Source organism: Zootoca vivipara, chromosome 3, assembly GCF_965207765.1.
Source record: "Zootoca vivipara chromosome 3, rZooViv2.hap1.1, whole genome shotgun sequence".
Lineage (NCBI taxonomy): Eukaryota > Metazoa > Chordata > Lepidosauria > Squamata > Lacertidae > Zootoca > Zootoca vivipara.
In genome coordinates this window covers 47,722,304-47,866,482 of record NC_142586.1, presented here as the reverse complement: position 1 = coordinate 47,866,482, position 144,179 = coordinate 47,722,304, and the positions used below count along the sequence as shown (strand labels likewise).

Sequence of the window (144,179 nt, the reverse complement as noted above, 5' to 3'; positions counted from 1 at the left end):
TAGAAATTAGCAGGTGGAGCTAAATCCGACCCTCTGCTGATCACTGCCAATAAAATATCCATTTGAGGGCCACTTGCAATGGCCAGGCAGCTGAAAAGCTGGCAACCCTATACAGTACAGTACATACTTGGTAAAACAATTTGTAAAATCAGCTTTAATTCATATACCCTTAAACAGTGCTTTTTTTTCTAAAAAAATGTTTAGGGGCACTCTTATTTTGACTCAAGAAAATCACCATTTTATAGTTCAAATTGGGAAAAATAAATACAGTAAATGGACAAAAGTACAAATATTCACATAATGTTTAGGGGTATCCGTACCCCTGCGTAACCCCAGAAAAATCTCTGCCCTAGAACTATTTCTATGGGACAACTGAAGACTGAGGAACAAACCCTGAGAAGGAGAGGATGGATAAACTGTTGATTTGCAACAAATACATTTGCTATTTGGACGCATATGGCAAAAAGGTGAAAAGAAGGTATAAAAGAATGACAGCTTTCTTTATCAGGGAGGATAAAACCACTGCTCACCTATGCCAAAAAGACAGAGCGATGTTTCCGTTGACTCTGTTTCACCTAGTTACAGGTGTTTCTAGAGGGCTCACAAAGAGCTAATCTGCCTTTTCTTTCTATACTATTGTATTTTAATATTTTGTTGGAAGCCGCCCAAAGTGGCTGGGGAAACCCAGCCAGATGGGCAGGGTATAAATAATAAAATAAATAAATAAATAAATAAATAAATAAATTAAATTATTAAGTGGTGTGTGTCATCCAAAACTGTCTAGGTGGAACCTTTTGCTCTTCTCCTAAATCTGTTGGAAAGGATAGTATTCTTCCCTGTACAACCTAGATGCACCATACTTAGGCAAAATGCAATTTGACCTAGCTGACAACAGCTACGACAAAGGAAGCTTTAAGTTTAATGTAGTTAGAGTGCCATCTACTGATCACATGCAATTCCGGAGAACTCTGCACAACTTCTAGCAGCTTTGGAGCTGTTGTTTAGTGAGGGCCCTGAAGCCAAAGCAGCCACCTGACTTAGGTAGAAGTCACACACACATTTTTCATTCAATTCAATGAGCGCTCAAATGTTCTTCTTCCACTTCAGGTAATGCCATCATTGCAGCTCACGAGTTCTTCTCGCTTTCACTGCTACACCCACCCACACCTCTCCAGCTATGTAGGAGAAAGCATTCATGACGTACCCACCTCAGATACTGCCTCAACGGCCATGGATGCAATTCCATCATGCTGTGGTTGGAGACAGCTTGAACAATGCCTCGCTCCCTTTTCTTCTGCACTGCATGCCCCACTGCCATTTCCTTCATCCACCCCTGCTGGGAAGGTGACAAGGTCAAGGGAAAGTCTTGTCAATTTCATTGATGCCAATTTCCTCCTCTCTCTCACTCTCTCTGTACTTTGTAGAAATAGGGGGGAAAAGGTCAGGAAATTCAATTGTCAATTTCAGTGGAGCAAATTAAATGATACGGAATGTCTTTTCATAGGTAACCCACATTTTCTCTATTATTCATGCCACCTGTCTATCCTTTTCACACTCACTCTCTGGTTTTTATTAGAAGAAGACTAACAGAAGAACATGCGGTAAACATGCAGAATCTACTGCTACATCTCAAGCCCTGCTTGCTTGTGCTGAGAAGGGCACAACATTGTGGTGTGGTTTCTCTCGGCTTTTTAGCAGAACACCCCATTTTGGGCCCTAAACATTCTTGTGGTTGCAGCAGGGACCTCTGCAGAGGTATAGGCTCCCCTACCAACCAAACCTTATCCCTTTCCAGCAAGCAATATCAGGGAGTCCCTTCCCCTATTTTGTTAGCAAGCCTCCTCACCACGCACAGGTACAGATTCGAAGAGTCTTGTGAATTAGGCTCTTAAGGCTCCCTACCCACTTTGGTGTCTGAATTTTCACATGACTGCTGTCAAGATAAAAGTGGGAAGAGGAAGACAATGCACACAGCCTTGAGCTCATGGGAGAAATATCAAAATACAAATATACAACAACAAATAACATTTATGTACAAAGCCACAACTCTCAGCAAAACATGCACACAACATGTTTTGCTAACCTTAATAAACAAAACAAAACAAAAAAGCTACTGTATCTGTGTTCTAATCTATAAGAATTCTAACTTGCTGAAGCTATAAGGCATTTGATGATTCATTTTGGATTTTATACTTTTGTTTATGGCAACTACACAGCATTAAAATAACAGCACAGTTATGCTGAACAACCTAGTAGTGGTTGGGTGGGAGACATGAAAAACTGGAGTGTGCATGTGTGCAATAGCATCGTTTCTTCTAAGCAGGGATGAAGTCTCATTTATTTCAAGGAATTACGGTACTTTTCAATAAAACATACTAAAAGCCAGCCAACTGTGTTTCATTTTGTAAAGGCAGCACACTTGTTGAGTGAATGAAATAATACATATAGGGGCAAAATGCTTAAACAAACTCACCCCAGTATCCTCTTCCATCTAGCTTGTCCTTTTTCTGCTGTTCTGGGAGGGCCCCTCCTGAGTGGTCAGCATTTCTGATTGCTTAGCAACAGTGAATAAGCAACCTTAGAAATGTTGCAGGCTGCCAAGTATTGAAATCTTGGAGTTGCTTCCACATTTTGTGCTCTTAACTTTCTTCAGAATTTTCTAATTGACTTTTTATTATATTTTAAAGAAAGCAAAGACTTGACGGCCCTGGGAGGCAGCATGCTTTCTTCCCTTTTACCTCACCATATATCACTTTAGCAAGGTGACCATGATGCATTCCGAAGTCAGGACTATAATCATGTAGCTTTTGTTTACAGGTAGGTAGCCGTGTTGGTCTGAGTCGAAGCAAAATAAAAAAATTGGTGCTACTGAAGGAATTTTTTCATGTAGCTTTTGTCCATGGAAGACCTCCTCCTCCAGCTTTGGTTCTGAAAACCTATTCTGATTATTCACAGAAGTTCCCTTTCAAGGACAGTGTTTGGACAGAAGACTAAACCAAGGTTTATCATTGCAAAAATGATCCTACCCCCTTGCTAGGCTTGTGCACTCTCCTCTTCCTCCCCCAGTATGGCTGTAACGGAGGGAATTTTAAATTGACAGCAGTTTAGCAAGTCATCTGAACCCTAAATTGAAGTTAACATTCACTATGGTTAATGAAAACTAACCAACTTCATAACCTATTGTTAGAAATTGGCTTGTTTCCACTAACAATGGTTAGCCAGTTTGACCAGCTCTGGATGACATGGCATTTTGTGGTTAATTGGAAATTGAAGTGAGTACTTATGGACTCCTCCTTGCGGCCACAGGAGATAAAAGAGTGAGAGGTGGAGAAACATAGGGACCTGGAGGAGTCTAGGCTCATTGTTGTGTTGTTATGCTATGGTACAGCACTATGCTTGAATGAATATTCCTGTTTATGCAACATTCTAAAAAGGAGGAATAAAATTATCTCTGTAAAACAATTGCTATGCAGCCTGGCTTGAGCTTTGCTTGTTTCAGTCTATGCTTCCTGCTCCTACCTGTTCTCCTAGCTCCAGATTTTGCTGTAAGATAAACAGGTTTGACCTGGATTTGGTAGTCCTGACAATCTGGCCTCCCGTTTTCCATCTTTTCCTTTTGACTTCTGCACAACAGGGGGTTGGCAAATACAGATACTCATTTTATATGATCCTTTGTAAATGTCTTTGTGGTTAGATAATCCTTTTGTGCTACATTTGGTGGTGAATCCCATCTGTTTATCAAAACACTTTGCTTGCTCACCTTTCATTGTTCTGTTGGCAGCTTTGCTTTCCAGTGCCTGTAAGCAAATGTCACCAGCTAGGCCTCTCAAATGTCCAACAAGATGCACTTTACTTTTCTGCAGATCCATGGCCAAATTCACTGCGTTGTTAAATTCCAGTTCAGAAATATTAAACAATGCTATCTATAGAAACACCCTCCGTTGTTTTGATATTTACTTTTTTGATTACAGACCATGGCTGGGGAACCAGGGGTCCTTCATAAGTTGCTGCACTACAACTCCTGTCATTCCTGACCATGCTGGCTGGGGCTGCAGGATTTCATAGGAGTGATTGTACATAGTAGCTAAGAGACAAGAATAAAAGCACCAGGTTCAAATTTCACCTTTCCCATGAACTCAATAAGTAGCCTTAAGACTGGAGTGAGTTTTATTTGATAGTCAAATGCACTCTCTATTGTAACACTCAAATTGCCCCATGTGGTTCAGTAACAGCATTCTTTATGCTTGTAGCACATTATGTATAATGTTGAGGACTGTAGCTGACTTACTACAGGTGTTTCACATGTCTTAATCTGTAGCCTGTTCCGCTGAGATACCAGAAAAAGCTGCAATGCCTAACATACTTGCTAGAGAATAAGGCCATTCCACACAGTAAAAATGCACAGGATTGCACTGCACGATCTAGAATTTGTCCTTAATGAAGGTTGTTATTGAAGTGTGTTGGGCAGTATACAGCCAATAGATGAGTACTATTTGGAGTTCTGGTTTTCATATCAGCCTTCTGTTTTTTTGTTGATTCTTTGTGCTACCCCTCTTTTGCTGTTAGGGCTTGCCCACACTTGCACTTGTCCCATGCTTTCGAGGCACAAGTCCAAGTTTTTTGTTTGTCCCAGCATTTCCCCTGGGAAAACCTACTGTTTACCGCTGAATCAAAACAAACGTCAATCTGCAGAAACACTGTTTAATGTTGTTCCGATTCAGTGGCAAACAGCAGGTTTCTGGGGTAGGGGGAGCAGTGGATGAGACTTTATATTCTTTTGTTAATTACCTGCACGTGGGTTACAGGTCTCATTATTTTCCTCCCACACTTTTAACACTGTAAATGCTGTTGTAGCTATATTAAAGCATACAGGGGAAAATAAATGCTTTAAAAAAAATCCAGCTCTATACTCTGTTTCTCTCTGTTGTCAAAGAGGTCAAACAGCCAAGGAAGGTTGCTGCATTGCAGATTGGAAGCGGTGTGAACTCCCCCAACGAACAGATGAAGAAACACTAGTGTCACCTCAGCTCCTTTTAAGGATCAGTACCAAATCATCTCCCTCCCACTCTCAATGGAGCCATACTTTAAAATATATACAAACACAAAGCTAATTTAACATACAGTATATGCTATTAGGGTCTAAACTGGTGGTTACTGATTAGAAATGAAACACTGGGTTTGAAAGAACATAAGAAGAGCCTGCTGGAAACAGGCCAGTGGCCCATCCAGTCCAGCATTCTGTTCTCGCAGTGGCCAGCCATCAGATGCCTGTGGGAAACCAAGAAGCAAGACTCAAGCAGCATGGAACTCGCTCCCGTAGGAGGCAGTGATGGCCCACAGCTTGGATGGCTTTAATTGGACAAATTCACGGAGTATATAAGGCTATCAATGGCTACTAGCCTCCATTGCTATGCTTTCCCTCCATGGAGAGTAGCAGTATGCCTCTGAATACTGGGAATCACAAGTAGGGAAAATGCTTTTGTACCCAGGTCCTGCTTGCAGGCTTCCCACAGGCATCTGGTTGGCCATTGAGAGAAATTTGATGCATGTTATCTACTCCAGAAATGCTAATATGCCTGCAAATTTCATCTAGACCTGTGAAAAAGTTATGGATGTTTTCAATTTCCCCCCCTTATATTGAATTGTACTTTCCCTACTGATATAAGATTTGGCTGCTGAGCAGAATTGGAAGCATAGTAGACCGAGGTTTTCTTGTTTCAGAAGTGCTGCAGGGGGCTCCCAAGCAAACCTTGATGTACTGTAAGAACACACTTTTGCTTTTGTACATGTATAAAAATACCTGTGTGCTTGCTCAAAAATGTAATGGAAGGTGGGGAGGACTAATTAGGGGCAGATACCTTCTGTCAAAGTTTGCCCACTGATGCAGGCTGCAAGCAGAATAGAATATCCATTACTGGGGGAAAGGGATGTGCAGAAGCTATTGTGACAAACCCACACACATAGTAAAAGGGGCTAGTTAGGGGAAAAACCAGGAGATACAGCTGTTATCATCTGGTCCAATTAAAATAATTCAAAATACACTTGCATTTTTGATATGCTTTCTGAACGGATTAAGTATGATCAGAAACGTCTCCATTTTAAAAAAAGTTTCTAATAATGAGTTCTCTGGAGTCAAAGAGCGACAGGAGGAGGGAAAGTTCGCCAGCTGCCAGCGCAGCCTTGAAAGAGACCTTCATTGCATTCCCACCCCCCACCCCCCATTTCACTTTTAATTTGTATGCCGCATTCCTATATTGCCCACAAGGCGGTTTACAAGTCGCAGGAACAACAAAACACACAACCAAGATCACACGTCCTATAATAACCCGTTGCAAATAAGTCGTAGCAAAGAGAAAAAAGGACTTAAAAAAAGAAAAACGTTCGCACACCCTCTCCCTCCTTCGAGCGCGACCCCCTCCACCAGCACTTCAACCACAGAATGCTTCTGGTCGTTCAGGCTTCCGCTCTTCTCCCCGCAACCCGCTGGGGAGGGCAAGGACTCCCCGCTCAGCCAATCCGGGGCGACCGGGGCCCAGGAACCGGAAGCGCGCGCGCGACGTCACAATGGTCGCGATGGCGCCTGCGCAGCGACACGTCTCCCTCCTCTCGTAGCGCTGGCGCTGCTGGGGGTCGAAGTGGAAGAGGGAGAGCGAGAGCAGGAGGTGGTGGGGGCGGGGGGGTGAAGCGGCCAGTGGGTGGGGCAGGCAGGCAGGCAGGCGCTGCTCCTGTTCTCGCGGGATCCTCCGAGCGGCCGCTGCTTCGCCTGGCGCTGGCTGGAGGCGAGCGCCGGGAGAGGAGGAGAGCCGAGGGGGGCGGGGCGTGTGAGCAGCCATGGCGGGGCAGCAGTTTCAGTACGATGACAGCGGCAACACCTTCTTCTACTTCCTCACCAGCTTCGTGGCCCTCATCGTCATCCCCGCCACCTACTACCTGTGGCCGCGGGACCAGCATTCGGGTGAGTAGGCGAGGGCGAAGCCGCCGCCCGCCGCCCCAGCTCCCCCGGCCGCGGTGGGCCTGGCGCCGCCGCGTGTGGGTGGGGGAGCCCCGTCCCTCTCCTCTGGCGGGTTCCAGGAAGCCCACTTTCCACCCCGCAGCTTCCCCTCGAGGGGCTTAGCGCTCTTCCTCCCCGAGCTCCTGCAGCGGAGCTGCTGTGAAGACGGTGCCGGTCTCGAAGGCCGTTCCCACGCCGCCACGCTTCCCGTCGAGGCTCTCTTTTCCTCCAGCTGTTTGTGTCGAGTCTCTGGAAGTGGACAGGAATCCTAGAAGAAGACCGGGATTTTGTTTATTTACAGTAATTTTAAAAAGAACATATCAGTGTAGGTTTTTGGCTTGCAGGTTTTCATGTTGCAGGCACATAAGGTGCATTTGGGGTGTCACGCGTGAAAGGAAGCCAATATTAACGCGTGGAATGAAAGCCTAAGGATTACGTAAACGTGGAGCAGCCAGCCCTCTTTGACTTCGCTGGGTGCACTCACTGAGTATATACTCCAGATCAGAGTCGTATACTGTATTCGGTGCTTGATCTATCTGGGGAAAATGCCACCGACTGCTTTGTTTAAGTGGGTTAGGAGCTTTTCATGTTGAAAGGGGAGAGTTTTTTCTTCCTGATTGTGAGCATGAGAGAGATAAGGGCCAAGTAATCTTCATTACATGGCTTCTTTGCCTGTGCACTGTGAAGCTGCCTTGGGAGCAAGTTGTGGTAGCTTGTAGCATGATAGAGATGTGAAGTAACGATCCTTATCATTTCAGTGAGTGCTTCAGAATAAATAGGTTTGTATCAAGCTCTGCTTCGGTGTAGCTTTTAGCCTAAAACAAATCTTCACTTGAGAACTTGGTAGTTAGTAGTACACTGTAATCCGCACCCCATTTGACTTTGTAGTTTTAATTTCCAGGCTCCTAGAAGACTATTGGGGAATGTTTAGAACATTTGTTATGGACGAGGATGCAAGCATTGTTGGAAAGTTCAAGAGGCTGTGAGTTTTTCTGAAGCTAGATAGGAGAAACCTGCTCCTGACCTTTGCAGCAAACCAGCCAGCAAATGATAGTATCTCATAGATACTGAGCATCTGGATTGTTGCACCCCTTGTTACAGAGGTTGTGAAGTCATGGAGGTGTAAACGACTAACCAGCCAAAAAAACAGCTTTATTACTTGGTTCTCATAATAAATAGGCAGAAATGTTAAGTAATACAATACACTCTAAGAAGGACACGTCCTAAGTTTTGAATCTGCCTTCCTGGATTTTATGGCTATTTTTTTCTTCATCCATTAGCATCATCTGAAATCTTTAGTCTAATGGGATCCTGAAGCTAGATTGAAGCTGTCTAGTTTCCTGATATGTGGCTGGTGATGCATATATCTAAAGTATCTTTGCCAGATTCCTAGCCAACCTTTTCCTGAAAAGAAAGAGATACTGCCAAGGAATTCTGAATAATTTTCTGTTTTTGACTGGCTCTGAATTAGAACCTGCTTTAGCATCCTCTTTTCATTTAGTTTCATAGTCCTTTACTGGAGAAAAGTAACCATTGTTGTCCCACATGCAACAGTGAATTGTAGTTTGTTGTGACTGCATTGGGCAATCGTTTTCTCTCTTTTAAAGTAGGTATGGGGGTTGAGGCAGAGTTCATTTTTGAAAAACAGAATGTTTCCCTGAGTGTTCACACCAACTTTTAAATTCTGATACATGAGTCTTCAAGGTAAATGGTATGTTTGAAAATCAGTGCAGGGCTTGAATTGATGTTTGAGCTACCAGATTGTGCCATGAACTTTATTCTGAATTCCTAGTGGAGTAATTATTGTGTTACAAACAAATTGACAGACTTTCAACTCATTGGCAAACGGGTAAGTTGAACCAAAAGCCTGCCTTCGGTCACCCATATATCACAATAAAATGTTTGCTTTATAAGATAGGACTTAGTCTGTGACAGGCATAGGCAAACTTGGCCCTCCAGATGTTTTGAGACTACAATTCCTATCATCCCTGACCACTGGTCCTGTTAGCTAGGGATCGTGGGAGTTGTAGGCCAAAAACTTCTGGAGGGCTGAGTTTGCCTATGCCTGGTCTATGGCCTTGTCAGACATAACACCAAATTACATTACTTGGACTTGTGAGTTTCTCACTCTCCCCTTGCACATCTGCAAGGAGAAGATTGGAAGCTTTTGGTTCCACTTTCAATGAACCACCATTTAATTTTGTGTGTGAACCCTAAACTTTGGCTTGTCTTAATGCCAGTTAATTTGAAACAAGCCAGTTTCATAAACCATGGTTTGAAGTTGACTTGTTTTTGGTAAACCATGGTTAAGAATAATTACAGTGTGTCTGGTTCAGATGTAGCACTATACTGTGGTTAAAAAGTAAAGTGAATGATTTTGGTCTTTTCCTTTGGCCAAGCTCGTGGACATGCAGGTAGTAGTGCATGAACCTGGGGCTTTTTCATATGACATATAGGCACAGTCTAGTGTTGCATCTAAATCAGACCTCTGTTTAAAATCTTTTAGCTACTTAAAATTCTGTATGTGGAAGCAGCTGTTGAACAACATTGCTGCTTGTAAATTAAAAGTGGCAACTGGAAGAAGAAATACACGTTGTTCTGCCAAACATGGTGTTCCAGAGTTAGGCACTTTCTGGGGACTTGGCATGCCACCTGGTATTGCTGCTTGTTTCCACCTCTGCCATGCCATGTTGGTGTCACGGTTTTCTTCGCTTTGTCACACAATGCTTGTAAAGCCTGTGTGTGTTTGTGTGTTGCGGAAACACTCCACATTGCTCAGTGGTGTATACTGTTTAGCATAGCTGCAGCCAGCCTGACTAATTTTCCAAATATTAGGAACAGACTACACTGCACATTTGGAGGTTGAAAGGGTCATTAAATAAGCCAGCATGTATAATTTATGCCATTTCAAATAGTATATGCAAATTGGCTTTAGCAACAAAATTTTAAAAAATGTGATGGGGAAAGAGGTTATACAACCGATGGGGTAAAACTTCCTGGCGTCCTCTGGTTTTAGGAAAATGTTGCAATTTGTGCCGTTGCCGGAAGTTGCTTAGCAGGTGGTGCACCTTGCGCTTCAGCCGTTGGCCACAAGCTGTGCAATCATGTTGCTGTCTAAAATGTTTCCTTTAGATCATTTACACCATTGCACAGAGGATACACTTCTATCCATCATGTAATAAAGATAAAGAGCAGTGATGCTGATGCTCTTTTTATTCCTGTTTTGTATATATGTGTGTCTATAGATCTGTTAACATTTAGTTTTTCTCAGCTTGCAGTTCAGAATGATGAAATGTGACATAGGTTGGTGGTGTGAATTGCATGACTGGCCCTTGGAAGACTACGAACAGCAAGAACACTGGGCTGTATCACACTCATGCAGCAGCAAGGTTGAACAGCCTTGGAGAGTGCAAGTTACAGGAGGGAGGAAAGAGTGAGAAGTTCCAGTTGTAGGAGAGGAAATCTTATTGCGCACCACTGTCTTAAGTTGTTTATGTTGGTGCTTTGCAGAGGAGTCTTAGCCGTCTTAACTCTGAAGTAAGTCCTATTGAATTCAATGGAGCTTACTCCCAGTTGGTGGGGTTAGGATCACAGCCTTCCTGCTTCTAATGTTGCAGATGCACAACATTGATGCATTTGATTTATGGTTGCAGGCGGCTTCTAAATAGCTTCTCATCTGTGGTGGGTGAATTACCCCACCCCCGTGACAAATCAAAGTTTAATTTTGGGGGACAGAGAGCAACACAAATTAAGGCAGATACATTGCTGGTAAGTAGGCAGGCAAACATTATTATGTCTTAGTATCTTTTGGTATACCTTTACTGCAATACAATTTTGCAGAGTTATTTTAATTCTTCTAATGTGTATTAGACCCAGTCATATAATAGGGTTTCAGTTTAATAGGAAACAATGTCTTAAGGTTGTAGGTGTCCAAAAATGAGGTGCTGCATTTTTAACAATCTTTAAATGTTACAACTTTTGCACGATATGTGCATACAGAAGAATGTTAAATGGTACTTCTTGTTTCTTTTTTTTAATAGGTGTTGTCATAATGGCTGTGGCGCTAAGCCTGTTGAATTCAGCACACTTTAGGTGGTGGTTCACTTCAAATTCTTACATCGCTTCTAATGATGGAAAATTAATATGCAGTTCACCTTGCCATCCATTTATATCAGGAGCAGAATGTATAATTACTTATTTTGCTGTTTTGGTTTAAGTTCCATAGAATATTGCGCTGCTTAGGGAATGATAATGGGGCCTCGTTGGGCTGAGTTTACAGTATTTCTAGAGAACCGAACTAGCTTGGCACTGAGCAGTGAATGTTCATTTGATAGCTCAGTGCCTGTCCGATTGTTTAGATCCCAGAGTTTTAACATACTGTGTAGGACTGTTCTAAAATAAATCATTACATCCACTGCAGTAAAAATCATTACTGTGTAGAGTTGCTGGAAAACCATTTGATCATGAAAAATAGTAAATTCTGATTAACCTTGACTTAAGGTGATTATGAACTTCAGTGTGTGTGTGTAAGAGGTGTATTGAGAAGCAGGTGTTCAGATGACAAAAGTACAAGCAAGCCGACTTCTACTTCTGGCTGCTCCTTAGTATGCAAACTTGCACATCTATATTCATCCTGGTGGGGGATGGCTGCAGACAATAAATCTTAATGTTTTATTTTATGTGTTTATATTGGGTGGTATCCAGTATTGTCTGTTTGGTGGAATGAATGAATAGCGGAATGTCCCCTAACTCATCAAAGCATATTTTGAGGAACTAGTGGTGAGGGAGAATTTTCACATTCTCCCTCACCACTTGAATTTTCACATTCAAGTTTTATCCAAGGCCCTGTCTCTCTGCCAGTCACCTTACTTAAGACCTATTTCTGCATAGGCATGCATAGGATTATGTTGTAAGAAAAGGTTAGTTGATGAGCAGCTATTTAGCTGATATGGTTTTGCATTTTCTATGAAGCAAGACTGAATAGTTGCACCACTATATTTATGTAAATTACCATTGGGTTAGTTTGTCTTCCTGCTTTTGCTAGGTGTATGTAGGTGCTTGTGGTATGATAGAACATTAGTTTAGTACTCTTAAACCAGTGATGGCCACACTTGGCCTTCCATCTGTTTTGGGACTAAAGTTTACATCATTCCTGACCACTGGTCCTGTTAGCTAGGCATGATGGGAGTTGTAGGCCCAAAGCAGCTGGAGGGCCAAGTTTGGCCATCACTGTCTTAAACAATGGGGCTTTAGTATGGATCTGAGCTACTTTTTTTTAACGGCAATACTGCATTGTTTACTTGGAAGAAACTCTAATTTCAATGGAACTTGCTTCTCTGTATGCATATTTAAAATTGCATCCTTAAAAGTCCTCTAAACATGCAGCTTAATTTTTACACACTTCTTGAGAAAATCACAATCCCTGAACTTTCTGCCAATTAATTTGACCTTGTGTCTGAAATAAAAGTGTAAATTGTGTCAAGTTTTATATGTGTTTACTAAACTAAAATAAGAGAGCTGAGCATGTCACAAAAATATCTGTTCTTGGTCGGTATGGTGTGATTATGTTGGTACTTTGCAGGAAGCAGCTGCTACAGTTAGCAACAAATTCTAAGAGTGTACACATTTGACTTGTGAAAAATCTAGGATGATCTCAGTGGATCTGCTTTCTGTTTCTTTGAACTGTAGCATCTGCTATATTTGAACCAAATCATAGGTTCAAGCTACAATTTTGGTTCAGCTCGATGAGTGTTCCATGGAAGCTTTACATACTTCCTATGAATTTGACTGATTTACTAGTTGTATATATGGATGGGGAAGAAACTGGATTCAGTTTGCATTTAAATTCACCTATTCCATACATTCCAAAAGAAGACGCAAACCATAACCTAGCCATCCTTTGAAATTTGTACTTGAAATTTGCTATGCAGTTCTCCAGCCAAAGTAAAATGTGCACAAAAGTGCAAATATTGCTGAAAATAACATATATAAATCAATCATATTGGGGAATATTGCTTTCCAAAAATGTCTGTATTGGGCAGAATTGAATACAAATGTTTATATCAGTAGAAATGCACACAAAAATGCTGATGAATTTCCATGAGGCTTAAAAAAATTAAAATGTGGAGAACTGAACTTGAGATTGGAAAAATGTGGAGCTGGGAGCAACCAAAATTGACAGTTTCATCTATCCCTACTTGCACATCACATCCCACTTTTTGTCTCAAATCTGAAAGCTACTCACAGTGTTTAGAGAACATCAACTGTTCAATTAACATTTCAACCTATACAACATAAAAATGTAGAGCTTTTTGTTGTATTCTAGTGTTTCCCAGAGCTTTGGTCCATGATTGTATGTCTTTGCAGATTACTTGAATAAATTATTTAGCACATTCCTTACAGAAAATAGACTTAAAATTCAAGGTTCTAATGTCAAGTATCATTAAGTGCTTTAAAAAACCCTGTGCATATGCTTCTTGGTTTGTTTGTATTACTTAGCCCACTGTGTAATGGAAGAGCGAAAACAAGCCATCATGTTCTTAACTAGTGACGCACAACAGTAATAAATGAGTTGGAAAGATAAACTTTTTTTTTAGTTTCAAGAACCTATTTGCATCTTGAAACAGTGGTAAAGAATAGTATGTTATCTCTTTCAAAATAATTAAAGAGGAATGTGCAATTTAAGTAGAAAGACTGCACTTGTTCCACTCCTGAGAGTTACCAAGAACAAACGTATGATCGTGGCCAAATGATTGGGAATGGTACCTCTTAACCTGCCTTAAAAGCAAAGCTAATATTTTGATTAATTCTGTTTCCATGGCCGGGAAGTGTAGAAACTGGGATACCTAGATAAAGAAAGAACTTGCTCCCTTACTCCTAAAGGAAAGCAGTGTGGCTGCAGGCAGAATGCCTATCAAATACCGTGTTTCCCCTTTTTTAATACATAGTCAAAAAGTAAGCCAGGGCAGGGTTTTTAAGCATTTGAGACATATAAGACATACCCTGAAAATAAGCCATACTTCAGTGCCGCGCGGCGCAAGACCACCAAGTGCCCCAGCCAGCTAGTGGGACCCAGCACGCCGGCCGCTACAGGAGGAGGAAGCCTGCCGGGTTGGGACAGTGCCCGGAAGCAGCTGCGCAGCAGCCGATAAAGCGTGCAGCAGCCGCACGGAGCACCGAGGGCACAAGCCAGCAGGACCCAGCTCCTGCAATGCCGGCTGCGGCAGGAGGAGGAAGCCTGCCGGGTCGGGTCGGTGCCCGGAAGCGGCGGCGACTGCAGCGCTAACAAAGCGCGAAGCAGCGCTGCACGGAGCACCAAGGGCACGAGCGGCAGGAGGAAAGAGAGAGAGGCTCGTTACTTGCGGCACTTTAAGAGAAGCGATCTCCACATTCCGAGCCTCCCTTTTGCGCGTGCGGGCGTGTTAAAGCCCCAGTCGGTTCACTCCCCGCTTCCTCATCGCCATCCCTCCCTTTCAAACGTTGCCTCGGCCCCACAGACCCCTCCCTGGCCATCTTCCCCTAAGTGCGGTGCTGCTTCGTGCTTTGTCAACGCTGCAGCAACCGCCGCTTCCGACAAAGCGCAAAGCAGCGCCGCACTCTCTCTGTGTGTGCGCGCGCGTCCGTCTCTGTGTGTGCGCGCGCGTCTCTCTCTCCCCGTGCTGGTCTGTCTCTCTCTCTCTCTGTGTGTGTGCACGTCTCTCTCCCCCCCCCGTGTGCACGTCTGTCTCTCTGTGTTTGCGCGCGCGTCTCTCTCTCTCTCTCCCCGTGTGCACATCTCTCTCTGTGTGCATGCGTCTCTCTCCCCCCCCCCCCACTCCACAATTCCCTGTTCAGGAGCTGAGTGAATGCGCGTCTCTCTCTCCCCGTGCGTGTCTGTCTCTGTCTCTCTCTGTGTGTGCGCGCGTCTGTCTTCCCCCCGTGTGCACGTCTGTCTCTCTGTGTTTGCGCGCGCGTCTCTCTCCCCCCCCCGTGTGCACATCTCTCTCTGTGTGCATGCGTCTCTCTCTCTCTCCCCCCCCCCTCCACAATTCCCTGTTCAAGAGCTGAGTGAATTCACAGTTGAATCTTGCTTCAACACTGATGTTTACAATATACCGTAGTATCCTGCACTGCAGCTGAGGGCTAGAGTAGACAGGGCAGGTGGTGTGACATACACAGCATGAAACTTCCAATAAAGTAGTAAAGGAACTGACAGTTCAAATGTGAAGATTGTAGAGGCAGACTTGGCAAACTCTTCTGTGAACTGTCATGGCATGTAATCTGATGCTTTTGGAAGCATAAAGTGGCTCCAGTCGGGTGTACATTTGCCCAATGGGGAAGGTAATGGTATCTTCCTGGGCAATGCTGCTTACAGATGTTCTATGGCCATAGGGTGGTTCAGAATAGCTTCATTTCATTTTCTGCTTGTTTTCATATCTAAAAAGCACCGTCTGGCTTTTTAAAAAACTGACGTCCCCTCCCCGTCTAGTTTTGCCAAGAGACCCACTGCAAATCTGGAGGAGGAGTGGCTTTGGCGGGCTCTGAATAATCTCTCTCTCCCTTTCTCCTGGAGGAGGATCTGGTGTGTAGGACTTACAAACCTTCAGAGACCCAGCTCTTGGGGGGGGGCTTTTGGACACCACGCTTTGCCTCCCCTCCGATTGGGAACATTCTGGCATCACAGGAGGTGGCCAAGCGGGTGGTGTCACTTCCGCACTGCCCCCCGCAAGACTTGGCAATAAGATATAGTGATAGGCGCAGTTCTGGAGGGCACCAAGGAAGAGGCGAGGCTGGACACTTCGCCTCCGAGCAACAGCTCCAGCCCCGCCGGCAGCACCCTTAAGACAGCCCTGGATAAATGTACTGTAGATTGCTTTACCATACCGGTACTTATGTGGTAATAAAAAAATAAGACACCACCTGAAAATAAGCCACCATGTGTTTTTTTGAGGAAAAAAAGTTTTAAGACGGTGTCTTAAAAAAGGGGAAACACGGTACATGTGTTAACTGTCAAGCTGCATAAAAGTCAAGACTAAAGCAGACTTAACTTTACCTAAGTACCATTTATAACTACCTGCTGGATCAAAGAGATAGTGGGAATTGTCAACATAATGATAGCAGCGCCATTAGTTAGAGCTAAAAGGGACCAGGCTAGAAGACTGCCCTTTACATGTAATGCCAAACCAGAATAAAAGGGGGCAATTTAGGATGGAAAGAAACACTCCTTAGCTCAGTTCTTTTACCTTTATTATTATCAAGATGACATTACAACTGTATAGTTCTTTGGTTCTAGGCCTCTTTGAAATAAGTCTATTTAAATGCTTGGATGTTGCACATACATGTGGAATTGCAGTGCCAGAAGTAATGTTGAAAGTTGGATCTACAACACTTCTATTGCAGAGGGTTGGAAAATATTTCAGCACAGTCCTTAACATGCATAGTTAAAATTTCACTTTAATAAGGGTATTTATCTTGCATTGTTCTGCATTTTACGAATATTTCTGCATTTTAAGATAAGAAACAAGTTACCTTGACTTTACAATGCTTTCTGTAAATTAATTCAGTTTGAGGTTTAAAAGCCAATTCAAATTTTGCTAGTTCATGCATTTCTATTGTGATATCCAAGCAAAACCTCTTTAAAACATAAGACAACTGAGTTGATTTACATAATGGAGGACATAGGTTTGCATAATATATAAGCATGAGCAACCTTTTCACCTCTGAGGTTCATACTGTATAAAATATCTGGTTCATTATATCAAATTGCATATTTTGCTTTAATTTATATGCTTAATATCACTCAAGGAGATGACTTCAGGTTGTGCTTCTCCTTTTGATAAGTAAATGGATAATTAGACTGTTGCAGTATGTAACTGAATTGGCACATTGTAGTTGTCAATTGTATCTTCTTTTGTGTGAACTTGTAATTGAAGATGATACTATGGCCGAGTTTATATGTAGCAGCAAACAATCGCTATTGGTTTACTGTGAATGTAGAGATCACTCTCACTTCACTCCTTTACCAGCAAAAATGGGTGTTTGTCTTAGTGTTATGTCCAAATAGGCAATTGCAGTCTGTTTTGCCCAACAGCAAACCCTTGTCTTCATGTAATGGCTTGTTTGAGGAAACGGTAACCCCCAGTCTGGAAGTACTGTAATGCTAAACCAAGGATCTTGGTTTGCTAATCCCCACAAAGGTGAAGCAGGAGTTATCTGCACATTCATGGCAAACTGTTAATTAATATTTATATGGTGTGCAAATAAGTGCCTATGAAAGAGTTGAAATCTTAGTCTTTATAGTTAAAATATAATTTAAGGATTGAGCAGATTCAAGAAATCCAAGTCACTACTTGTTTTGCTACTACCAAAATTTAAAATGACATTTTTCCTTCACAGAGCAAATTCGCTTAAAGAATTTAAGAAAAGTGTATGGAAGATGCCTGTGGTATCGATTACGGTTGTTAAAACCCCAGCAGAATATAATTCCCACCATAAAGTAAGTATTGTTTATTATCTAGAATTTCTGTTCTGTTATTGTAGTTAATGCAATGTTACTTTTCAGTTGAAAATGTAATTATTTTTTAGAAGACATCTGAAGGCAGCCCTGTTTTGGGAAGCTTTTAATGTTTGATGGATTACTATATTTTTATGTTTTGTTGGAAGCCACCCAGAGTGGCTGGGGAAGCCCAGCCAGATGGGCAGGGTATAAATAAATAAATAAATTATTATTATTATTATTATTATTCATTATTCTGTAGTATAGTGCTGGACGATCATTGTATTACACCTGTAGGTATTAGTAGACTTGTGGGTGGACTGAAGGGATCATAACTATAAAGAAGCTACAAAGAAGATCAAAGGTTGAACAACACATCATGGAAGGATTCCACTGGGAATCCAGGTGAATGGTTTGGATCTGCAACTTTACTAAGAAATTGTGCTCCTGATCTGTTTTTAAACTGTGTTCTGGGGTTCTTAAGAAGTTTATTGGGGGTTCTTCAATGTGAACATAAGTAGCAGACAAACTTCACTGAAGGACCCATCACTATTGATCTTATCTTTAGAAGTCTAGACACAGGGAGGTGTTGGGTGTATTTTAGGTGAAATTAATTATGTGAAATTATGGTGAGGCCCAGTAGGCCTGATAGTTTACATGGACTTGGAATGTTTGTGATGCATGGGGTTACATCGACACCATAGATTTCTTGGCAGATGAGTCTGTGTAGAGAGAGTTTCCTTAAGAAAAGAGGTATGATTTAACTGGTTTGAATGAATTTACTTCACTGTTCTATTAAGGCAGGTGTGCAGAGCCTTTCACCTCCAGATGTTGCTGAACTACAACTCTTACCCTTGTCTATTGGCTATGCTTGCTGGGGCTGGTGGGAGCCCAGCAACATCTGGAATGCTAAAGGTTCCCCACACCTATATGAAGCCATGCATTGAGAAATCCACATTGGTTTCTCCTTCTTGGCAAGACAGCTTATATAGATGCTTCCACTTGGTCATCTGCTTCAGTGCACCACACACAAAACCCTTTCATGTTTGTGTTTCCTTTTTATAGAGTGCTACAGAGAGGAATCATATGCCCCATAGGAATTAATAACTTAGAACTGAAGAGAGATGCGTAGAATTCTGGGGAATGCTTATTCAGTTTGCATTGGTGATAATTATTCTGTTCCCATTAATTATGAGAGGGAATAGCTCTGGATTTTTGGCCGTTGGGGTTTTAGTCTGTGATACTGTCTTTTTCCAACATACTCATACAAATTGGTTGCATACATGTCTGAAATTCTTACTTTAATCTTTCAAATTCAACAGGAAAATAGTTCTGCTTGCTGGATGGGCACTGTTTTTGTTTCTTGCTTACAAAGTTTCCAAAACAGACAGAGAATATCAAGAATATAATCCATATGAAGTATTAAATTTAGACCCAGTAAGTAATATACTTCACTATTTAATTTAGTTTTAATTCAGTTTGACATAAATGTACATGTGCAGAACAGAATAATGGGAAGGTTAAAGTAGATCTGAACATGCTCAACTGCCTAAATGTAATAATACCATATGCACCTTAGAAATTTGATAGGGGCATATATCCTTCAGTCCTTTCCAGTCTGGGTTGGCAGTTTTGGACTGACATGACTTTGGTGGGCAATGCGTGCTTGGGCCTGGACAGAGAGGTTGTATCCCCATTGGTTCTTATGGGCTTCTCAGAATTCTTCGGGTCCACTGAAGCTATTGGGACGAATTGAACATGATACTAAGGTGATCATATCATCAGGTCAAGTATTTGAGTTGGGGGATCCCCCTTTCCTTCCCCACCGCATACTGATCTGGGGTAGTCAATTTGGTTCTAACTGAATAAGAGTCCTTTCAGCATATAGCTGTGGACATGAACCCTTTGCCTTCACTTTGATTATCTGTTGAGGGGTGCTGAGAAATTAGAGCAGGTGTCTTAAGCAGTAGAAGTTCTCATTAATAGGTTTGATATAAAACTAACTTGAAACTTTTACCTTAATAGGGAGCAACTGTGTCAGAAATTAAAAAGCAGTACCGTTTGCTATCACTGAAATACCATCCAGATAAAGGAGGCGATGAAGTTATGTTTATGAGGATTGCAAAGGCTTATGCAGCGTAAGTTTCTTAATACTGTAACTTCTGTGTATAGGATGGGAGGTTGATAATGCAGGCTAATACCTGTTGGTGCTTAACATCTTGATCTAAATGTGAGTCACTTCATCATGTGACATCAGCAATTGCTGCAGTAACAGCCTAATATTGCTTGTACTGATTCTTGCCTTGCCCTAGCTAATTGGTATATCTCCTCCTAAATGAGTAAGTTGAAGTTGCAAAAAACCCAGCTTGTAAAGTAGATTAATATCATCTTCTAGCACTCAGGTCTATTGGCTTATGAAATCTCATCTGATAGCTTTATTGTACTGATGCTTTGCTCATTTTGACCCACCTTTGCCCTCTAGCACTGCAGTCTCTGCTAAAATACTTTGTAAAACTCCAGAGACATGGTGCAAATTTGTATGATTTCCATAAAATTGGTGGTGAATTTGGAACTCTGTGTGTAGCCCTTTGCTGATAAACTTCCCTTTTGTTAGTTTATAATGAACATCTGGGTGGTCAAATAAGTTGTAGTCACTGAACAGCAGAGGTCACTGTTCCCTTAAGGAACAGTCAAGGAAGTATTGAGGGGTTTTCTAACATGCTTTCTGCCTTCATTTGCTAGTTTAACTGATGAAGAATCTCGAAAGAATTGGGAAGAATTTGGCAATCCTGATGGGCCACAAGGTAGACCTGTAACAACTACTTCTTCTCCTTCTCCTTCTTCTTCTTCTCCTTCTCCCTTCTCCCTTCTCCCTTCTCCCTTCTCCCTTCTCCCTTCTCCCTTCTCCCTTCTCCCTTCTGATTGGGTTGCCCCAGCCACTCTATATATCTATATCTATATACCTGAGTTTATTTAGTACTCCAACTTTTGTCCTTTCTGGTGGTGGCTAGGGTTGCCAACTCAATAGAGGACAGGACTTCTGTGCCTCTAATTGCCCTGCTCTCTTTTGAGTCTGGAAACCTGAAAGAGAAACCAGCAGACCCTTTGTTTAATTTCCAAGTATTGAGTCTGGCAACCCTAGTGGTGGCTGGAGTTTTATTCATTTTGTTCACTGTTACACGTCTTTGCACCAACTGCACTTTTCCATACACCCAAATCTAGCATTTTTCAGTTGCGCCACACTGAGCCCCCCCCCCCCATTTATTCATCCAAATAACCAGCCTGGAAAATTTCTACATGTTTTGCTTCGTGAATTGTTTTTGATGGGTAAGAACCTCAAATGCAGCATTGTCCAGCACTTAATTCTATTAAATTACATGTAAATAGTAACACTGACATAAATGATTGCTTTTGTGCAGGCATAGAATGCAGCCATAATATGCAATACTTTGTATGTGCAGTTTCCTTATTACTCCAGTACAGTCACACATGGGGTTCTCTGCCTGCAAAGAACCAACTCACTGTGAAGCTCTAGCCAGGCAGCTGGCAGCTGTATGGTGAGCACCTCCTTGTCAGTTCCAATTGCCATGGCATCAGCAGCACTGGGAGCTTGCTCTGTAGGCATAGCTCTTCAGTAAGCTATTCAGCTGGTCTGAAACCAGATTGAAATGGTTCTGATAATCAGTATCATTCAGATGAGCTTGCATGGCAGCCACCTGATCACACTTTGGCCAAGAAGGCAATATTTGCAACTAGCCAATAGTTATTACAATTTTCCATGTCTAAGGAAAAGTTCTTTTAGGAGCAATCTCACAGTCTCCTGTTTCAAGGCAGCTGGGACTTGATTAGTTTCATAAAGGAGCATTCACCACTTCCTGGACCCAGCTGGGATTCTTTGCCTGTACATAATTCTTTTTCAAGTGGTTATCTGTGCTTTTTTTTTTTTTTTTACACAAATCGGGTCACCCTTCCTCCTCCAAGTGCCTTTTGTTTCTTGGTAGATGTGAGGGAGTTGAATGGAAAGGGCTACCCTAATCTCTCAAGCCATACATCAGTAGCAAAGGATTCCCATGAGGGTTAAGAACCTGAGCACCAGCTCCCTGGCTAGAACTCTCAAATATCCCAATAGTTAGTTCTGCACAAATGTGAAACTCTATATGTGACTGCCACAGACGGTCATTTCAAGAACTTCAGTTCCTGTTTCCCCAACATTCAGGAAGTACTGGGATATTTTTTTGAAAATCCACAATATATACAGCTTACACAAATGCATGAATTCATTTGAGTTTACTGTTACTATTTCATAACCTGTTTTCTTGTTCTTTGCAGCTACAAGCTTTGGGATTGCGTTGCCAGCTTGGATTGTGGATCAGAAGAATTCTATTTTGGTATGGTAACATTCTGTTCTCTGCCAGTTTAACTGTTCAAGCTGAAAAACCACAGTGCAGATTACTTATGAGTATTTGCGGGTTCCGTAGTAGTTTTCAGAAAGGTGACAATCCATGCATGCAGGATATTTATAAGCCTTGGCTTTTCTCTAACCAGCTGTGAGGAAGTGCTTATGCACTGCCCATTCAGAGTTGTGGACTAGTTTTGTAAAGAGTTAAAATGCATCTAAAATGCTTCAGCCCTGGAGTGGTGCATCCGTTGGAGTATTTAAAATGGGTCTAGCAAGAAAAACATAAGGTGGCTTTCAGTACAAATCTTAAAATATCCTACTTGATTGCTTGTAAGTTTCTGAATTTTTTACTTTTAAGTGCTCAGTGGTTTTGTCCTTCAAACACCTTAACAGATGGCTGTAATGGTGAAGACTGATTGCTCTATCTGTAATTACTTATGACTTTGTCAGAATGTCTGATCTTCTCCCATTCTATTCTTCTAGGTCCTGCTTGTTTATGGATTGGCATTTATGGTTATTCTTCCAGTGGTTGTAGTAAGTATTTATGAAAGGGAAAAGGTGCATTTTGGTAAAAGATGGGGCTGCAGGGTCACTGGGCTTACAACCATATTCCACCTGCACATTTATTGGCCCTGCAAGCACACTTTTACAGTGCAGAGTGTCAGAACTGGAGGCTATATTATTTTGACATATTTCAATGAAATTAATAGCTGTCACTTTTTCTGTCTTGAATGTTTTAGGGTTCCTGGTGGTATCGATCAATACGCTACAGTGGAGACCAGATTCTCATCCGCACCACCCAAATTTATACCTATTTTGTTTATAAAACAAGAAACATGGATATGAAAAGTAAGTTTCAAAGCACCAGTTAAAAGGATGAATTGTTGAATTCTGCACTCATTTGACTGTTCTTCAGCATTTAAAAATGTAACTCTCTGTGTGGAATGCCTAAGCATTCAATGGATCAATGTTTCAGTGTGCTTAGGGGTTTTCTTTAGAATGCTGCTCAATTCCTTCAGGTAGATGTGGGAACTTAGGATGGTAAGTGTCTGTTGGTGCTGCCGCTTTAGACTTAAGGTAGAGATTTGCATGACTGAATGCTCTTCCTCCTATAACCCTCTCTTGCCACATATAAAGAATTAACACATCTGAGTGAAAGCTAGGCTAAAACTGTTTTCCGTGAAATACAGTTTTTAATGCAGTTGTTTGTTTTTTAGCAGTCATGTGAGCTTCTCCTTGCAGTGGTACAGTTCAGATATATGCTTGCCTACCTCAGTGAGAACTAGGCCCATTGTGGTGGCTGAGAAAACAGCTCCCGCCTCCTTTTATTGTATCCTGATTTCCTTGTCTGGAAGCAGATGTGCGGGCAGTGGGAAGGCGCTGTTACACTATTTTGTGGGAGCTGGGTAATTGTAGTAAAATGGTATTTCCAAATGCTTGCTTTGTATTTATATTCTGGTTTTCTTTGCAGGACTTATAATGGTTTTAGCAGGTGCTTCCGAATTTGACCCGCAGTATAATAAAGATGCAACAAGCAGACCTGTAGACAACATTCAAATACCACAGGTTTGCTATTGCTGAGAAACATTAAACTACGTGTGTTGGTGCCAAAATATTATTTAGTTAACCCCCTTCTGTTTGTCGTTTCAGCTAATCAGGGAAATTGGCAGCATTAATTTGAAGAAAAACGAACCTCCTCTTACCTGTCCTTACAGCCTGAAGGCCAGAGTGCTCTTACTGGCTCACCTTGCCAGAATGAAAATTCCTGAGACACTTGAACAAGGTACCTTGCTTGAGAAACCACAATGGCATAAGGCTAGAACTAGGCCTTGAAGTGGATCATGTCAAGTCATAAGTTTTGGTCTGATCACTTTCTTGGTTTTTATGGCCAGGCATGTGTGCACTGTCTTTTTTTTTTTTTAAGAAAAATCACAAAGGGATCCATATTCCATGCTAAGAGAAGTGTAATTATGCTGATAAATTACGCAAATTAAATACATTGAATAACTTACTTTCATTAGGCATCATTTATAGTGTTTAGTCCTGGAAACCATACTGCACATTTGAAATCTTGCCTCTACCCCTGGGCATATCAAAACCTCTCTGGCTTCTGAGGTCTGAAGCTGCACCAAGCAAAATTGGCTTCCTCACTCAGATGTCAAAGAGATAAATAAATATATGACCTTCCATAATATTTGAAGGCACCCCTGTATCGGGAAGCTTTTCATGTGTTGTTTTCATTCTGTTGTGGTTATGTATATTCTGTTGGTAGCTGCCCAGAGTGGCTGGGGCAACCTAGTCAGAGGGGCAAAATTGGACACAAACCAATTTGGAAGTTTCAGGCTCTCCTGTGTATGAAAGTGTCACATACTGTGAATCTTTCTTTTGACCTCTTGAATCGGACTTCTTTGGGTTTTAGGCTGAATTGGGTTTTTTTGTTTTACGGAGTTGAGAAGAGATAAGTGTTGCAAATATATCACGTCTCACAACCCTGGCTCCCCGCCCCTCCTTTTTTTTTTGCAGAAGGGAAAGGAAATACACTTTCTCACCCACCTATGGAGTTTCTGTTGATTATTTTGACAGTATTATTTTGAAGTGCAGCATTTTACCTTTCTGCTTCTATCCGTTTACTTAGGATCACACTCAGACACCATTGGGTTGGGGAGCTAAAAAGTCCCTCTGCTCTTGATAACTCCAGCCATTAAAAAAAAACAAAAAACCTGCTCCTATCTTGTCTAATTCAGTTGGGCACAATGGTCACAGAGGAGGACAGAGCTCCAAGGAAGGGACTTAGTTCAGTGGTAGATCATCTCTTGGTCGCATGTTGAAGGTTTCAGGTTCAATCTCTGGTGCCTCCCTAGAGAGCTGCTGCCAGTTGGTGTAAGCAATACTAAACTAGATGGACCAATGGTCTGAATTGGTATGAGGTAGCTCCCTGTATTGCTGTTGCTTGAAAGAGGCCATTTCAGCATTTGTTTGACAAGTTGCGCCTTCTACAATTCCCTCTCTTTTTATTAACTTACACAGCAAAGGTGACTAACCTGTGGCCTTCCAGATGTTTTTGGACTACAGTCCCATCCACAAACACGGTGATCAGGGATATTGTAGGCCATCATCATCTGGAGGGAGGAGAGAGTACATACAGCAAAGCAGTTGAAAGTGATCATGCTTTAGTTTTAGGTAAATCTTAGGTATAAGGTTGTTCCTAAGGGAGACACGATTGGGATGGGCCACACATTATGACACTTCTCTCTGTAACAACATATGGCAATGAGATATAATAGTGGTATAACATAAGCAAAAAATGAGACAAAAGCTACAGTGTGTGGCAAGATTGACCTTATATACAGGACTGTTGAATGTCTTATGTCTTGCAGATCAGCAGTTTATCTTGAAAAAGTGTCCTGCTTTGCTTCAAGAAATGGTTAATGTAATCTGCCAACTCATCATAATGGCGCGTAGCCGTGAAGGTAAGAATAAGCTTTATTATATGCTAGCTTGTAAAATATACCTTCACATCATCATGAATTCTACAAGATATCGATAATTTCCCCCTCAAAATAATTTGTTTCTAGCAGATACAGGCAATTTATTAGGGAAATAGTTATAGAAAGAAGTAGCCAATTTTCTGTAAAGAAAGAGTAATTTTCTTATGTGAAGTTGCCATTTCATGGACTGTTTTTTTTAAAAAGGCTTTTACTGACTTATGTCAAATCAATATCTAAGGGAGGTCTCCAACAAAGTAGTTACATTAGCCCAAAGATTTCAATTTGCACAACTGACCTTAACCCCCCTCTCCTCCCCTTGCCCTTCAGAACAGATTTATGGGGTACAGAGAGTGAGGAGGGGGAAATTCTGTTGCACTACAAGAAGTCCTTGTGCTACTGGAACTACTTCATACCACCCTAAATACTTATTTTGAAAATAAGATACTAAAGTGGCTATTAAACTGTGTTGCATTAATACACAAAACATTAGAAACAAAACAGCATTTTTAAAATTAAAAACCAGTCTTCCTCCTTTGAATGTACTCTCCAGTTTCACCTAAGTATATAATACAACCTTAGAGAATTGACATTTTCAGTAAAAACCTTTGTTGTATTAATTCCTGAGTTACTGAAATGTCTCACTAACAGTTTAGTATACATTCTTTTTCTCCTTCTCTCCCATTCCTCCAGAAAGAGAGTTTCGTGCTCCATCATTGGGTTCTCTGGAAAACTGCATGAAGCTTTCACAGATGACTGTTCAAGGGCTTCAGCAGTTTAAATCTCCACTCCTCCAACTCCCACACATTGAAGAGGACAATCTCAGAAGGGTTTCTAATCATAAAAAGGTAAGGTGCTGTAGGTTATCAGGAGCCATGTTCAAACCAACTTGTTCTGTCTATGACTTGGAAAAAGTTACTGTAATTCCACAATGCCTTGACTCGGTTACTTAATTTTCTAGAGAGTGCCACTGTTCATACTTTCTGTTTTTACTGTGATAGATGTTAGCAATATGAATAAATTATGTGGTAGTGGGTTTTATTTTTGGAAAATAGAATTTTTGCTCTTTTTTTTTACCCAGTACAAAATCAAAACCATCCAAGACTTGGTGAGTTTAAAAGCATCAGATCGCCACAATTTACTGCACTTCCTTGAAGATGAAAAATATGAAGATGTTATGGCTGTCCTTGGCAGTTTTCCACATATCACCATGGATATAAAACCCCAGGGTAGGTGGTGTTCTAAATGTCCGCTCTTCATAATCTGGTATGCATTCATGGTGCACGTAAAGGTGTATGTAGAATTTACATTGTTTAGCTTTAAGGAACTGCAGATTTCCTGCATTCTGTAGTCTTAGATTTAGAGTTTGAGAAAGCTCCAGCTTGCAAGCCAATCTTAGACTGCCAGTGGGTCCAATTTGGCCTACAAAGTCATTTCTCCTTTGCCATGCCCACTTACCAATCAGAAGACATCACCAGGTAACATCAGTTGATGGGCAGAGAGTTAAATCTTGTGCAGAGTGCTGCCTCAGCAGCACATTTCCTGCGAGGAACACCCTGGTGAACCGAACACCTCTCCACACTCCTTGTGCCACATTCAGAAAGTCCCTTGAGTCTTAACTTTCAATTGGATGGGTAGTTAAAGGTGCCAGTGAGGGCTTTAAGTTGCATTTTCAAACTTCTTTTAAGATGTTCTCAAGTAGGATTGCAGTCATCAATTTGACAGCTGAGTGAAGCTTATTTACAAGAAAGCCATTAAATTGGGGGGAAAAACCCAGTGTAAATTGATGTATCATTTCACCCCTTCCTCTTCCCTCCCAAGTTTTGGATGATGAGGACAGCAACAACATCACAGTAGGATCGCTCGTTACAGTTTTGGTCACCCTAACAAGACAGACAATGGCAGTGAGTATTCTTATTTGCACACATTATTTTTGGGTTCAAACTTTCAAAAATGTATGTTGAGCAAAAAAAAAAAAACCCCTTAACCTCCATCTAATTGCATACCTGGTTCATAAATTGAACATCAGTAGTCAATGATATGCTCTGAGTCATCATTGATGGCCAAGGACCATATTTCAGTGGTAGAACCCCTGCTTTGCCTACAGAATGTCCCACGTTCAATCCCTGGCCTCTCCAGGTAGGGCTGGGAAAGGCACCCTATCTGAAGACCTCTGGACTGTCTGAAACTCAGCAGTACTGAGCAGGATGGGATCAGTGGTCTCTATACAAGGCAGGTTCCAATGTTCTCATGTATTAAGGGTTACTGAAGATACAACACCAGAGAGAAGAAAATTTCAGACCTCGCATTCACATACTTTTCTGTGCAGTCAGCCTCACATACTCAGCTGCCAATCATTTGGAAAGCAAGTGATTTCATGTTGGTTAACCAGTTTTGTAGACTAGATGTAGGATGATGATGATGATGATAATAATAATAATAATAATAATAATAATAATAATAATAATTTATACCCTGCCCCTCTGGGCGGCTCCAAACAGAATATTAAAAGCACAATAAACCATCAAACTTTAAAAACTTTCCTAAACAAGGCTGCCTTCATATGTCTTCTAAAAGTCAGAGAGTTGTTTATTTCCTTGACATCTGATGGGAGGGTGTTCCACAGGGCGGGAGCCACTACCGAGAAGGCTCTCTGTTAATAACTAGAATCTTCATATGTTTGAGGAGTGAGCTAGTGCCTTGCCCTAATATCCATTCGGAACATTGAGTAGATCATGAATTCATGTCGTTGGTATTGTGAGACTAATAGACTTTGCTTGCCTCCCTATTCAGGAAGTATTTGAAAAAGAGCAGTCGACCTGTTCAGCTGAAGAGCAGCCTGCAGAGGATGGCGTAAGTTCAGAACTAGTGGTTTTGGGTGACTATGTTGCAACTCAATGAGCGCCTTATGTTAGAAATAAATGGAAATATAGCTACATTAAAAGCATGCTCCTCAGCTGTTTGCATAAGTATCCCACTTAACCCTCCCCAGGCACGGCTGTCAAGAGCAGTGTGATCGATGTTGGACACTAGAGCAGATCTGCTGTGCCTGCTAAATCTCGCGTGCAGCCACCATTTCTGATTATAGTTATGCAGTGTCTTGTCTCACCTTGGCTTGCCTTTCTCATTGCCTTGGCAATGAGAATGCTACATGCCTCCACCAGCATGTAGCATGTGTTACCGTATCCATTGGCTCTGGGGAGGCTGGCTATCAAACGGAACGCTCTGAGACCCAGAGGTGTCCTGGCAGATATTGTTGCCCGCAGGCTTGCTACTTTGCTACAAAATTAAAAGTCTCTGAGGTTATAAGTTGTAACCGTTAAAACACTTGAAAGCAGCTTGACGTGGAAGCGTCCTGTCTTAATGTTAAACCCTTGTTTACTTTGCAGCAAGGCGATGCTAACAAAACGAAGAGCAAAGGATGGCAGCAGAAGAACAAAGGGACAAAGAAGGCTTCGAAATCAAAGAAGAAGAAAGTTGTGAAAAAGAAGCCTGCCCCAGCACCTCTTCAGCAAACGAAGCAGCAGAAGCAAAAGCAAGCAAATGGAGTAGCAGGGAGTGTATGTATCAGCACAGATGGGAGTGGGGAGGAGCGGCTAAGCTATGAGACCTAACAGAGAGCACTGACTAAAATCCTAGGAAAAAGTAGAGCAGTGTTTAAACCAGCCCTTTTAGAAGTCAAAACCAAGCCAACAAGCTGCATATTGTAGGCAGTGTAAAATCACCTTACTCAGGTTAGAAAAAAATGCTTTTTTTCAGGATTCGAAAGCAGGCCCCTATTGTTGGAAATTGTTGACAGAAATTTAGTGTTGCTGTCCATCCTTATCTAGGTCTCATAGACCGGAGACAGGGGTGTGTATATATATTACATCACATACACACTCGTATGTTTATCTATGAATAAAAACTGCAGTATGCCAGACATTTATTTTAGATAGAATTTGATAACATGGCTTCTTTTGTTTCGTTAGGCAATATTAGTTGTCAGCCTTTTCGTAAGATTTTTTCTAACAGTTCTTGGAAGAGAAGGACATGGCTACACTAGAGGCCAGGAACCTTTCACCTGCTCTTGGCCAGTGAGGCCGTTTTCCCCTAACCATGACTGCCTGTCCCACACAAGACATCATCTGTGACATCATGTGTACGGCAGGTAGAGACATGACTGGGAGTATTGAAGCTTGCTCCTGGTTTTGCATTGGCAAGAGAAAGCATGTTTTGTCTTTACTGCCCATCAGCTGTTGGGTGATAGAGCTAAAGCCTACTGCATCGACTGCATGTGGCACTTTGAAGTCCCAAATCACTTGGCATAATTGTGACATTGGGTGATTGAGAGGTGGCAGTCCTGCCCGCCTATCAAATTTGTCCTGCAGTGCTGAAAAGCTATGCATGAAATGGAAGGATTCAGTGCAGTATTCAAGCAAATCTTCTGTTCCATCTTATGCCATCAGTGTCAGAGCTCTTGAGTACTGTTATTAAAGTAATCACAGGATTGTCCTTTTTCTGTAGGAAGTTGTAAAGGAAGACGACGATGAAGTTTCTGATAAAGGGAGTGAATCTGATGAAGATGACACTAATAGAGACTCTTTAAGTGACAAAGATGATGGAAGCGACAGAGACTCCGACAGAGAACAAGACGAGAAACAAAGCAAGGATGATGAAGCTGTAAGGCTCACTTCTCATTGTGTGATGTCACTGCCATGTAACATCAATAATAGGATGGTGGTCGACTGATTATAACCATGTGTACTGGGAAAACTTTTTTGTCGTTAAGAGGGCCCTCCGTCAGAGTTCTTACATTCGTGAAAAGGGGGAAATGCTGTTTCTCAGCTAAGAGCATCGTTGAAGGGAATAAATCAAAGACTGCTAGTCATGATTAGCACTCCAGCATCAGAAGCAGTCTGCCTCTGAATATCAGTTGCTAGGAATCACAAGTGGAAAGAGTGCTGCTGTGCTCGGGTCCTGCTTGTGGGCTCCCAATAGACACCTGGCTGGCCACTGTTGAGTATAAGATGCTGGATTAGATGGGCCATTGGTCTTCACCAGGACTGTTCTTATGCTGGAAACACACAGACACACACAGACACACACAGACACACACAGACACACACAGACACACACAGACACACACACACTTGTATGCGCATCTCGGTAACTGATGAGCTTCCTGTATAATTCCCCATATAAAATCTCCACTCTGCATTAGAAGCTATGGTAGTATAGTAATTATTGCATTGCATAAATTTGTGCACACTTGGTTCTAGAACTAGAATTCTGGAAGACTATGTCTCAGCAACGCGTAAGCTACTGCTTATAATATTTTAAGTGTAGAGAAGACTGATGGGTGAGGAAAAGAATTGCGATATTGTTGACACAGAGAAAATCCATGCCTTGGTTGCAGAATATAAAGCTGTGAAGCTGGTTATTTCTTATGTTGGAAATATGTTGGGGGATTTATTGGGGTAAATATGTTGGTGGATTTATTGAAAGATGGCAACGATAACGGGTAAGAATTTATTAAAAAAACCTTGGTCCTATCATCATTGTCAGTAACATTAAGATGTTTGTATTCCCATTTTCATTCACCTACACTTCCTACCACATTGTGAAATTACTTTCTAAAATATGCTGAATAATTTTTCTCTCTCCATTAGGAGTGGCAAGAATTACAGCAGAGTATACAGCGCAAGGAACGGGCTCTCTTGGAAACCAAATCAAAAATAACCCACCCTGTGTACAGTCTCTACTTTCCTGAGGTCAGCAGATGGAGAGTTAAATAATGTTGCATTGAAATCATTCTCTTTTGACAAGTTATAAAGCCAATTTAAGTATAAAACTTGATTCTGAAATTAATATTGTAAAGCTTTAAAAAAATTTAAAATCTTTTCATGACAGTTGTTCACAAAGTAAGGGAGACCTGAAGACTTCAAACACTGCAGTACCTGGCTATCTTTATGCATAACCATACTCTTAATTTCTCCCATTTGTTCAGGAGCAGTTCCAAATGTGTTGTTCTTGTAAAGTGGTATAGGAAACTGCAGTCTCTTGAGTTTTGCTGCGGATCTTGGCAATAACTTCTTTAGATATTCCATGTTGTACTTTCTGCAGAATGTTGAGCTGGGATTTGCTGAGGTTGTATCTTCCTTCTCATTATACTACTAAATAAGCTATTTCTTGATAAGTGCAGCTAAGAACTGCACAGGTTGCCATGGAACCTTGCCCTCATATTCAGTTCCACAAACATACTGATTTCCTGGCATGCTTATGTTTACAACCCATCTGCTTGAAAAGAGCATTGCCCACTCCACAGGTAGTGTGCCAACTTAATCCAGACACTCTATTCTAACAGTGATCTACTTAAAAAGGAAACCGTTAGAACAGAAATCTAAATCTTTCTTGTCAAACAGTGCCCAAATATTGGGCAACATGTTTAGTTTTGTCTGACACTTAAGACTGCTCCGTTTCTTCAAAATTGTGCCAATCTCATTAATATTGGCTTGCCATATGAACAGTTTATTCTTTGTTCATCTGCCATGCTAGAGTGCAGAACTAGCCATTGTGATTAATATTTTAATAACACAAGAGCCTTTATTTTTTTGAAAACAATTGCTCTCTTTTTAATCCCTATTTACCCTGTTTCTCTGAAAATAAGACATAGCCATAAAATAAGCCGTAGCAGGATTTTAAAGCATTCAAGGAATATAAGTCATACCCCGAAAATAAGACATAGTGATAGGCACAGCAGCAATGCTGGCTGCGGCAGGAGGAGGAGGAAAAAAAATGAGACACCCCCTGAAAATAAGCAATAGTTGTTGTTGTTTTTTGAGGAAAAATAAATATAAGACGGTGTCTTATTTTCGGAGAAACACAGTAGAGTGTGTTTTGTACCATTGAGAGTGCAAATTAAGACACATCAGTTAGATCTGTTTTGTGGAAATTGGAAACACTGGAATTCTGTTCACACAAAATTAAGCATCATAAAACTGAAACAAGAAGACCCTTCTACGAAAGGTAGAAATATTGACCCCTAACAGAGTGCTCATGGTCAGGATGCCAGTTGCATCCTCTTTGAGGTCACTATAACTTGTGGTGCGCTCAAGCAGGACATCTTAACTTCCTCCCATCTCATTTTCAGTTTTTCAACCTACTAAAACTCCTCTAAGTCACAGAGCACCCCACCCCTATTTGGATATTTCGGGGAAGGGGGGCTTTGTACGTGTAAAAATGGACACTTCAAGATTCACCTGAGCATGTGATGCCTGTCTGTTCCTGTTGTGACTCTATTTTGGCTCAGTCATATTGGCACTCAAACACCTGAGTCCACTATGTATTCAATCTAGGCAATTTAGGCCTAGTTATCTCAAGCAGTTGGTAAGGCGTGTACCAAGTATATTATTTATTATTAGTTTACTATTTCATTTTGTCTACTTACGCTACACTTACTAGATCTAACATATCGAAATGGTTTACAATAAGGAGTCGGAGACTAAAGCAATGAAGAGTCAAGGGATCTATATCCCTTTGTAATGCAGGTGGCAGCTCTCATATGATTGGGCAGAAGATTCTGATGCAGAAGCATGTAAAGGAGAAAGCTAGGCTCAGAACCCTCCTTCCCAACATCTAACTTTCTGTATTCATAAAGGGGCAATCCATATTGACAGCTTCTATCCTCAGTCTAAATCAGGCTTCCTCAACCTTGGCCTTCCAGATGTTTTGAGACTACAATTCCCATCATCCCTGACCACTGGTCCTGTTAGCTAGGGATCATGGGAGTTGTAGGCTAAAATCATCTGGAGGGTCGAGTTTGAGGAAGCCTGGTCTAAATGAAGGTAGTATAGATGAGACCCAAAGTTAGCACTTCATCTGTGCTTTCCAAAAACCTCACTGCCTAAAATGGCAATATTTTGACTCCCTGGTCTATATTAAGGGCAGTGAGGTGCAGTGAGGAAGAAGCTAAGAAAGCCTTCTTGGGATGAGCCAATTCAACCCAAGCGCTTGCAGCTCCTACTGAATGTACAAACATGCACAAGTTTTCAAATTGAAAATTAAATTTCACTGATCTAGGTTAAAGCTTTCTTTTTTTTTTTCTAACGTCCTCCCTATTTTTCTCCTGAACAGGAAAAGCAAGAATGGTGGTGGCTATATATAGCAGATAGGAAGGAACAAACACTAATATCTATGCCATATCATGTGTGTACACTAAAAGATCGGGAAGAGGTAAAGTTTCATGTTACTTTCCAACATTTGTTTGAACCACTGGTGTAGCAGTAAGATATTGATTTCCATTGACACTCTTATTCTTAAAAAAAAAACCACCACCAAACCCAGCAAGTATAAGTCTCTCCACTCTTCCAAGGGAAAGGAGCTGCTACACCTCTCAAAAGTAGATACAAATCATTAATAAAAGAGAACTAATAATGGCTGCTGTTTAACTTGTTGAGGGATCATGGGGCACCCATTATTGTTGTTATTGGTTTCTATTGATTTATTAGTTTGTTTCTTGCTTGTATAGGCTATTTTGTTTTTTAATATTTGATGCTTTGTTGTCTTTTATATATGTTGTAAGCCATCCAGAGTGGCTGGGGAAACCCAGCAAGATGGGCGGGATATGAATTTTAAAATTGTTGTTGTTGTTGTTATTTATTCTGGGCTTCTCTGTTCATTTTATCAAAACTGTTTCACAGCTCTGCTTGTATATGTCTGCTTATAACTTGATGTTGTGGATTAATTTTGTCTCTAGGTAGAACTAAAGTTTCCTGCACCTGGCAAACCTGGAAACTACCAATATACGGTTTATTTAAGATCAGATTCCTACATGGGCTTGGACCAGATTAAACCATTGAAGGTATGCTCTCTAACACTTGCGGGTTTGGGAGGGGAGTTTTTGCAAATTCACTGCAGAGATTGAAGGTGACTGTTGCTATCTGCTTAAGCACAAGCAACAAGACCCAAAGATTGCAACTACAAGTTAAAAAACCCTCTAACTTGGCTTACCACCCAAATATATGCATATCAATGCAATCACACACAGATCAGTGATAGAGCCATTTACAATGCAAAACTAAGAGAAAACTGCCTTTCAGGTACCAAAAACAGATCTAGAAGTTGTGTGCATTTCCCTGTGTAAAATGCATTCCATATCCTTGGGGCCACCGATTCCGCATCTGCTCGCCACTGATACCACTTCTGGAGGTGGAAGTAGTGCCTTCCCAGGAAGTGTGTATCGTGCTTTTTCTGGTAATTTCTTGCCTGGGAGAAGAGCTTCCCCTAGAGATTTTGTTCCACAAATGAGCTCTACTTGATCAAAAGGCTTCCCCTCTTATCTCATTCTTGTGGCAGTGCACATCTGTGTGCATATCTACAAGAGTAGTTATTTCTGCTCCTCCTTGGCTGGGACCTAAAGGATCTCAATCTGCATGCATTAAGATACTGGCAGGAAACATTTATCTCTCAAAAGAGAGATATATATATTCAGATATATTAGATGGAGTGGGGTCAGGAGTCCCTCACAAGGGGCTATTTAAGAGTGCTGGGGAACATAGTGGGAAAGACAGTGCCAGTAATTCCCTTTTGCAAGTGTCCCTTGCACTTGTACTAGCGTTAGATAAAATCCGGGATAGCAGTGCCACTTGCAGAGCTGCTTCAGTGCGACACCCGGAGATGTAAAAATGAACCAGTTAGGAGTGTACTTTTCTTTTTTTTAAAAAAAATTGTAGTATATAAATGAGCCATTTATATGAGCTAAAGCTGATTGACTCCTGCTGACGGAGCCCCTTAATAATAATAAATAACAATTTTATTATTTATACCTCACCCATCTGGCTGGGTTTCCCCAGCTGCCCTGGGCAGCTTGGAGCATATCTAAAAACATAAAACATCAAGCATGAAAAACCACCTGATACAGGGCTGCCTTCAGATGTCTTCTTAAAGTTGTGTGATTCTTTTATCTCCTTGAAATCTTGATGGGAGGGTGTTCTACAGAGTGGGTGTCCCTGCCGAGAAGGCCCTCTGCCTGGTTTCCTGTAACTTGGCTTATCGCAGCGAGGGAACCGCCAGAAGGGCCTCGGCACTGGACCTCAGTGTCTGGGCAGAACAATGGGGGTGGAGACGCTCCTTCAGGTATACTGAGCCAAGGCCATTTAGGGCTTTAAAGGTCAGCAACAGCACTTAGAATTGTGCTCGGAAGTGTACTGGGAGCCAATGTAGGTCTTTCAGGACTGGTATTATGTGGTCTCGGCAGCCACTCCCAGTCACCAGTCTAGCTGCCGCATTCTGGATTAGTTGTAGTTTCCGGGTCACCTTCAAAGGTAGCCCCACGTAGAGCGCATTGCAGTAGTCCAAGCAGGAGATAACCACTCTGGCGTGCACCACTCTGGCTACACAGTCTTTGGGAAGGTAGGGTCTCAGCCTGTGTACCAGATGGAGCTGGTAGACAGCTGCCCTGGACACAGAGTTATTGTGGTCATTGGGCTGTCACTGAGCTTCATCTTTTGATCTTCTCTGTTTCTGCACTTTCCCTTGAAGTTTATTGTTTATCATTAGCCTTGCTGTGTGTGTACAAAGTACATTACTGAAGTATTATAATTATTATTTGCCTTGTAACATAATTCATAATTCCGTAAGCGCCAACAACTTACAGAAAATAATTCATCTCTGTGTTCTAACTCGCTTCCATCCTTTTCTGGACAATCTCCCAAACTCTGTTTGCAGCTGGAAGTTCATGAAGCTAAACCAGTGCCAGAAAACCATCCACAATGGGATACAGCAATAGAGGGAGATGAGGACCAGGAAGACAGTGAAGGTTTTGAAGACAGTTTTGAGGAAGAGGAGGAAGAGGAAGAGGAGGATGACTAAAACAGTACCATGAACTAACTTCTGATAACACGGGATATCTCTACAAACTTTTGACCTGGGAAGGGATAAAACAAAAACAGTGCAGAAGTACTGAAGATGGATTTTTTTTTTAAGTTTCTCTTTACCAATTATGAGTGCTTTATGTAACTTCCCAGCGGAGGTCTCTTGATCAGTTGGTATAACCTGGAAGATGCATAGGGCTCTTTTACAGCCTTTAAGTACAGGACGGTGCATTTATTTCAACTGAAAATAAAAGCTTTTTTATTCTAAATGTCCAGACGTGTGGGCTATGTTGTCTGATCAACTTTTGGTCCAATATATTAAGAAGTACTATTATTAAATAGAAGCAATCTTTAAATCAACTTTTCACACGAGAAAGTTTATTTTAATACGCTGTTTGAAGTCTCCTGTTGAATTAACACCCCCCTGAGTTTCTGTTTTGGTAAAGTCTAAAAGCAGTTTTGCAGTGATACATGAACATTACTGAAGCTGAGATTTATAGCTTTAAACTTTCTGTTTTGTTTTGGACTTCAGAAATTGGCATCCTACTCTTAGTTGGGGACATTCCATATTGTCATGAGGGCTGGTTGTTGTTGTTTTTTTAAGACTTAATCTACCTTAAGCAGAGGGGGACTTTTGCCCCATACTCTCATGCAGGTTATAAATGTTTCTGAATCTTTCAATGGCTTAAAGCATATTTAAGCAACTAATATCAGCAAATCATACAGAATTTATTTATTTTGATAAAACTGTATGTATCAAATGACTGTGGGACCATATGTTACTCAATGTGGTGGCTTAATACATAACACCTTTTACAAAAGGTAACAATTATCAAAGCTGTCATTCTTGGCTTTTAATCTACCTTAGCCCTGTCAGAAGCCTTTTAGGACAGACACATAAGGCACGCCAAGGTGGTATGTTTTTGTATTTATTGAGAACAATTCAAAATAAACTGGACTAAATTTGATAAAACTGCGTTGCACTAGTGCATTTTCCCTCTCTACTGAGGGCCGAACAGGGATGAACCAGGCTTAATTCTCAACATAAAGAATTGCTTTCGATTTTTAAGTGTATTTCTGGAGCGTTCTGTGAAGGATAAGCAAAAACTTACTGCGGATTTCACTTTCTGCCCACATGTAAAGGTAATAACTATTGATGTGGTTAGAAGCTATAGAAATACATCTGAATGTCAATCATGTAGTAAGATTTTTATAACTATATGTTGAGGAACTGCAAGACTGAAATACTGTAAAACATTTGTGACAAATGAGTTTGTCATAACAGGAAAATTTCCATATAATGGAAGCTGCCCAAAAGCCAAATGAGCTGCTCACTAATTTGTGACCTTGTTTATGAAATAGAGGATTGTCACTTTAAATGCAAACTTACATTGATAATATTTCTTTGTAATTGCAATAGTTGCAAATAAAATTTGAAAAATGTCCTAAATGCGAAAATGGTTTCATTAAAAAAACAAAACAAAACCCTGTGCTAAGATGTTTTCCAAATTAAATTGTAGTGAATGGATGCAGTCCAGAAGTATGTGTGTGTGCCAGATAGAAACGTACCTGTATATTCAAGATTTGGGCTCCGTTTTCTGTTCCAGCTGCACATCACACCCAAAGTATCAGACCATTAAGTGTCAGAGCACAACAAAAAATGTATGCTACAAAATGGCTTGAGGCAGAAAATTAACCATCCTTGGCTTCAGAATTAAACAAGCCTTGACTTAAACTACAGGTTAGAACAGCACCCACCCCCCCAACCTGGTGCCTTTCATATGTTTTGGAATATCTCATTTCCCTGCTTTTCTTTGGGAACATTGGGAAATTAGTTTTCCCAGGGGCCACTCTTGTCAGGCAGTGCCCAGGCCTTATTCTTATTGAGAATGTGATGTTATGGGATAGGATGCAGAAACTAGCAGGCTTGTTCAACTCTTGCGGCTTAAGTATTTTTGCTCGACCTGCTTCTGTAGCCCAGGGGTCAGCAAACTTTTTCAGCAGGGGGCCGGTCCACCGTCCCTCAGACCTTGTGGGGGGCCGGACTATATTTTGGGAAAAAATATGAATGAATTCCTATGCCCCACAAATAACCCAGAGATGCATTTTAAATAAAAGGACACGTTCTACTCATGTAAAAACATGCTGATTCCCAGACCGTCCGCGGTACGGATTTAGAAGGTGATTGGGCCGCATCCGGCCCCCGGGCCTTAGTTTGGGGACCCCTGCTTTACAGTGAGCTACGGCCAACCCTAGCTCTGTCATAGGTACACCTGCATGCTACCAGTGTGCTTAAAACACTTGTTTGTCATATTTGCACTTAACCTTGCATAGGTGTGGGCTCTTTAAAAAGAGTGCACTTAAAGGGTAGCCAACATTGTTCTCTCTAATATTGCGGGACTACAAGCCATGAGAATTGGTGATGCTGGTTGGCATCTGGATGGCATCATGTTGGTGTTTCCTGCTGTCGGTGAAGCTTTACAACTTAAAGAAACAACGTTTTAACCCATCCCAGAGCACATAGCTGCTACCCTACCCTGGTTTCTCGTCTGCATTTCTCCTTTTTGCAATTTCCTCCTGCATCTCCAACTCTTACACATTTCACAACAGCATGCATTTGGGTGCAGCTCAATGCCTGCTCACTTTATTCATGCCCATCTTGAATTCAAAGTATTTTTGAGTAACATATTACTGTTCCAACTTCTGACTGATAGCAGGTAAAGAAACCTCAAAACAAAACACGATATTCTCTAAAAACTCATTAGCCGCAACATCAATCAAGTACTTGAAAAGAAAAAGGGCAGCTCAAACATCTCTGCTGAAAGCTTTTATTATTGCAGTGTCTCATTCCAGTAGGGGGAGACAAGCACATAATTTTATAATAAGGAAAACAAAAAGGTTGCTTGCTCGGAATAACAGTGAGATTTTTAAAAAGGCTCTCTGCTCTTAAAAGAACGAAATAGCCAGTCTTTGACTAATGTCAACACTGAGTATAATAAATCGAAAGTAATTTTATCTAGATTTTGATCATTCTGTGTAGCCATAATCCTGCTTAATAGCTGTTTCTGTCCCATCAGTCTCCACGGTACTTTACACGAGGGCAGGTCCATGCTCCAAGGAGGTTAAAATCTAAAATTTGGCATAGGAAATGGGAAGGGGAGGGAAATGGATGAAGGAATAAATGGTAATAGTGTTTCAATTACACCACATAGACCTAGGAACAGAAGGTGTTTGAACAAGAGAGTTGTGCCAAAGACTTGGATTCTTCATAATCACTTGTGTTGGCTAAACTCGTGCAGTGAAGTTTCATGGAAGATCCTGGAAACATGCAATAGTTGTCACTATAAATCTAGAAAAACAGCATTAGGGAAGGTTTAAGGAAGAAATCATCGGTTGGCTCTTGCCTTGCCTTCTGGCTTGTTTGAACTTTTTTGAAATGTTGCATTTCATTGTCTGACAACAACATGTAGGTGGTTCTAATGTAACTAGAAAGTCCCTTATCAAAAGACTTGGACCATTGAATATGACCCAACAATAAGCTCAACCAATACGTTTTTAACGAGCCTTTGGACTTTTTATCCTGTGTATCTGATTTCCTCCTACTTTCAGGTTTCTGTTGCAAAAACAGCCCTGTCCCCACCACATGATTTCTCTGTGAGTCTCCATGTGCTGTGTTTGACATCTCCTTTGTATTTCCCTCTGCAGTTTGTTGTAAAACAACTGATGTTATATGACTGAGGTGTAGAAGGTTCAAAGGCTTCCAATGATAGCCTGCCAGATGCAAGATGACATCATGTCAACTGAAGAGGCAGAATGCAGTAAAATTGCAATGTTGTGCTGCTCTTCTCTCATGTAGCATTTCAGACATGGAATGCTGTGATTTTAGTTGTAAGACTGGTTTTGAATAGCATGCTGGAGTTGCACCAGGAAGGAGATGTTGGAATTGTTTATTTCAAATACCTATATTCTGCCCTTTCCAAAATCTGGCCGCTAATCTAGCAATTATAAGCATGCAATATAAAATAAAACCCACTATGGAAAAAATACATTGCAATCTAAAGAGGAGTGGGGAGAGAGAAAGGTAAAAATCTTCTGGCTTCCCAAAAGTTTGCTTAAACTAACAAGTGTCTTGATTCTTTAGGGTGCGACAGGACTGTTTTTACTGCAAAAGACTAGGAAGGTTGCTTCTCTAAAAATTGTTACTAAAATTATTGCTTAAAAGAGTGGAGTATGAGAATCTGTATGCAGCATCACAGAGCCTTGCTAGATAATTTAGTCCAGCCATCGTGTTTCCTACATTGGCCAACCAGATGCTGCTTGGGAAGCCCACTAACAGGATGTGAGTATCATGGTTCTCTCTCACTGTTGTTGCCCAATAATTAGTATTCAGAGGCATGCTGCTTCTAATCTAGGGGTTAGAACATAGTCTAAGGGTCATAACATACTATTAAAGACTCACTAGTAGCCACTGAAACCCATTTCCCCTGTGATTTTGTTTAACTCCTGTTTTAAGCCAGTGGTTATCACATTTGGTGGCAGGAAATTCCATAGATCAATGATCCACTGTATGGAGTTTAGGGCTGAGTAATGTCTGGTTTTCAACATCGTGATATAACACCAGCTAAACATTGCAAAATTCCTATATATTACGATGTCTGAAACAAAGATGGAACTATGTAAAGGGAAACTACTACCACTTGGCAACTGTGGGAGTCTAAATCTGACACATTTTTACTTACGTTTAACATACAGTGGTACCTCGGGTTACAAACACCTTGGGTTACAAACACTTCAGGTTACAGTCTCCGCTAACCCAGAAGTAGTACCTTGGTTTAAGAACTTTGCCCCAGGATGAGAACAGAAATCGTGCGGCGGTGGCTCAGCGGCAGCGGGAGACCCCATTAGCTAAAGTGGTACCTCAGGTTAAGAACGGTTTCAGATTAAGAACAGATCTCCGGAACGAATTAAGTTCGTGACCAGAGGTACCACTGTATTGTTACCACTGTTATGTTAAAGTATGTACAGAATAAGAACAACAGGGGCAGCAGGAATCATGAGAGAAGCGATGACTGGCTTCAAGGTTTTCCCCACATCATGATTTTTTACATAGCGCGTGCACGTGCACACGCACACACACACACACACACACACACACACTGTGATTCATGGTATATTACAATGTCAAATATTATGAAACCGCAATCATGATGTAGACTTCAAACCAATTTTGGATGATGTATCAAAACATCACCCAGCCCTAATGGAGTTGATACCTCTGTTCTGGGCTGTCCCATAAAACTCTCCCAGAAACTAGCACCTTTTCAAAATAAGCAGAAGCACACCAAGCTTCACATTGTTTTGTCAAGGTAGCACAGGGGCCTTGTAGAATACTCTGGGAAGAGCAGCAGAGATGAGAGCAGAGCTTCTTCCAAAAGGGTGTTTTCTAGAGAAAGCAATGAAATAGTAGTTAGGCTGTACCAGAGAGATGACAGGAGGATAAGAAGTGATGTTACACAGTGTGAGGGACAGAGTCAAACCTTTTGTCTTACTCTCTATTAAACAGATACTGTAGATGGTCTCACTTTTATGTCCGTAGTGCCTTCTATGGTATTTTTTTTTCTGGGAATCTTCTCATCAGATAAGAATGGAACTGCTACAGTTCAGTATTTCCAATTCCCAGAGTGAACAGGCAATCCAGGAAGATACAACTGTGTGTTGTACTGAAAGTTGCTGAAAGGTCTAGGTGGATAAGTGAGCCTGAGTGACATTGGTAGGCACTGACAACTGTAAAACCTTAACCCTCACCCATGTTTTGCTGCTTAAAAAAATAAATAAAAATCCATCACCTCCAGCATAACCTGCTTTTAATGTGAACTAATCTGCTGCCATACTAACCTGGTTTCTGCAATTCAGTTAAATGCTTAAGCAACTGGATTTAATTTAATTACTCCTCCTTGGTGGTTGAGCTATTTGCAACAATGAGGTTTAATATGAAGTATAATTTTATGTAATTAGCATCAGTGGGCTCAAAGCTGGTATTAGGAATCTTCTCTTGTCAAACTGCATGCACTGGCTTTGGCTATAATTTATTCTTTCAAAAGTGTGTGGTAAATGCTTTCTTCTTCCTCCTCCTCTTTTGCAGGAGGTAAAGGGTACCAGTAACAAAATCTCAAAGTCTGAGTCATCCACTTGCATTATTCCCCTATTTTGAATAGAATCCCTATTTGCCTTTTTAAAGTGTACATGAAACCAAGCGTGTTCCATACAACATTTCGTAATTCAGGGGGGAAAAATTGTTTGCTACGACTTTGAAAATAACAGTGCTGTCTGTTCTTTTTAAAATCTGAAAATACTCCTTCACATTTATGTTGATTTATTCCCAGTAAAGTTGAGGAATAGTTTTGCAATAGATCACTGTATCTTTTTGATAAACCATTCCAACTTCTTGGCTAGTTGCTGTAGTGGGACAAGGAGAGGAAGCAAGTTATTCTCATTCCCATTTTAGCTGACTATCTGCTGCCTTAACACTTCCAGAAGAAGTAATTGGCCTGAACTTTTATGATTACCCTTGAATTTTACAAGTGATGGGAGAGACTGGCATAAAACGAGACAGCAGTCAATGAATTTAGTAGGAGATAAAGCATCTGCCCACATTTACAGCATTTGCCTGCCTGAATTCCACCATGGAGGCTCTACCTTTGCTTCCCCACATGCAAACCACCTCACTGAGGTAGGTGTGGGGCACTCTCACAGTGAGTTCTGATAGACCAATGGTTTTCAGACTATATTCAGAAGGAAAGAAACCATGTTCTCTGGGTTTAACACCTCTACCCGTGTCAATAGAAAGATTTAAAAGTGCAAGATATGGAGAAGGTGAAACTGGTCGCTTAGATCTCAGGACAGTTTCAGGAAATACTTCCCTCCCCTCCAAATGCTGAATGTTTGGGCAGTCCCACCACATATGTTTATTTGTACTTAGTGATTGACATCCTCTCTGACATTGGGGGATAATTTGTTTTAGGGTTAGGTACCAACCAAGGACTATTTTGAAAGATATTTCTCTACGGTAGTATGTGCTGACAGCTGACAGGGAGTTGTATGCAGTCTTAGCCCAGAGCCAATTCCAGCTGTCACAACACCTGGAGTTTATTAGGTACCCTTGGATAAGAAGATTTAGTAATGGACAAGCTTCTCTGAAAAACAACTTGCCAATGTGCCTTATGTTCCTCTGCAATATACAGGTGCAAGGGATTGTTGTTTTCCAGAGAACTTGCTGATTTCAGATAGTAAGGTTCAGCTGACTTGGTCAGCACCCTACTTCAATTGAGTTTCGTTGTTGTTGTTTAGTCGTTTAGTCGTGTCCGACTCTTTGTAACCCCATGGACCAGAGCATGCCAGGCACTCCTGTCTTCCACCGCCTCCCGCAGTTTGGTCAAACTCATGTTGGTAGCTTCGAGAACACTGTCCAACCATCTCGTCCTCTGTCATCCCCTTCTCCTTGTGCCCTCAATCTTTCCCAGCATCAGGGTCTTTTCCAGGGAGTCTTCTCTTCTCATGAGGTGGCCAAAGTATTGGAGCCTCAGCTTCAGGATCTGTCCTTCCAGTGAGCACTCGGGGCTGATTTCCTTCAGAATGGATAGGTTTTATCTTCTTGCAGTCCATGGGACTTTCAAGAGTCTCCTCCAGCACCATAATTCAAAAGCATCAATTCTTCGGCGATCAGCCTTCTTTATGGCCCAGCTCTCACTTCCATACATCACTACTGGGAAAACCAGTTTAAACCCTAGTAAATTCATTAGATTTCTCTGCAACCCAAAGGGTTATTTGCAGGATCAATGCAGAAATAAGGCCCTGAAGGCAAAATGAGAGCTGGTGTTGTGTAGTGGTTACAGTCTTGGGCTAGGACCTTGGAGACCAGGGTTCAAATCTCCATTCAGCCACATAGCCCACTGGGTGACCTTGGGCCAGTCACTGCCTCTCAGCCTAACCTGCTTCACAGGGTCATTGTGGGGATTAAATGACAAGGGGGAGCCCCAGCATCTCTCATGATCACCACTGGGTGTTGGTGCATTTAATTTAGGACTTTTATTTTTATTTGCTTCTATTTTCCACTGTCAGCCTGTGCTACTGAAATATATGCTTTCATAATTTAATTAATCGCCATGATTTGTATTCATGTGGAATGACTGATTTATTAGCTTTCAAGGCTTCTGTAATTACTCTGTGTAAATCAAGTTTGGAGAGATTATGTTGTAATGGCTGCAAATGTACATTACTTGCGACACAGCAGGGATTGGTCATACAAGAGAGGTTGTTCAGATGAATGCACTAATGGCTCGAGTTCTGTAAAAACACGTGGATGGCACAATATTGTTGAGGGGGGTGGGAAATCTCAAGATGGACATCTGAACATATGGCTACTGTTTAGACTGGGGTATGTGGGAATGTTGTGAATTAAAAGTCTTACATTACGGCACATACATAACTTGTGCAGTTTGTTGTCTGAATGGCTTTGGGGCTCTTAAAATAGAATCTCTGAAAAACCAGAGGTTCTTCAACCCTGCTACCGTAGATCCGAAGTTAACCTTCCATGAATTGAATGTCTCTTTCCATCCACAAAACACTTTTGCTCTACTGGTGGAAGTGGAAAGAAGGCAATTATTGCTGCTTCCCCTATCCCCTGCTGGATGTCCCAATCCTCTGGAGTAGATTTTCAGAAGTCACAAAGGGCTGCAGAGAAAGGGTTGGGCACTATGGGATGCATGAGATGGGTCTTTGGCAAGACCCAGTAGGGTACTTCTTATGTTCTTAAAAGGAATTGGAAAAGGCCTTTCCACAGGATCCAGGCCTATTGCTGCAACTCTAAACACATTTACTCAGAAACAGTGAGGCTTGCTTCTGTGTTCATATGCACAGGGCTAAGCTGCAAGTTTCTGTATTGCTGTTGTATGTTGGTTTGCTGATATCTTCCACTTAAAAGATGCATTGGTGCTTGAAATTTAAGTTATGTGTTGGGCTGCAGACAGACAATAGTTTTTTGTCTTAGAGATGACAGAGAATTGAAAATGATATGCGAGATATATCATTTCCCGTGGTGTGTGTGTACTCCTTCCTTTTATTCCACTATTGTCTGGAGTCAACAGTTTTTGCAGGCTTTTAAAGCACTACAAAACCCTGTTTTACCAGAAATGATTGTGGAACAAAAGAAATGAATGAGCACACCCTGGGCAATGATGGTGCTGTCATGCCACTTTCAACTCTTTCTCAAAAATAATAATTGTTTCCACCCTTAAGTATTACCCTTGAAATGCACCTTTCTTATTTGACAGAAGTTTATTCCTGAATCTTCTGCCTTTCAACCATCACAACCTAAAAATGAAATGAAACCTTACCTCTGTGGTAATCAGCTACAGCCTACTGTGTAATAAAACAGTTGTGATAATAGAAAATAATTGGAAAGAGAGAAATGTCTTAAACCAGGCCTAATTCATTTTTCCCAGGAGGGTAAAAGCAACCCCTCTAGATACTGTGCCAACCCTAGCAGCAAGACACAATTGCCTTTAAATACAAGAATAAAACATTCTGTGGAACAGCTATTTAATGGCTAATAAAATGCCAGGATGTGTGCCAGACCATGTGTGGTGAAGTGCTCCAAGAAGTAGCAGAGGAAATGTACTCTCCTCTCCCCTGTTTGTAAGTGTTTTGTGCACAGAGCAGGACCTTGCAATATGTTGATCTTATTTCTGGACCTTCCTTTATGAAGTATGATTCTATGCATGAATAGTGCTATTAGATGTACAAATACAAAGCATATGCCAACATGTGTAAATTCAGTCTTGTATTTAGTGTACTTCATCTGATATATGTTACTGTCTACTGTTAGTAAGTTCCAATAATTTGGTCAATGTTGATATCTACTGGTAAGTCTTAAGAAACCCAGAGGGAAATGTCAGGGGAAACTGATGTTTACCAGTGAATGTAAGCAATTTTGGATGATGTGGGCATCCTGATGGAGGTATTACACTCATGGCTGCCCCAGAGTTAAACAATTCCTTCTTTACAGAAGCTTGTAAAAGCAACAGTCACTTTGGGAAGTAGCATAAGACTTTTAAAATTTGATAGACCATTGTTGGCAAGGGTGAAGCTTTAAACTGGAATGCACCTTATTTTTCTTCTTATTGGACATTGATACTGCCTGTTTATGTCTAGCAAGACCCTCAGAAGACTTAGGTTCTCAGAAAGGAAGTGAGCTAGAAATCCAATTCAAAGGAAAAGTCAGGACATTCCTTCCAATGTAGTTCTTCACTGATATGATGCTCAATCTTGAGTGGATGAAAGCATGGCTTCTTGAGATATGAAGTCGCATAGACTTATCCATCAACATGTGTGGACAGTTTGTGCTGTTGCTTTGCTCTGCCGCAAGCATATATATAACCTGGTGATGGATCATGAGGGAGAACTGCCTTTAAAGACTGAGAGCCTAGCGTGCAATTTTATAATGCACATTGGCCTATGATTGCAAATCTGTAGCTAAAACAGGTTCTGGACTTTTAGCTTCACACCTGCTTATGTCAAAAGATAGTTCTGGTTCTCCACGTTCCATAGCTCAGAACTACCACTCTATTTTTAAGAGCTGAACTTCACTGCATGTCTGGCTCACTTCCAGGCCGCCAAATCGCAACTGCAGCCTTAAGAGAAACTGTGAGCTATTCAGATCAATGGGAGTTTTGGCACTGACTTGATGATATGTACTTCTTTAAAGATGTTTGACTTACGTAGGGCTTCACATCACACACGTTTGCTTTGGCCCCATATCTCAGTCCTTCTTAGACTGATTTCAGTTATATGTTGAATTTTGACTGAACATGACAGCTTCATTTTTCTACTGAAAGCTTATGATAATTTGACTTAATTAGTTTAAATTTTTAAATTATTTAAATTATAGGGTACCGTTTGATGTAAAACGACATTCTGTGGGAGCATATTAATTTTACTTGTGTATTTGCTCTGAGGATTAGTTGATGGTGGTGAGGGAATGTCATCTGGGTGGAACTTGACATATTTGTCTGCATATTGCATACCAGGCCCACTTCAGCAAGAGGCTTTATTGAGCAGATGACAACTGTTTAACACATTCAGCTTGGTCCATAAACCCAATGGAGAAGTTCACATGCATATGTAATTTTCAATTTGCCCTAGTTTTTTCTGGGGGGAAAAATTGCAAGTTTTAAAAAGTAAATCAAGTACATTGGATCCTGCTTGTTTAAGGCTCACAAAGACCCCGTAACACTTTAATTTAAAGAATTCATGGGATTCTTTGTTAGATCAGGTCAATGGGCTCCCCATGTGGAATTGAACTAGGGGATTCTGGAGAAAACAACTGAAAAGGAGAAGCTCTCACCTTTCCCTAGCACGGGCAGTTCCAGGCCACTGCTATTTTTTGGGTAGGATTCAGTCAGATACCAGCAAATTCAGGTTTCACATTTAAAGTTGACCTGGCACTTCTGCACAACAAATTTGCTCGCCACTAAAAAAAACATTGATTGTAATTTTAATTACATTTTAATTCTTTTGCAATAAAGAAAAATGATGGGAAAATCTGAATCAAGCTGAATTAAATTTCTCCCCACTCCTTGCTTAACAGCCTTGCTTAACATCCTCCTTGAGTGTTTTTGCCTGACTGGAATCTGCCCTTGAACTCTGAGAAGGATTCTTGCTTGCCTGGAAGGAGGTTGGAGAAGGGTGTGAGAGTGGGTATAGAAATCTGCCTAACATACAAAGTTTTAAATTCATTGTTCTACCCACTTTTGCCTTTTTGGCCCCTGCAAGGTTGCCCAGAAGGGAATGTGGCTCTGAGTCTTGAAAATGTCCCCCACTCCTTCAGTATAGCCATAATGACTAATAGCCGCTGACATACCTGTCCTTCGTTTGCTCCGCACTCAGAAGTCGCAAGAAATCTTTTTATGGTGAACAATATTACTGAGCAGTCCTGGAAAGAATGTAATTCAACTAAGCAGAACAGAATGAACATGCTGTTTGTTCATTATGTGTCTTTGTACAGCCACTTGTAAATATTTCACAGAGCATTATATGGCCACACTCGTTAATGTTTACGGCTTGCTGTTGAGCAGAGAAACAGAAGTAAGGAAAGGCAAAGGCTTTTTTAAAAGCTGCAGAAATTTATTGACGGCTCTGAAGCCGACTGAGAACCCCCAGGTAAGTTCTGCCCACTATTGTGTGGGCAGGTTGATCCCTCCCCTTACCTGGTCAACTCTCTACTGACAACGCCTCCCAGCTGGGATTGGGTAACTGGCAGAGGAAGGGGGCCAACTCCAGGTGTCCAGCCTGGGGGGGGGGCGAATCCAGGCTGTACTGCCGGGAGCCGCATGGGATCGTGGGGGCTGCGCGCGACCACGCAAAAGGCGCCCCTGTTTGATGTGGGGAGCGGTCATTGATGGTTAGCCATTGACTTTCTTGCAAAAGTGTGTGTGGTTAGGTGTTCTTGCTAGGCATTAAGCTTCCGAGACAATGGATTTGAGAGAGTGGGTGATTATTATTTAGATAGATTAATGTGTTTTACCATTAATACTTTAACAGTGTGCACTACAACTTGGCATTATTTCCATGAAAGAGATGTGCATCCCCCAGTAACTCTGTGCCTTGCACATGCACACCAGAACCTGACATTCTGGTACATGTATTCTGTAATCTGACAGTGCAAGGATAGAAATCACACTCGTTCCTGATGCCTGTTCATTCACTGATGGGCAACTGATATTCCCAGTTCTAGAACAAACATCACACCACCCTGCCAGGTAGAGATGAAATTTGACCAAGAGAAGAATCAGCATGAAGGTTCATGCTACAATAAGTGCATTCATCTTTAAGGTATCGTGGGACTCTGACATTTATCCAGATTTGCTAAGGTGCCTTGCATTTCACATGCAAATCATATTTGAAACGACAAGTGTACTTTTGAAGATTGTGAAACTGCACAAAAGGCGTATAACCATAAATATGTCAGTGGAACATTAAAAATGAGAGGCTGGGTTTGAGATTCTTACGAAAGCTTGACCTATAAATGTCAATGCAAAGGATAATGTTATGCCCTATAACCAACCACAATGTGTTGTGATAAAATGAGTAGACAGGACTCTGTTGTTTAACTGACACAGCAGGCTTTCTCCCCAGCTAATAAATAAACGAATGGATGAATTAAAGGATGTAAATGAAGGCTGCTGTGCCTTTTGGAGGAAATTATACATGATTTCATAGAATTTCCTTATCTTCTGTTTGGCTGTTACTTCCTAATATTCACTTAAAACAAAACGAAACAAAAAAGCACAGGAAGCTGTGTTGGTCCGTTAGTAAAATTCCAAAATCCACAGCCAGGCAATATCTTTCTAGGACAAACCAAAATGGCACAGTATATAGTGAAGCAGCTTTTTATTGCTCCAGAGCTCTTCACTTAGGTTGGATGCTAAGCAAAATGGATGTGGGGAAAAGTGGAAAAAAGCTGGCTTGATGTGGAAGCCACAGAGCCTGCATTTTACTCACAGTCTTAGGATGGAGCATATGATTGCAGACTTGCACTGATTAGACTGCACTAGGTACTATTGATGTTTCAGGTATTTTGTTGCTAAAAGCTATGGACAGGCTAGATTTGTGGCAAAAGGAACTCTCTACACAGATTTGGGTCTGTGGCTTTGTTCCATAAATGATGGGCTACATTTTAAGCCTTGTCAGTGATGCGCACATAGGTTCTTGCAGAAAGCCTACGGAATTTTGTTCTTCAGTGAAAATATACCAGATAAAAGGAGAAAGTGATTTGCAAGCCCGAAAGCAAGCCCCAATGAAAGCACAGCTTCTAAAAGGTATCGTTACAACAACTCAAACCTGTAGCAGTTTATACCACTATAATGGCTACAACTTGCCCAAAAGACTCTTGGGAATTGTAATTTGATGAGGTTGCTGAGATCTGCTCCTCGCTCAGAATCCCAGGTGCTCTGGGAATCAGGAAGGATGGTTAAACAGGTTTGTCTGTGGTACAGGTCTATCCAGAAATTTCATTCAGTTTTTAATGTGACTGTAGTTCAGGCATTAGGGGCTGATCTCACCCCTGCTTTTCACATGCTGTTTGGGATTTTAGAAAGCACAGTTGCATTTGTTGTATCTAGTCTAGCCCATAAGTGTGCTTTACAGGTGCACAAACCATTGTGTTTGCTGCCGCCAGCATCATAGCTCCTTAAGAGGCTGGAGTCTCTATAAACCTTATGCTCAGAAAGTGCCAAATAACAGCTGATTTATTGGTGCTTTGGAAGCTAGGAGTGGGGTGGGGTCGGGGGAGGTTTGCAGGCACCAGTGTGTGCCTGCAAAGCCCATTCCATCTAAGCCCTACCTTTAGTTATGCCACAGCTGATGTCATATATGACATCAGGTGTGTGGCAGGTGGGAGGAGGTTGGCCAAAATGACACTGAGGGTCAAATGGGGAGGCCTGTGGGGTGGAGATCATCTCCCCCATGCCTGCCCACATGATTTTTCTGTGCTGTATATTTTTTTCTGCACTATAAACAGTCATGGCTTCTGCCACAAAATCCTAGGAAATGAGTTTGTAAAGGGTGCTGAGAGTTGCTAGGAGACTCTTATTCCCCTCGCAGAACTTCAGTTCCCAGAATCCCCTGGGAAGAGTGGTTCCCAATCCACTTTGAGAATTTCACTCTGTGAGATGAATAGCACACTCAAACCACAGCTCCCAGGATTCTTTGCAGGAAGCCATGACGACTGTTTAAAGGGAAGTGATACTGCTTTAAGTGAAGATGGGGGCCAAGGCATACTTTGCGCACCACATCCACAAATGGTTAAGAGTAAAATTAAGACTAAAATCAAAGAGACTTAAAAATGTCCTTCTTAAAGCTGCCTAGACACCCACAGAGATTATGGCAGTTCATTTATATTTAAGAATTGGATATTAAATTAAAACCAGGATAGCGAGCATTGCGGTGTGTGGGGTGGGGTGGGGTGGGGAAGGGTAATTTCTTTCCCGCACATTAATGAACACTAGGCAGAAGCCTGCTTTGTCAGCCAGCTCATGTTACATGACACTGGCAACATAGTGTGAACGGGCTGAAGTAACTGGACAGGACAAGCCACAACAATGACACGTCTGCTGAGGAAATGCAAAAAGACAGGGGTGACTGGGAATCATGGTCAAAAACTTTTACAGAACCTGAAGGAAGAAAAAAGAATAACCTTTTCATAAGCATCTGTTGAGGAATGCATTTTTGTCTCACAGAAGAGGAGGGCAGGGGGATTTTGGAGTAAAGCTTGTGAGTAGATCCTGGTTTGTATGGCATAATGCACACTGTGGTGTTAAATATGCACCAATTAATTAAGCAAAGTGAAGCCTTTGGAAATAATAATAATAATAATAATAATAATAATAATAATAATAATAATAATATCTATACCCCATCCATCTGACTGGGTTGCCCCAGCCACTCTGGCTTCCAACAAATCAAAAAACCACAGCAAAACATCAAACATTAAAAACATCCTTAAACACCTTTTAGGGAAGCACTTGGGCATTTAGTGCTTTTTCATTTGTTACAAAATCATGAGCTTTGGAATGAGCATTCTTATTGATGTTATTCTACAGAACAAAATATCTTTTACATTCACGCCATAATACTGTGAGCCATGGCTGTTGCAGAATGTTCAAGAACAGGCATCCCCAAACGGTGGCCCTCCAGATGTTTTGGCCTACAACTCCCATGATCCCTAGCTAACAGGACCAGTGGTCTGGGAAGATGGGAATTGTAGTCCAAAACATCTGGAGGGCCAAAGTTTGGGGATGCCTGTTCAAGAACATTCTGGCTGCTCCGGGGGGGAAAGCTCACAGTATCAGCTTGCAGCTTCTTGTGAGAATCGGCAGGGCAAACTTTCACACAGACCCAGGGAGGGAAGTTGAAACATGGAGGTCTGTGAAGACAAGACAAGGGAAAGACAAGGAGCCATTATGTGCTGTGGCTGAAGGAAGTGGAGGGAGCAGGCAGTGTCGGTCCATGCATTTTTGTTTTGGATCAGTCATGTTCAAGCTCTCCTTGGCTCGGTGCTGAATTAGATGGGAAATTCACAAGGTCATCTGAGAACACTTTCTTTAAATCCTCCTCCTAAAACACATACAAATCTAGCAGCAAGATGTTTGGATGAGATGGAGAAACCACATAAGGCATCTTCAAGAAGCCATCAAGAAAACTGACCCACATGAATGAGTTACTCCCCAGACAAAAGGCTGATGGATCAGGCAACCTGGTAATGTAATTTCCAGTATACGATAAGGGTTTTATCAGCTACCATTATTCAAACTTTGCATGTGTACCTACATGGCTGCTGGTTTTGTAGATCATGCAGCTGCACAATAATCAATGAGAGCATCAGGGCAGGTGGCTGTGGGTCCCTGGTCAGCTGAACTCAATTCAAAATATTTGACAGTCTGAACTGGATACAGTTGTCTTGGAATATATTGTAGTTCAGCATTACCAATAGACCAATCTGTATTTCAGGAATGGAATGGAATGGAAAACTTTAGTTGACCTTACTTTTTTGAATCACCTGTAGCTGCCTTCAATGGCATCCCTGTGGCAACATTCATGTGTGCTCCAGACAAGTTATCTCAGGGGACAGCAGATGGAAGAGCTAGAGACTGAAGCATGGGCAGAGAAGATTAGGATTCGAAGAAGGGAGCAACAAATGAGAAAGCATTCTGGCAAACTTGCATACAAAACTGTGTGCAATTGAAGCAATTGGCACTAATCTGCAGGCAAATTTTCATGGTGACTTCAAAAATAGAACTTGCAAACCGATGTGGAACTGAGTTGAACTTAAGATTATACAAATGAGAAACAGAGAGATACAAAAATAGTAGTAGTAGTAGTTACAGGTAGGTAGCCGTGTTGGTCTGCTGTAGTCGAAACAAAATATTTTGTTTCAAAAAAATAATAAACGGATTTGCCCATCCTTATTGGAGGTTATTTAAAACTATTGGAATAGATTTTTTAAATATATAAACCACAAACTAGGGCACAAATCACATCAGAAATAAATATGGCATCATGGTTAACAATAAGCAGAATCAAGGGGTGCTTCCAGATGGGCAGCTGTTGGCAATATTAAATCACTGCTCCCCTACTGTTACTACCAAAATTCCACTTGACTGTCCACTATAACTTACTGCACTTTTTCATCAATCACAGTGGGTGGGATGTAATGCTTTGAGCAAGGAGGGGGAAAGTCCAATGGTCAGAATGATCATATGAAATTTGGAAGAAAGATTCTAAACTGGTGGTGACCATCAAGTTTCTTTCCTTGTTTACATTTGCAGTATAGTGTTATAGCACTAACATTCATTCATTCATTCATTCATTCATTCATTCATTCAAACAATATATTTCCAATATGTTAATATTTTAAAAACCCAGATTGAAGCCAATGGAAGAATTAAGGAGCCAAGTTATGGATTGGTTACAGTATCACCAACTACACAATATGCTTAAACTAGATAAGAAAAATTGGGTTTTGGACCAAAGCTCACAATATGAAAGAGAGTTATTACACAATAAGGAAAAACTACTGTCTACAATGTATAAATTATTACTGGAATGGGAAACAAAGGACAAGCTGGTTAAAGCTTTAACAACCCACTGGGCAATGGATATAGGACATAGGGCATAATATAGAATTAAGACTCTGGGAGAAACTTTGGAAGAATGATTTGGAATTTACTGCTTGCTACATACTGAAATGATTCATAGATGGTATTTAACCCTGGGCAGATTGGCTAAGATGTATAAAGTAGAATCAGATTTGTGTTGGAAATGTAAAGAAATGGAAAGAACTTTTTTCCATATGTGGTGGGCATGTCAAAAAAGTTAAAAATATTGGAAAATGATATATAATGAGGGAAAAAAATGTTTAAAACAAACTTCCCAAACAACTTGGAGGCATTTCTGTTAGGAATTGTTCAGACAGAGGTCCCCAGGTGTCAGAAAAACTTATTTATGTATGCAACAATGGTGGCTCAGATTTTGTTAGCCCGAAAATTGAAAGTGAGAGAGTTCCCAGGTAAGGAGGATTGGCAAATTAAGATGATAGAATATACAGAGTTAGCTGGTCTAACAAATAGAATAAGAGAGAAAAAAGAACAGGTATTTAAAGAGGAGTGGAATTTTTTTGCCAAGTATACAGAAAACAATTGTGCACAGTTGAAAAATGCTGGCAGTATTGGGGTAAATTCAACAGTATAATAAATATTGGAGTGATGTAAGATAGGAGAACTGGGTTAGATGGTTACAGCAAAATATGCAGGAATGGTGGATAATCATGGAAGGGGAAGGAAGGAAGTCACTGAATGTATGGTATAATGAAATGTTTAATTTGAGATGTAAAGTTGAAAACATATATAATAAATTGAAAACATATATAGCATATAACATATATAATACTTAAAGCTGTAGCTATCAAATCTGCACTTCCTAAAGCAGTATGAGAACAAAAATGTAGGCACCCCTCAAAATCTGAATTTTGCAAGAGAGTTCTTCAACTGAACAATGCTTACAAAAAGGCATATAAATGAAGATAACATAAGTTATGACTGTATTTTAAAGGTCTAAAATCCTATATTTCTACACTTTACTGCATGTTTCATGATTTTAAATGGGTGGTATCTGAAGAAGTGTGCATGCATACGAAAGCTCACACCAATGACAAGCTTAGTTGGTCTCTAAGGTGCTACTGGAAGGAATTTTTTTTATTTTGTTTCAACCAGCAAGGTTCTCCACAAGTGGGGCTTGCAACTTGTACGGTCCAGGCAGCCATAACGTCTTCTAGGTTACTCCATCCCGTTCCTCCTTTTCTCCAGTTTTCTGTCAGTCCCTCTGACAGATACTCAGCATATCATGGCTACTGAGCCTCCTCAAACCTCTATAGGCTATTTTTGTGTGCTTTCTCAGAGACAAAGTTCATTAATAGCATATATAAGTACTGTATATACTACTGCAGCAGTAAAGGAAAGGAGAATGTTAGCTGCTTTGAGACTCCTTCGGGATAGGCAAAAGAAAGTACTCAATGCAAAATTAATTTCACAGAGGATAGGTCTTCCAAGGCCTGTTAACCTTGGTGGAGGAATATAACTTCCATGATTAGGTGCAGTATACCTCTAATTATCAGATGCTGGGGACAGGGTTTCCCAAACTTGGGTCTCTAGCTGTTTTTTGGACTATAATTCCCATCATCCCTAACCACTGGTCCTACTAGCTAGAGATGATGGGAGTTGTAGTCCAAAAAACAGCTGGAGACCCAAGTTTGGGAAACCCTGAAACATCATGTCCTGCTTGTAAGCTTACCAGAAGCATCTGGTTGTAAACAAAATATGAGATTATATGGACCTTGGTCTGAACCAACAACACTGTGTTCATTTTTGTCTAACGTTTTTCTCCAAAGAGGCCTATATTACCGGGGACTGCCTTTTGAATTTATAAGCCTATGTAGTGATTGAGAGATGTAGGACTCTTTTCTTTTTTAGAGCCACAATAAAAACTAATCGAATTGCAGACATCACAGTGGTACATGGAAGGATGATTGTTGTTTAATTTTATTTGCAGGAAGTTTTCCTCAAACGCTACCAGCCTGTTCTATGCCTTGGAAGGTGAATGAAGATAATATATCCTCCTCATTGAGGGAGACTGTGACGAAGATGGAAAGGGGAGCAACTTCCCTGGGCTCATCCTGCCCATCATTGCCTGCTATTTTAACCAACTTTTGTAGATAGCGTTTTGTGCCCATCACTGTTGCATTGTATGCACCTGATACGCCCTAGATCAGGAGCCACAAGCATTAGTACATAAAATGGCTAGCCTGTATAAACAGTGCCATTAACTGAGGAAAACATTTGTTGCGTCAAAAGCCACAGCCGCCTGCTGTCGTTATCGCCAGTCGAACGAACGACAGATCCTTCATGTCGCTGATGTCGTCTAAAGCGCAATACTGGGCCACGTTGCTGCATGACTGGGACAAAGAGATGATGATACAGTCTGGTTACTATGGCAACAAAGGAGGGATAGTTTTTAAAAAAGAGAGAGAAACAGAAAGAGAGAGAGAGATTGAGAGAGAGAGAGAGAGGTTCCTAACACCCACTGTAATCATTGTCAAATAATTCCTGTTACTGTAAGGGACATTATTTTAAAAGTACAAATGCGTTTTACCTATTTATGCAGACTTTCTATAACGTGACACATCCCTCCCTCTTTAGTTTAGCTGCAGCGAGCGGAAGAAAACACAGCACAGCTCAGCTCAGCTCAGCACCACACACACACACACACACACACACACACACACACACACACACACACAGGCCTCATTTTCTGCTTGTAAAATGTGTGTGTGTTCTTTAAAAGGCAGTGGTTGGCTGGTTTTCCGGACATGATGTGGTTGAAGCTGTCATCGTAATGGAAATTCATTGCTGTAGCTATGGTAAATCGAGTTTTCTGCCTGTGCTGAATGCATTAGTCTAATGAGATGTTTGCAGCTGGAGAGCGGAGCTGCTGGAGATGTACGGTGTGCTAACGGACAGGGGGAAAATGGCTTGTGGAACGGTCTGCATGCACGTGCTCCAAGTCCTCTGCTCTCTGGGCCAAAATATCTGGTGTCTGTAAAGAAGCTGATCCATCATTAAAACATAAGCAATAGGTAAGGGGAGGGGGGTTGTTGTTGTTTTCCCTGTGCTTTGTTGCTGCTGCTGGGTCATCTTGTTATTAAAAAATCAGCTGTCATTATATCAGCATGCCATGCTATTGACTTCAATATTTCTACAGCCTTTTAATGTGATTCATACATGTATGCCTATGCACATACAGTATCTTGGTGTACAATTTTAGGGAACACTCAAGCCTTAAGTTTAACTACCTTAATGCTAATTATCAGTACAGTACTGTCTTTGGAACAGTTCCGTATGGAAAGGCATCCTATTAAAGCCTTCTGCATGTTTTGTTTTTTCAGTATCAAACAAAGTGTGTGTGTGTGTGTGTGTGTGTGTGTGTAGTAGTAGTAGTAGTAGTAGTAGTAGATTCTGTGGTTTTGATGATAAATGAATGTCTTGAAGATTTTTCATATGTTTGTCAAAGTGGACTTTCCCCATTTATGACAAGTAAAGGTGTGTGTGTGTGTTTTGAAAACTGCTTATACCAGAATATAAACAGTGTGGTTATAGCCTAGATTTTGCTTTTAAGGCTATGAATCCCTTTAAACATTCTGTCCAAAACTGATCTATTTATACCTGAAGATTTATGCTGATGTACCCTTAATGAAATTCACAGGAAGCCCTGTATATATTTTAAGCATGATGATTTTAACTTGGAGAGTGTAAAACATAGAACTTACAGAGAATACAATTTTATTATTATTATTATTTAGCTTTGGGTGTGTTTACCTGGACTATATTATTTTACATGTTTTAAAATGTATATGGAAATGTGTATTTAATGACTATTTAGTGGAACACCCAGAAACAAAAAGAGTCTTCGTCTGAGGCAGGGTAAATGCATCTGTTGCATGAAAAAGCCTCTCCGATGCCCCTAACATAATTACCTTCCACCTTAGACCAAGGGGATTATCAATGAGTAATTGAACAATGAGCATCTCTGAAAGTTGCTTCTCTCCCCCCACCCCACCCCCGTTTGTAAATACGATTCCATGAATGGGCTTTCAGTGAAAAGGTTCATCTCATTAAGGAGGAATAATATGGAGTTTCCTGCTCATGTGTGACATGTTCCTGAAATTCAAATTTTATTTTTAAACAGAATGCCTGCAGATTTGGGGTCAAGCAGCCTCTTGATTGGTGGATGCTTTTTAAAATAAAATAAAAATGTTATATGCTCTGGGCTTCTAAGGCTGGCTCCGCAGAAAAATAGAGGTGGGGGGGGGGGGAGAAGCAGACACAACAGGAGTGAATGAGTAGGAAATGCCGAGTGTTTGTTCTGTGCATATATAGAGCTGCAACCTGAAAATCAGAGGATTTAGGTGGACTGAATTGCTTGCAGCTTTCTCAGAGATTCAGTCATTACTATCTTGAGTTTAGGACAAGTCTTTAGGGACAAATCTGATGCGGATGTGAATTGGTGGCTCTGATCCTGAAGCCAACAGAGCTTGAGAAGTTGGATATAGGTTGAGTTTATGTCCAATAAATTCTGTGCTTCTGCACTGTGGATCAGGCAGAAAATGTTTCAGTAGCATATTCCTCCAGCAGAGGTTTTGTTGACCTTTAAAATACCTGCTTTTAGAGATCTTTTTGGCAATATTAGGTTTAATATATTTCTTGCTTATTCACTCCCATGGGTATGTTTCAAAGAATTGTCTTACGGCGGTTGTTTTCTCTATGCAATTTTGTCAAGAGTAGTTAAATTTCCACTCCTGGAGAAAAAGAACGAGTCTATGTCCTGGGCTAGATCAAAAATTCCTGGGCTAGATCAAAAATTCGAGTCTAATCTCTTGTCGGAATCAATCCTGACACACAGGGTTGTACAAATGTGGCAGCTGGATAGATTTGATATCTTTGCGTCTTCAGAGACCTGTTTGAAGCATTTGTAACCAGAATGCTTTGTAATACACAGGTGAATGCCATGGGGAACGGAATTAATACTACAAGCTGATATGTGAGTTTCAACAGCCTTCAGCAACAGTTTATACTGTGAATGAACAAAAGGTGACCACACAACCAAAAAATGATATCCCCCCCCCCCAGGCACTTACCAAGACAACTTAACTGATACCCCTACCTGGGGATTGTTCCCAGTTAATTTTGACCCTTACTCCTTCTTTACTGTCCCCAAATAGAGAAATGAGGTGGCAAAGCATCCTTTCTGCTTTCATACAATTTCCCCATATAAAACCTGCACCTCTCTCTCCCCCTGCATATTTTCAACTATGCAGCACTCATTTTGCTTATTATTCTTTTTGTCCATAAATTATTATCAGGTTGCATTGGTGAAACCATAAAATAGTACTAAAGTGCCCCCCTCCATCCAATGTAGATTTAAAAAGGGTTAGACCAACACATGGAACATGTCTATTAACAGCAGTTAGCTATGAAAACTCAATGAAACCTCCATGTTTGGATGCAGTAGCTCTGATTATTAGTATTAGATACTAGAGACAAGATAGGGCTGTTGCCTTCACATCTTAGCACCTGCTTTGCCACTGCAGGGTGGAAGATGGTGAAACAGATAGATTTTTGGACTGATCTAGCAGGAGTGTTGTTATGTTTGCATGTCCCTTCTTTTGTCTTATGAAATTGGGATTTTTGTTTTATTTTGTTGACTTGGAGTGCTTAAGGCAACTGGAAGATCAAAGTTATAAAAGGAATAGACCCGTGACAACATGCCATGGTGTTTAAATATTTCAGTATTTTTATGTTTGTTTGTTTTTTAAATATATAAAACAGAGAACATACCCTGCAAGCTTGAGCCCACATTTAAAATGCTCGTATCTTTTAGGCTAACAGTAAGAACAATTGTCACATAGTGGCTAAGAGACTGTTGTTGTTGTTTAGTCATTTAGTCATGTCCGATTCTTCGTGACCCCATGGACCATAGCACGCCAGGCACTCCTGTCTGTATACATAGTATATTCTTAAAGCACATTTGAAACACATTCTTTGCCTAAAAAAACTCTGGGCACTGTAATTTGTTAAGGGTTGCTGTGAACTGTAACTCTGTGAGGGGTAAACTACAGTGCCCAGAATTCTTTGAGGGAAGGAACATGGTTTGAATGTGCTTTAAAGATATAGTATGTACACGGTGTAGTAAAATATCATGCTTTCCATAAATTCAGGAATCTTTGGCAAGCCACTCCTGAGTCTGCTCTGCCCTCCTCCCAAATCTGTAGTTAATCTGTTAAGGATAATACTACTACTGTGACTCACAAAGAGGGTATAAGGATTGCTGAGAGAATGTGCCTGGTTTTAATTTTTTAAAGTTATTTTTCATTTTGTTATTTATAGCAGTTTTCTTCAAAGACAAGAAACATATACCTAACAAGAATCTGAATAAAACCCTCAGTATCTAACAATCACATTACGCATTCTCTCCAATATACTAGCAATGATGGCTGATATCCAACTTAGTCATATTCAGAGTACATTTGTTCAAATCAATGAACTTAAGTCATTTAACTCCATTGATTCCAGTGGATCTACCCTATGACTACTGTTGGATATCACCCAATATCTGATTTATATAGTCACACAGATGTGTACTGGTAAACTATAGTGTTGTGCAATTCAGTCCAACAACTCAAAGCTTTACTCTTCCTTCCTTAACATGTATATGGATATAGAATGTCTTCTGCATCATTTAGTTATAGCTTAAGAGATGGAAATGACCGCTCTGTAGGCTGAGTGGTGAAATGCTAAATTTGGGTTGAGTTGCAATATACAGCAGCCTCAACAGCTCACACCAGGCTTCAAGGAGCCTCTCAGTCTTCATTCTCAAGCAGTTAATTTTGCCAAGATGAAGTAGCCTTGAAACAGGGCTACTTGAAAGGTGCAGAGTAAATTTGCAAAGCAGTAGGTTTCAGAGGCCAGAAACCCCTGGGCCAGGAGGAATACCTCACAAACCGAGAGTGGCACCAGGGACATTAGGCCTTGGAAGCCAGCCCTCTGGAGGGGGCGGTTTGTGTCTGCCACTCTATTCCCTTCTCAGAGTGGCTGTCCAGAAAAATCTAGTTGCTGACCTGATATCTGCTGAATTGATGTTTAGTATAATTTAGTGACCAGAAGGGATATGTAGCCAAACATTTATATGTGTCTCAGCAGAACAGAGTAACCAGTGTGTATATATGTATATATTATTTATACATAAATGTATATTTTGCTCTTCAAACCGAAGATTTCCAGAATGTCTTACAACCATAATTAAAAACAATAATCAGGTAGAAATATAGGTGTATTCCTGTTAAACAGATCTTTTAAAAGATTATTCATTTAGCAATAGCTCCTCTTTATGCTCCAAAAGATGGGAATCAAGAGAAAATATCTACCGGTATTTAATTCCTTCCCCCAAATGGCATGAATGTTTGAAATAAGTTGCTGTTAATATATAGGTGTATTAATATGCTGATCAGTGAAACACTGATTTGTTCACCTCCCCATTTAAAACACATTTTAAAACAGAGTTTTCTGCATATGTAGAAAATACTTGGAAGATACAAATATCTCAGTCATCCAGAATTAGATGGTTTGATGTGTACAGTGGTACTTCAGGTTACAGACGCTTCAGGTTACAGACTCCGCTAAACCAGAAATAGTACCTTGGGTTAAGAACTTTACCTCAGGATGAGAACAGAAATCGTGTGCTGGCGGCACGGCGGCAGCGGGAGGCCCCATTAGCTAAAGTGGTACCTCAGGTTAAGAACAGTTTCAGGTTAAGAACGGACCTCCAGAACGAATTAAGTTCTAAACCTGAGGTACAAATGTAATTTTGTGAGAATACAGACTGAACTGTACAGGGGAAAGAACCCCCCCCAGGAGGTTTAGGATAAATGTGCATGTGGATCAATTAAACCCTTACAGATTTCAGTAAATTAAGACTTAAAACTTGGGGTAATTAAGGGTGTGTGAGTATGAACTTTTAGTTTTGCTGTTTGTGAAGCAACTGCTGATATAGGTAACTTGCCTCCCCGCTTTTCTGTAGGCAGGTGGATAAGATTGTAGTTGGACAATGAGAATGAGTCAAAAGGTTGCTAAACAAAGGTGAGAGGATCATCCTTTGAAATACCAAATTTGAAGGGGAACTTAAGATTTAAAATGATAGCAAGGGACCTCCTACAGAACTTGAGAGATAATTCTTAGTATATAGAATATGGTACAGGTATACATATGCATGGTATACCAGGATTGGATTTCTCTATTAAATCCCATAGGTTCTTATAAAATATATAAGACATTGCCATTTCCCAGCACCATCTGTGGGAATTTCCCTGAGGAGAAATGCTATTTGAGAGAGAAATAGTCAAGTCTATAGCAGTGTGCTACAAGTGGACTTGGAGTATTGGAAAATGCTAATGTTGTGAGGAATCTTCTAATCACAGGTATTGCCTAGGTAACCAGAGATTGTGAAGGAACTTTAAAAAGATTAGCTATTGCTACATTCATTGTTTCATGAAAGATGATTGACAGATCTTTATTACAGGAAAAGCATACAGGATATGCAGCAAGCTTCTGTGACTATACTGTACTAGTAACAGAATGCAAGTCATCACATTATCTCCAGGTCTGTAATTAATTTTCTGGTTTTTTTTAAAAAAAATAGTTTCTATGCACAATTTGCATCTGAAGCCTCAGAAGACGGCTGCCTATTAGTGGCTTCTAGTGCACTTGTGGGGTGTGGAACTAGAATCTTCTGCTGTCTATTTGATGGATATGTTCAGATCTATCTATGGTGTATCCTGGAAGAAGGCTGGGGTGCCCAGCCAGAGGGGCAGGGTATAAATATAAACAACAACAACCCACAATGGCATGAGTGTTTGAGCTGGACCCTGAGCAGAGGCATTCCACACTACCATGTTTTGCTGCAGAGGTTACTTGACTAAGGGCTTATCCATCATTCCTCTTGTCCCACTGTTTCCCCTCAGGAAAAACTGCTCTTTAGCACTCAATCAATCAAATGGAAATTTGGGGATGCTCTAGAATGATTGAGGTTTGCTCTGATTTAGCACGAAAGAGCGGGTTCTTCCTGGGAAATGAATGGGAGAAGGTGAAAACCACTGAGCCCAACATTTTCTAGGCATGGGACAAGCAGAAGTTTGGATGAGCCCTGAGATTACAGAGCAGTGTTATGAAAGCTCAGGAGCTGGGCGGGGGTGTTGTCCAGCCCAGTGAAGAGAGATTTGCAGTACAAGTGACTCTATGATCTGAAAATGCCGCAGCTTATAACTGCTTACACACAGAGAAAAAAATGTGTTCATAAGAGACTACCATGAAAAAAAAATCTATTTATCCTTAATGTTGCTGCAGCTGTGCACTTTGCCTTTGCAACAGAGAAATATTTTGCATATATCTTATCTCCCGATTCCATTTGGTGGCCTCCATCTATTTTCCCTATCAATGACGAATGAGAGATGTGCCTAGTAGCTCTCTCATGGCTCAGTAAATACTTGAATTTATTTGCATATTAAGTTTAGCAGCATAGCTAAGTGTAGCATTAGAAAATACTTCACAATGGGCCTAGTTCATCAGTAACATGCCTAGGATTGATATTTTCAAGGCCCCTTAACACTAACAGAAAATAATTGCATGAATTCGGGAAGCTGGGCCATCATGGAGGCAAATATTTGTTTTATTGAGTCTCTGATTCAAGGGTTTCTGAAGTCAAATGTGATTCTTTCAGCCAGTCAATTAACTGTTGAAATTAAATAATACATTTTCTCCTTTCTTGCTTTCAACTGAAACCTCCTTAAAAATGGTGAAATCATTTCATTGTTTGGCATATTCATCCTTTAATGTAAGGAAAGAGCACTTGCCACAATCCTGATTCTCCCATCTGAATATGTAAGTCTATGCACCAAAAATATAAATGCACGCAGAGAGGCAGAAGTGCGGGAAGCAGACTAGAACCATGTACAAGATAAACGAGGCCAAAACTTCACTGGGTACAGGATCATTGGGGTTTGATATTGCATAAAGGCAAGGATCTCTCTCTTGCTCCTAGGCAGCCCACATCCTGCACTGGGATTCCACCCAGCCTGCCTGCTGGGCAACCAGTAGGAGTTGCCATGGGGAGGTTCCCACCAAGGTGCAGGCTAACAAGCAAATGAAAACACGCACCAACATTCTACATGTTTCAGCAGGCTTTTTAAAAAAGGGGTTTTAGCAGGCTCTGAGAAGAGTACAGCAAAGGCACCTGCCTGGTGTCAATAGGCAGGGAGTTCCAAAGTTTGGTGCTGTGACACTGAAAGATCAATTTTTTACAAATGCAGAATGGGTAGTATATGATACCTGAAGTGTAGCAGTGCCAGTTCTTTGGATCAAAGTGGCATAGTGGGCATATTTGGAGTAAGGTGATCTAACAGGTATTGGTCCCAAGTTGTTGAAGGCTTTATATACTAGTAGCAGCACCTTGAACTTGGCACAGTAGCAAATCGGCAACCAGGGCAGCTTCCAGATCAAGCACAAGGGAAGTTTCGCATAGAACACATTGCAGTAACCAAGTCTTGATATTTTATGCCATTCTTTTACCCTAGTATGGTGATGTAAACACAATAGAAAAAAACAGATCACTGCATATCATTTAGCTGTGGGATAAGTGTAGTTCCTCATGGCTTTGCAGTGACAAACATTCATTATCATGCTTAAGATGAACTGTCCACCTTCTTAAAATGTTAAACCGCTGCTGAAATATTCATATTTTATCTGTTCATTCATTGCCTTATTAATTTTTTAAAAGGAAACTTTTTTAAAAAAAAAGAATACAACAGTTTTTTGTTATGTCAAAGGAATGCAGCCAATTAGAATCCTACGCAGTTTCTGATTATCATTTGCAAAGCTGATACTACCTGCAAAAGCTCAACCCTAGAGGAGAAAAGTATGTTTGGACTGAATATAGTGCTTTAAACTCAGTACCATTACCTTAAAAAAATGTTACACATGTATTCTCCTTCCTGTACAAAATGCCAGTTTTACAACTTTATGATGTCTGCACGATATGACTTTTTCTAGTTTGTGTTTACTTCACGAGTCCTGGCTTCATTTTAGGATAAAAATGAATGTGGTGCCTCTTAAATTCTGCTTAAATTCAGTGTCTGCTGTCTGCTTTTCAAATAAGTGGAAAGGAAGTCATGGGAGTCCTGTGAGAGGACTACTTTGTAATGCAATTTTTAAAATGGTGCATTGTAATGCAAATTAAATTTGATTTCTCTCAACTTTCAGCATGATCACAAGAACCATTGTGTGGTCCCTTCTAGTCAGAAATGCTTCATGAATCAGCCAGTTGATGGATGTGCAAAAAGTTGGTTTGTCAATCCAAGCTTCCATGCTGTGTTCTCCTCTCATAATGGCAATTGCAAATGGTTGTTTCAGGAGAATTCTCATGCTCGATAGGGTTTTTCATGTATTTGTTGCAAGTGGCTTTGGTGTTTACCTTACAGTGGTACCTCTACTTATGAATAACTCTACTTACGAATATTTCTACTTACAAATGGAGCTCCGTCCGCCATCTTGGATGCGGTTTAGATAGGTTTTTTTCTACTTACGAATTATTAGATAGGGTTGCTTCGACTTACGAATTTTTTCTCCCAATGAATTCCTATGGGATTCGACTTGCAATTTTTTTTGACTTACAAATGTGCATTCAGAATGCATTAAATTCGTAAGTAGAGGTACCACTGTATTTGTTTTCCCCTTTGACAGTAAGTTTGATTGCATCTGAATTAACCCAATGTCTTTTCAAAGTGACGGGAATGTATTAATTGCCACACTACTCTTTTGAGGTAAAACCAAACCTCAGCCCTATCTCCTGAAAGGCAGGGCTGTGTTGTGTAGTAGGCAAGACCTTGGACACGTAATGAAGCAGTGGGTAAGGATCCTTAAGGCTGCTTCTGCGTTGCTCTGTGACCTTGAAAACGTCCTTGAGAATGCACTACTATATGCCAAACAAGCTTAAATAGCCTTTGAACAGCTTGCTGGGTATAGTGAAAATTTTACCCTTCATTTTAACTCATTTACAAGTCCACTGAATTGAACATGGGCTCAATTGGTGCTCCTTTCTAAGTCCTATGCCCAGTTGGAAGAAAGAACCACTGACATTTGTAGAACCTACAGCTCAGTCCTATGCCTGTTTACTAACTGGGTGTCAGCTATACTGGAGAGATATGTTTTGCAGAGAGATTTTGCTCTGGTTATTGAATTCAGAGTTTGAGTGTGACCCTATAGGGCAGGCATCCCCAAACTGCGGCCCTCCAGATGTTTTGGCCTACAACTCCCATGATCCCTAGCTAACAGGACCAGTGGTCGGGGAAGATGGGAATTGTAGTCCAAAACATCTGGAGGGCTGAAGTTTGGGGATGCCTTCCTGCTATAGGATGATATAAAGGAAAACTGGGTGTCCCTTAGTATTTTTTTTGGTCTGAGTATATATATATATATTGGTCTGTTTTGGAGTGCGCGGCTGCCACAATGAAAGAACCACATTTCAAAAATTCCAGCAGTCTCTGTATAATCAAAGCCATGGAGTTTGTCACAGGTTTACATCTAGTCCAACATTTCCCCCATTGGGCTTGGTCTTTTTAAAAAATTCAATTTCCATAGGAAATGCTTCCTAGACATCAATGACAGGGGGATCAGAGATCTTCGAACATATCCCCAAGGGGACACTGATATTAAAGCAAATTGTCTACATTTCAAACTCCCGCTGATTCCTGAGAGTTTGCTCTCCTTTTTATTGTCCACCTACATTAGCAAAAATAGTATTTCAAAAGGCATCATTTTCTTTAGCAGCGCAGCCAGTATTGGTGGATAATTGGTTTCCTCGCATTGGCTTGTTACAACATGGATCTCTTGTAGGCATGGAAGGTTTAAAAATAGATTACAGACAGGTAAGTTAATGCCTTATTGTGTTAAGGATAATGAAAGACATACTGCTTCTCTTCTGCTATGTTTTTATGAAATTTGGGGCTTGGCTTTCCCCTTACGGTGGTGAAGGGAACTATGCCATTTCAAGCTGCAGGTGGTGTGTCTCTCTCTGTGTGTGCATGTGAAACTTTCAAATGTTCCCACCTGTGATACCCCCCTCCAAAAAAAAAAAAAACTCCTTACAGGTAAATTTTAGGTCATCAGGAAGAATTGTTCCAGTATAACTACTCCCTTCTCTGCTGTCTTTCCATTTTCTTTCTTTTTGCCAAGGAAACAATTTTTTTTAAAAAAAATGTGATTGTTCACTCACAACCTGAGGTAATACTGCTCAACCTATCACTTCATACCCACCTAATTTTGCTGCATATGTAGACCAGGCCGGTCAAATTGGTCGCTGCTACTTACCAGGAGACAGAGAGGGATGGGCAAGGCAGAGGCGAAGTTGGCTCTTAAACTGGAATTAAATTAAATTACCTCAAGTAAGCATACACTAGCCTGCAGCCTTAAACATTGTTCCTCAAAGTCGGTCTTCCTATTCCCTGCAGCTCCTTCTCAGGTAATTTCTCTTCTAGGCACCTTGTCCACTGAGTAGCTATACCAAACATGTGCAGTAAACTGGTTCTCAGCTGGGATCCAATTCATGCATGGCACAAGAAGGCTTAATTTAAGTGAAGCTAGCCCAGTTTCCACCATCTGAGAAAGATCTGCTAGAGAGCAGTTCCTTTTCTGTTTTTTAAACAGAAACTGGTCCCCAGAAGGCTTAGGATGACGTTGTGCTTGCAGTGAGCAAGCAGCTGGACATGGAATTAGTGTCAACAGGGTTTTTAACAGGTGTTTTAGAATGAGCTTTTTATTATTATTGACACGAATAGTACAGACAGTAACATTTGTGCAAAGGCAGGTATTCAGAGTGCCTACCGGTATATTAAATTTGCCTTCTGTGGGTGCCATACATGATTCCTCGTTAGCCAAAGCTGCTCAATTTGAAGAGTATTGAAAAATGGGCGGGGGGTATAGAACTCTGTAGCTTTAGCCAGTAATTTATACATAGTTAGAAGAGTCATACGGAGCCAACAAGCTGTATGGAGCCAGCAAGAAGACTAAATTATTTGTCACCGCTAAAAAGCACGTCCGTTCAGCAGTGCTTCAATTAACATCAGTATGTCAGGCCTTTAATCCTTGTTTCATTTTTAAAAGACTCTACTTATTTGCCAGAGCATTTGGAAAAGATAATTCACATTTGTTATCCTCTCATATTTATTATTGCAAAGGGAAGAGATTTTCCCATTCTTAACTAGGGATGGGCAACCGTGTCTATTTTGGTTTCCCCCTGTTTCTTATTTTTCCAGTCTTATGCTTGGTTCTTCATATTTCCACATCAATTCAGGATTTATTTATTTATTTTTTTAAAAAGTCCTCATGAAACTTCAGCATTTTAGTGCAAATTTCTCTTAATGGATACATTTTTGCAAAAGCAATTTCCCCTAATATAATGTGTTTTTGTATGTCATTTTCACCAATATATGCCTTTATATGCACAGTTTATCCTATTATATGCATTTCTGTACACATTTGGCTGGAGAACTGCACTCCAAGATTTGGGAAAGTGCAAATTTCAGACTATGGCTATGCTTCACGGATAGTCTGGAAAGTGTGAATTAGATAAGATCACCTTTAAGTGTAAACTGGCTTGGATTTCTCTCACATCCCTAATCTTAACTACAGTAGTAAAACAATTGCCAAAAAATCCATACTGTTCACTCACCCCAGCTTCTCAGATCTCTGCCCATCTTTTCCATGCAACATGGATTCTTATTCGACTATTAGCTTTGGTAACTTAATTCTGAAATCCAGTGCTATTCTCTTTATGCCTCTTTCATCATTCATCAGCCAGCTTCCAAAGGGCATAGAAATATGTTTCTCTTATGTTAAGGAACAGACAAGCTGAAATAGAAATTCTGTTTATTGTTGTTGTTTAGTCATTTAGTTGTGTCCAACTCTTCGTGACCCCATGGACCAGAGCACGCCAGGCACTCCTGTCTTCCACTGCGTCCCGCAGTTTGTTCAAACTCATGTTTGTAGCTTCGAGAACACTGTCCAGCCATCTCGTCCTCTGTCGTCCCCTTCTCCTTGTGCCCTCAATCTTTCCCAACATCAGGGTCTTTTCCAGGGAGTCTTCTCTTCTCATGAGGTAGCCAAAGTATTGTAGCCTCAGCTTCAGGATCTGTCCTTCCAGTGAGCACTCGGGGCTGACTTCCTTCAGAATGGATAGGTTTGATCTTCTTGCAGTCCATGGGACTCTCAAGAGTCTCCTCCAGCACCAAAATTCAAAAGCATCCATTCTTCGGCGCTCAGCCTTCTTTATGGTCCAGCTTTCACTTCCATACATCACCACTGGGAAAACCATAGCTTTAACTATACGGACCTTTGTTGGCAAGGTGATGTCTCTGCTTTTTAAGATGTTGTCTAGGTTTGTCATTGCTTTTCTCCCAAGAAGCAGGCGTCTTTTAATTTCGTGACTGCTGTCACCATCTGCAGTGATCAAGGAGCCCAAGAAAGTAAAATCTCTCACTGCCTCCATTTCCCCCCCTTCTATTTGCCAGGAGGTGATGGGACCAGTGGCCATGATCTTAGTTTTCTTTTGATGTTGAGCTTCAGACCATATTTTGCACTCTCCTCTTTCACCCTCATTAAAAGGTTCTTTAATTCCTCCTCACTTTCTGCCATCAAGGTTGTGTCATCTGCATATCTGAGGTTGTTGATATTTCTTCCGGAAATCTTAATTCCGGTTTGGGATTCATCCAGTCCAGCCTTTCACATGATGAATTCTGCATATAAGTTAAATAAGCAGGGAGACAATATACAACCTTGTCGTACTCCTTTCCCAATTTTGAACCAATCAGTTGTTCCATATCCAGTTCTAACTGTAGCTTCTTGTCCCACATAGAGATTTCTCAGGAGACAGATGAGGTGATCAGGCACTCCCATTTCTTTAAGAACTTGCCATAGTTTGCTGTGGTTGACACAGTCAAAGGCTTTTGCATAGTTGATGAAGCAGAAGTATATGTCTTTCTGGAACTCTCTAGCTTTCTCCATAATCTAGCGCATGGGTGTCAAACCCAAGGCCCGGGGGCCTAATCCGGCCCGCCAGACCTCGTCATGTGGCCCGCGTAGCCGCTGCCGACAGTAGCCGCTGACAGTAGTTCTGGAGCCTGCGATTGACCGAGGGTCAAAACCAGGGGCGGGGCTGCAGGCGGAGGCCAGGCGCTGGAGCCGCGCTGACGGCCTTGGCCAGGGAATTTCAATTTCGAATGAGGCTGAGGGAGGCGGTGGCACAGCGGCCAGACAGGGAAGTGAGATGCAGGAGGAGGAGGAGGAAGCCCGCCGAGGAGGTAGGAAAGCCCTACAGGCGCCGCCGGCAAAGTTGGTGCCGGGACGGAGCAGCGCTGGATTTTTTTTTGGCAGGCTTTGCTGTTGTCTCCGAGAGCGAGTGAGGCGGCACTGGGGAGCCACCGCCCGCCGCTTCCCTTCCTCTCCTCGGCTGCATCCGGGAGGTGGGCGAGCGAGCGGGCGAAAGGGACGCGGAGTGAGCCTGAGGGGGAAGTAGGCGAAGCGCAACAGCCGCTCTCTTGATGGAGCCGGGTTTCTCTTCCCTCTTCCCCCGTTTTCTCCTCATAGACACTCGGGAGGGTGCCTGGCTTTTGCTCTGCCCCCCACCCCTGAGCCGCCCTTTGGCTTCTCAGTTCCGGCGGAGATGCTCCCCGGGGGGCGGCCGGGAGGGAGGCGACGACGGCACGGGTTCCTGCTCTTCCCGCTCTGCCGCCGCCTCCTCTCAGCCCCTCGTGATGTAGGGCTCCAGATGGAGTCGCCTCGCGGTTTGAGTAGGTGGGAGGGGAATTTTTTTTGGGGGGGGGAGGTTTTCAAGCCTCCTCTGCCTGCAGTCCCGGTAGGGAGAGGCGGCGGCGAAGACGACAACAGCGCGGATGGGGGGAAGAGCAGCTCTGAGGCGAAGATGCACTTCCGCTGGGGCTGCCGCTGCCTTCCTCCTCGGGAAATCCGCTGCCCTCCCTCAGCGCGAGGGGAAGGGACTCTGGCGCTGAAGAGGGAGGATGCAAAAGCAAAGCAGGGAGTTGGTGCTGCACCACATGTTCCTGCCCCTCTCCAAAGCATGGGGTGGGTTGCAGCGTGTGGCATCCTGCCTAGCGGGGTTTGGGTGTGCGCAGGGCGGGAGAGGGAAGCCCTCTTTGCATCTGCAGGTTTTTAATCCCAGCAGTGGCTTTCTCCTTCCTGCCGAAGGTTTAGTTGAGCCCCCCCCCCCAAGTTGTCGATCCCCACCTTTTGTTCAAATTTCCCTCGTTTACATCCCCTCCCACACACGCGCCATGACGCAGGAATGTGATCCGCGTGGGGGCGGGAATGAGCTTACATTATTACAAAAAACAGTAATAATTTAATGCAGTGACAATAATTTATGATAATAGTGGACACATAGTCCTACAGACACAACCGGCCCTTTGAGGGTGACCAAACTGCTGATGCGGCCCCTGATGAATTTGAGTTTGACACCCCTGATCTAGCGCATGTTTGCTATTTGGTCTCTGGTTCCTCTGCCCCTTCGAAATCCAGCTTGCGCTTCTGGGATTTCTCGGTCCACATACTGCTGAAGCCTGCCTTGTAGAATTTTGAGCATAACCTTGCTAGCGTGTGAAATGAGTGCAATTGTGCGGTAGTTGGAGCATTCTTTGGGATTGGGATGTAGACTGATCTTCTCCAATCCTCTGGCCATTGCTGAGTTTTCCAAACTTGCTGGCATATTGAATGTAGCACCTTAACAGCCTCATCTTTTAAAATTTTAAATAGTTGGAACAGCTGGAATATCATCACTTCCACTGGCCTTGTTATTAGCAGTGCTTTCTTAGGCCCATTTGACTTCACTCTCCAAGATGTCTGGCTCAAGGTCACCAACCACACTACCTGGGGTGTACGAGACCTCCATATCTTTCTGGTATAATTCCTCTGTGTATTCTTGCCACCTCTTCTTTTATTATTCTACTTTATTTGGCATGAATAGTGCTAGGAGGTATATGATTATATATATATATATATATATATATATATATATATATATATATGGTAATTAAAACAAAAACAAATCAAACCATTTTGCATAATTCATCATTTTTATAATATGTTAGAGAGTGAGAGAAAGCGCGCACGCGCGCGAGAGAGAGTTTCCAAGATTTTGATGTTCTGAAGTGCAAGATTCCCAGGGAATCTATACTTCCTGCATCAAATGTGCATTGTGCTGTCCTCTTATTTGTTTCAACAGCAGCAGATTTGCTGGCCTGCTGAGCAAAGCACTCCTGCCTGTTGGATATTGAAGGCACTGTGCCCTTATGAAGGTAAGAACCCAGTTTGCCCTTACAGTGAACCAGTAAGCAGTGTAATAAATGTCACATCACACAGATGTTTCATCAAGTGCTCAGTAGGTAACATCTACTGGAGATGTCCTCATCACATCTGGTTGTGAACAACTCAGCAAATAATTGCCATTTCAGCAGCCATTGTTTTCATCAGCATTTTCCTGTGTAGCAAGAATGCCAGCACAGAACTTTTAGAGTTTCAAAGTGAAAGTTGGCTTTGGTTCTTGAAAAGCATGAATGAATTCTAATAAGCCTTATCAACAACTACTCTGTGCTATCAGTAAAAGACAAAACAGGCTGCACTGAAACGTTGGTCACAGGAGAAGTGGTCAAATGCAAACAGCTGACCCACTGAAATACCATGGGACTGACATACATTTCTGCAAATGTAGAAATGACTATTGCTACACTGTCATCCAGTCAGTGTGAGTTCCTGACAGAGCTAATTGATGCAGCCAAATAAATATCCTTTTTTAATATTTAATTTTGTAACCAGCTTGAATGGAAAACCAAAACCGCATGCAGTGAGAAGTCATGCTTCCCTGATTAAGCTATCTGTCTTTCTGAATGAACACTGAAACTAATCTAGACCATCTTCCATCTTTTCCTTTTGAACTACACCCAAGTTTTCCTATTGAAACACCAGAGTCAATATGTTTAGCAAAAGAACTATGGTTCAGTGGTAGGTCAGAGGTTTTCCATGCAGAAGGCCCCTCGTATAATCCCTGGCATCTCCATGCTCAGCAGCATGACAAGCCACACCTGATAAACATCACTCTCTATCATCATCAACATCATGATCATGTGGCATTTTTTTCCTGATTTCAGCCAAAAAGGGGGGGGGGTTCCCCCAAGTAGCTTACAAATGCAGACAGAAGATCAGGAGTGCCAACTTGAATAAAATATTGGGAGGGGGCAGGTAAGCCCCACCCTGCATAACTGATCACAAGACGTGGTGCACGCACAGCATTTGAATGGCAATGCCCATTCATTTGGGGTGGGGGCAGCCCCCTCAAATATTTTTAAAGGGCCCCTAGGAGATGGCTCCTATGCAGAAGATAGTCTCTGACATGTGGCTAAAAGACAAGACACAAAAAAGGGGGATGGGAGGGAGGAAGAGAAAAGTAAACTCAAGTACTACAGAAATATGGCAGTGAACAGGAGAAGACAAATTTGGAGATGAGCCAAAAGTTACTGGTCTGTTGGAGGAGCCCTGTGTTCTTTTGGACCTGACCTCCCTACCTCCAGGTCAGGCTAAGAAAGACCCCCATCTGAAACCCTGAGAAATTACTGCCTGTCAGTCTAGATAGCATGGAGCTAGAGGGATCAAAGATATCAGGAAAGCAGAGTTTCTGTATTCTTCCTAAAACCATACAATTGTTTTCGTAAGATTCTTAGCCAGTAATTTGCCAGAGTGTAAGCATTTAATTCTATATGAGTTCAGTTTTAGCTTGAGAACATCCCAGGTTTTTAAATATGGGCCTCTATTCTACATGGGATTGTAATAAATCTCCGTTGAAAAGGACATTTGAAAAAGGTAGGGTTCACTCGCTGGTTTATGCCAGCTGAGACAGACACAACTGTGCTTTTCAAGAATAATGCAGTTGAATGAGGACTGCCTCACTTCCTGTTGCCCCCTTTCTTTTTTTCGTAACATGGGAGCATTGTAAGATCATGTTAGCTGAATTGCAGGGTGAACGAAAGAAGGAGGGCAGGAGCCATTTCCCAAAGTTTGCATTCAGATTTTTCAAGTTTTAGATTAAGGCGAATCTTTGTTTCGGGGATGCTCTCAGGAACCCTTCCTTCATCCTTGCCATCATTCAGTATTGCAGCTTGTAATCCCCGCCTCCCCAGTATGTTCCTGAATGATGCTAAGATGTAGGGGTCAGATGGCAAGTCACATACCGTGGGCAAGGGTTGTGCATCAGCTGCAGAGGTCAGTTATGGACTAAGCAGTTACACAATGGGACATGTCTTAATTCATCATGATGGCTGCCTTCTGACTAAAATGGCCTATCCCAGTGATGTTAATAGAGCCATCCACCTGAATAAAAGTATACCAAATATGACTGAAGGCTTTGAAGTGGGTTTTTTTTAAAAAAATAATAAAAATGCAGGACTCATTGAATTACATAACTCTCTGTGGAATGCCCACATATCCAATGAACATAAAGGTCTTCAAGTAATGTTTCTCGAGTTAGGGAAGGTGAGCAAGGGAGAGCAAAAATCCACAAGCTGAGGGAGAGTAATATACCTGCAAATAACCAAGGGTTAGGGTTTCCTCAGGTGTGCATCACAAATTCATAACTTCTGCTTCCTGAAAACAAGGAGCAGGGTCACACACCCCTTGCTATTATGGACTCTGTTAGCTTATGTAAAGCAGGAGGCTACATATAGAATCTGGGAGAGAAGTGGAGCAGGAGGAATATAGGCTTTTGATGGGCTGAGAAGAAGTGGTTCAGATGTATAAGGCAAGGCCAGGTATAACTCCTGAGGTTTCTAGGCTACATGTGAATGGGTGGATGAAGAAGATTCTAACATGTTTGTGAAAGCAGTTGTAAAACCAAATGATTTCCCCCCTCAAGACTTGTGTTGCTCTAAAGGCAGAAATCCCATCTTCATCTGCCCATTATAAACAGTACATATAGGAAGCATATTTCTTACCCAGCAAACCAGAAGAAATACAATCTAGGCTGGAATGGGATCTGAAACAGATGGCCAAAGGCACAGCATGTCTGAAAAAGGACCAAATTTGAGTGGAATTGTGCAACTTCCTTTCCATGGTAAACATTAATTCCCAGTGCAGTTATGCACCATTCCACAAGTCCATAAACAATTTCTCATTACATTATTCTGTAACTGCTAATGCACTTGTGGCTTCTCATCTGCCTCACTTTCATGATCTGTGCTCGTGCTAGGTCAGCCCATAGCACATTCCCCTTGGCTTTACTGACACTAATTAAATGGTCTTTCTTCTTCTTTATGTGATAGGTGCCTACACACACACACACACACACACACACAGTCTTAACCAGTGCTTTTTTCTAAAAAAATGTTTAGGGGTACTCTCATTTTCCTACTCATATTGAAATACTGCCACTCAATGAGGCCAAACTTAGATTCACAAAATGTTTCAGGGTATGCGCCCCCACCCCCAGAAAAAAGCACTGGTCTTAACCAAAGTGCCAGTTCACAGGTAGGGGTAGTGTCCAAAAAATTGAGAGAGTGTTCTCTTGGCATATATAGTAAGGCATAAGGATAGGGAGGGAGTTTTTGGCACATAGAGAAAAGCATAAGGAAAGAGAAGCGGATTTTTTGCACTGATAGTTTGGGTGACTATTTTGCATTTTTCTCACTTAAAACTTCCAGCACCTCCCTCAGATGCTTTGATATATTTTATGAAAGTGCAGGTTAGAAATAAAATACTACGGTAGACTCTAGATGCCTGGAGTTCACAATTGGAGGGGTAGAGTGGCAGTAGTGCAGCCTTTTGCCTCCTGTGGCAAAATTTGTAGATAGAATTGCATAGTTGGAAAGGATGCCAAGGGTCATCTAGTCCAACCCCCTCAATAAAAGCATCTGTGACAGAGATGGCCACCCAAATGTAGAAGTGTTACTTTAAAAGCAGATGCAGCACTGGACCTGCATCCAATAAGAAGTCACATGGGAAGTCACATGAGCAACATCATTGGAGGAGTGTTTCTATAACCTTTTTGGTATTGTTATCGAATGCAACATGTTTTTTAAGTGATCTTGTTATATTTGTAATAGTGGAATGCAGTTTCTTGGTGTGTTAGTATGTTGTTATATTTGTTTGAAATGCATCCTAGTTTTTCTGTTGTAAGCTGCTTTGAGCATATTTTTTTTTTAATGTGGCATATAAATAAAATGAATGAACGAACAAACGAATGGGAGAGGCTTTTAAGGTCTGCCTGTCCATTTCCAGCAGATGGATGGTAAACTACCCTTCCTGCCAGATCATGGCAGTGTGGGTCCAGCTTGTTGCTTCAGGACTAAGTGGGTATGGTTGCCATGTTGAGCTTTTTTTTTTTTTTTTGGCAAATTCGCAATAATAATTGCAGACATGGGTTGCCATACGTCCAGATTTTCCCAGACATTTGGTTTTTGTTTTTGTTTTTTGTGATTTCCAGCTGGATACTGCTTCCGGCTATAGTATTGTGGATGTGTCCACAAAATTCCAGACATATGGCAACCCTAAAGTAGGAACCTTTTGCTGTGTGATCTGAATTAGCAGTTGGCAAGGGTGTTTCTAAACTTAATCTGGAAGAGCCTTCTAAAGAGAAAATTAAAAACCAAGGACTTTTGTAAATTGATCAGCAACTCAATTAAATTCTTATTTGAATACAGGTGGCTTGATTCCTGGGTCTGGGAGCAACGAAACATGTTGCATGGATTGAAAAGCAAAATGGAATGGTGGTTTTCCTCCGACCTCCATTTTATTTTTCTGTCAAGCAGATCAGTATGTGGTCAGGCTCCTAACTAATCAAGAGTGCTTATATTGGTCAGACAAAGAATGAAGAGGAAGCTGCCCTCTGGGTTACTATTTTATCAAAGGTTGATTTAAGCGTCTCCAGTTCCAGCAATGTTTCTTCAGAGCATTGTGTTTCCAGATTAGATTAAACACTTAATCTTGTTTTCAAGGTCAAGCAGGGTTTGATTAAGTTTTCTGGTTCAACTTTATGAGATTTAAAAAAACCCCAACTACTACTGCTGCTGCTTCCCTTCTAGTTCAGAAAAGCATTGCCTATGCCTCCCCCCCCACCAGTCCAGTAACAGAACAGTTATTCTGATAGTGTTTTGATCCAAGTGAAAAGAAGAGCTATAGGCACTATCTGCTTTTTACAACAGGAGCTGTGGTGACTTTAATTTTGTCATAGAAAATGTACAAAATCTAAACATTGTGTGCATTTTAAATTAAATTTTCAAAGTCATCTCTGGAGAAAACCATTTATGCAGACTAACACTGCAATCCTAGGTGTTCCTCTGAATTAATTCCCATTGTTTTCAATGGGGCTCACTCCCAGAAAAGCATGCATAGGATTGCAGCCTAACTTTGACTGGGATCCAAAGGACTGCCCAACTAGTTCCATGCACCTAATGAGCTTTGGTGCTTGAGTTTGCAAACAGCCACATTCAGATGTTGGACGGGACCTGCTTTTCAACTAAAGAAATATTCCATTTGGTCATGCCCAAATCCTTGGCATCTTTAACATTGGTTTTGAGATCCTGGCCTTTAATTACTCTGATGCTGAATGCACAGTAGGACAAGACCTTTACTAGGGCACCAAGCAAAATAGCATGAAATAGTAAGCTTTCTGGTTGTTGTTCCTAATAAAGACATTGCTATACTGTAGAATCTGTAGATTTCTATAGACCAGGGGTCAGCAAACTTTTTCAGCAGGGGGCCGGTCCACTGTCCCTCAGACCTTGTGGGGGGCCGGACTATATTTTGAAAAAAAAATGAACGAATTCCTGTGCCCCACAAATAACCCAGAGATGCATTTTAAATAAAAGGACACATTCTACTCACATAAAAACATGTTGATTCCCAGACCATCCCAGATTTAGAAGGTGATTTGGCCGCATCTGGCCCCCAAGCCTTAGTTTGGGGACCCCTGCTATAGACCAACATGACATTCTTTTGTTCTGATGTGGATGCAAATTTGCCAAAAAATCCAGGGACGCTACTCTCATTGGCTCTAGACAGTTTGTTGCCCAATCAGCTATGCCATGTGATCCAATAATTCTGTGCCAAGATTTCTTGCAATGTAGCAGCAGATTCTAGGGTACAATCCTCTGATTGCACCTCGCTAGGTAGAATCTGAAAGTTGCACCTGTGATCTTCTGCCTGAGTGATGGCCACCTCCCACCCACCCTGGGTCACATGCTGGCTGAGGGTAAGGCACTCCTGGATATGCAGGGTGTGCCCTTCTGTTCAGCCCACCTTGCCTCTTCAAAGAACTTGATGCTGCAAGATAAAGGGGAAGATGAGCCTTATCAGGTTGCCCTTTATCAATCACCAACCACTTTCCTGGGGTCTGCCTGAAGTTCGCAAAGTAGAGAAGGTTATGGCTTCTAGGCATAAGGGTGTTTACAATAAACTGAGACCACACAGGTTGATGAAACAAGTAAAATGAGAAAGAGAGAGAGAGAATTTTAAGGAAAACATAATTGAGAAATCCAGCAAACTCCGCAACAGAGCAAAAAACCAAAAGTAGATTAAAATGCAGTCCCTCTCCCTACCAGACTTTCAGAAGAATCTTGCTCTTGAGTAGCAGCTTTCTTGTTTGCCCCTCTTTCAGGCTTAAAATATTTTTTCCTTACCATGCTGAGAGCCACCTTGATCTACCTACCCTCTGGCTAGCAACCTTTGTTTAAAGCCTTTGTCTACCTGACTGCTTTATATCACAGGCTCTTCACAGCAGGTTAAGGCAACAGGAAGTCTTAGAGCCCAGATCACAGGCTCCAGGAAGTGATGGAGCCCTTAATTTTCCCACCTTCAGACAAGGGATGTGCTATCTTTCACACACAGACACACATACTGGAGTTGTACTGCCTCCACATCTGGGTTTAATGTTTAATGGCTTGTTCAGCACTAGACTAGAATCTCCACAAGCCAACCAAATACCTCTAGGAAGTTTACAAGGAAATACTATATCATCATGGGAAGGGCGGGCAATCATCCCTTATAGTTCATCTGCAGCATTTGATAATCCAAATTATACTGTTTATTTGTTTCAGATTCATTAGTGGCATTCAGCCTACTCTGCTGGCACTGGACAGAAAGGCAGAGCGTGAAGTGAATGTGTGGCATTATAGAGTTAGGTAGCACATCGAGAAGTCAATAAAAATACTATATAAGGGATTTTAAAAAATAAATAGGAATTCTATCATGCAAATAAAATGGATGGTATAAAATTCATCCAGATGACACACGAAGCCACAGATTCTGCAGGCTTCCGGCTTTCTTTCTTTTTTCTTTTTTTTTGGAGAGGGTGTCTGAATGACGTATGAGAACTTGATTAAAATCTTTCCTCCAACCTTCTTGAGGGTGATAAAAGAGCTAAGAAATCTTTGCTGCATGTGGGAATGATAAACTGCACGAGGGAGGAGAAAGGGAGAAGAGAGGTTTAACGAACGATTTCGGGTTATAAATATGACTGCATATAAATATGATTCTGACAGTGAATCCTATAACCCGTTTTGGGGGATCAGCATGACGGAAGCTGTGTTCTTGGAATCTGATCCACTCTTCACTTTTGTGGCAACCTGTCCTTTAACTTGAATGGTGCAGGACAGGTGCATTGTAGGGCCTGAAGGGAGTGGGGAGACAACTCCTGCGGCAGATGATGAAGACAAAATAAAATGAAGATACAGCTCAAGAAGTGGTGGTGGTCACTTTGTTGACAAATATGAGTGCTCTTTCCTTGTTGTTAACCTCCTGCTAAATGAATAATAGTTCTAAGAATGTATTTCACGTCCCTGCTGTTCTTCAGATAGCCCTCTGTCAATCGCTGTCAAACCACCATGGAAGCAATTGCCAACTTGGTGCCCACCAGATGTTTTGGACAAGAAATCTAATCAGCCCAGCCAGCTCGCTACTCTCCTTCCCATCCTGGCTCAGAACATCTGCTTTATATAATAATAATATAATAATAATTTATTATTTATACCCCGCCCATCTGGCCGGGTTCCCCCAGCCACTCTGGGCGGCTTCCAACAAAACAGAAATTCTAAAATACAGAAATCCATCAAACATTAAAAGCTTCCCTAAACAGGGCTGCCTTGAGATGCCTTCTAAAGGTCTGGTAATTGTTGTTCTCTTTGACCTCTAGTGGGAGGGCATTCCACAGGGTGGGTGCCACTACCGAGAAGGCCCTCTGCCTGGTTCCCTGTAACTTGGCTTCTCGTAGTGAGGGAACTGCCAGAGGGCCATCGGAGCTGGACCTCAGTGTCCGGGCAGAACGATGGGGGTGGAGACGCTCCTTTACCATTCTATGCCCTTTACCATTCTATGCTCCTTATAAGCCCAGGACTTAAATCATTTTTTATGTTGGAATCTGAAATGTTTCTGCTGAATATCTCAAACATAACTAGGATTTCTATCCAAACCCAAATTTCAACATGTAGATTTCGACCATCAAATGTCACCATTGGCCATTGTTTCCTTGAATAGCCATCCTGCAGCATTGTGGCATTCATTCAAGAAGCACCAGTTTATGATTTGCTGATCTTAGATTGGAGTGCAGAGAAGCTCTTCGGGCATCTCTTGCTTAAAATGGTAACTTGTAAATCTGATTCCGTTTCAGTAGGAGAGTCTCTTCTTGAGCAAAATGAATGGCAGAATGGTGCTCATAACAGGGCAATTTGTAAAATTACACAGACATCTTCCTTTTTGATTAGTAATAAAGTCATTTGTCCTCGCGGCCACTTGATTGAGTACATGAAAAGGAGCTTAACAGCACAAACCCCTCGATTTCTCATGGCACAGGATCAATTAAGCTTAAAGTTTAAAAGAAGAGTTTCCGCTTTGGAATGTCCAGGGCAGCACATTTATTTCAATGTCATCTCATTAAAAGTAAGTATCTTGGGTACTCAAATATCATAAGTAAATGGTTTCTGTTTTACTCCTCTCAGAAAAGGACAGGCTCTGTATCCTGTGCTTGAAGTCAGCTCATCTGTTCATTGGATGGGATATTTATCCCAGCTGTCAGCCCTGAAGTAAGCAAACTGTAATCAGTCATATCCTTGGTCAGGACCTCTCCTGTTTGTGCATCTTTATATAGAAGAGCTGCTCACCTACTGAAGACATTTTTAATGTATTATTTTTTCCCAGCAAATTTGATTTCGTAATTTTAACTGACTTTTATTTTTATTGCACTGAGAGTTTTTATTGTACATCAAGCAGTTATTCAATTTGTAGAAATAAACTTAAATAATTATAAATATATAGCCATTTCAGCAGGGCAAAGTTTAACCCTGCTAATGCATTCTGCCTTTTTCTTTTTTCTTTTTCTTTTTTCTTTTTTGCATAAGGGGGCAGAAACTTATTAACCATATGCTTCAGGGAGACTGTAAATTAAGAGAAGATTGAAACACTGGCCACTGGTTTGAGCAATGGGATACATATAATCCATTTCTATCCTGTTGTCTCATACGAAATACTGCATTTTTTTGTGTGTTTTTCTGCAAAACAGCTTCAATCTGAATTTCATTTTAATTTTAAAATTAATTTACTGCCCTTCATCCGAAGACCAAAGGGAGTTTATAGTATAAAATACATGACATAAGGGAAAAAAGAAAAGAAAAGAGAATTGAGAGACAAAAAGTCCTAGCTGCATTTTAAGCTGGTAGCGTGTGCACAGCCAGTGAACAATAACTCAGAAATCTTTTGACACTGCCCTCAACAATCTTGCAGGTGTCTATCTATCATCTATCTATCTATCACAGACATCCCCAAACTGCGGCCCTCCAGATGTTTTGGCCTACAACTCCCATGATCCCTAACTAACAGGACCAGTGGTTGGGGAAGATGGGAATTGTAGTCCAAAACATCTGGAGGGCCGAAGTTTGGGGGTTCCAGATCTGTCTGTCTATCATCTATCTATCTATCTATCTATCTATCTATCTATCTATCTATCTATCTATCTATCTATCTATCTATCTATCGCGGTAGGGTATGTGTTCCCTAAACAGGATTTAGAGTGTCTGTTAAACAAGCTGTCTGATCCAAGTCTGGTTTAAAGATTATGAGCTATAAAAATGGAGCCCAGGAGAGACCTTGAAGTTGCCAGTCTACGGTGAGCCTTTGGGTAGCAGACTGAGCAGGCATGCAGGTGATCTGGTCACATTGTATTTCTATTTAAATTATAGTAATTATTTCTAAACTTGCATCCATACATATGAATTTTATGCAAATCTGTATCCTCCTTTGTCTTTTTTTTTTGACGAAGCATTTTCTCATTTTGGGCGATGCGAAAATGTCCATTTAACAGTCCGCTGGGGGGGGGGGAAAGGAGGGGGGGGAATCCCGCCAAACCACTAAGGCTTAGAAAATCCTCTGAAAGATGTATTCAGAGTATTGATGCATATTATCTCCATTAAGTATTATTTAAATACTGAAATCTGCATTTGTTACTCTCCCTCAAAGTACTTATTGAATACTGTACTTATTAAATATTTACCATTGAACTCTTAAAATAAGTCTAGTGATCATAAGCTAATAATTCTGTATCCAGCAATTTGTTCAGGGAACTTGCAATCATCGTGCAATCAATGCATGTTCCTCCACCACAGACCTAAAATACTGTCAGCATAGGCTAGAAAGGGAAAGAAATGCATTTTTAATAAATGCATTCTTAATATATTTAATATGTGTATTAATTTAAATACATTAATATATTAATTTAATATATGCACTATTAAATATGTACTCTTGCAAGTTCAGCTCTTAGATAATGTGATGAATATCACAAGAGAGCCAAAATTGCATAGTAGTCAGTGGGTGGTATTCTGCTATCAGCATAAGGATTTCTGTTTGCGTAACAGGACATCCCTCCTTTCCCTCTGAAAGTGGGTGCCCTGCACATCCCCAAAACCATTCCAGAGGATTGGGGGAGCCCCTAGAATAGATTTAGGGGCACCCAGGAGGAGGAGAGGGGAATAATATTTTGTGGCACAAGTGGAAATTTTTTCCCTGACAGAATGTTTATCTTATTGCTATGCTGGATTCCACCAAGAATATTTGCCTTTTAACTCAGTGAGTCTTGGGTTCAAAAATCCCCCTTAGCCTTGAAACTCACTGGCTGACCAGCTATTTTTACTTGTTGGTTTATTATTTTTAAAAAACCTCCCAGTTGTGAGGTGGTGGAAGAAAAAGACATGGAAGAGCAAATGCAAATATAATAAATACATATGAGTGATAGGCAGGAAATATGAAATTAAAACATGGCTTAAAACATGGCCTGGGATCTTCCAAGAACTGGCCCAGCTTGCATAGCCCCAGATACTTCACTGATTACTTAAGAAGTAAACAATAGTATGTGTGAACAGAAGTGGAAGATTTTTGCCTTAATTTTGTTAGTCCTCTAGTGGGCAGCAGCAACAACAATAACATAAAATTTATAATCTTAGTGCACGAAACTGGCCTTGAACTCTGTGCGTGAGCTAAACTAATCAATCATATTCACAAAGGCAAAGAAAATTCCTAGCATTTTATGTCTCCATTTTCAGTGTTTTCTTTTTCTTCATCTTGGATAAAGGGACTTTAACTGAAGATATAGCTCAGATGCTTAGAGCATGGTGCTAATAACGCCAAGATTGCAGGTTTGTTCCCCATGTGGGACAGTTGCATATTCCGGAGGGTTGGATTAGATGATCCTCAGGGTCCCTTCCAAGTCGACAATTCTATGACTTTGGAAATAACATTTACCATCATATGCTTACATCCATCGAATGGAAATCAATGTGATTTTGTGTCTGGATTAACTGTGGCTGGGTCATACTGTACCAGCACCCTTTGTCCCTACCAACTAACTGTACGGCCTTGTCCCTCACAGTTGAGAATGGGAAAGGGTTTCATAGCAATTTTTCTTTAATTTCACCGAACATTATGACGCAGACCACTCACAGTTATGTGAGTACTACTAGCCATTGTGTTGCAAAGGCACAAGAATGAGGTTTGCCTTTCAAATCACCAAAAAAGAGGGGGGGGAATCTTATATTTCAATAAATACAATAAAGAAAATACTTCAGTCTATGTCTTGAAAGACTGGTTGTAGCAATCTGGGTTTTTTTAATTTCACAGTAATTCTAGTCTGTCTGTCTTTCTGTCTTTCTTTCTGTCTGTCTTTCTTTCTTTCTTTCTTTCTTTCTTTCTTTCTTTCTTTCTTTCTTTCTTTCTTTCTTTCTTTCTTTCTTTCTTTGGCATATACCTGTGTGTCAAACCCCCCCCCCAAAGTCTGAAACCTGAATTTGGCAATTTCTTTTTCTGTTCTCTCTTTATGCACTCAAACTACCTAGCAAATCCTGATAATCATGTGACCTTGTCAGCTACATTTTTCATATATTTATTTCTTTTTCTAAAAAAAACCCTCTGTCTGCATCATTCTTGTCTGTAGAGTCTTATATCGTCAATTCATTGCCATAGGCTGCTAGTCTTCAACAAAAATGTCAGACCAAATGAAGAAAGGTAAGACTGTAGGAATGGAAGTTGGTCATTTCTACTCCTCTGGGTCCCATTCCTTCAAAGACTCTTTCAGGTTCTTCTGGTTCATTAACCAAACCTGAGTTAGAGGCGTATTCAGCTACTGCTCTTCCTTCTGTCACTGGAGTGTCATACTTCAAAGAAACATCTCCTAAAGGACAGCAAAGTGCCACTGCTGGTGAATTCAGCTTTTTTTAATAGAAAAAATGTACTATGAGATGACACCAAGGACCCATTCACTCTCATTCTCCTTCCTCCCTGAAGTGAGGAAAAGAACAAAGGCAGTCAGAGCACTAATTCTGAAGTCCTGGTGGATTTGGGGAAGAAATCCTCCTCAGTTAAGTACGACTCCGTGGAGGTGCAATTGAGGACTGTAAGAAAAACGTTAATTGTGGGTTCTGCTTCAATGCAAATGCAGGTGGGATAATTAATATCCCGTGAAATGGTGACCATGAAAAGCTAGCAAGCTCAGCCCAAACCAGGTGTATGCAGTCTGGATTCAGTTTGTGAAGTAATCTTGCTGTTCTTTGTCACAGCCACCAAGTTAACTGTTCACAACACGAAGCTGCTCCTCTGTGCTCTGCAACAATATATAGAACTGAAATATTGTTCCTCTCTGCCTGTTGCCTGCTGTGGCTATCCTGCTGCTGCTTTTATTTAACCCCCTACCCCGGTTCCCTAAACAAGCAAGCAAACAAACAAAGACACAAACAAACAAATACACAAATGAAAATAGCTCGTAAGAGATAAATTTCTCTCTGTCTGAATTATTCATCGCTGCCCTGTCAATATGTGCTGCACTTTCCCAAGTCCACCCTCTCAGGGAGCCGTGCACATGCAGGAATGTAAAAGACATGAAGTTCTCTGTGTGGCTTCATCATGCATGTAACTTGCCATATGCATGCAAGCGTAATGTGTGCTAGGTTATTTAACACTGCCATATTTTTTCAGATCTGCCCATTTCTCATTGTCATAGCTGCCAAGTCTCCCATTGAAAAATCCAGGATCAGCAGCGGCGCGGCACCGGAAGTCGCTTGTACGCATGTCCGGACATGCGTAAAAGCAACTTCCGGTGCTGCTCTGCCCGAATTCTGGTGCCCAGTCATGGGCAGAGCGGCACCTGAAATTGGTTCTGCGCATGTCCAGACATGCGGAGAAAGTGCCTCTCTGGCAGGTAGGAAATCGGGGGATTTACGGATTTTTTTTCTATTCAGCATAACAGCGGGAAACGGATTAAAATCTGGGGGTTTCCCGCAAAAAACGGGAGACTTGGCAGCTATGCTCATTGTGCAAGTACCATGTTACCTAGAAGAAGTAAAAACAATGATATGGAGAAGGCTGCTGGGGATGCATTCTCCCCATCTGTAATTAATAATATCTTATTTTCCTTTCCCCCACTCCCATGTCTGGATTGTGAATTTTCTGTGGGTATGTTCAGGTGAACAGCTGAAGTGGTGTGCGATGTGATAAAAATACCTGTGATAAATTTGTGGTCATGGAGACAAGTGATTTGAATGTCCTGACATATCAGAGATGTGTGGCAAGATCAAAAATCACCACCTCCTGAGAAATTTATGAAATTTGGCTTGCGCCAGGAGGTGGAAAGTTGCAGTCGCACTGTGCCTTTGTCACATATCAAAACATGCAGTCAATTAGGTCATGTTGAAACAACGAGAAAATCACTGGTTTCAAAATTTCTGCCATCCCCTCCACTGACTGTTTGAATTCCTCAGTGGAAACTTCAGAATGCAGGGAGATGAATGCACATAGGTTGCTATTGTTATAAGAATTTTGAGGTCATATATATATATATAATAATTGTTCATAAAACATGTACATGAATGTACAGAAACATGTCTGAAGCAGCACAGGAAAACAGGCCTGACTGACACCATTTTGACTCTCTCTGACCAGGTGTTCCTCTGCAAGGAAGAAGGGGGGTGGGGGGAACCTTCTCATTGTCTCAGGAATTAAAGTGATAATCCCTGGCATCCTGATACCTGACTGCCAGACAAAAGGGTGTGATTAACTTGGCTGGGAAACAGGGAAATGTAAATATCTCTCAATTTTGTTGATTAGGTTCTGGGGGCAGGGGGCAGGGTCCAGGGTGCTCAGATTACTGCCACCAGACCTCCCCTTTCATGATGTACCTATGATGAATCTAGGGAGGGGGGGTCTTGGGCTACACCCCTTCTGTGACATATGGATGATGCTTCTGGGGGGTGGGCTGAAACCAATTTCAAATCTCTTTTTAAGGGCAAGACATCTTTGTTTGGGGTTCCTTCCTTGTTCTCCTGTGTGAGAGGAAGGACCCTGTTGCAACAGCAAAAATAAAAGTGCCTTGCTTCGCACGTCCTGGTTTGGTCTCTGTTATTTGGTGGGCAGGAGACGCTTAAACTTTGTCTGCTTGCCAGGATACCTGGACTCTTCCTGGGTCAAGGATCCACTTAATTCTAGGGCCGTGTAGCTCTGCAAAATTTTTACAACAGTTTGGCGACCACTTCGGGGACCCAGTTTTGCCTTGAGCTCCGGGTTCACTGAGGAAGGGGAGCCCAGCGCGCCCTTGCCTCTTTTGCAGGGGGGTAAACCAACCTCAGGACCCGAGGCACTTGGTAGTAATTGAGAGTCCAAGCGGGACCCCCAGGACGAAGCAACGTTTAAAGGGACAAGGCTGTTTTTTTTTAGGAACCAGTTGGAAGCTGGAGACAACGGGATTCGACTGAAAGGATCGGTCGTGAGTATTAAAAGGGGACACCTTGGGTGAGCTAAGAACCACAGCAACTAAAAATCTATTTCTCCACTTGGACTATCCTTTTCTACTCTCCTCTTTGGACCTTAGTTGCAGCAAGGCTGCCAGGCACAGTTACAGAGTAGAACTGAGGTCCCGGGCAACAGTCTTTACGTTAAACGCAGAGCTTAGAAAGACTGTCCCAGCTCCCTTCTGCCAAACTGAGCAGAAGTCTGAGCAAACTGTCGCTTTTCTACCAATCTGGGAATCTGGCTATCCCAGCTCTGTTTCCTATTCCTCTGCTCTTAATCTTCGGGTGAAGACGCCCCCCTGCCACGGCGACCCTTGTTGGGTAGGACCCGTGACCAGGGAATGCAAGTGCGCCTGTTCCTTTCTACTCTGTATTCCTCAGTTCCGACCTGACATTGCGTAGGCAAGCGTTCAGTAGGACCTGAGTCTAGTGTGTAAGAGGCAGGGAAGTTGCTGTGGAACCCTCAGGCAATTGATGACCAGTGGGAGGGTTCCAATAGGGTTTTAGCTGCACCAGGCCGCCTAGTAGTTAGTGCACGCGAACGGCAGGCAGGAACACCACTAGGACGTGGGGGTGAGTCATAGACTCGGGAAGTTAAGAGTGTCCAGGAACAGGGTCGGGGACCCAGAACTGCAGTATAAAAAGACAGAAGTAAAATGGGTGCAACCCACTCTAAGGAATTCCTTTCCCAGACTCCCAACCGAGGCAAAGCACAACTGAGGCTTTGCTCCGGTAAGGACTTTGAGGATGAAAGTCCACTCCAATTCGTTCTCTTAAATTGGCATGAAATCCCCGGGGCGGACAAGCTTGAAGGGAACCAATTGCAAAAACTTTGTAAGAAAAAAACATAGGGTCCGATTTACTATGGACCACCCAGATGAGGGGAAATGGCTACCAGGAGGTTCCTTTAACATACAGTGAATCTCCGCTTTAAAATTAACCCTGGTGAACTCTGAATGGGAAAAGTTTTGTGAGGAATCCTGCAAAGTATGTTATGGTATAAAATTATATATGTTTGCATGTTACATGTTGTCTGTGTTGTCTGTTACGTGTATGTGCGTCTGTTCCTTGTGTCTGCTATAGATAGTTGTTTCCTTTAAAGTAAATGAGAGATATAATCCAGGTTTAGGAAATTAGGGGTTTGTGTTTAAAATTTGGCCATGACACCCACAGACTGCCTTTTTTAAAGCATGCATAGTTTAGAATAATATAAAAATTAAGGCAAGCTTGCTTAAATAATCTTATGTAAGGGCTTGATCAACCCAAAAACATGGCAAATATTTAAAAGAGTGGAGGTAGTGTGTAAAGGTTTGTTTTAAAGAGGCTGTAGAAGGCCATTGTTTCCTCTCCAAAAGTAAAAAGAGGGGGCAGGATGAAGGAAAATAACGAGCTGTAAGTTTAAAAATGCTTGCTCAATGCTTTGAAAATATTTTAAACTTGAAAATGTTCATAAACTCCAGCTATAAGTGGATAAGAGATGTACTCAAGGTTTAGAATGTTATGGGGTGTGTTTAAATTGGCTACAACATCCATAGACTGCCTTCTTAAGTGTGCATAGTTAAAACTGCCAACTTGTTTAAATTTCTAGTATAGAAACAATGTTGAACCGATCAATCTTAAACATTATAAATATGAGAATGAGGTGTGCAAATGTTTGTTATTGAGAGAGGCTCCAAAGGGGAGTCTTTCTCCAAGTGACTAGATGAATATTGACTAAAGGAAAATTGAACAGCTATTCCAATAAAGGTGATTTGTTTGTCAAAGGTAGAGCTTCCATAGCCAGGAATTGTCTATCTGAGTCTAGTTTTAACTTCAATTGTGTTGGACAGAAGGGTTATTGTTGGGCTCCTAATATCAGTCTCTTAAGAAAAAAACAACTCATCTGCTCAAGGGTTCTGTATAAAGTTGGTATTTTCATTCAAATCTTGTGAATCCTGTATCTTAGAGGGTTAGACTAAATGACCTCAGGGTCCCTTCTAACCCCCATTTTAGAGCTATGTGAAAGGCAATGTGTCTGATGTGGTGATGGGTTGAAATTCAGCCCAGCTCTGCTTTCTGGCAAGGAAAGATTATTGGTTTTCAGAGTTGGAACAAGAGTGTAATTGTTTTTTTTTATGGAGTGATTATATAAGTTTTTATCACGTTGTCTATTAAGGTTTAAAGTTTAAGCACATATGAAAGTCTTGAACATTTCCCAATCTTTATCCAATCTTAAGGTTTGCTAAAGGCTTCTATATAACGTTGGTACTTTTAATCTTCCCCTTCCTTATTTTTCCCTTAGTACACACATGTGCTTCCGTGATAGGGCATAGCCTGTGTTTCCTTCCCAGTCAGGCGTCTGTACTCAAATGTATGTGTATCCTAAGGGCAGTGATAGTGTTGAGATCCCCATATTTCAGAAGGGGGGGACTAGATTACTCAAGATCCCTTCCAACCCTTTCCAAACTTAGAAAAAGGAGGGAGAAAAAATGTGTTTGTAAGCACTGAAAAGTGAGTTTAAACCCTGGTGGTATAGTGAAATGGCCTGAATTCAGTCAAGCATTACTCTTTGGTGGAGAAGGATGGAAAGATAGATTTTTAAAGTTTGGCATGAAGAGTTTGAGGTGCCATTCAGAAAGAGGTAGAGATGGTATATCATGCATTGAAAATGAATGTCTGGTGTTATTTTTTCCACCATATTGTCAGCTATTTTTTTTAACTGCAAAACTCCAGCCAACAGTTCAAGTAAATAAAGGGCCAGAAAATTTTGTCTGGAATTGGTAAGGCTGAAAATCAATGAGAATGCAAAGGATTTTATGAATTCTGGCTCTATGGCCATATTACCCATAGATAAAGGGGCAGAGAATTTAGTCTGCCATGGCTGTAATAAATTAATTAAAAACAAACAAACAAACGAAAACATTTGCAATTACGAATTCACCCCGAACCCTGTAGATAAAGGGGGCAAATCAAGATTTATTTTGCCTGGGGTATGAGGTGTTTATTTGGTGACTTCATTAGGACTTTAATCTGACCCAACTTTTATTGCAGCTTCCAAGTTAGTTTAAGGTTTATAAGCCTGCTTCTTAAGCAGCAAGAAACAAGAAACAATGTATCAAATTGTATTAGGACTCCAAACAAGGAAAAAGAATTTAAACTGGCTCTGAAAAAAAAAAACACTGCTATGTTTCTATCTTTTGTTTGAAATCTAACCCTACTTTAAAATCTACTCTTTCCCCTTCCCTTCCTTTATTCAGATGGTAATGTTGTCAAGAGGTACAGCACTTTAAAAAAAAAAAAAAAGGGTATAATAGACTGCCGAATCATGAACTCTGTACATGCACAGAGGCTATGTCAGCTTGAAGAGGAAAATAGAGGAGAAAAAGGAGGTTTAAACTAAGGGGCGAAAAGGTTATAATCTGCTCATGAAATATTATTCAAATTTCTTAATGTAAAGCTTTGAACCACTGAGGGAAAACAACCTCATGTATGTTACTGGTCCATCAAAGTTAAATGGTTGCCAAGTTTCAAAATCTTAACATGCCAGATTCTTTCCACAGGTATAAATAGCAGAGTACTACTATAAGTCTGTCTCTTGAGTAGTTTATAAATTAATTAAGAGGTTCAAGGTTATGCTTTGCACATGAAACTTAAATTTAAATTTCTTTATGTAAAAATGAATAAATAGATAAAGAACCATTGAGAACCATCAACTGTTTAGAAGCTGCCAATTCCAGTTCAACATGCAAAACTCTGTACATTTTAGGAACATTTCCTGACTGATTTTCACATGAAATAATTTTCCCTTTCCAGCAGGATACTGAGATTCAGTGTGCAGAGAAATTCTTTCAGAACCTTAATGCAAAATTATCTCCCAATGGGGGGGGGGACGCCACCTAAACAAGCCCCCTCCACACTTGGAAATTCATAGAAAATTGCTGTCTACCAGTTGACAGACTATGCAAACAAAAGGCTCCATTTCTTTCCTAGCAGGTACTCAGGATGGATACTTATCTCTCATTTGCATTTCACCCCGAAGCATTACCCTATGTTAATATAACCCTCCCTTTTCTAATGTAGCAATGATTGAGTGTTTTGCCAATTTTTTCCTTCCACAGCACAAAAAAAAAAAAGAAAGAAAAAGTGAGGAGTGAGGAGATACAAACAGTAATTTCATTTCTCTTTGGCGCTTCTCTTTAGCTTATAAATAATCTGCTTCCATCTATTAAATCAGTTTTTCCATTATGTCTATGAAATTATTCTAACAATAACCAGGTATTGTTTTGTGACTGTATTTTGTCAGGTAGTCTTGCCTGAGTATTTCTTATTATGATGAATTTCAAAGCTTTTTCCGTTATTTTACCATTTTTCCATCTTAATTGGATATTTCACCTTCAGATCTTTAAGGTTCCTCTCCAATTTATAATGTCTTTGTATTATTTAATGATAATTCTTTTTTTTAAAAAATCTGATATCTTTGTGTCAAGTCCAATTTCATTTGAAAAATTGTTGTGTGAGTGGTAATCTAAATTTTATTTTATTTTTGTATCTTTTTTTTGGTATTTCTACTTTTTCTTTCTGTACATACAAATGTAGCATCTAACTCATTCTTTCCTGTAAATAATAATAATAATATTAATCCCTTTCAAACAAGATACGTGAACCTCAAAGAGAATTCAGAACCACATAAGGAAAATGTTAATAACTTATCGATTGTGTCCTAATTAACAAAATTTTTGTCCTTTGTTTCCTCCACAGCCAAACTAGGTGAAGTAAATTAAACTGACTGAGCAGACAATAACAGCAGTAATTAAATATGAATGATAATAATAATATTTAGATGAATAAAATGCTTAACTATGATCTTATATTCTTTGCAGCTTCCCAAGAAGAAATTTCTAGAATATTCTCCCCTTTCTTGACTTTATCATTATTATACTATTTATTATTATTATTTTTTAACTAATTATATCTTCAGACCCCAACCCCCTGCAGGCCTATTTTCAAAAGGATGTTTTACAGGAAACCAAATTGACATTTTATCTCTTTGATCACAACCTAAGAAGGAGGACCTAGAAAGCTATAACGTTTCAGCAAGGTTTAGAAGTGCTGGCATAGAAGTACTGTTAACTTCCTCCCAGTGACTCGAAGGCAGACAAGAAAACCCCCTTGTTGGAGATACATGCAAAGCAGCAAGAATTATCTCAAGTTCACCTGATTGCCTCAAGATATACAAGTGGCGTATAATTAATAATTTGAAGGTTTTGTGCATTATGTGTTATATAGGAACACTGAAATGTGTCAAATGACTTTGGGACAAAGGGGGAAAGTGAATTGCAAGGACATTCTCTCTCCTTGACCTCAAGACTCTGTGCCCTAGGATTTAAAAGCAGCCGGAATTGTCTCAAGATCATGATGGCCTCAAGACATACAACTGATATATGATTATGTTTTATGTTGTGTGATATTCGACAGAAACATTGAACTATGTCTGACAGTATGTTATTTCCACAAGGAGGGGGGGTGAACCAATTTTGTGTTTAATTGTTTTTTTATGTTTAATGTATAGTGTCCCAATGATTTTTTTTGTATTATTGTATGCCTTTTAAAGGATCAGGATATTGCATAGTCCAGTATTTAGATTAGATCAACTTATGACCACGTTTTCTTGTCCCACCTGGCACTCTGCAGTGTGCCAGCCTTCTTACACAATTTTAGATTGTTTTAAATCATTTTACCAAGAATAAGCCCCAAGATCCATGAAACACCAGATAAATGAAGGTATTTATGTCTTGATTTAACAGGAATGATCCCTTTTAGAGTTAAATTTGACTAATTTGGACATGTTTTATGGGGCTGTATAAATTCTAATTGGGTCAGTTCTAATTGGGCAAGTGTATCCAAGGTGCAAGTAGCTTTCTTCCTTTAAGAGCAACTGGGCAACTCCCTACAGTGCAAGGCCAGAGCCTATAATAAAGGCCCATAGGAAGCCCAAGGCAAAGGCATCTCTCTCATGACATGTCCAAACCTGTGGCAGCTATGGGGGGTGCCAGGCGACATGGTCAATATGAAAGCCCTAAGGGGATTCACCAGGGATTGTTGCTGTTGTGCCACGATGGAGGTGTGCAACCAGAGGAGAGCTAGCTTTTGACACCTGAAGAACACACAAAAGGGTAAACAAACAAACTGCACTTTCCAGTCAATATTGGTGGACCATCCTGTTAAATGAAATACGTAGACCATTTTTGAGAAATGCTTCTCCCAAAGTACTAAAACAACACATCTGGTTATTCTTTTGTGGGGCAACAATTTTTAAGAAAAATTATAGCCCCAAATGGGGGATATTGTTATAAGAATTTTGAGGTCATATATATATATATAATAATTGTTCATAAAACATGTACATGAATGTACAGAAACATGTCTGAAGCAGCACAGGAAAACAGGCCTGACTGACACCATTTTGACTCTCTCTGACCAGGTGTTCCTCTGCAAGGAAGAAGGGGGGTGGGGGGAACCTTCTCATTGTCTCAGGAATTAAAGTGATAATCCCTGGCATCCTGATACCTGACTGCCAGACAAAAGGGTGTGATTAACTTGGCTGGGAAACAGGGAAATGTAAATATCTCTCAATTTTGTTGATTAGGTTCTGGGGGCAGGGGGCAGGGTCCAGGGTGCTCAGATTACTGCCACCAGACCTCCCCTTTCATGATGTACCTATGATGAATCTAGGGAGGGGGGGTCTTGGGCTACACCCCTTCTGTGACATATGGATGATGCTTCTGGGGGGTGGGCTGAAACCAATTTCAAATCTCTTTTTAAGGGCAAGACATCTTTGTTTGGGGTTCCTTCCTTGTTCTCCTGTGTGAGAGGAAGGACCCTGTTGCAACAGCAAAAATAAAAGTGCCTTGCTTCGCACGTCCTGGTTTGGTCTCTGTTATTTGGTGGGCAGGAGACGCTTAAACTTTGTCTGCTTGCCAGGATACCTGGACTCTTCCTGGGTCAAGGATCCACTTAATTCTAGGGCCGTGTAGCTCTGCAAAATTTTTACAACACTATTAATGAAAGAACAGAAACAAATATAGTTTGTTCCATTCTGTGGTCATTCCCTGTGAGATTTTTGAGAGAAGAGGTGGTGATTGCAATTACTGTACTTTTTAAAAGTGGTTTTGAGAAAAACTTGCAAAGAAGAAGAAAACCTTAGGTACCACAGACACAAAATACCCCTGCTTATACAGCAACTATGCATACCTTTCTTGTACCCAAGTGTATAACAAAATTGTAGCTTCTTTACTCATTGTTACAGTGTATGAAGCAAAAGAGCTGCTGTGTTCCATTTTGTTGCACCTTCTAGTCTTGTATCCATTTAGTAAGCAAGCAGTTAAAATGAAGAAGGGTCTTATGCAGAGAGGGCAAATGTTTCCCATCCCAGCGCAAATACAGATGTGGATAAAAAATTGCTCTGTCTGACATAGTGAGCCCTGTATGTAAGTGGTGACATCTGTCATGGTAGGAGAAGTTTGAAATGGCTTCTGTTTGGCAGCCATTTTGTGTGTACTGGTCAAGGACTGCAAGTCTGCATGTAGTTTACCTGTAGAGTAGCCCCATAGAGAGGTTTTTCTTTTTCTTTTCTTTTTTGCTAACAAGGATACCAACAACATGTAGCTAGGGGTGGGGGTGGGGGTGGGAACGTGCAAGCAAGTTCTAGTAGCCCATTCCTTGGCTCTGACTCCCAGTTTTAGGAATCAGTGCCTTGGAATACAGCTGGAAGTTGAAAAATTAAGACGAGTTGCAGTGGAAGATTAATATAACTCATTTATAACTCCGCAATCCTGACCTTTTGCGAATGATATCAAAAGTCTATAAAGCCATTAATGCTGCCTATTACTACAGGTTAATTTATATACTACTTCTCACATTCATGAGGCTCAGAAACATGAAAGGAACTCTGCTTCTTTCAAGTATTATCTCCTGAATATCAAATTTCCTGTCCTCCAAAGGCACCTTTAACTCTGCTAAGCTAACTGTATAGGAAACTATTATTCTGTGAAACTGAACCTGAAAATTAACTGCTGTCTCCTTACTAGCTTGGGCTTGTGATTTTTTTGTTGATCAGGTAGATGCTATATGGACATAGTACAATGTATTATTTTTTTAGCAAGAGGTGGAAGGGAGACAGGAACTTAGATGCTATTCTTTGGACATTGCTGATTTCCAATCTGGTTGTGTGTTCAGTTTACGTTAGTGATTAATGCTTCCAAAGAATTGGATTAATTGCCAGTGCAGGAATGCCGCTTCACAGGTCCAAGCCTTGAGTTAATAAGTATTTTTAAAAGTGTGACACAATTTAGCCAAATGTATGCATATGAGCAGTAGAATTATGGGCCCTGCTCTTCTGTTTCCCATTTATCCACATGACTTGGGAACATTCAGAGCATCCTCCATATTATGAGATGAACAGAAAAATGGTTGTGCTTTACAAATATATGTAAGGTGGCTTCAAATTGGGAGGGAAACAAGGCAGAGGGAATCTAAACAGTAATAACGAGATATCAAGAATTCTCCATGGCGCAAATAAATAACATGGAAAAGCAAATCCCTCCTCAGCAGATGTTTAAGAAAGGGGTGGGGAGGGAGATTTGGTTCAGTTTGCAATTAAGGGCAACCTTACCCAATTTGCACTTTCTGAAGCAATATGCAAACAGACATACAACCATCCTTCAAAATCCACACTTTTCTGAATTTTGCAATGCAGTTCACCTGCCAATTAATGTGTACAAACGTGTAGATTAGGTGAATGCGTGGCAATGGTTGGGGACAGGGTGGTCTTCCTTTGCTTTACTTTATATCTATGTATATTGTTTTAGTTCCATTAATTAATTCCATTAATCCCATTAATGTTTGTTTTTTAATTACTGTTTTTCCTGTGTTCTTAGCAATTCTTTTTATCTGTACACAGCCTTGAGTCCTTTCAGGGGAAAAGGTGGGATATGGATAAGTATATAATAAAGATGTTTTCCTGGAAATAAGAGCTCAACCTATTAAATTACTCAGGGCACTGGTTTTCCAGCTCTGAATATGATTAGATAGTTTGTGTGAAGTGTGATAAAGGTGCTTACCAGCTATCTTAAGGTAAAGGTAAAGGGACCCCTGACCATTAGGTCCAGTCGTGACCGACTCTGGGGTTGCGCGCTCATCTCGCATTATTGGCCGAGGGAGCCAGCGTATAGCTTCCAGGTCATGTGGCCAGCATGACAAAGCCGCTTCTGGCAAACCAGAGCAGCACATGGAAACGCCATTTACCTTCCCGCTGTAGCGGTTCCTATTTATCTACTTGCATTTTGACGTGCTTTCGAACTGCTAGGTTGGCAGGAGCTGGGACCGAGCAACGGGAGCTCACCCCATCACAGGGATTTGAACCGCCGACCTTCTGATCGGCAAGCCCTAGGCTCAGTGGTTTAACCACAGCGTCACCTGGGTCCCCACCAGCTATCTTGGTGACATCTAAAGATGGGCTGTGATCAGACTACTATCTCTTTCACTAGACTTCCCATCAAGTTGAATACCAGCTTTGAAAATATCCACCTTCCTTATTATTTTTTGGCATCAGGTAATTTATTTTTTTATTTGCTGATACTTTTTAATTATTGCTATATATATTGGTGCTTTTAAAAATCCTCCTGGCTCTGTTGTTTGGTTTTCAGAACTGCTACTGTTTTTTAATGTCTCACTGTTTTATATTTTAATATTGATGGCTATTCTTTCAATTTATTGTTTTAAATGTTACCTGCCCAGAGAACCCTTTGGAATTGAACTGTGGAATATTTATCTATATATATAAGGATTGTTACCATGTCTTTCTAAAGCCCCTGTGTGTCTGTTTATCATAATGAGGGTGCCGATAAATTATATTAAAACTTATTTTCCAAATAAACCCAAGATGACTAACAATATAAACCAATCAACATAAGCAAATAAAAAATGTAAAGGACCCTTATAGTTAAATCCAGTCGCAAACAACTCTGGGGTTGTGGTGCTCATCTTGTTTTACTGGCCGAAGGAGCCGGTGTTTGTCCACAGACAGTTTTTCCAGGTCATGTGGCCAGCATGACTAAGCTGCTTCTGGTGAAGCCAGAGCAGCGCACGGAAACACTGTTTACCTTCCCGCCGGAGCGGTACCTATTTATCTACTTGCACTGGTGTGCTTTCAAACTGCTAGGTTGGCTGGAGCTGGGACCGAGCAACAGGAGCTCATCCCGTTGCGGGGAATCGAACCACCGACCTTCTGATCTGCAAGCCCTAGGCTCAGTGGTTTAGACCACAGCACCACCCGCATCCCATAAGCAAATAAACAATCAGTAAAAGTAACAATCTGAAAATAACATTAGATAACAGAAAGCAGAAACTATAATCTCTTTAGAAGTGACTCTAATAGCAAGGCATAAAATACAATTTTAAATGTCAATACAGCTACAACACTTTCTAGCACCACTCTCTGACATTTCAAAAAACAGAGTAAGAAACTGTTGTTACATTAAAGCAGGCACCCCCAAACTGTGGCCCTCCAGATGTTTTGGCCTACAGCTCCCATGATCCCTAGCTAACAGGACCAGTGGTCGGGGAAGATGGGAATTGTAGTCCAAAACATCTGGAGGGCTGAAGTTTGGGGATGCCTGCATTAAAGCATGGCCTACCAGGGGCGGGGTCAAGGGGAAATTGCCCTTCCAATATGCACAGATTCCCAACCTTCCAACCTTCCTTCCTTCCTTCCTTGTATGTTACTGGCATATTCAAATTTTTTCTGAGAAGCTAGCCTGCTCCCCGCTTTCCATATTTTACCATGCCCTCCTTCTGGAAAAACTCCTGCAGACACTCCTGCATGTAAGACCAATCCACAAAGGCCCTTGCTTCTCTTTACTTCTGCTCTCTGTCTAACCAGGAAAAAAATGTGTTTCCATTACGGCATGCCACAGATCTGGGTAACCTTTGTGCTTTCAAAAATGGAGAGCAGCCATTGCTTCCCTGTCTCAGAATCTTTGTTGTATGATCTACACCACCCAGCAGAGACTTATTCAGTATGCAGTTTCCATCTTGGAAATGAGCCTGAAAGCTGACTGCTGGCTAAAGCACCCGACCCTAATTGCCGGAATTTTTTTCTTAGGATTTTTTCTTGTCCCACTACTTCCTGCTTTGTGTAACATTCTTGCCGAAGAGAGATGGAGAAAAATTGTCTTTATTTTATGACATTTTGGTTAGTTCCGATAAAAGTATTGCCCAAATGTGAATTTTGGTGTGCTGATCTTCTCTTATGAACCAACCTTTTGCTTTCTGTGTGCTTTTCCTATTGTGACTATGTCTGGATGTGAGGAGGGGAAAAGTCCTGCACAATTATCGGAAATCTCTACTTTGAAAGATAAAAAATTCTATCAATAGAATGTGTGTGTAAAAAGCTGGTGGGGTCTGTCTCTGCAGCCTTATCACATCATTTCTAGGCAATCTATTAATTTAGCCTCTTTGTATTTACCATCCTTCTTTACTCAGCATGTGGTTTTATATGATGTTAGACCTTTTACCATGTGTTTCAGAGTTTTGGACAGCTGGTGTTAATGGTGTTATAACCAATCTTCAAATCTTACAGTGTATAATGGATCTATCTGAGCAGAGTAAGTGCCTGTAACTCTGTTTAAAAGATCTATTATTGAGTAGCTTCAAAAACAAATGCATTTGCTTCAGCACAAAATTGGAGTCATCTCTGCTCCATTTTCTAAGGATCATTTTGCGTAAATACATTCATAATTATGGAAGCCTTATTGGTGTCATCTACAATAATTTCATGTCAGATTTTCTGGCTTCTCCAATATATTAACCTCAATGTAAAGGGGATTAATACTACATGCTACAAACAAAGCCATTGGTCACTGTGTCCGAGTCTCACCTTGTCTGAGGCCAAAAGCAGTTTTCAATGCCACCAAGCAGTCCAGGAACTTTCATGTAACCTGGAGATTTTTATAGCCATTTGCAAAGTGCATTTCTGTCACCTTTTGGATCACTTTAGCTAGCCTGTATGCATCAGAGATGGAGAAGAAAAGCTGCTAGGTCTAAAAGTGATAATTTCCAGGTGAAGCCAAACAGTTGTATTTCTCATTTTAAGATTTAAGGATTGTTTACTCTTTGCTTTGTGGAGGGAAAAATGTGTTTTGTGTGCATGTGCTAAAGCACATTATTACATCAATATTGTAATAGTTTTTAAAGAATAAGTAAAATAAGCAGAAATTGAAGTTGTTGATTTAAGAAATACATGGCTGAAATGGTGCTGGCTGATAGTGGTAGCTGAAGGATAGATGCAAGAGACTGGCTCTACCTATAAACATCAAAATGACACCTCTTTTAAATAGAAGGAAGGGTAGTGATCGAGACCTGTGGCGATTGTGCTAGTGTTCTGTTCTTTTAAAAAAAGTTGTACAGAGGAAGCACAGGAAAGTTGCAGGACAATGATTTGAGATGAAATCATGTAGAGGTTCTTCAGAAATGGAGTTAATAAAGTATGGCAATTCTATAGGCAACACCTACTGTGCAAACATCCCCTAGAACTGAGCATTCACACCAAACTTAACCAAGATGTGGGAAGCTATGAGGCATGATGGTATTGCACAGTGCAAGCTGAAAACAGATGTGTCCTTAATCCATAGATTAAAGAAGGAATGAGGAACCCTTTTCAGTCCAAAAACAACTGTCCTGAGTCCACCTGTCAATAGCCAAATGCAAAAGTGGCCATGACTAAAGTAAAAAGTGGGTGGAGGAACAGATATGAGTTTTACGTCTATACAGAAGTCTCCGTTCCAGCCATGCAGAAACTGTCCTTTCCATGGTTAGTGGCTTGGATCCAGGTTTTGCTCCTACTAGCAGGAACATCCTCTGGGCAGTGGAAGGGGTTAACAGGTGTCCTTCTATAGGAACACACTAGAAGCTGAGGTAATGGCTATTAAGTTTTATTCCTGATGAGGCCTGGGAGCTTGCACAAAGCAGAAACTAACACTCTAGCCAGGGCATACTTGTGAGTCTGCTGTCCAGCATCTGGCCCCCTGGTTCAGAGCTGTTTCTCTTAAAGGGGCCATATGTCAAATATTTAGTTATTAATGCATACATTACAGTGACTTTTGCTTATTTCTCTGCCCCACAGTCCTTCCAAAGATCTGTCTAGAGGTATTGAGGCATGCCCCCACAACAGGGTGTGGACTATAGAGAAAGAGGAAATTGATTCATCCCTTTTTCCCCGTGGGTTTCCTCCATTACATCTAAAGACTTTTGTGAACAGAAGGGGCCTTTCAGCTCAGAAATAGCAGCCTGGATTGAACCCACTGTGATTAGAAGTGTGTTCTGTCATTGTGGATGGGCGCATTACTTTCTCCATGACATTGGTGATACCGTTAAAATGTAATGGAGGAAGATGGTCCTTCAGACACCCCTGCGGTGGCAGCTGGGAGAGGGAGGGACCACGATGGGAGATGGATGGTGACCATTCCTCTACTTTGCTTACAAAATTTGTTTGTGGGTCTCTCTTCCGCACTCACCCCCATTTTCAACAATATAACTCTCTTTTTAAAAAATTACAGCTCCTTTACTTATGAATCATTTGCCATCACTGCCTCCAAGACTGGATACTATGGACATGCAGTCTCCCAGAATACCAGGTCGAAAAAGAGGAAGACCCCCGCTCCATTCGACGCCTATGAAAATGGCTGTTCATAACCTCTATTCTGCACCAGCTGGTTCTCTGCCTGTTGTGAAGATTCCAAAGAAGCGAGGGAGGAAACCTGGATACAAGGTATGCCATCCTACCAGCTATGATGTTTGTCTCTTTGTTTTAGACAGGAGTAGCTAGTCTGTGGCCTTCTGGATACTGCTAGTCTCCATCCTCCACCAGCCTGCAGCCAGCTTGACCAATTGGCAGGGATGCTAGGAGCTGCAGTCCAACAAAATCCTGAAGGCCACATGTTAGCCTCTCCTTGATATTTGGAATATATTCATGTGGCATGAACACATGTGCCAATGTAAGATGGCGGAAGGAGATTCATGCTCCTTCTTCTTGCTGCTGCTGTGTGGTTGAGAAGCAGGAAGGGCAGTAGTGCAGAATCCTTACCAGCTTGTTCAGGCTAACACCCTCGTTGGCTCATGCCAGTACAGCCATCCAGAATATTCTATGGATATCCATGCAGTGTAGCAAACTAGTCTTCCGCCACCACTGGTTCTTCCTTGGTTTGTTGCTTGCTGTTCAGTCACGGTACCAAGAATTTTAGGTGGTGTTTTCTTTTCCATTTCGCTACAGCAATTCTGACCGCTGAAGAGCCAAACCACTGCTTTAAGCCAAACACATGTCCAGCAATGGGAAATGGCTATGGTGAAAATTTTCAAATTTTCAAAGAAAGCTCTGTTTGCTGAGATATGATTCTTGTTTATGGCAATAATTTCTTTTGAATCGTGGTCAAAGTGTTCAGGAGACGGAATTATCAAAACACACAAAAGTTAAAACTACTCTCCATATTTAGGTAATTTATATACAGTACCACCATACTTCTGTAAGGTAAATAATTAATGATAAGCAGAATATTACCCTCTGTAAGTGGCTTCACTATTCACATTTTAAAAAACACAACTAAAAACAACTACTGGGCTGTAATTCATGAATGAATTCTATTGCATTTGACCATTTACATAATATCCCACAGTTTCCCAAGCCATTCTTACATACCCAACAAGCATAAACCAGTCTAGGAACTGATAGAGCATGAAATATTACTTCAGGGATCTTCCTGGTGTACAAAATCTGCTGTGAACTTAAGAAGGCAAGCAAGATACTGCTTGGAATAAATGAGTTCAGTGGTTGGTTTCAGATTCCTATTTTAATGCACTTTTATTGAAGTTGATTAGTTGTTTCAAAAATGTTGTGAGCCACTGTGAACACCCAACAGGATGGAAAGATGGAAGAGAAGCTATAAATAAGCATTTGGTTTTTGGTTTTTTTTTTAAAAAAAATCTGCATTTGCTAAATTGATAAGTTTATGCAGGTCACAGAATCCAGCCTGATGCAGAAATTTGATTTTTAGTGTAGACTATAGACTGCTTTGAAAGCAACTGACAAGCTAGGTTACATCCAAAGGTCACCTTCTCAGCCAGAAGCAGCTTCCTCTGACAGAAGGGAGACCTTCATTCAGTGAAAGGAATCCATTTATCAAAGGAGGGCTCCTTCTGAGAGAGAAAGGGAACTTTTGCATCCAACTCATGTGTCCTGTATATGCTGCTGTCAATCGCATTATGGAGCGCAAGAAACTCAAACTACTATTAAATGCTTTCCAAGTAAGGATAGAGAAGAAATTCAATTCATTCCATTTAAAGGCAAACCTTCCTTACTTGCACTTTCTGAAACAATACAATAATGAAAATTCACACTTTTCCCTATTTTGCAATGCAGTTTTCCAACCAAGTAATGCTTACAAATATTCATATACTAGGGTAAAATGTACATCAAAATACACATATTATTGGCAAAAGCATACAAAATGCACCATAAAAAGGGAAATGGCTTTGCAAAAATGTGATTATTGCATATATAAAAATATGTGCATTAGGACAAATTCACAACAAAATTCTGATGAGGTTTCTTTTAAAAAATTGCAAGCTGATGTGGAAATGTGATGAATTGAAGAGTGGAAAAATGAGAAACCAAAATTTACAGATTTGCCTATTGCTACTTCTAAATAATACTTTGTTTTCTGTGCTCCTATAGCAACAATAGGATTTGGGACAAATCTTTGCAAGGTCAAATTTCAACTCCTCCAGCAAAAGGAAAGTTTGAGGTGTTTTACATAATTGTTTTAGTAAAACCTGACAAAGATGCATGCCCCATTTTTCATGTGTGAGGCGTTACATTTGCTACCAAATATAGAAGAAGTGAGGCAAACAAAAACGGGAAGTAGTAAATGAATGAAGATCATTCATTATTTATGGGGACTGGTTTAATGCAATCATTTCTGTCATCTAACTTGTAAGAATAGCAAGTTCGAGGGTGATGCTGTTTCTTGATGAATGGAGAACCAAAAGTAAGACATTCTCTAGTAAACAATGGCTCCAGGTTCTGAGGCTGACAACAGCAATCTGTAATGCTCAACACATCTGACTTTGTGCTTTTCATTAGCATTGGAAGATTTGTACACCGAAGCAACATTTCCGCAAGAAGCCTTTCTGTTGGATATGGTCCCCACTGCTAAAGCATACAGCTCTCAATCAAAATGCACTTGCTGCTAGAGTCAGAGAATACATTTTGTGACGGGTAGATCTCTTGATTTAATTAGCTCACAAATAGCATGGGTTCCTGCTACCGTGAGACTTTTATGTGCATTTTTAAAAGCTCCTTCCTGCATGCTCAAATGGCAGGCGACCAACAACTTTATGGCAACTGGATGCTGGATTATTACAGAACAGATGGATCAATTTGTGTCTGTATGTTACAAAAAAATGAATTTACAATCGGGGTTAAATTTTATTTTGATGGAAGTTTGCAATAAATCCATAGATGCCAACAAATGCATCTTTATTGTCCCCTATATAGATCTGACTTTTCCAGTTACCATTAAACCTTCATGTCTGGAATAATTAGCACATTATAGATAGATAAAGACAGACTTGAAGTTTTAGTTCCCCCTCCCCATTTTTTTCTTATAATGGTCTCTCACTGATGCCTGTGAGTTACGCTAGTTAGTTGTGTGCATCTAGACAACCTAGAGTGTAGCCTAAAAACCTATTGCTTGGTGGAAGATGAATAGGCAAGATGTTGCATTGAAACAATTGATCTACACAGACTTCAGAGCCTATAGAGGCTATTGATGTCCATTACTTAGCCACGCATGGAATGGAGCCATGGCCCCAACTCAGCATTTCAGTTCCATTGTGGTACCCCTCTGTTACATGTGGTGCTAAATGCATCCATATAATTATATTTTTCTAGTTGGCCAGGTAACTGATCTCCATGGAGACTGATCGATCAGGAAATTGATCTCCAAGAAAGCTCATTTAGATAAATCAGATACTGCTGGATCAATTTCCTTCGAAGGAGAAAATATTGTACATGGTGGTGTCTTTGTAACCATTTCACAAATGTATAGGCTGAGTATATATCACAGGGAAGAATAGCAAGCACAGCAGGCATGGCCAGCATTTATCCCCAAATCAACATCACTCCAACCCCTTCTACTAACCAAAATTTTATAGAGAGAAGAACATACCTATTATTATTATTATTATTATTATTATTATTATTATTATTATTATTATTATTATTCCCAGGCTCACAGAAAGTTGACCACAAAGAAATGTAGCCTTCAGACTGAAAAAAAGAAAGTTCCCTAGCCCTGCCTTAAAACCATCAGAATAATTAAAACAGACATAGGTAAGAATCTGAAAGCACTAGCAGCCCTGCGCTCCTTTGGGATGGAGGTTTGGGGTATAAATTAAATAAACAAGTAAATAAATTTAAAACCTAGATCATAAAAGAGTGTTCTTTAGTTGCTTGAGAACAGCTGAAGAAGGGGAGAGGATGGAAGAAGCTGTCTTGGATCTCTGCTGGCAAAGCGTCCCATATGGCATTGCTGCTGGAAGGGACCTGTCTTTCCTACCCACCTGTTTGATCTCACAGGTACCTGGGACAGAGGGCAGGGCCTTTGCTGCTGCTTTTAAAGTCCAGGTGGGAGAAGGCCAGTTTCTTTTATACCATTAATGTTTAACACCTGTATAGTAAATTGGGCTCATAATCAAATAGGCAGCCCATGCAGATGGAATAGAAATGGAGCATACATACAGAAAAGAAAAAAAGGTTAAAAAATAAGTTTCCTTCCCTCTGCAGTACAGAAAGCAGCAGCTGTTGCAATATCTTCCCTCTGATATTATACCTGCTGCTTACTACCAGCTAAAATTTATTTAGCAGCCACAGTATATTAGGCACCCACACTTACTCATTTTGGCACCAGCCTTGTTACAAGATTTTTATCAAGATTCCTTCAGCCGACAACTATAAACGTTTGCCTCTGTTTAGCTTAATAGATAACCGCTGTAAATGTCTGCCTTTGTTTAGCTTCATGGCTTTTCTCTCTCCCCTCCCCTCTTGCCTAAACCTTTTTCTTAACTGAGGCTGAAGGAATGCATTGGCTTTGACGGCTTCTGCTATGTGTCATTTTCTTGCCCTCGCCACATTGCCTCTTTCACTTGACTGGAGCAAGTGCCTTGGGTATTGTGCGTAGTCTTTTGTGCTGTCATTCTCTTCATCATATAAACATATCAAAAGTTAAATCCTATCAGCATTAAAGAAAACAAAAACAGGATAAGCCGTTTCAAATGGCAGGATAAGTGCTTGGAGATTGTTAACATGTGCTATGACCACCAGATTTGTGTGATTCAAATCACAGCGCTTATATATGTTATACCTGTGATCCTTATCATAAGGCCATGATGCCTGTCTCAAGTTCCCCACCCACTTTAATGTTGTTGCACTTCAACTCCCATCAGCCACAGCCAGTGATGGTGGGAGTTGGAGTCCAACAACATCTGGAGAGCTACAGGTTGCCTATCCCTGGCATAAAATATCCATCGTATTTATGAAGCCTTGTTTCTCAGAACAGAGCAGATCATACTGAGTCTGACCATTGATCTATCAAGGTTGGCTTAGACCACAGCACCACCCGTGTCCCATGTAGCCACAGAGACGTTTGGTGCTAATGACTTGTGGGCTCCCAGATCTCAAGAACCTTGTACTGGCGTGGTGTGACGTGGTAGGGTTCTGTCACTGGGCTAACCCCCAAAGGGGTGACTAAAGTCTTGCTTAAATTGACAATGAGCCTGAAATCCCTAGTAACAAGTTGCAGCAGTATAAGTTCTCAAGTGGCCTACAGGTACATTTTCATGTCCAAAGGGATCCTTATACAGGTATGTCAGTTGATGGAAGGAGAAAACATAACAGAGTAAAAATAGTTGTTTAGTTATTCCTGCTTGATTTTTTTTAAAAAGCATTTGAGAGGTAGGAGGGAGCATGCAAAAGCACATTCCTTATATCCGGTGATCTCCATTTTCTCAGACAAAGGGATCATTTCACTTACTGATTTATTGTGTTCCGTGAAGTCTTCGTCAGATCCAAATTAGGACTTGTAACATGCAATTTTCTCCTCCATTGCTTTTGATTGTCTTCTTGAAAAGTCTCTTTACACCGGATAGGTTTTTCCACAGCTTTGTATACTCACGTCTTTATTACAGAAATATATTTTTATTACGTTGAAAGCAGAGATACAGCGGTTTCTCAAATCATTCCTGAGCTCCAGAGATACAGAGGCCTTAGGCAGAAGGCAGAGCCCTTACATTGGATCTGTGTTGTGGAAGGGTGAGGTAGCGATTCCATTCAGATTGCATTTAAAGGCAAACCTCCCCTATTTGCACTTTCTGAAACAATACTTGAACCAAAACACAGCTATCCACCAGAATTTTGCAAGGCGGTGCTCCAACCAAAAAATGTGTATTAACATGCATATCTTGTTTTTATTTTATTCACTTAAATATTTATAAATCACTCTTTCATATAAGGTATAAAAAATCTGGGTTCAACTCAAAAACACAACCTTACAGTAACATCAGTAAAAACAATCAATAACATATAAATAAAAATTGGCTGGTAGAAGATTTCCACAGGCCAGTCTGAACAATGCAGTTTTGAAAAGGCATTGAGAAGAAAGCAAGAATGACTCCCGCTGAACTTCTGTTGGCAAGGACTTCCACAGGGCAGGACCTGCCCCCCTGATGACTTAGTTTCCCATAAAAGCCAAACAAACCTCAGAGGTATGGAGGACCACCAGAAGTGCCCCATGAGAAGATCTCAGTGGCCAAGGTGGAGCACAAGGAATGAGAGAAAGTGTGCATGAAAATACATAGTGAAAATAACACAAACTGCATTATATTTAGTTAAATTTACGTACAAAAATGTGCATATTAAGAGAAATGTGAACCAAAATGCTAATGAATTTATAAAACAATTTTTGCCGACTGAACAATCACCTCGTTCTTTATACAGTATTTGTCCAGGGATGAGATTACAGATAATAGTAACTTCAACATGGAGACTTTATAGTTCTCCCTAGCTTAGAGAGTTGAAGTTAGCTTGAAGGAAGTACTACCATTTGTGGTAAGAACAAGTGCTCTATGTGGGGCTAACTTTGGGGTTCATTTGGCAGTGCAGAATGTGGCGGATCAGTTGCTCCCGTCATCATGCAACACCCTACTGTCAGGATTTGCCCTGGCTGCCATTCTGCTACCAGACCAAGATCAAGGTGTTGGTATAACATATAAGGCCCTGTACCACTCAGGATCATAGCTGCCAAGTTTTCCCTTTTCTCGTGAGGAAGCCTATTCAGCATAATGGAAAATCCCTTAAAAAAAGGGATAACTTGGCAGCTATGCTCAGGATCAGGTTACTTGGGAGACCACTTTATCCCTTATGCACCTAGTAGGCTGCTGCAGTTTGCAGGAGAGTTTCTCCTGCAAGTTGTTATGGTTTTTAGCCTTTATTGGCATAAGTTTAAACAATAAAATCATACAAAGTCACCCAAATACTGTACATTAATACTCCAAACACATGCAATATATAACAGACTAGAGTTCCAAAGTTTGAAAGATCTCAGATGCCTACTCTGCAGGACTTTTAGTGTGGCTGCTCTTGTTCTGTGGAATAGCATTTCCTCCTTTTTAAAACTGTACATCACCCTAGATAATTGCATAGAAAGCAATCAATAAATCAATAATAAATATAAAAACAAAACTCATTCCATTTTCTGCTGTATTGATAGAGTTTTCAGGTTTAGTGAATCAAAAGGAATGCTATGTGCATGCACCATAGGAGGTTGTCGTAGGGTTGCCATATTTCAAAAAGTGAAAATCGGGACACACACAAAATGAAGTTTTTCAGCTATTTTGGGGGAAATTTGCTAAAAAAAAACCCAAACACTTCCGATATTGGCTGTCATACACCCGGGTTTTCCTGACATTTTAACCGCTTGCCAAAAATTCTGCCTGGATGCCATTTTTGACGGACGAATCCTGGCTATGTCCGGGAAATTCCGGACGTATGGCAGCCCTGAGTTATCACCCTCCATTTCTACTTTCACCTGTTGCCATTCACTCTGCTTTCTAGTTAGCAGATGGTCCATTTTTTAGCCTAAACATCTGCCAAACACTAGATGTTTTGGATTACAACCTCCAAGTGAGTCAAAGTGCCTTATCTATCGATTACAAAACTATCTTGTAGCTCTTATGGAAAAGCTGAGAGAGATTTAAATACATATGCGTTCCCCCCCACCCCCGCCACTCCCTGCCCCAGTATTGCTGTTGACCCTTGTGAAGGTGCATAGCTGCCAAGTTATCCCTTTTTTAAAGGGATTTTCCATTATGCTGAATAGGCTTCCTCGCGAGAAAAGGGAAAACTTGGCAGCTATGTGAAGGTGTGGTGAAATATATTTACAGGAACTTTCATTTCAGAAGGATATGTCTATACCTGTACCCACTTTAAGCACACAAGTTTCAGCAAAGTGGAATATTTCTATTCCAATAAATTCATTGCGGTCTTTACATGCTGTGCCAGGAATGGCATTTGAAAGGGCAGGAGAAGTGCTTTTGAAAATGTAGATTTCAGTCAATTGACTTTTAAAATGTACCTTTTCATATTATCTGTTGTCATATTACTTTTTAATGGGTAATAAATAGGGGCATAAATTTTGTTGTCAGGCAGTGACAGGAAAGTGATGGGGGAAATAAGATGAAATACAGTATTTAGCTTTCTGCATAAGCGTTTGACGGTAGCCCTGGCTTTGTGCTTAGAAGTACACTCAAGGTGTCTATTTTATAAGACCACCCTTAAAGGATGGGGTGGTCCTTCTTAGATTAGAAATGACAGAGTGGGAGAAATACTATTAGGGCAAAGGAGCAGTGGACCTATTTACACTGCCAGTCCCTGTCCAAACCAGATCACTGTTCTGTTTCTTAAAGAGAAAGAAAGGGAAGGGAATATCCCTTTGTGCCTGCTACAGATTCACTGTTTGAGCTAAGGCTGGAATTGTAGGGAAAATGGCATAGTCTGGGATAATTTTTATGTATCTAGATCACCCCATGGCTCATTGGTTCCCCCAAACCCTAAAAGTTTGCCATATAAACCAATCCAGACTTGCAACCATCATCTGAGGCCCTTCTTTGTGTGTCCCTCCATGAGAGGTCTAAAGGGCAAAAATACTCTTCCCAGGGAGGCTTGCCTGGTGTCATCATTACATACATTACATATATTTAGGCACCAGGCAAAAACTTTCCTCTATAACCAAGCCTGTGGCCTTTTAGAAGTGGAGAGGATGCTTTCAATGTCCTGCACCCTTGGTTTTAATGTCTCTATGTAGGGTTTTGTTTTGTTTGCTGGAAGTTGATTTGATTTGCCTTGGGCAAAATAAACTGACTAACAAATTTAATAAATGATAAAAAACATAATTGAATGCAGTAAGTAGGTAGTTGCTTCTAAGGTCCTTTTGCAGCTCTCCTGACCTTTCTTTTCTTGGGTTTGATTCTGATCTGCAGCAGACCCAATGCTTTGTATTTGCATTCTTGCACGTGCACACATACCCCCGCCCACACACACCCAACAAGCCCTTTCAGACATTCCGAATTCATTTTATTATTTGTTGTTCTCTGCTTTCAGTACAATGTGGGGGACTCCCATTCTTTTCACACCCAGAGCGATGTATGAGATAGCTGCTGAACAGCAAACATTTCGTTTAAAAGCTAATGGATCTGAAATTTCCCAGCAAACATACATTTGTGTGTGCATTTGTTCTACAGCATCTTTTATTTTGTCATTTGCAATAAATGGAGGGAAACCAATTACTAGCCGGAATGTAAGGTTCGTTCTCAGAAATGGTGCCGAATGCTACATCAACATTGTGATGTAGGTCTGAACCCTCAGCATAGTTGGGAGATCAAACATCTCATGGGAGCTAGGCAATCACTGACATTTGATAACACAAGCATTCACTTTTACTATCAGTGCTGGCATGACCCTATTATAGTTACAGATACTCTGGCTCGTCTATGTCTATTATGTCTCTAAACATAACAGGTAGGATTATAAAATAATTCCTTCCAGTAGCACCTTAGAGACCAACTAAGTTTGTCATTGGTATGAGCTTTCGTGTGCATGCACACTTCTTCAGATACCCTGAAACAGGTAGGATTATAGGTTGGTTCCTAAGAACAAGGAGGGCTCACGAAACAGAAATTCCCATGTCTCCCTTTCCTTTTTGTTGTACTTTCCTGTGGGGATCCTTGGGAATGCTGTTGGCTGTAGCATGCGGGTAAAGCTGGAGTGGGGAATTAGCAAAAATCAGGATCTCTCTCCTTGCTCAAGAGAAAGTGTCCTCTGCTTAAGCAAGCAGCCATCGTAAATTAGACTTACTCTGGGACATGACCATTGCAGAGAAGCTTACACATCAAATCCATGTCATTAAGGGACAAGCCGAACAGGATGCCTTTCTTTTGCAGAATGGAATATTTTTTTTCCATATAAGACTGGCAGTACAAGGGCCAGCCCAAAATGCAACAATTTAGAAAAATAATTCATGATTTAAGTGTCTAGGGAAGGAACATCAGTTCACGCTAACAAAGTCTTATGCCCTTCTGGAGTGGCGTAGCAAGAGTTGTGCGTTGGGGGCGGTCCACCCCGGGTGCCACCCTGGAGGGGGGGTGACACTCAGCCCCCCCCGCGACTCCCAAGCCGAGCCCCGCCGCCCGGTAAAAAGCCTCACTCAGCGTGGCGGCTGACTTGCTCGCTCACCTGCTCGGCTGGCACACACTTTGCTTCTTCCTTCCTGCTGGGCGGAGCCGCGGAGGCGAGGCCTCCCTGGTTTCGCAGCTCTGCCCAGCAGGAAGAAGCAAAGCGTGTGCCAGCCGAGCAGGTGAGCGAGCCAGCCAGCCACAACCACACTTCGCCGAACAAAGCTTTTTACCAGGAGGCTGGAGGCTGGCGGGGAGAAGCGTCCCCTCTCACCCACCCACTGCTACTAGCTCTGTCTTTTGGGGGGCAGCACGAGTGGCAGCGCCGGCACCCCGCTATGTAGCGCGCATGTGCAGCATTGCTACATAGCGATGCATGTGTCGTATGTAGCAACGCATGCATCAATGTGTCGTACGTAGCGACGCATGCATCGATGCTTCGTACGTAGCGAAGCTGTGCATGTGCGCTACGTAGTGATGCCCCGGCCCCGGGTGCGTGTCATGTTTGCCGCTCCCGGTGCCTGAGCGGCTTCCTACACCAGTGCCCTTCTGTCTGACAATGTGATTGCCTTCTTTTTAAAACACACACACGCCAAAAACTGGATGGGGGTCTAAATCTCTGCTTGTTGTGCAATGACTGCATTACCTAAGGGTTCCCTTCTGCATGGGGCTAATATGATGCAAATATGGATACATTTTTATTAAAGCAAAATAAAAAATTCACTGGCTCTCACACTTGAGGTGTATATTTTTGTGATTAAATCAGTAAACAGTTTTAAATATTGTGTTTTAATGTTGTAACCCACTTGGGGACCTTATGGTAAAGGGTGGCTAACAAACAAGCCAACAAACCAACAACTGCAAGAGAGTTACACTTGTGCAGCTAAGGGTCAAATTGTAAATGATAACTTTATGTCAAGGGTTCCCAAGCTCTGGTCCATAAACCACCTGTGGTCTGCAGGTTTCATTCAGATGGTCCATGGTATGTCTGCATTAAATATTCACATTGATTTTTAATGGTCTTTTTATTTCTTACGTTGGATTTTATTGTAGCAAACTTCAAAATCTATAGAATGCAAATTATAATACAATAAATACAATATAATAAATAAAAGAAGCAAAAAATACAATTAAAAATAATACAGCATCTAGCACAATGCAATACAATTGCTAATACAGGCAGAAAAATAGAGTAATTAAGTGGTCTGCTAAAACCACCAGCAATTTTCAAGTAGTCTGTGTGGTCTAACAGTCCAGCATTACACTTTATGTAAGAAATTTTTACATCTGCATTGAATAAGTCCCCCCCCCAAAAAAATAAGCAATACTTTGATAGTCCTTTCCTAAGATGTAAATAATTATGCCGTGAATTGCATAATATTTTGTTTCTTGCAACTTCACCTGCATTATACATTAACATTTTAGTCCCATTCCCTATATTCCTTGAAAGCATTAATGTGTCTAAGAACGAATGTGATACTGTGGTAATTTGCTGTAGTGTGGGAGTTTAAAGAGCTCTAATATGTAGTATAATAAAACAGATTCTGCATGTATTTTCATTATCCAAATTGGTTCTGTCTTCCAGCTGAAATCTCGTGTTCTAATGACCCCTTTAGCAATTTCCCCACCAAGAAGCACCCCGGAACCTGATATAAGCTCAATCCCACAGGATGCAGCTACAATCCCCAACTCAGCGGCCCCACAAGCCCTCACAGGTATGTGAAACGAAACCGTTCATCAGAAAAGGAGTATTCATTTATGAATTTATTTAAAGGATTTCTAACCTGCTCTTCAACCAGATCCCAGGGATAGAGGGGAATTCACTTCACTTGACTTTTCAATATAATATGTGAACTAAAAGATGGCTGTGTTCTCAGTTCACACCTTTGCAAATTCTGTGCTGCAGTGCTCTAACCCAAATAATGTACCATAATGTATTGGGGGAAAACGTGCACAAAAATATGCATTTTGGTGAAAAAAACATACAAAGATGCATTAAATTGGGGAAAATTGATTCTAAAAATGTACATATTAGGATAAAGTGCATGCAAAATACTCAGCTTTAGGTAAGATAAGGATACAACCCCCCCTCCATCAAAACTATTTTATTGAACTTTGAAAACCCACTATCATATACATGTTTTGAGCTGTACTGTTCATCAGTGATTCTTGTTTAAGTAAAGCAAATATTTGAACTCCAAAGACAAGTTATCAATTGTTTGCTGGAGATCTATCCAGATTTCTTCTTCATTCTCTTTATATTCTCAATTTTGTTTCTATCATGTCTGTACATGATAGAAAATCAACTGCACACACATAAACAGAGCACACCCCAGCTCTGCCTTAAGAAACACTGTGTCACTCATCGGTAGGAAGCAAAAACCTGTGCTGTTTTGTATTAATAAATCTGTCATCAGATCTCCGTAATGCAGTTCATGTCCTTCGTTCGTGCTTGTAATGGTTTCTCCTGTTTGTTTGTATGGCCTTTTGATGGCTTGAAGTGCTATGTAATGCTAACTATTATTGCCATTATAGTCCTATTTACCCAGAATAGATTGCTTTGAGTCTTTTTATTGTTCAGCCTGAGTGGCTGTTAACACTTCAAGCACTAGATTTTCATTATGGTGTGATACTAACTGTATATTATCCCCAACACTGCTCAGCCATCATCCACGTCCTTCGCTCTGTTATAATTTCTTTTGTCACCTATCTGATTTCTGTCACAGGGTAATGCTATATGTTCTGAAAGATGACAACTCTAGCACGCTTGCAGCCAGCAATAATAATGTGTCTTACTTTAGGCTGACTCACACGATCCTATAAAATAAGCAGGCATGCCAGAAAGACTGGAACCTCTGCTATCCCTTAAAACAAGAAGGTTCAGCATGTAAAATGTTAACAGGGATTCTCTTGCTACAGAGGCCTAATTGTCTTATAAACCATGTTAATAATCTGCTTAACAATATGTAAAAGCTGGGTTGTCCTTTTAGCCTCATCATTGTCCTCTATTGAACATTTAAGTACAAGGAGAAGAGATAAAAGACATGTTGATAGATTTCAGCATAAGTATCAAAGATTGGTTTTCTTTTTCCTGAGCAGTTCATTTTAGTGGCCTCTTAATTAACTAATTAACTAACTAAAAGGTTTTTGGGCTGCTTTATTCAACAATGTCCTCTCAAGGTGGCTTACAAACCTAATACAATAAATTACAAGCTACAATACAATAATATAATTACAACACACCACAAATTAAACCTCTTAAAAGAACAGACTCGTACCCGGTAGGATGAGATGCAATATAGTTTGAGGTTTGCACTCATGCCATTGGGCTTTCCGTTCTGCTCCCTGCATGCCCCAAAACATTGGTCCAGGGCATCCTCCAGAGAAGATATTGAGGTCACATGGGGAGGGGAGCTGGGAGGGGGAGGGGGAGGGAAAGGAACTGAAGGTTAACTGTGTGCAAGCTGGAGAACATCATTGAATATTGCCTATATCCTTAAAGCACTTTATGGGAGAAAGCTTTTGTGCTTTCTTACAAGAAGATTTCTCTTATACAAGAAATGAGGTGTACCACTACCAGAACATGAAATATGACTTTTCAAGTAACTTAAAAAATAAATAAACTTCTTTTATTAATAAACAGCCTTTCATCAATAAATTCAGTTTTGTATTGTGCAAACGAGAGTATTCTCTAACCATAGTCTTATCTGCAGACCACTGCATTAACCCCCCCCCCCATTTCAAGTGCTTGCCTTACAACACAGTCCTATGGCTACTTAGTAGCAGGTTCAGAGGAGCTTATTCCCAGGAAAGAGGGTTTAGCACTGCAGTCTGAATTATATGTCCAGTGAACAGTGGATATCATGATGAAATATAGTGCACACTGAACCTTCAGCCTGTTAATTAATTCCTTACGGTTTGCTATCTCTTCTCAGAACACAGCTTAGGTCAATTTCTGTTTCCTTCACTCTCAGATAAGAGGGTTTTTTTTATAAAAAAAGTGGATTTATGGATTTCAGAGAATTCTGCCATGCAGAACTGTGCAAACTCTTCTTTCTTGAGAATGTAAACTTTAAAATTAGCCTTGAAACAACTTCTGCACAGACATTTGGAGCAAACATTAAATATAATGAAATTATCAGTGAAATTATCCAGGATAGGGTTACACAAATACTGGTAGGCTTAATTCTCAAAAGTTTGGGGGTCCCTGGAGTTCAGCAGGAAATATGCTTAGCCATCCCCTTGAATGGTTTCTTTGCCACTTTCTTTTCTCCTGTAAATGAACAGTTGGCATTCACTCCTGTGGATTAAAGTTCAGTGTTTCAGGAAGATTAAAACTCTTAAAAGAAGAAGAAGAAGAAGAAGAAGAAGAAGAAGAAGAAGAAGAAGAAGAAGAAGAAGAAGAAGAAGAAGAAGAAGAAGAGGAGGAGGAGGAGGAGGAGGAGGAGGAGGAGGAGGAGGAGGAGGAGGAGGAGGAAGAGTTTGGACTTGCTATGCTATCCTGCCTTTCACTCCCCTTAAGGAGTCTCAAAGCAGCTAACATTCTCCTTTCCCTTCCTCCCCCACAACAAACACTCTGTGATGTGAGTGGGGCTGAGAGACTTCAGAGAAGTGTGACTAGCCCAAGGTCACCCAGCAGCTGCATTTGGAGGAGTGGAAACTCGAACCCGGTTCACCAGATTACGAGTCCACCGCTCTTAACCACTACACCACACTGGCTTTCTTAAAAGCATTTGCTTGTTTTCTAAAAAGGTTGAACAAAATCACAATTGCTTGTAAGGCATTCTGTACTGATTGTTCCAAGTGTGTACCTTTTAATAAATATAAAACTTCTGTCTAAAATACAAACCTGGGAATGAAACATCACAGGTGCATATAGGGTAGGGTGCCTCATAGTCATTATTGTCAGCACCATAGCATCCTTGAGCAGCTGGAGAGGGGCTCCCATGCCCAAGAAGGACCAACCTCTAAACCAGCCTCTCCCCCTCCCGTAAAGCTGGTTCTGTGACCCACCTGCTATTTTAATTCCATGCAGTGCCTCAGAACAACACTATGTCAATAGTACTGTGGGTAATTTAGACATATAAAATATCACTACCAGAAGGTAAGTGTAGTGGGAGCCCCCACAAGAAGGTCACTTTGACAGGGGGCCTCTCAAACCCAAGCTAGCCCTGGATCCAAACCACTATCTTGTCCTATTATTAGAAGCAGATTCAATTCAAAAGCTGTTTGCCTTTGCTCAAATCAATGCTGTCAGACCAAAAAAATGTTTTATTTTATTATGGCTTTTCCACCCTGGGACAACTAGAGGAAGCCACCCAGAGTGCCTAGGGCAACCCAGTCAGATGGACAGGGTATTATTATTATTATTATTATTATTATTATTATTATTATTATTACAGTGACATCTTTCTCCTTTTGTTCAGTCTGCATTTATGTCAACAAGCAAGCAAATGTGGGGCCATACCTTGAACGAAAGAAAGTGCAGCAACTTCCAGACCACTTCGGACCTGAGCGGCCTTCGATGGTGCTACAGCAGGCAGTTCAGGCTTGCATTGACTGTGCACACCAGCAAAAGACCGTCTTCTCACTTGTCAAGCAGGGCTACGGAGGTGAAATGGTGTCAGGTGAGAATGTATGTTGTGTTTAGGGTTGCCAGATGCCTTCTTTTTCCAGGACACATCCTCTTTTTTCACTAGTATGTAAAATGAGAGTCGTCATAACGATTCACAGTTAAAAGTAAAGGTAAAGGTACCCCTGACCATTAGGTCCAGTCACGGACGGCTCTGGGGTTGTGGCACTCATCTCGCTCTATAGGCCAAGGGAGCCGTCGTTTGTCTGCAGACAGCTCCTGGGTCATGTGGCCAGCATGACAAAGCCGCTTCTGACAAACCAGAGCAGTGCACGGAAACGCTGTTTACCTTCCCACCGGAGTGGTACCTATTTATCTACTTGCACTTGACGTGCTTTATAACTGCTAGGTGGGCAGGAGCTGGGACTGAACAATGAGAGCTCACCCCATCGTGGGGATTCGAACCACCGACCTTCTGATCGGCAAGCCCAAGAGGCTCAGTGGTTTAGACCACAGCGCCACCCGCATCCCTGAAGTTAAAAGTAGAATTTGGCAAATTTGTCCTCCTTTTTGTTCAAAATATGGCAGCCCTAGTTGTGTCACACTTGTCTCTGTCCTTAGAAACAGTCTTTTGTCTAATTCCAGCTGATAAAAATTAGTGATTAAAGGGATTCACTTTAGATGATGGGTTACAGTCTGTTTTACACTCTGCCACACAATCTTTTTTGAGCATGAGCTGGGCAGGGCATGAGCTGGTCTCCAAACATGAAACATATAATAGATTTCTAAGCATGTACCAAGCGTTCTATGTTGCATTCTTCAAAGTGGACTGCATGGCTCCCTTGGAATTCTGTTTCTTCCCTGTGTGTGTGTGTGAGGGAGGAAGTGTTCGCCACACCCTCCACCCCTGCAAGAAGAGGAGAGATGGACTCTGCTATAGGGGTGTGGGCAACCAAATAGGGTGATTTTCCCTGTAGGGGAGAAGTGGAGATCTGGCTATTTAATCCCGTTCCACCCTGCACTCTTCCCTCTTCTCATTGAGGGGACTGAGGAGGATTTTTTCCGAAGACACTAATTGCTCTGTGTCACAACTTTTTCTCCTGCTTCACATTTTTGGCTGTTGTCTGAATATGGCTAATTGTTCCAGGTGGATGAGTGGATTGGGGGGGGGGGGAATCCAACTAATATCAGAGCCAGAGTGGTGTTTGGGCCTGTCAGGTGCACTGGGGTGAACACTGGCCAATGGAGCCTTGCTGCACATGTCAGGTTCCTATACCCAAGGAGCATGCAGCGAGGCGGGAGGAGTTTCTTCGGGCCTTGCTGCTGGATCACAGCATGTAGCTGGCAACTGGCTCAGGAGATGGGAGAGTTGAAATCCTCCCCTTAATCGCGTCAACATCCAGACTTCATTGGTTTTGGTTAATTTGATCTGCTTGGCATTGCACTTTGCATTTGGTGAAGGGGTGGCACTAGATTTAAACTTGAAATGTATCATTGTTTCCCAGATGTATCAAATTTCATTCCAATATTTTAATGTTCAATGGAGGTGTTGCATTAAAAGCAAGAAGAGAAGCAAATGGAATGCTGAGTGGTAAATTGCAAACTAATGGCGTTACTTTGATCCACCAGTAAGGTTACTTGCAAGTGACTGTTTATTGTTGCCTCGGTGCTGTTCATGCATGCAACTTTTTCATAGTGACCATAAGAAGTCCTCTTCAAAATGCCACCTCATATTCCACCCACCCAACATAATATACCTTTACTGTTACTATGGGTTATTTAGTTACATATTGGATTTTCTGCATAAATGGTAAATCCAAATTAAATGAGAAAATAATACAGGGTGGAATTGTTATGAGGATGAGGTTGTGTGGATACTGCGCAAAGCTCAAGTGCATGAGCAGTACCAAGTCGGCAGTCAACTGCCTTATGGAAGTAACCTTAGGGTACAGTCAATTCCTCATATTGTGAGGCAGGACCTCCACCAGAAGTTACAGAGGTGCTCAGGCTCCTTCCTGGCTCCTTTCCAATCCATGTGTGTCTTGCTTTGACAAGTAGGTGAAGTGATTGCTTGAATGACTAAGTAGAGTAACTAAATGAGCATCAATTACTGCTGTTCTGAATCATTGTGCTTGCAAGGTAATTGTCGTACGCTGTATGTTTTTGTATTTAACATCCATCTGATGAGGATGTCACCAGGGATGGGGAAACTGCAGTCCTCCAGATTTTGCTGGACTCCTACTTCTATCTACCCCACCCAGTATGGCCATTGGTCAGGGAGGATGTGTGTTAGAGTTCGATAATAACTGGAGGACCACAGGTGCCCCAGCCCTGCTCTATACCCACATGTATCTGCCAACTGAGGATAGACTCTAGTCAATCAAAGTTTGTGCTGTAATAAATTTGCCAGTCTTCAATGTGCCACAAGACTCTTTCTTGTCTTGGACCTCCTGGAGAATGCTGATAGTTTCTCTGAGGAGGATAGAAAGAGAAATAATGAAAATGTTTAAGCCTCTATGTTAGTTGGCTCAAACGTTTACAAGATTTTTGCTTTGCTTTTGTTTTAAAGCTATGTAATAGTTACTTGGAAATTAGGCACTAACATTTTTAGCTGAATTTACTAAGGAAAAGGTGAAGAGCAAATACACGTTAAGAACTATTTAGTTCCCTGAAAGTGGATGTAGATAAAACATGTTCGGCGGTGATCACCATACAATTGCTGCCGCATCGTTGGGACCCTCCTCCATGCTGTGCAACCCTGAGCTTTATCCTGCTGTGCAACATTTAATTATATTCCGTCTCCACTTTCATTTTCCCCTGAGGCACTCTGATCCCAGTTTGCATCCTTGTTGAAAGAAACAAAAAGCTACACATGTTTGAGAAATTATTTCAGCTTGTTCCTGAAAGCATGCCAATCAGTTGTGTCCAATAAAGTCCATTATTTCTTCTTGTATGGGTATGATTAAATTCCTATTAACATTAATGAGATGATAGCCTTATGGGCTCCGGCTGCAATTCATTTGACTTCGGTCCTCTGAATAAACTCAGACTGAAGTACTAAAGCTGAAAGATAAGTATATTTGTTGAGATCATTGGCTGATTCTCTGCTATAAGTAAAAGGCAAAGCTCAAAAGCTACCAGTGCAAATCCTGACCAAAGAGAAGTTAGTACAGCAATAAAACAGCACAACTTCCCAGCAGGTCTAAATGGATGTGATGGACTTCTATAGATCTACATCACCACGTGGTACATGCCAAAAGCAGCTTGCACAGTGGGGGGAAGCAGTGGCAGACTCTCAGTGGTGCCCTGTGTGATGCTAAAATTGGGTGTCCCTGCCTCTCATACTCCATTTTACAGCATAGAATGTGCTCCCCTAAAACCACCTCTGTGGGAAGCTGCAATGCTACATCATGGCAATGGTGGGGCTGCTGCATACCAGGAGGGTCAATGTGGTGGAAAGGTTGAGATGATGGGTCTGCATGGGCAGGAGTGCCAGATTGGCTCTGCTAGTGCACCCAAACTGCACCAATCCCCCCTCCCCCTCCCCCTGCTGCCAGCAAACTAGTATTGTGCATGTTCTCCACTGGACACATTTCTTCTGGCAGTGGGAATGCTGGGGCAGAAGGCAGGGAGGCCAATAGCAGGTGGCGCCAGAGCCACTGACAGGCAGAGCCAGCTAATAAAAGATTGGTCCCCATAATCTTCCCTGCTGAGTGCTACAAGGGCAACACTAAAACCTAGGAGGATGAAGCTGGCAGACAATGTCACACCCTAGACTGCTTGTAAGTAAGAAGGCAGGTGGGGTGAGGGGCTGGCTGGGGAGAGAGCTCCATTTGCCCATGTGGACCAGCCATCACTAGCTTCTGGCGCAAGCTTTATCTACGGTACTTTTTTAAAAAAAATGTTGGTTCCCATTCAGACTTTGGGCCCAATCTGCTGAATGTATACCATGGATCAGTTGGCACAACCATTTTTCATGCTATTTTCTCCAGTACTTTGTAACATTTTCCACTTTACAGATCCATATATTTATCGATTTATTTCTTAAAACGACACGACATGGTATTGCTAAATCTGTTTTAATAATATTTATGTGATTTTAATTGTTTTGTTTGTTTTTTACTTTGGTGGCAAATCACTTAGGAACTTCTTTAGTGGGAAGCGACGCATAAACTGAATAAACCTGAAACAAAATTGATTAGGCCTAAACCTCAGCCTAAATAGGTATGCAAAGGTTCCAGTTAATGGTGCCACTACAAATTATTTAAAAAGAAAATTAGCAGTGACATGCTCTTTTGTCTTCTGTAAAGTATATGTCACCATAGATTGGGGTTGGGGTGGGTAGAAATTTCACCAAAGTAGTGAATTGGTCCTGTGATCTAGGATTCAGAGTACAGCTTTCATCAGAGTCTGGTGATTTGATTTTTAGCTCAGCACAGAGAGATGAAGTAACAGCGAAGTTTGTATATGGATTTGAAGGCAATCCACATTGTGACTCTGGAAGAGAGATTCAGACTCTTCTCTTTCTGTGAAATATTTAAAGCAACAAAAATCAATGATACTCTGTACTACTTTCATCCTTCTTGTATTTATTTAGTGAATGGCCTAAAGAGGTCACAGTATCAGTGTTTGCTCAAAAGATGTGCGGCTTGTAAAAAAAGAGAATGTGCGCTCTATTAAGAGAACCTCTCTCTGCTTTATGAAAGGAGCTACTGCTTATATTGGAGAATCCCCTAATTCCTCCTCATTTCTCCCCTAGTTTCTGCTTCTTTTGATGGGAAACAGCACCTCTTGAGCCTGCCAGTAGTGAACAGCATTGGTTATGTTTTGCGGTTCCTCAAAAAGCTTTGCCGTAGCTTGTTGTGTGACAATCTTTTCAGCAATCAACCTTTCCCACAATACAACACTTCTGAAAACCCTGAAGAATATGAAAATGGACGGATGGAATCAGGTCAGTTGGTTCCTAATGACTTTTGAATATGTATTTGAAGAAATCCATGTCTGTGTGTTGGACTACCATTTTCAAGGGAGAATCAGGGACAGCAGGTTCTTAAACCCTTCTCACACGTTAACTCTTCTTCACAAATTTCTGCTTATTCTTTCTTAACAGCAAATACTGCTTTCCCTCCCAACCACACCCCTTCTGATCTTAGAGCCCAGCTGAAGGGAAAGGGTTTTAAAGAGAAAGAGAGATTTGCAGGAGAGAAACAGCAAGTGTGTGGAGGGTTCAAATCTCCTATCCACCATAGCTGTCAAGTTTTCCCTTTTCTCGCGAGGAAGCCTATTCAGCATAAAGGAATTTCCCTTAAAAAAAGGGAGAACTTGGCAGCTATGCTATCCACCTATTATCTCCAGCAAATACTTGCCTCCTGATCCACATTAGTGTTATGAGTAAAACACAACACGTGGAGGCCAATTTTTCTCTTGTAGTGTTTAGTCTCCCTCTACCTTTGTGAGGTAGTCCCAGCTCCTGCCAACCTAGAAGTTTGAAAGCACGTCAAGGTGCAAGTAGATAAATAGGTACCTCTACAGCGGGAAGGTAAACGGCATTTCTGTGTGCTGTTCTGGTTCACCAGAAGCGGCTTTGTCATGCTGGCCACATGATCTGGAAGCTGTACGCCGGCTCCCTCAGCCTATAACGCGAGATGAGCGCCGCAACCCCAGAGTTGGTCACGACTGGACCTAATGGTCAGGGGTCCCTTTAGCTTTAGCTTTATGAGAACTTGGAGCGACACACAGATTTATTAGTCTGACAGGCATTAGAAGTGGACAGGCATTAGAACTGGACACTATACCACTTAACTGTACACACATGACACTTTGATGTATCCGGAATCTTGGACAATAAGTCCAAGATTTCATCCATTTGCAAAGATGAAAACATGCTTTTCATCTCTTGCTGTATGAATTTAGTGGACTGTTCTTTCAAGTCACACTGTCACAGTTATGCCCAACTGGTACAAGCTGGGAGGAGGGTGGAGTGTTTTGAGAGCAAAGCTTTGTAATGTCATTTGCTATTTTGCTTATGCCATTGAAAGTTTTTTTTAGACTATCAAGGACTTTATTAAAATCTTATAATGTTTAGGAAAAAATAGACATGTGAGTCTCCTGCCTGATTTCAAAGTGATCTTCTGAAGGGGAGGAGGGAGGCAACATGAGTTCAATATCTCAAAAGCAATAAATGTGCTGTGTTATTCTTACTCTTATTTAGTCCTGTGGCAGACTTGATTTTGCCTTCCCCTGTATAATAACTGCAGTACATGGCTTTGGAACATAGTCAAAATAAATGGCTTTTATGGTTATCAGTAGTCTCGGCTTTGGTTCAGCATTTAATTACCTGCACAAGCCATTTATTGCCTCATATATTCCTCTGCCATGAACATTATCCCTTAAACAATAAATAAAATATTAAGGTCAGATTTAAAGGGGGAATGGGAGATCTGTGCAATGCACTCAACCACAACAAAATTTAATAGGAAACTATTTGCCTGATCTAAAAAGGTTTGTGGAGAAGAGGTCATTATGTTATCTTCGGTGTTTGAAATGAGATGGAATGTGATGATTGTATACATGGATTTTTCATCCCTTTTGACAGCTGAGCTGCAGTCAAAAGTGGGGTTATGGCACTGCCACCTTTACACCCCCAATTCAGGCACTGCTTGACAGTGATTCAGTGAAGGGGACATTAGATTAGCATAATACGCCATTTGTAAACATCTACTTTGCACAAAGTAGAAACTGACATTTATTTACTGTACTACGTTCTATTCATGACAGCTGTCTGGTGTCCCTGTGGAACAACACTGGGATGCTGCCTGACAAATTTTCAACCAGGCTGGGTATTTTTCTTGTTAATATCCGACCATGTGTTGGTTTGCTTGCAGCACAAACCATAATCCTTATGGCATAATGCTTATTTTTAGTATTGCAAGTAGCTGATGCCCATAGCTCAGACACACTGGTAGGCTTTAACGATGTCTATAGGAGTTCACACTGCTGATAGGAATGGTTTGCAGAAGAAATGTCAGTATCGCCCGGCTGGTACAGACTGCTATGGAGGCTATCATAAATTGGGGCAGGGCATGAGGATGGTGGCTAGATCTGAGCATGAAAGGGGAAGTGGGGATCTTCCTGTTGAGCAGGAGTGGCAATATTACAAAGCAGCAACAGGCAAGTGTGGGTTAAATAATGTGGGGTGGGGAGGTAGGAGGGCCCTTAAAGAAATTCAAAGCCCCAGTCCATGATCCCCTTCCCCAAATTTTATTATAATTCCCTGGAACATCCTGAAACAGGAGCCAAGGGAACTGTCACTCAGGTGAGGCCTCCATAATTCAACAACTGGTATGGTCTCCAGTTCTCATGATGCTTCCAAATTTCTGTTCTGCGGTGTGCCTGTTTAGACAAGCATTCCACTGATCTCTTGATTTGAATCCCCTGCTTTGAGTTTTGTTTAACTGTTATACTGTTTTAATGGACTTGTTTTTTATATGTTTTAATTGTGGATGTTTTAATGTAGTTGTTTCACTGTGTTAATTAAAGGTAGCTATTGTTTTTATAATTGGTTTTGTTTGCATTATTTTTCTGTTGGCTTTTATTTGTATGTGAACCGCCTTGGTATTTCTTCTTGAAATGGAACACAGTATATAAATTATGTGATTATGATTAATAATAATAACATAGGAAACACACATACACATACACACACACACACACACAGATCATTCATGATGAACAACAGAAAACAAATGTTTCAGGCAAACAAATGAACAATGTTCACAGGGGTCACACCTTGAAGTATTCCTCATTGCACTTACCTGTGTCAGAGATGTTCATCATACCTGGGTCACTGTGAGAGAGGCGCTCATCTTGTCCCCTTCCAGGAAATCCATAAGTGTGGGGTGGATGCATGGGAGTTGGAAGTCAATCAAACTTCCTCTCTTGTTGCTTCTGTGGAATGTACAAAATGGCTCAGGATCTATCTCCATGCATCTGGTGAAAGGTGAAAATAAAGATCTTCCTGTAAAACTACTGCTCCAATCCATTTTTTAAATGCACCAGTCTGATAATAACAAGGAGTTTGGAGTTGAAGTTTGTTGGTTTCAGGGAGTTGGAAGGCCATCTGTTTCAACACATTGCACCTCCTAATAAGAATTTGAAGGTGACTTCAGAACTGACACAGATGTTAAATCAGTCTCAGCATTATGTAAAAAAATAAAAAAGTAGATATTATTTATTGAGGCTGTCTTTGGAATACAGCTTTAAGGCTTTTCTAATCTCTTCCAACAATGCCAAGGAAGGCGGTTAGATGAAGCTGACGATTACCGGTAGATGAGCCAATGGCATAGCTCAAATGAAGGGCAGGGCTGTGTGACCATGAGATCATAGGGCTGAAAATAGACAGGCCACATCTGGCCATCCCATTATAAGAAAAATATTATAGCACTTTAAAAGGTAGAGGGATGGGGTCATGGGGTGATTTCAGGATGAAATATTAAGAGCAATGGCAAGAGAAAGAGAGGCAAATGTGGACCTGAGAAATATTAATGAGAAATTTAGCTGGGGCAGCCAAAATAAGGAAATCCTGCAAAAAAATAGTGCAAAATGCTGTATTTAAAAATGAAAATATAAGTTGTGGAACATTTGCCCTGGTGTATGGTGGTGGAGAAATCCTACACTAAAGAGCTGGACATCCAGTTTGTGAGGTGAGACTCTGCACATAGCTGATCAAATATGTGTGATGAAAACTGAGTCTTGGCAGGTTTTCCTCACCTGGCACCTCCTGCCTTGCATACTTGCCCCACTCCTGATGCCCATGTGGGTATTGAGTATTACAGTTACCTAGGAGGCTGCAGGCACAAAACAAATTGTGTGTATACTCAATGGGCATGATCTATGCACCAAAAATTGGAGTACGTGTGGATATTATAGAGTGTAAAAATATTTATACTTATGTCCTTCTCAATTCTCAGGTTCGGAAATGGCTAGTGGTTGTTATTTAAAAACGCCAGCTAGGGAACTGGTAAAAGAATAATGATAGAAAGTGAGGAGAAGGCAGAACAAGAACAAGGGCCCTTATTCTAGATGGCAGAGAACTCTGTTAAATGGAATTAATGTCTCCCAATTTGCTCATCACTCTCTCTTATATTCTTTTGACATCCACAATGATGATCTATACATGAGGCTGTAGTATCCCTTTCCACTTATTGGACACATCATTTTAGGCGAAATATTGGCTTCATCACAATTTTCACAAAATATTGTTCATATTAAATCTCTTTCAGCCTCTAAGGCTTCCTTTTCCATTTCTAATATTTGTGTACTGCTATGTGTTGTTAACAAAACTAATTAAATCTTGTAATACTGTCACAAATACTGTGCTAGCGTTTGATTGTGCTGCTAACAGCTTCTTGTTATGAGTCCTGTGGATTGCAACATTGACCTATGCCAATGTGGGTTTAAGGACCAGTTCAGACACTAACTATCTGAATTTAATAAACAATTATAAGTTCAACTGAGATCAAACCTTGTGTTGTTGTGTTCCATTCTTGTCTTCCTCCTCTTCTTATGTGTCCACCTTCAGCCCAGCTTCTATCATGGTTTATTAAACCACAATTCCCCATTTTGTACAAGCATAGAAACTCTTTTTTTTACAAACCAGAATATGAAACTAGGATCAGATTGTGGAGAGTAAGCATTGATTAAACCACAGTTTTCCAGTTCAGATGTAACAGGAAACAAGGACTTAACAAATCCCAGACTCACTCTCTCATAGTGTGCAACAGAAGGGAAATGATGTGAGGGAAGGAGCCCATGAACACAAACTTGAATAGAAAATAGCCAATAGAGAACAGATTAAGCACACACCGGGACACCAGACTTGTTCTTAAAATCATGGTCTCAATTAAAAAACAAACAAACCACATGCATTATATGTAACATTTTGAGAGGAAAGCAATCAGGTTTTTCATTAAATCAATTAGCTGCATGTACTATTATTATTCTTTTTATTTACACCTTCATGTTGTAAGTACAAGTAAATAGTGGACTTGATGGCCGGTTAACTCCCTGTCTTCTCAAATTCACACTGTACTATTAGGCCTGGAGTGTATTATTAAACATCTGGCCCTCTAGGTTTTGATGAACTACAACTCCCACCAGCCTTTTGAAGGGAACAGTGATTCCCCCTGCAATAGTAGTTTGGAAACATCTGGAGGACTCCAGGTTAGCTTCCCCTGCATTAAGCAAATAAGCCTTGTGCTCAAGCCTCACTCCAACAGCCTGAATCCTTTTGGCCTATATATATTCATCTTTAAAATCATACACTTTCTGTAACTGCCTAAAATCATTCTGAAGCAAACCAAGCACTGTAGTCAACCAAAGCCTCGAGTGAAGTTGACTTACATATATTATTAATTTCAGAACTAGAAAGTCACAATGCCATAAATTAATTCAAATCCATTTCCTATTATAAATCCTCATTGATAAATTAAATCCCACATACTGCAGTTTCTTCTAATTCTGTTCACACTTTAGTTTGCTAATGGTTTTTAGCTGCCTGTCTGCTATTTTAAGACTGAGAGAATGAATATATATATATATATATATATATATATATATATATGTAATTTCACTTTGGTAGAAAATCAATGATGTTATTTCATTAACCCCTGATCCTTTCTTTTTGAACAGAAACAGTCATACCTGAAGACTACCTGGTTGATCCAGTGAACACAAAGCATTACAGCGTAGACCCCTCTGATTCTGCCTTTAATTGTATGGGATCCGTGTACTCTATGAGGCAGAGTTCTGGCGAGGGACGTCATGGTGGTGGGTCATCTTCCTCTTGCAGTCACCGCTCTGGCCAGATGGGCTCTGGAGGACCATCAGCTGCAGCTCTGAGGCATCAGACATCAAGCCCAACCAGAAATGGAACCTACATGGAAGGAAACAGAAGTGGTAACATCTTACATTCAATTTTTATCTGATGATGTGTTGAGTTCCTTTGCTACCTGTGAAGTTTCTATTCTTCCTTAAAGACCAACTCTTGTCATGATGATATCATTTTATGAGCCAGGCCACTCACAACCAAGTGCAGCTCAGCAGCCTTGTGTAGCCTTGACCGTGAAATGGAGGCGTTGTCCACAATACTGATGGGCTGTATTGTGACTGATGCACCACAAGTTGTGTGGGCCTGATGTAAGCATGTAAGTTACAATAAAAAGCAGTTTCTTTTTATTTCTTACTGTTTATGTTAAGAAGAAGAGAAACATTTGAAATATGTATTCCAAAAGGCTCAAACCTTGGGATTAAAATAGCCTACTAACCTGTTTTTAAATAATTACACAAACATTTATTTTTGTAAGCCAGGAAATGAAACTGAATCTTAATCAATGAATATTGTGGGGGGTTTTTAAACCCAGGCAAACGTAAGCCCTAAGTCTGTGCCAAACCCTAACAGAACCCAAGATTACTCCAGTTACAATATGTGTTTCTTTCTTCATTTGTTTTAAAAATGAAATTACATACTGTTTTCTTTCCATTTATTTAGAATTTTTCAAAAACAATTCCTTGGTTTTATTAAATAAGCCTGCAGTAATTCCATTACTGCACTAGGATACAATATTGTCATGGTCTGACCAATAGCAATTTTTTTAAACAACAACAACAACTTCATTCATTTCTAATTTGTCAAATGTCACATGTATATTTTTACATTTTAAAGATAGATTTGCCCAAGTAATCTTGACCATTTTAAAGTAGTGAATATCTTCCCCTATCTAATTTATTAATGGGCTTAATAGAACCCTTAATATTTCTATTCTGTTTGAGGTACTTTCCCCCTCAGCCTGTTGCTTGGCTGTAGCTTGTTGTGGCCTTTTGTTGTCCCACATTTGGTTATTTCCTTTCCTTCAGTAATAATTCTCATTAAACTTCTATTTTATTGAGCCTTCATTTATTTCCTTTTTTTCTGTTTCAGTTCAGTGTGGTTACTGAGATCCAGAGAAATCTAAATTCAAGTCTGAGCTCATCTTTGGAGCCACTGGGTGGCCGGAGTGACTGAGATTCAGGACGGAGCCATACTTCCCACTTGTCCCGCCACTTTCCTCCAAGAAAACTGGCTGTTTACCAATGAATCAGAACAAATATCAATGTTCCTTTTTATGTGGATTGACATTTGTTCTGATTCAGTGGCAAACAATGGGTTTTCCTGGGGAAAGTGGCGAGACAAATGTAAAACCACTTGAGATAAACATGAGTGTGGTCAAAGCCCTCTGTCTGTTTAGGTGACCAGTCCTATTACATTGTGTTTTACCTAAATCTAAAGACAGTTCCAGGTACCACCAGACAATTCCAGTGAACCGTTTTCTTTTATTGGGAAGATATATGTATATATAATCAAATGATTCTGTTTTATCTGCTGCATCTGTCACTGTTTTTATTATATTGTATTTTTGGAATGCTGTTGCATTTATTGTTTGTTTTAATTGTTGGCTGCTGCCCTGGGTGCTGCATAAGCACTGGAAGGTGGGATATAAATCTTTCTAAAAATAAGTACAAATAAAACAAAATAGGTTGATTATCCCTCTGAGCTGCATCACGAGTTTTTAAGCGCAGTTCATTTACATATTTTCTTGCCACCTGCCAAAGCCAGGAAATTGGATTTTACCTAAATTATGATCTTTAAGGATAATTATTGGTACCAAAGACTCCTCTCTCTTTGTAATCTGAGCATTCTTTATCATCTTGATTAATTCTGATGACACAATGCCCTAGGATACCTTTGACATGAGAGAGATGAGATCGTTATTAATGTATTTAATCCCTGGTGTGAATAAATTTCAGATGCATTAATGCAGGATTTATATACAGGTAGGGCTCCTCCAACAAAGCATGCAAGACCTGAGGAGTCAAGCAATTTTGCAACAGCTTTGTTGACTACCAATTAGCTTCTGAGCCCAATTCAAAGTGCTGGCTTTAATTTATTAAGTCCTTTATGTTATGTGTGGTTCTAATGTATCTGACAGGGTGCCTCTCCTCAGGAATGGCTGGGAAGGCCCTGCTTAAAGTCCTGTTTTTGTATGAAGCACCATCCAGTACGGAACATTGTAGGGACTTCTTTGTGTTGGCTCTGTTACCTGAGGATCACTAGCAAAGTACTGTACTGCTATAAGAGCCCCCTACACAAATCACAGTGATTGCTCAATAAAGACTGAATAGAGTCTAACTTATGTGCAAGAAAACCAAGAATGCACAATAAACAGGTTGAAGACCAAGCCTGTTGAGATGCTTCCATGGTCCTGCTGAATTCAGGCTCCCCAGTCTCTTTGAACCTCTTAGCTCCTCTTTCCCAAAACCAGGAATGGGCAGAAGTTTGATCTGGTTCTATTGGTTGATCTCTGGGTAGTTTGTAGGAGATGAGCAAGGATCTTTGATTCTCAATAATTTAACAACAGCAGCAATCAAACTACTCACACCTCAATTAGACTGCCAAAGTAAAGAAAGTTGTGGGATGACCATCAACTTGGCTCTGATACTAAGAACACATCCCTGTGTTTAGTAGCAGCAGTTCAGAGGCACTGTGTTCTAGGTGGATGCCTTTTGCACTGATTCAACTCAGTGGATCCTGTGGTTCTAGCTAAACATAAAGGGAACCTCCCATGCCTGAAGTCTGCCCACCTCTGTCTTAAACCACTCTGCAATTTAAGTGTTCTGTGCCACTGACATCCTCAATCTTGCTGTCCCAATCTTATCCTAAAGATGTCTGTCAGACATCTACATATGAGGGAGCACTGATATTAGGTGCTTCACTGCATCTGATAAGCCACATACCACATATTCTGATCTCTTTATAGTCCACCTAGCAGACCAAAGAAAGTGCAGAGCTACTATAAGATGTTGACGCAGCAGAAGGCCAAGCAGTGGTGGCATCTTTCCCCGCTCCACTCCTGTAACTACTTCCTGCATTTTCAATTGAATGCTAAGACACCAAACTGGGATGCTCCTCCTGTGCAAATGGCTTTTGCTGTTTTCAGCAGCTTCTTAACGGCACTACAGCAAGGAGTGATAGAGCAACCAGTGTCTAATCAAGACTAACTTCATTTTACATTGTGCCGCCTCTTCTAAGCTCATTTGCCTTTGTTTCTCCATGTGTGCATACTCACTTTAACACACACACCGGCGATATAGCTAAAAGCCAAACAGGCTCTGTTTGTTCAACCATAATGCCGCGCTGCCAAGGAGAGAGAGGAGCAAATAAAGGGGGTTAAGTTCAGGAAGGAAACGGCACAGAGATAGCGACTGAGATTTATAATTCTGCAGAGAGTAAAGAATAAAAAAACATAAATGCACTTTCATCCCAGTGTGCTTTATTGCCTTGATTTAATGTTGAAAGGAGCTGATGTGACCTTAAATCATCTCAGCCTTGATGCCATTAAGAAGTCACATGCGCAACGTTCATCTTTGTGCAATTTTAGTAGCTCTCCAAATAGATGTTCTTTGGGGACACTCTGCTTCATAAAAGCTGGGTGATTAGGAGGATACTGAGCAGGAAGATATTCTGATCCTGTGGAAAGTGTTAGGGCTGCCCCACATGCAATATGCATTTTTGCTACAAAGAGCAAATGCAAATTTACAGGTGGGCTGTTCGGTCAGTGGTAGAGCATCTGCTTTGCCTATAGAAGTTCCCAGGTTCAATCCTGGACATTTCCAGGGAGAGCTGGGAGAACTCCCCCCTACACACACACACACACACACACACACACACACACACACACACACCTGAAACCCAAGAAAGAGCCACTGCCAGTCAATGAAAGCAACCTTCTGCTAGATGGAGCAATGGTCAGACTCACAATAAGGCAGCTTCCTGTGTTCTTAAAAGTAGGGCAACTGAAGTGTGCATGCAGATGTGGGAATGTAGGGGAAAGTGTCCACACATTGTGCGTGGAAAACAGGGAAAGTGCCTCCTTTCCCCTGATGACATGAATCTAGATATTGCCACGTGCTCCAGCTTCCAGGCCTACCTAATCAGTCCATCCCATGTCCTTTCATGTCTAGGCATTGGTGGTGGTTCTGTACACTCCTGTAAAGCATATCTTCTGTGAAGCAGCCCTCGGTCTAAGGATTTCAGGGGAGGCATTTGCCAAAGCCCTGCTTTGTCCCTGCCTACCATTTCTTTTGTTCCATTAGCAGCTTCACGTTTTTAATTCCAGATGGGAAGATGGTGCTTACTTGAGCCACTTTCTCTGCTGCCTGTGGTTATGATAGCAGCGGTTGTTCCCTTCAGACTGTGGCAGCTGGCATATTTTCTCTCTCCCAGCAGGGAAGTGAGTCCTTTGCATTTTTATAACCCAGGGTTAACCATCATGCCTTCTGCTGAGCAATCAAATCCACAATGTCCAAAGTTCTCTCTGCTTTCTCACTTCTTAGGCCAGCCATTCCCAACCTTATGCCCTTCTGTGTAAGTGTGGCTGATGTTTTTGGTTTTTTTAATATAACTCTCATCAGGCTGACTGACCTGATGGAAGTTGTAGTCCAAAATATCTAGATAGTATCAGGCTGGGAAGGCTGCCTTAGGCTTGCTTCCACACAAGGCTTAGATACTAGGTGGCTGCCTTATGCACATTGGAGGTAAGTCCGGTTGGACTTAATAGGAGGACTTAATTCCAAGTTAACCTAAATAGGAGTGGTCAAAAGCATGGAAAAACCAGTGGTCTGACCTAATTTAAAGGTTACTGCTCTTTGCTTGGAGGCCAAAGAGATGCACTTCGTAATGATGGCTCTTGTCCCACACCCTACCAGGAGAAGCCCATTCAAAGATGTCATATATGGATATCCCTGAGCTCTTCCTGCATCTGCTTCTTGCAGCATAAGAAATCCTCTCTGTGGATGCATTTCAACAGTCACATACTCCCTTCCTGGCATTCACTGTTCCCTTCATGTGAACGGTTCAAGGATTAACGGACATGAACGACGCAAAGTACATTTATGAAACTTACTAGCCATGCAAATGCAGCCCAGGTTATTTGTATTACAAATATGCTGGTTTTGCAAGTAATGGCTGTCATGCTACTGCTGAAGAAACAAGTTAATCAGTGTTTATTTGTAATGTGACGGGTTCCTTTGTTTGCTTCTTTTCACCTCAAATAGCCTCAAGTCCTTCACCAGACAGGCAAGATGCAGCTCGGCCCATAAGCAAGAATCCTTCGACCTGGACCGTTGATGATGTGGTTTGGTTTGTAAAGGATGCCGACCCTCATGCTTTGGGACCCCACGTGGAGCTCTTCAGAAAACACGTATGTAGAAACTTGTCTGTGATGGAATTATGTTATCCAGGACTAATGTTCAAGTGAATAAACACAATTTGCACTAAGCCAATGAAGCCCACCAGAACATTGTGAGCTACTTACCTGGGACTGTGAAAACGGGATTGTGAAGTGCTTGACAGGCTACCACCATACATGGCCAATGGCCTGCATTTAGCTTACTGAGGCACATCTTGCACAGGCTAGTAATAAACTAAAGAAACAGTTTGCACATCACAATTAATAGTTTACTAGGACCCGGGTGGCGCTGTGGGTTAAACCACAGAGCCTAGGGCTTGCTGATCAGAAGGTCGGCGGTTCGAATCCCCGCGACGGGGTGACCTCCCGTTGCTCGGTCCCAGCTACTGCCAACGTAGCAGTTTGAAAGCATGACAAAGTGCAAGTAGATAAATAGATATCGCTATAGCGGGAAGGTAAATGGCGTTTCCGTGTGCTGCTCTGGTTCGGCCGAAGTGGCTTTGTCATGCTGGCCACATGACCTGGAAGCTGTATGCCGGCTCCCTTGGCCAATAACGCGAGATGAGCGCCGCAACCCCAGAGTCAATCACGACTGAACCTAATGGTCAGGGGTCCCTTTACCTTTACCTATGAACCTGGAGATAATTCCTCTTTTGCTTCCCACCTTCTCCAGCATGACTGAGAGCAGTGCTGGATTTACGTATAAGCTAAACAAGCTATAGCTTAGAGCCCCACTCTCTTGGGCCCCCCCCCCAAAATGTAAAGAAACAAAATCTGGACGTACATTTCCAAAATATAAGATTAAAAAAACAAATAAAATAAACCTACATACAACAACAGTGTTTTGTGTTGTGTAGGCTTCTCCTTAATTGTATTTCAGTTCAGCAATTACTTTGATAAAATACATATTTTGTTATGTGCAAATGGCTTTAGATACTGGTACCTATTAGGTCCATAAATTACCATATAGCATATATTCAACACAAAAAACAGTGACAATTTGTTGTTGACAAAGGACAGCTGGACATATAAAGTGCCCCATACCCTTCAGCAGCTTAGGGCCTCATCAAACCTAAAGAGAACCTTGGCCACTGAATTCCAGTTGCAACAAGAGTATCTATGCTCCTTTTGTGGACTTCCTTAGAAATATCTCATTGGCTACTTTGGGAAATACAATGTTGGACATTTGGATCTGTGATTTGACCCAGGAAGCTTATTATGTTCTACAGTAAGCTCAGTAGCCGACAACTTAGCATTCTGTGCAATGCTGCAGTCCTTGACAGTGGTGATGTGGTTTAAACATAATATGGGCTCTAAATTTTCCATATCAAAGCACCCACTAACCTGCTCCTTATATTCAGTCAGCTTCACACAGATATATACAAGAGGTCTGATGCTTGATTAAGGCCATCACCCAATCCTGCTCAATTATGCCTTTGAATAACTCATTTCCCTGAAATTGTTTAACCTTCATTTCTAAACTGGATTAGCATGAAGACCCCAGAGGTGAGAGACAAGTGATTACTCCTTTAACCTTAGCCATGTCTTCCTGTGAGTTAAATGATTCTAAGGAGCAGGTGCATAATTTAGTCGGAAGCCTTGAATGCTGCTGACATTCCCAAGCAGCACCTGAAATCCTTGCTTTTGCAGCTGATGACAAGCGCAGGATTGCAGAATGAGGTGGTGATGACCTTTGTTAGTTTAACTTCCCAGTCCTGTACTTTTCATACTAAGACAGAAACAGCTTGCCTTGAGAGAGACCAACAACATGTTTACTGTCTGCAAGGAATCCTAGTTCATGTCAGTATAAAAGCTTATGGGTAAATAGTGGCTCATTCCTCCAGGATGCCCAGATACAAAGAAGGCAACTGGCACTTGCCCAAATAGTAGTTGTGATTTCTTGGCTAGCCAGCTCCCCTCTTGGCATTTCTGAGGAGGGTGCAGAAGAATTTCAGGAGAGATTGGACCTAGAAAGGAGCCTGAATGAATTTAAAGGGAAGCAATGTGGGATACAGATTAAGAGTAAGGCGAACTAGCCAACAGGAATGCCAATCCAAGATGAGTGAACAAAGTAATGCAACGGGCTGCTCTGATCTGTAACTGGAAAAATGAATATTGAAGGGAGAGTAAAGCTTTTGAGTTGAGGACAATTAAGCTTGCTCTTTCAGAATTATATCCTGACTCTTCCAATGATGGATATTATCACTGAAAGTGCATATTGTTTCATAGACCTGATACGTCTTGGTATTGATTATTCCAGCTTTCTTCCAATTAGCTTACCTCCCTTTACAGTATTTCTTGAATAGTGATTTTACTGCCAGGCAAAGTCCATCTTTTTTGAAAACAGTAGCAACAAAAAGAAAGGATTTTTCATTACCAAGCACAGTGTTGTATGCCAAGGCATCACGCTAAAGCCAAGCCTCCAGATTTAGCATCCGTTTGCATTGGTCAGTGGGCTTATCACAGTGTTCAGCACTAAGCCTGAAATATTAAGCTTGACAGTCAGTGTTCACAGGATTAGATCTTAATAAAGCAGCATGAAATTCTTCCAGATGCTGTATACTTTTGCAGCCTTCCAGCAGACTGCGAGAAGCTAGTCTAGGTCATAAGCCTTGGCAGCTATAAAGCACAACAGAAATTATTACTACAGATCAGATCTATAATTGAACCAGGCCTATGACAGAGGAGTCACAGCAGGTCGTTAAATGTCATGGTGTTTCTGTTTCACAAGGTGCTTCCTAACCCTGAAATTCTGGATTGGAGCTTTTGTAGGTTTAGATATATACCCTAATGCAAAACACATGTGTTCTCCCTTCAAGAGTAGGGTTACCAGCCCACAAGGTTTGGCCTGAAGTCTCTAGGTTTGCCTGCCCCCTCAAGGGGGCAGGTGGAGGGCTTGAATCTCCAGATGGATGAACGTCTTTAATAATGATAATAATAATAATAATAATAATAATAATAATAATAATAATAATAATTTAAAAGGCTGTGCATGCAGCTTGCAAACTTCAGCCCATAAAGGAGCAAAGACACTATTGGTGGGGATGGGTGAGGTCTGTCTTCTTCTGCTCCCCTCTTCCAATTAACCTCCATTTCCAGAGCCCAACCAGGTCTTTGGCCTCAGATACAGGCTGTGAAATTGCAGGGCCCAGGATGCTCCTGACGTGGCAACCCTATTCATGAGAGAATTGTACATTCCTTTAAAATATGTGGTTCTCTGTAAAATACAAGAGCGTGCGCGTGCGCGCACACACACACACACACACACACTGCTTGAGTCCCAGGATCTCTAGAAGTACATTTAAGCTGGGAACAGGGAGTGGGCCTTTTCCGTGTCTGTGCCCAAGCTCTGGAGCTCCTTCTCGAGAGTTGCTTGGTTTCCCCCTTCTTTATTGGCCTTCCATCGGGTAATTAGAAACACTATGAGTAGTTGCCTCATCACAGAATTGTGTCATCATTCTACTTCACAAGTATGCCTGGGAGCAAAAAGCAGCCAGGAATTCCATGCAGGTGACTGAGCAGAATCCCAAAGAAGGAATAGATCTCTTGGTCCTGTCACACACAGACCCAAACCCCGCTCTGCCAGTCCACTTCGTCAAAAGAGCCTTTCTTTCTTTCATTGTGTTTAACTAGGCTGCTATTATCCTGCATTCTTATGCTGTCTGTGGAGGAGGGGGCTTCCTTTCTTCTGCGGTCAGTATGGAAATGCAGGCTACTAACCTTGTATTTAGTCAAACAAAACAAAACAAACAAAACAAAGGCTAGTAACTTATGTGGGCTACATTAGAAAGCTTTACTAGAACCTGTTAGGTTAAAATTGTTAATGGTTCCTGGCCTTTTTTAATAGGTTGTTCTTATCGCTTTACAGCTATTCTAGTGTTTTACTGCTGCTATTAATGTTTTGCTTTTGTTTTATAATTGTTAAAATAGTTCTAATTCATTGTTGCTAGCCTCCTTGAGCTCATCTGAGGAAAGCTGCAGTAGAAGCATTTTGAATAAATGTGAGCAGCAATCAGGAAATTATAATAATATGTACTCAATGGTGCACCTCTCATACTTCTTTCTATAGTTGGGTGTTAATTCCTGAGTTCAAAATAACCTGTCATCAGGAAATACGTGGATTTCTTCCTTAATAGCAGGCACATGGATGTTTTGAATCCTGATATGTGCACCCGTGTATTATTTGTTGTTGTCTTTATTTATATAGTTTCATCAGTATAATTGACACTATGCAGCATACAGAATAACAGAAGTACAAAAAGCTGTATTAGCATCATTCCCAAGAATCACATAAGCATTTGATAGCTCATTGTTAAAGAGCCAACTGGTGATTTTTTTAAAGAACAAACTCATATGGTGATTTATGTCCAGGTTCTCTCTCTCTCTCTCTCTCTCTCTCTCTCTCTCTCTCTCTCTCTGTGTGTGTGTGTGTGTGTGTGTGTGTGTGCTGACTGGGATGATGGGAGTTGTAGGCCAAGTCATCTGAAGAGTACCAGGTAGGGGAAGATGGCTATAGTCAACCTGCATCAACAGTGATGTTCATGCAGTCATTGAAATGGCCCTAAGTGATATTAATTCACGCAAACCAAAGGCAGCCAGGTTGGTCTACATGGGAGTGGGGGCTCCAAAATCCATAGTTGGGCTGTGCTTTTATTAGAACCTCTCAAAATGTCACCAAATACTGACCAAGTCATGAATAAGAGTTCTGATATACTACTAGGCAAGGACACTTGTGTCACTTTCTTTTCTCTTTCAAGGTTGTGGAAATTAACTTTAGACTTACAGTATTTAAAGAACAGATAAAGTTAGGAGAATACAAATTCTCCATACTTCAGTTGGATAGATGCCAGGTGGAACGTTCAGGATTTTAAGGGCCACAGTTCACCTGATTTCTCCAAATTTTCAAAGAACTCTTAAATTACTTAATTTTTCAAGCAACTCAACACCACCCAAGGTGCTGCTGGCCATTCCTTTTGAGCTCATTGGGATAGTAGTTTCCTTCCCGTTCAACAAAGGTCAAAATCGCATCACGTTTTTGATTCCTTCCTCATTTCTTTTTAAACTAGGAGATTGACGGCAATGCTTTGTTGCTACTGAAAAGTGACATGATCATGAAATATTTGGGCCTGAAGCTGGGACCGGCACTGAAACTCTGTTACCACATCGATAAACTGAAGCAAGCCAAGTTCTGACACTTCCTAAAAACACCAAACAATCCCAATGTAACTTGAGAAAGTGGGAGAAAGGTAATGTGTTGCCTTACAGAAAGATATCCGTTTTCCAGCTGTCTCCCCCTCTTTTTGTACTGAGAACTTTCTACAAGTGTACATCTTCACATTTTTTAAAACCGATGCAGAGGCTGGTGGGGAGCGGAATCTGTTTCGCTGGTTTGTGGTAATAATTTTCCAAAAAAGAATATAATGATAATTATTTTGTATTATTCATATGGTTATTATTGTTAATATCATTGTTGTCCTGTTTTTGTATCACATATGGAAAATCAGACACATAAAGACCATTCAAGCTGGATGCAGAAGAAAGGTCACTGCCACACAACTCAAGTCAACTGGTTGGTTGCAAGCTCCGCGTTGCTTGACTCAATGCCTCAATGTGGCATCACTGGAACCAGGGGCTCATAGATTTGGCTTGGCTTAATAGCTAGCCAATCTTTGCAGTTGTCACCAATCTTTCCATTCCCCCAAAGGCCTCTGGGGCATGCAGAAGACTTGGGAGAGGGAGCAGGAAGTCACAAGTTGTGCAAAGCTTTGGGATGCACATCAATGTATGCCTCTTCTAAAGCTCAGTGCGACAGAAGAGTCCTTCCCCATGTTCTCTGCAATATGTGGGGAGTAGGGAGCTGCATCAGAGCCGCCACCAGGTGGCAGCTGCCCTTGGCAACTGCATTTGGGGAGATCCGAATGTAGCCCATTGTTAATAGCATCCTTCCTTTAGCCACATGTCATCCGGATGGCCCTTGTTGCTATTTGGCTAAGCTTATACCTCCCCTACATATTTGGGCCACAGCAACAGTCGTATGGTGAGATTGGACCCAAGAAGCCATGGCTATCTTCAGGGGGGACCGGTCCCATGCCTTACAAACACTATCTGGAAAACTTGAATTATTTCAACGGAAATAAGAAATTGGGATTTTTGCAAGCTCAAGTACCTTTTCTCCCCACTAGAGGGACTGGTGCTAATGAACTCCTATCTTGAGCTGTGATCATCGCTTTCTCCAATAGCAACTTCCCCTTGAGCTATATCTCGCTTTCAGTCCATTACAAAATTGCAGCTCTGACTCCAAAAAAAACATTTCAGGTTTGATGCCACAAACAACAAATAATGAGCCCCATTGCCAGGACTTGAGAGTAAAGAAACAGAGAAGTAAACAAGAATCATGACCACACCTATTACTTTCTTGATTCCCCCTTTCTTCTTAATTCAGTCCAGTTTGGAAGATCTTTTGTAATGCATTTGGGGGGGTGGGGGACGTGGGAAGCAGAATGCTCTAGGAAGGATTTTTTAAAAACAACAACAACATTAAATGCTGCATTGTAGATTCACAATGACATTACATCTAGGCGATGCATAAGTTTTTGCTAGGTTTTTCTTGCAACTGAAGCTGCGCTGGCAGAAAATCTGGACAAATTTTTCAATCGACATGTTATCCAATTAAAATGAAATGCACAACCTCTGCCAATCCATATAACAATAACAAAAATTTGGTTTCCTACATCTAACAAAGCCATGGTTGGAGGAAGACAGCAGGCGGCAGATCTTTAAAAGATATATTAGGGGTAGATGTATATTATCTTTGTTTTCTTTTCTTGTTTCAAATTTTGTATCTAAGTAACTTTCACAAGAAAGTGGTTTTTTGTCATAATCTGGAGAATGTAGTCCTGAACCTATACATTGTACCGTTCCACTCTTTCTGTGTAGATTAATGTGATACCAGATGTCTTGGAGATTATACAATGTATTGATGTACAGTAGTAGAATGAGCTTCACATTCAAATTCATGCGCGGTCTTACCCTGACTATAACTATGAGAAGCTTTACACCTTTATGCTGCAATCTATAGGTCCCCTTGGATCTACCTAACTTCCTCCTTGGTGCTAAACAGATACTCTACAGGAGAAGGAAACAAGAGTGTTTGGAGTGTGCTACAGGCAGAACATTTGGGGGGAGGAGGGCAGCATCCACAGACTGCTGCATGTAGATCTATCCTCTGTCGGCATGAGTGCTGGGTGCATTCCACACATCCTAAAAGTGGAAGGCAGAAATTGCCATGCAGAAACTATTGACCATGTTCTGATCACCTCCTCATTGGATTAGGGCCATATGCCATTATATCCAGAGCTGAAGTTATTATTGTGAACCCATGTTTGCCAGCTTAAGGTCTCCTATGTCTGGTCAATTGAACCGGAATACATGTGTGTATGTAGTTATCACAATACAAATAACTGGAAAATTACTAAGGTCAAATTGCAGCACACGGTGTCGAAGGAGGCACATTGGGGCAATTCATTTCAACTGAAAACACGCAAAGTTTCTCCACACGAGCAGGATGTTTGTACAGTTATCTGAAATTGTTGCTTTTAAAGAGCTGGATCATTTGTTGTAAAACAAAGGTGTTCTGTATCTTGTCTTCTTAAAGCCTGGGTGTATATAGAGTTTAATACAGCTGTAATATTGTACTTTGAAAATCCTATGACAATCTTGTCTTCAACATGTTCTTCAATGTAGACCATCTTGCTTGTGGGGGTTTTCTGTTTCTTCTGAAGAACAGCAGGCTGTCTGTGATCTCAGATGCCAGTGTACTTCTTGCCTTCAATGGAGCCCAATGGGTGAAGGACCCATGTAGTCTGCCCTGCCCTCCGTCGCCACATTTGCAGCCACCTTACCCCACCCCACCCCAGCACCTGCACATTCAGCCAGTGTGCGGAGAAGCTCCAGGAATGCACAACTTCATCACTGGCGGGTGATGGCGATGCTCCACGCATTCTTTCAAAGTGTTTGTGAGGGGCACAACTCAACCCCACTTCAGTAATAACCCTGAGCCAATATTGTTACTGCCCACCAACCCTTGGATTTTGAAACGTCTCCCTATATTAATTAAAGGCAAAAGTATCAGGGAGGAATCTTTTACATGGGTCAACTGCATGCCAACCTGAGACCGTGTCTAGGAAATTCAGAATCCAGGAATTCGCACCCACACCAACAAAACTCAAGTTTGAATACTAGAGCATATGCTTTGTTAACAACAGGACGTTGCAGCATAAAAAAACATAAATTCCCTTGTGCATCCCACCTAATACTCAACGACATTCACAACCTGAAGGAGAGAATCAATTCTCAGAAGAGCGTGAGAGAAAGCTACACAGTACTTCTAAAGTGAAGCAGTAGAAAAGGGGTGGGCATTTTATCCTGTAAGAGTAACAATTACTTTCTGAGAAATTGAGATTACGATCATGCCTCAGAAGGGCGTTTTTCTTTTGCTCCATGGGCTGCTGTGGGCTAAGACTCTTGGTGGGGGCAGAATAATTGTTTTGAATGTATGAAATGGATCTGGCCATAGTATGCAGCTATGTCTCTCTCCCCTTCTCTTTCTTCCTCTCTCTCTTTAATTAATTAATTAATTACATCCACAAAAGAGAGAAGAGTGATACCAGGATTTCAGCAATAAGTGACCTGGGAGAAGGTTGATCCCTTTCCATCCCAGCCATGACACAAATAGAAAGTGAAAACCACCCCCTGCGAAGCTGCAAGTTAAGTGGATGTCTAGGGACATCAGATGCTACCTAATACTGAGACAGGATGCACACCCACCATGCATTGAAGGCGCATGGCTTGCCCCAAAGAATCCACAGGACGGTCATTTCTTAAGGGTGCTGGTAATTGTGGCTCTGTGGGAGGTTAGTCACCACTCCCAGGATTCTTTAGGGCAGTGGTTTTCAACCAGTGTGCCGTGGCACCCTGGGGTGCCTTGAATGATGGTCAGGGGTGCCACGGACAACACTGGACTCTGTCCCTCTTTCCCTCTGTCCCTCCTTGGATGCCTTCTCATGTCTCTGCCTCCCAAAGGCTTCCACAGCTGTTTGTTGCAACAGCCCTGCCTATGAGCTCCCCAGATAAATGGTGCCTCTGGGGCTGGCCAGGGAGTGCTGTTTGCCAAGAACTGAGACAGCCTTGGTGTAAGCAAGCAAGCAAGCCAGCGAGGGAGCCCAGCCAGCCAGTCCACCAGCCCTTACTGATGGGTGGGCAGCTCAGAGACCAGGGCTGGCGGCAGCGGCTGCCCGGATAACTCCCAAGGAGAGAGGAGAGGAGGCTGAGAGAACACTCCACAAGGGAGGGTGTCTGGAAAAGGGTGAGGGGCTGCCAGCTCTGCAGGCAAGGAGGGATATAACTGGGCTCCTGAGTCCCACAGGCGTGCCTCAGAAAGAATGTAGTTGGTCAAGGGAGCCGTGGACTCAAAAACCTCTGCTTTAGGGGAAGTCATGTGATTTAAAGGCAGCCTCAGAACATTGCTCTATCTGGCATCATACTGTCCACAAGGACCAGCAGTTGCCCCCCAGGATTTCAGACAGGACATTTCCAGTCATACCTGGAAATTCTGGGATTTGAAGCTGGGGCCTTGGCATGCAAAGCACACACCCTACCACTGTGATGCAATCTTTCTGCTAAGTCTCTAAGCCTTGCCTGGTGCCTGACTTTCAGGAGGGGGTTGCAACTGTAGAGGGGAGGGATAAACTGCCTCTCCCTACATACATGCTGCAATCCCGGGAACAATTCTCCTCTGACTGTAATTAATTTAAGAAAAACAAGATGTAACTGCATGTTAAATGTAATATGTAGCTTGACCCTGAGATTTCCATTCATCTGCTCTCTTGGGTGTTAACTAAAGAAACAATCATGAGGCCATGACCTTTTATTATGGATGAATAAATCCTGGATACCCAGCACTGCTGATTTGGTATGATCAGCAGTGCAGAATAAAACAATGCTCCACTCAAATGCGCTGAAAGAGTAGGGGAAACAAATCCTTCTAACTTGTATGTGCAAAAGGGTAGTTGAAATGAGCTAAGAGGTGACTAGTCCATATTTAATTAACTTTGGTAAACGGTCTTTCATACTCCTAAAACTACAGTGGTACCTCGGGTTAAGAATTTAATTTGTTCCGGAGGTCCGTTCTTAACCTGAAACTGTTCTTAACCTGAGGTACCACTTTAGCTAATGGGGCCTCCCGCTGCCACCGCGCCACTGGAGCACGATTTCTGTTCTCATCCTGAGGTAAAGTTCTTAACCCGAGGTACTATTTCTGGGTTAGCGGAGTCTGTAACCTGAAGAGTCTGTAACCTGAAGCATCTGTAACCCGAGGTACCACTGTATTTCCTTTCTTTTTGCTATCTGCTTTTCTTCATCCTAACCTGCATGCAGGGTAATAGAAAATAACAACACAAGATTTCTGAGTTACAAGGAACGAGCAAAGTTTATAACTGTGTACACATTTTTTTTACACACCTTAATTGCTTTTGTAAAGACATTTAATGGTGCTATTTTTTAATCTCCGGTGAAGGTCTGTGGAACTATAATAGTCAATATGATATTCGTCCTGCAGAGGGGGTGGTAAGAAAACTACAATGGATTTCCCTGCAATACGGATCCACCTAGTTGCATGTTTCGAACTGACAGACATTTAGGAACCAAAAAATTCTAGCAGCAATGTAACAATTATCACAATTTATCCTCTTGCAAGTGTTTGCTAAATTGCTGTTGTGTAAAACTGTGTCAGACCGTTTCTTCTGAACGGATGCTGAAGAGTCGGGAAAGGCCTGCCATTCATTTCTAAATTAGGTGCTATTTCAGACATGGTTTGTACAAATTACATTGCTTGTTAGGGCATCCCTTCACTTTCACTTCAGACTGCAGCCAATCAAGTCCTCTTTTTTTCTTACTAGTTCCAAACAGCTATATGCCCTCCAGTGCAATTATACGTGCCTGTTTTCTTTTATGAAAAAGCTCTGCTAGATCAAAAGCTGTTGCTTGCAGCAAAATTTAAAATGTTATGAACATTCCATTTCCTATATAATTTAGGACTTTAGTACAGAGGGAAGTGGGGCTGGCTATGTGCGCTATCTGTGGCATTGCAGGTAAAAGAGAGATTAGTTTGCCTCCCCTCCCCCTCCCCATGTCTTAGAAGCTTAGGCTGTTTATCTTTGTTCTGTCCAA

The 144,179-nt window shown here is 41.3% G+C and overlaps 2 protein-coding genes across 2 annotated transcripts; both read left to right on the top strand.

Annotated features, from left to right (window-relative positions):
* The first annotated feature begins 6,798 nt into the window (after positions 1-6,798).
* On the top strand, positions 6,799-37,652 carry SEC63 (SEC63 protein translocation regulator). The gene is made up of 21 exons (XM_035109287.3): positions 6,799-6,955; positions 17,366-17,465; positions 18,788-18,902; positions 19,491-19,603; positions 20,208-20,269; positions 21,795-21,853; positions 22,348-22,398; positions 22,605-22,713; positions 23,336-23,430; positions 23,515-23,647; positions 25,242-25,334; positions 26,043-26,197; positions 26,431-26,578; positions 27,171-27,253; positions 28,143-28,202; positions 28,739-28,909; positions 29,856-30,011; positions 31,001-31,102; positions 33,465-33,563; positions 34,087-34,191; positions 36,057-37,652. Exons 1-21 carry the CDS (start codon positions 6,832-6,834, stop codon positions 36,198-36,200), a joined length of 2,277 nt encoding a protein of 758 aa, XP_034965178.1. The 5' UTR covers positions 6,799-6,831; the 3' UTR covers positions 36,201-37,652.
* Positions 37,653-56,675: 19,023 nt separating this feature from the next.
* SCML4 (Scm polycomb group protein like 4) lies at positions 56,676-140,699 on the top strand. The gene is made up of 8 exons (XM_035110678.3): positions 56,676-56,945; positions 100,877-101,088; positions 112,684-112,813; positions 116,525-116,725; positions 121,430-121,621; positions 127,360-127,626; positions 132,820-132,965; positions 138,020-140,699. The coding sequence occupies exons 2-8, from the start codon at positions 100,888-100,890 to the stop codon at positions 138,143-138,145; spliced, it is 1,263 nt and encodes a 420-aa protein (XP_034966569.1). The 5' UTR covers positions 56,676-56,945; positions 100,877-100,887; the 3' UTR covers positions 138,146-140,699.
* The last annotated feature ends 3,480 nt before the right edge of the window (positions 140,700-144,179 follow it).

Bases quoted from the DNA above. Each gene is read 5' to 3' on its own strand.
- SEC63 (XM_035109287.3), top strand. From the start codon at position 6,832: ATGGCGGGGCAGCAGTTTCAGTACGATGACAGCGGCAACACCTTCTTC. The intron at 17,466-18,787 runs GTAAGTATTGTT...CAAATTCAACAG, and splicing joins AATATAATTCCCACCATAAA to GAAAATAGTTCTGCTTGCTG. The intron at 34,192-36,056 runs GTATGCTCTCTA...CTCTGTTTGCAG, and splicing joins ACCAGATTAAACCATTGAAG to CTGGAAGTTCATGAAGCTAA.
- SCML4 (XM_035110678.3), top strand. From the start codon at position 100,888: ATGAATCATTTGCCATCACTGCCTCCAAGACTGGATACTATGGACATG. The intron at 112,814-116,524 runs GTATGTGAAACG...CCTTTTGTTCAG, and splicing joins GGCCCCACAAGCCCTCACAG to TCTGCATTTATGTCAACAAG. The intron at 132,966-138,019 runs GTATGTAGAAAC...TTTTTAAACTAG, and splicing joins TGGAGCTCTTCAGAAAACAC to GAGATTGACGGCAATGCTTT.